General features: G+C 40.7%; 3 protein-coding genes, 1 long non-coding RNA gene and 1 other non-coding gene across 12 annotated transcripts; 2 read left to right on the forward strand and 3 right to left on the reverse strand.

The window, feature by feature from the left end:
• The first annotated feature begins 876 nt into the window (after positions 1 to 876).
• On the forward strand, positions 877 to 3,685 carry SFT2D3 (SFT2 domain containing 3). Its single transcript, XM_058715655.1, has one exon. It carries the CDS (start codon positions 917 to 919, stop codon positions 1,571 to 1,573), a length of 657 nt encoding a protein of 218 aa, XP_058571638.1. The 5' UTR covers positions 877 to 916; the 3' UTR covers positions 1,574 to 3,685.
• A 1,009-nt stretch (positions 3,686 to 4,694) lies between these two features.
• Positions 4,695 to 109,997, reverse strand: WDR33 (WD repeat domain 33). 8 transcript variants are annotated; one of them, XM_058715639.1, is made up of 22 exons: positions 109,858 to 109,997; positions 73,915 to 74,141; positions 72,002 to 72,070; positions 71,309 to 71,413; positions 68,682 to 68,777; positions 68,344 to 68,495; positions 66,532 to 66,629; positions 28,485 to 28,611; positions 25,078 to 25,232; positions 24,911 to 24,989; positions 24,342 to 24,452; positions 23,471 to 23,565; positions 23,184 to 23,270; positions 22,577 to 22,716; positions 21,606 to 21,758; positions 19,635 to 20,705; positions 16,927 to 17,035; positions 13,429 to 13,867; positions 8,844 to 9,007; positions 8,639 to 8,731; positions 7,553 to 7,768; positions 4,695 to 5,358 (listed from the first exon to the last, which is right to left on the reverse strand). In XM_058715639.1, exons 2-22 carry the CDS (start codon positions 74,116 to 74,118, stop codon positions 5,129 to 5,131), a joined length of 3,993 nt encoding a protein of 1,330 aa, XP_058571622.1. In that variant the 5' UTR covers positions 74,119 to 74,141; positions 109,858 to 109,997; the 3' UTR covers positions 4,695 to 5,128. The 8 variants fall into 8 exon arrangements, with proteins under 8 accessions (XP_058571622.1, XP_058571623.1, XP_058571626.1 ...); XM_058715640.1 differs by lacking the exon at positions 16,927 to 17,035; XM_058715643.1 differs by lacking the exon at positions 13,429 to 13,867.
• Positions 92,481 to 92,587, forward strand: LOC131505775 (U6 spliceosomal RNA). Its single transcript, XR_009258551.1, has one exon. It is a non-coding gene; the product is annotated as a U6 spliceosomal RNA (small nuclear RNA).
• Positions 109,998 to 119,493: 9,496 nt separating the features above from the next.
• On the reverse strand, positions 119,494 to 127,691 carry LOC131503885 (uncharacterized). Its single transcript, XR_009257674.1, has 3 exons — positions 127,475 to 127,691; positions 126,707 to 127,239; positions 119,494 to 126,459 (listed from the first exon to the last, which is right to left on the reverse strand). It is a non-coding gene; the product is annotated as an uncharacterized LOC131503885 (long non-coding RNA).
• A 662-nt stretch (positions 127,692 to 128,353) lies between these two features.
• Positions 128,354 to 143,027, reverse strand: POLR2D (RNA polymerase II subunit D). Its single transcript, XM_058715656.1, has 4 exons — positions 142,893 to 143,027; positions 135,570 to 135,750; positions 131,011 to 131,106; positions 128,354 to 130,079 (listed from the first exon to the last, which is right to left on the reverse strand). The coding sequence occupies exons 1-4, from the start codon at positions 142,963 to 142,965 to the stop codon at positions 130,001 to 130,003; spliced, it is 429 nt and encodes a 142-aa protein (XP_058571639.1). The 5' UTR covers positions 142,966 to 143,027; the 3' UTR covers positions 128,354 to 130,000.
• Between the last annotated feature and the right edge of the window lie 1,152 nt (positions 143,028 to 144,179).

Below are 144,179 nucleotides of genomic sequence, written 5' to 3' on the forward strand. Positions count from 1 at the left end.
AACTGGGAAAGGTGAGAATGTCAGCCGTAGGCAGTTGCAAGTGTGGCTAGATCTGAACGTCCAGGAGCAGGAATTAGCCAGGTGGAAACAAGAGAGCACAGAAACCATGGAGGAGACCTGCTGGGTGTGACCTTTGTGAGTAACCCCAGACAGGCTCTGAGGAAGAGCAGGATCCCTGGGAGCCACCTCAGAACAGATCTAGGAATTGACTGAAGTATGGGCAAGCTTATCACTGATCTGCCCATAAATCAGGAGACCGGGACCCAAAGACGCCAGGAGCACAAAAAGGTGAACCAAAAATATAAGGCAGGGGGACCAACAAGTCTTGCACATAGGTCTTGAAGGAGTCAAGAAGCCTCTGATGAAATGGGGAACAGAAGATAAGCAAGTAGGTGAGGGGGGGTGGCGGGGGGTAACTCTTCATTTATCAATTCCAGAAGCCTTCCCAAAGAAACCACCTAAGTCCTGAGCTCTGAGCTTTCTTAAAAATTAATTTATGAAGAACTGCAGATTAGCATACAGTGTTAATACGGAGATTCTCCCAATGGCAACATCTTGCAAAACTACAGCACGGTACTGATACCCATAAACTCGAGATACAGAACTGTTCCATCGCCACCCCAAGGGTCCCTCGTGTATCCTTTTATAGCCACAACCCACCCCGCCCCACAACTAACTTTTAATGACAGGACATAATCCAGACAGTAACAGCTCCCACCTGTAACAGTTAGCCTGGGCCGCTAACCCAGACAGAAGTCTGCAGAGGGGCGGCCCCGCCCCTTTTACGCAAGCTGCAGGCCCCGCCCCCCCGCCGGGGCTGACCAACAGCCATCTGGAGACAAGCCGCTTCCGTCAGCGACCGAGAAAAACCGGAAGTCGGCGCCAGTCTTCCCCTCTCGCGGCTGCTCCGGCCAAAATGGCGGACCTCCACCGCCAGCTGCAGGAGTATCTGGCGCAGGGGAAAGCCGGCGGGCTGGCGGCCGCAGAGCCGCTGCTCGCTGCGGAAAATGCGGAGGAGCCCGCGGCGGGGGGCGGGCCGACGGGGGCGTGGCTGGGCCGCGCCGGTCTACGCTGGACGTGGGCGCGGAGCCCCGCGGAGCCAACGGCGGCAGTGACCTCAGAGTGCTTTCCCAGCGTGACGCGCGCGCAGCGGCTGGTGGCGAGCGGCGTGTGCCTGCTGCTGGCCGCGCTCTGCTTCGGCCTGGCCGCGCTCTACGCGCCCGTGCTGCTGCTGCGCGCCCGCAAGTTCGCACTGCTCTGGTCCCTGGGCTCTGCGCTGGCGCTAGCTGGCGGCACGCTATTGCGTGGCGGCGCGGCCTGCGGGCGCCTGCTGCGCGGCGAGGAGACGCCGTCGCGGCCAGCGCTGCTCTATGTGGCCGCACTGGGCGCCACGCTGTACGCGGCGCTCGGGCTGCGCAGTACGTTGTTCACGGCGCTAGGCGCCTGCGTGCAGGTGGCCGCTCTGCTGTCCGTGCTATTCGGTCTCCTGCCGCGGGGTGCGGTCACCGCGCTGCGGCTAGCGTTCGGGCGCCTGGGCCCGGGAGCCGGCCTCGCCAAGGCGCTGCCGGTGTGAGAAGCCCCGGGCCCCGTGCTGTCGAGCAAGGACGGACGGAGGTCCTGTACGGAGGCGACGCGGAGCCCGGCCCCGGGACGCGCCGTCGGAAGACCACCGGGAGCCGGTCCCTGGCGCGGCGCGGACGGAGCCAAGGACTGCGCCCGCCGTCTTCCATATCGCGCTGGGTAGAGGCTGCTCCGTTGTTGTGCCACCGAACCTGTCACCTTTGAGCAGCTATTCTAAAACTGAGACTTGAGCCGCCTCGGAAGCTCTTCGGTTTCAGCGTCTTCCGCCTTACTGTTGCATGTGCTATGAAATCGAGATGTTGTGGTTGATTTGGTGAGAGTACTGCTGTGAAACACGGTAAATTGCTTTTGCGTTAACCGTGGTCTTAGATTGAGCGCAGTAAAAAATGAATGGCTCTTCGGTTTTAATTAGCTGCCCTTGTGACTTTTCTCAGACTTTTACCTTTTGTCGTTTCAGAAATCCAGTGGTAGATTGTAGTAGCTTAGCTACAATACCCTTTTCTTTGGCTCTCGAAAATTTATTCTTCCTCAATGAGTGGATCCTTAAGCGTATCAAATTAAACACTAAATTTAGCCACCAGGTTTTTATTTAAGTACTTTAATTAAGACCGTCTACCTCGGTTTTTCTTTTTTTTTTTTTTAAGTGAAATTGTAAATATGGTGCCTTATAAAATTGAAGGAAAATTGGTTTTGTATTAGCCATGAAAGCGACGGACCAAAAAGTAAATGCCCCAAGCATGACCTGTCGATGATGCTATGAGAGGTCCCTGGGCAGAACTGGGTTGGGGACTCTTGCCAGACAAGAGACTTTTACATGCAAAGTTCTGTATTTGACGGAAATCGTGGATTTCTACAAGTCCTAATTTATCATTCCTAGTTTTATTACCTGCTTTTTAAAGTGCAATTTATATTTTGTAGGCTGATTCTAATGCAGTGTAAGATGCTTTTCATATCTGACAAGTTGCCTCTTAGGTTCAGCATTTACTCTTGTCTTTGACTTTATTGCATACCCTAATGTATTGCCAAAAAGTTCGGACTCAGTATTCTGATGAGTCCAGAAAACAAGTTTTGCCAGTAGCTCTATATTAACTAGAAAGTAAATGTACTTAGGATTTTCAAATTCTTTATCAGTGGGTCTCAGTTCACATCAAAATTACTTGAAGAACCAGATCAATTCAGCCAGAATCTGGAGAGGGGTGGCGGGGAACCCAGGCCTCAGTAATTTTTTTTAGAGCTCTCCAGATGATTCCCTGTTCAGCTAAGGTGGAGAACTACTTTTCTGTGCACTGGATTGCACAGTTTGAAAATAATTTTCTGGGGCTGGATTCCACTTTGCGTAAACAGGTGTGTCAGGCAGCAATAGAGCATTGCCTCCTTTTGCTCAATATTTATATTCCTAGATCCTGATCAGTGTCCTAATCCCTGCCCCAACTTCATGGGGGCTCCGCACCCCAGTATTCTCTAAGAATTACTGCCTTGTTCCCCTTTCAGTAAACAGGGCTACTTACCTACCTCAAGAGGAACAGACAAGAGGGTGTTTGTAGTAAAAGCACATGTTTTTAGAGAGGGACTTTTTTTTGTAATTGGAAAAAACTTGTGCCATTGGCTGCTCCTTCTATCCCCTAGTTAAATCTCTGTCCTAGTTCTCAATTTCTCTAGAATTTGCACAGCTGAAGATCTGACAGTGTTTAGCCCATTTTTATGTTGATGCTGTTACGGTTTTAATTGTTTTCCCAGCATTTTCTCAAGAATTCACCAAAAATGTAGCATTTATAAAATTCAAAGCACAATACCTTGTATGTACTTGGTAGTGATGTTCTAAAAGTTCCTAAGTATTCAGTAAATTACAGTGTAAAGATTGCAGTTTTTTAAAAAGGAATTCTTTCTCAAAATGTGATGTGGTTATCTGTTTGCTGAGGTACTGTATTGTTTAAAGCTGAAGCCTAAAATGTTATGATGGTAAAGATCTTAGCACATGAATCTCAGAAAAAGCCTCTCAATATGGGTTTGGTCCCTGGATCCCATTTTAGCTTATCGGAATTTGATTACAACTTCTTAAGCTGTGCCAGTGGAGGACAAATAAAGAACGTCCCACAAACTTGAAGCATTCTGGAGCCTCCTAATCGTGTGTTCACATTGACATGCTGGTAAACGTCCTTATATTTCAAAACAAAGTGAAAATTATTCACTTGTAGTCTCTAGGTTCTAGCACCCTGAAGAGCAGTGTGTGTGCAGAAATAACTTACCTTTTGCCATGTTTTACATTGACAGGGAACCAATTAAGAGGGTTTTGTTATCTGTCCACCTGTGCCAGCATCCCTGTCTAGGCAAACGCTGAGACTCCCAGCACCAATGAACTGACCAGGTCAGCTGGTCTCCAGTACCAAATTGAAGCTGGCAAAGTAATAAGATGTTAGGGCGGCCACGGGAATATCCTTTGAGTAATAGTTTTCTTATAAAAACAAAGTGTCAGTAGAGAAAATATGGGGTTATCAAAACTGAACCTTTGCTTCCAATCCAAACCGGGCCAAATGTTAACATTTATTTAAAACTAAAGGAGTTTGTTGGGGATGAGAACTTCCTGGCTTTAAGCTAGAACTATTCCCTGCCTTAAAGACTGGTAGGAGAGAAAGTTTTGCAAAATTGTTTAGGAGATATTTGGTCTATTCCTTAAACAATTTGTGACATGATGTACAGTAATCAGAAGGGTACACGTAGTTAATTTCTGGCTTACATCAGGTTCCTCTCATCAGGAACAAGAGAATTCAAGTCTTAAGTGTGATTACCAGGAGATGCACCCAAGGGCAAACCCCTACTTGCACAGCCAGAAGATTTTTTTTCTTTGGAGTAGAATTTTCCACCTGCCAGAGCTGGTGGGTAGCTAAGGCTTTGGATCCACATCAGACTGTATTATAGTTTCAAAGTATTTCTCACTCTTACAAAAATAAGTGTGACAGAATGGGTAGAGGAGGATTTAAGACAAAGTTCACAGATAAAGTTAACTTCGACAGCTTAGAGGTACCCATCAAGTGTGCTCACAGATAACAAGCTGTAACTATACACCCCTCAGCAGCCTGGGTGCGGTGGGAACGAAGGGTTCCTTAAGGCAAGCATTTCACAACTAGTTTTCTGTTATTTCTTGCATAAATCACATTCTGTATTCATACAAAAACAACTTAATGTTTTTCTCTGACAAACTGTACATATAGAAACATTTCCAATTGGACATGAACTTAAATTTGTGGAGGCTCCATGTCGCGTGACACCTAAAAAAAAAAAAAAAAAAAAAAAAAAAAGATTCCAGCTTTTCTCTTCACAAAACAGTGGGAGTCAGGGCAGTGAGGGTGGACAGGACAGAACGAGGCCGGCCACTCTGGGTCGCCAGCAGCAGTCTTCATCTCGACCTCATTAGGGACTCCTGGGCTTCAGCTGCCCCAGAAAAAGTTCAGGGCTACATGGTGCAGGCTTCCTTTTGTTTCTCTTGGTAAGTCCACAAGAAGTTCTTAAATACTGTCCAGAGAGGCCTTGGGATACTCAGCCCCAACTTCTACCGACCCCTTCCACCACCCCTTGAAGCTCCTCGCCGTGGTGGGCCAGAGTTCATGTTACTCCCTCTACCCCAGTTACTGCTGCTCCGGCCCCCTCTGGAAGGAGTACCGCTGCCCGGAGGGCCCCCAAAAGGTTCATCTCTGTGGTAGCCGTCGTGGTGATCCCCATCCAAGGAGCTGGAGCGCCCAGATTTTGGCACTCTCTGGGAAGGTCCTGGGCCCCCTCGGCCTGAAAGAAAACAAATTGATTTCACATGTTACTTTTTTATATCAGAGACTGTTAATCTAAGTCCTGGTGCAAACTCTTAATGGTGATAGTGGAAGGAACACTCTGGGTCTTTAAAACAGAGTTCTGAGGACATGAGCAGTGGCACTCAGAGGGTTAGAAGTCGTGCCTCCACCCTCTGGTCACCACTGTCGCAATCCCACCCAGCCTGGGGCCATGCTCCTCAACAACCACACATGCTCCCCGAGGCTGTGCGATGGACAGGACAGGAAACCCAAGGTAAACACGGAGCACCTCTGGGAGCCACAGACCACGCTGGGCCACGTCTCTAGCAAGTGTATCTTCACTCTTGTGCCACCAGGGGTTATTCTGTTCTGGGGAGACTTGAAAGGCAACTAAGAACTTTGGAAGCAACTAAGAAATACAAACTGTTGATGTTAATTACAATGTATTATCATTATCCCACAGCTGTGGCATTTTTGTTTTCTTTTAAATAGTAAAAGTATTTCTTTAAAAATAAGCAATTAAAAAAAGGAAAAAGAAAACTCAGCTTTCAGAATTATTTCTCCCAGGGATAGGTTTTTTTTGTTTAAATTTTTTTCAATGTTTATTTTTGAGAGACAGAGCACGAGTGGGGGAGGAGCAGAGAGAGAGGGAGACACAAAATCCCAAGCAGGCTCCAGGCTCTGAGCTGTCAGCACAGAGCCTGACACAAGGCTTGAACCAGAAACCCTGAGATCATGACCTGAGCCAAAGTAAGACACTTAACCAACTGAGCCACCCAGGCGCCCCCTCTCCCAGGGATAGTTTTATCTGTTCCAGACTTGGACACAAAAACCTTTTAGGTATATTAAAATTCTGACTTAAAACATTTTTTTCCTCATGAACTGAATTTGGTCATATTTCCCATAATGTACTATCAGAAGACAACTGCCAACTTTATTTTGTCTTAATGTTTTTTTAATTTTTAATGGTTTTTTTGTTTTGTTTTTGAGAGAGAGAGAGTACAAGCAGGGGAGAGGCAGAAAGAGAAGGAGACAGAAACCAAAGCAGACTCCAGGCTCTGATCTGTCAGCACAGAGCCCAATGTGGGGCTTAACCATGAACTGTGAGATCATGATCTGAGCTGAAGTCAGATGCTTAACCAACCAAGCCACCCAGGCACCTCTTTTTTGTCTCAAAATTTTGAATGGAATGTGAATCTAGGTAAAACAAGGAGGTTAGGAAAGCTAGCCAAAGGGGAAATGTTGGCTTCTTTTCCTACAAAGTGTAGCCCAGACCCACCTGAAGGTGACTGGGCAGAGAAGATGTCGTTAGGAAGTCATTTCCACACTAGCCCTGTGGCCTTGGCTCGGGACCCACAGGTGTCCTAAGTGCCCATACTGACCAGCAAAAAAATGTGTGCTTAGGTAGGGAGACCTACCAGTGACATGAAGTAGCTTCTGAGGGTTTTGCTTTGAGAAGAACCATCAAAAACAAAAAGCACAACTTTGTAATGAAGAGACTGTAAATATGAGGCAGGTTAACTGGGCTTACTTTCTAGCAGCCTCCAAACTACCACATATGCAGTGGCCCAGCCTAATCTGAGACCACATGGTGGCTACTCTTCCTGGCTAAAAGTGCTACATCCAAAATAAAGTTCCCAAGTTTCACGCTGTAGAAGTAATCTACTGCCCCTGAAAACACCCCTTCCGGACCATATTCCTCAAAGTCTTTGTGACTCTGAGCATCAGCAGTTCCTTCCAGACCCGGAAAACACAGAAGCTGGGAGAAGACCATTGTTCCTGCCACCAAGGAAACCCTGGAGGGCCGGGATCAGCCAGAAGCAGACAACACATGTGCCAACGAGAACATGAGACATCCTGCTCTGAGGTACCCTGACAGCAGGAGTGGAAACCTGAAGGAACGAGGGAGGGGACTCTCGGAAGCAAGTGAAGGAGGCTAATGCAGAGGATGAGCCTGCAATCACTGAGTGAGGGCTCAGACTGTTGGCATGAGCCCCAACAAGCTATATCTGTAGCACATTTGGGGACATGTGCCTTTACACAGCCTAAGACCTGGAGGGGAGAATGGAGGAAGGACCCTGGGTATCCTGCCCAGAACGGATAGAACAGGAACACAGGGATGGGGCTGGCCTGTGGCCCCGCAGCCTTCTTGACAGAGCTCTCACCACTGTTGATCACTGGCCTCCACTGACCTTTGCCTCCTCGATCCTCAGACGGACCCCCCGGGGCTTCCATTTCTCTGTGCTCCGAGGTCCCCGGCCCGTCGTGCCAGGGGCGCTTTCGGGGTGGCAGGGATGCCATGTCCATGCCCTGCAGAGAAGAGGAACGTTCTCTGCTAGCTGGGGAATGACCGTCGTGAGGGGGATGATCAGGGCGCGGAGCATCACGGAAATGTTCATGACCTGGCCCTGAAACGGGAGACACAAGGCTAAGCATCTGACAATCTTCTAGTGTGACCGAAAGCAGGTGGAAATCATACTATTTAGTACCAACTTGAGAACCAATGTTCATTCATGCAAGAAAGGTATGCTGAACACCCACCTAGGCCACATCACGAGTACATAAAAAAAGGTCAAGATCAGAAATCAACGTACCTCTTAAAATAAGAGACAGGCAGCGTCCAGAAAAGTGGTTCTCAGACTTTTTAGTCTCAGGATGTCTTTACACTCTTAAAAATTACTGAGATTTAATTTATGAGACTTATAGTTCATAAAATTTGCCATACTAGCAATTAAAGCTGAGAAAACTTTAATGCATTTAACTATATTTTCTGAAAACAAAGCCACTTCGTGGAAAGAATGGTAATGTTTTCTATTTAGACAAACCCCTCTGACATTGGGCTCAGAAGAAGAAAGGTGGATTCTCCCAGCCATTTCTGCACTCAATCTACTGCAATAAAATGCTGCTGCCTCAAGGATCTGAAGACAATCCATCTTCCCATGGAAATGTGAGTTAGAAAAGAGAGGACCTGGGGGCACCTGGTGGACTCAGTTGGTTAAGTGTCCGACTCTTGGTTTTGGCTAGGGTCATGATCTCATGGTTTGTGAGTCTGAGCCCCGCATCTGGCTCTGTACTGACAGTGAGGAGCCTGCTTGGGATCCTCTGTCTCCCTCTCTCTCTGCCCCTCCCCCCACTTGGTCTCTATCTCTCTCTCTCTCTCTCAAAATAAATAAACAGTAAAGAAAACGGACCTGGTGGGCCCCTAGAAGTCCCCAGACCACACTCTATGAGCGGCTGGGCTCGGATCACCAGAAGCCACAGGAGCTCTCCTTCCTTACCTGGCTCTCTATTTCCATCCCAGGAGTCTGGTTTCCGTCCTCCTTCAAAGCGAGGGAACTCATCAGGAGTGGGGAGCAAACCCTTCCTTCCTCCTACACACGGGAACAACACAACACCACACTCACAGACCATTTCAGGTGTGTCCCCAGCGGCAAACTCTCCAGCCCATCCTTGCCAAGCCCAGCATCCTCAGCACACACTCACCTCGCGGGGTACCCCGACCTCGACCTCGGAGATCTCTTCCTCGGGCCGATTCATCAGAAGGATCAAAATTCTCCTCTGGACCAAAGTCTTCAGGACCAGGAAAGCCATCCCTACCTCGGGGCGGGGCACGGCCTTCATGTCTTGGGGGTGCTCCTCTTCTAAAGCTGTCAGGGAAAAGCAGCAAAATATCTGCCTGATGAAACCCCTCACAGCTCTTGAGTTCATGTTTCAAAGAAACATAATGGTGTAAGAAAGTATGATATTAATGTTAAATGGGAGGAAAACAAAATAAAATTATGTAATTTTTTTTTTTTAAGTACAGATTTTATAGTCCCAATATTAAAGGCAAAAACAGAAGGAAAATGTAGGGTTATGTTCATTTTCTCCGAAAGCTTTTAGGAGTAACGAAAGCAGTGAATACGTTTTAAGTGCTAATAATCATGCTTTCACTTTCAGATTTCATTTCATCCTCAGCACCCCATTATTAATTCCATTCTACCCATGAGTACACTGAGGCACAGAGAGGTAACGTCATTTATTTATGACACACAGTAAGTGTTGGGATTTGAACTCAGCCAGTCTTGCCTCCAGCCCATGCTCTTTTACCACTGCCTTCCCAGTATTTTTCATGATCATTTACAATCAGGAAAGGGAGGGTACAGATTTATGACTGCCAACTGTACCAGACTCATTTGGGAACATCTGCTCTCCCGTCTGCCCTAGCCCACCGCTTCTATGCAGGGCTGGCCATGAACTTCACCCACAGCTCCACTCCACAGCTGACTGCTGTACAGGCAGGCACTTGGCAGCCCCCACACTGGCTAGCTGGCAGCCTAGAGCCCTGGCTGGCGGACAGGTTCACTGTCCCTCAGGATTCTGGACCGGAGGCCAAGTTGGCCAAGAGTACTGCCAAAGCACAGCCATTACAAGAAGAGTGTCCAAGCCAGAGGAGGCCTGTGGGGAAGCAGAAAAGGGGCCTACAAGCATAAATGGGGCATGAGCACGTGGAGAGAGGCCTCGGGGCTGGAGAATGGGTCAGGAGGAGTGAGGGCACAGGGCCAGTCTACGAGAGCAGCCAGGCCTTCCACTTTTCTTGAGTCTCCATTCAGTTATCTTTTACTCCAACATTTCACTTTGCAAAATTCCAAACCAAGAACACAGTTAAAAGAACAGAACAAACACCCATGTGTCCTTCACCTAGACTGATCAGTTCTCTTCATTTTGTTTTTTTAGAGTCATCAGTTCTTAGGACACTGCCATGTGTACTTTATCTTCTCTCTCCATCTACTTACAAATCCACTTTCTAAGCCATTTCAAAATCAGTTGCCAACTACATGACCCTCATCCCTAACACCTCAGTATGTTTCTTCTAAGTACAAGGACTTTCTCCTACAGAACAATACCATTACCACTTGAATAACATGGAATATTCTTTTTTTTTTTTCAACGTTTATTTTATTTTTTGGGACAGAGAGAGACAGAGCATGAACGGGGGAGGGACAGAGAGAGAGGGAGACACAGAATCGGAAACAGGCTCCAGGCTCTGAGCCATCAGCCCAGAGCCTGACGCGGGGCTCGAACTCACGGACCGTGAGATCGTGACCTGGCTGAAGTCGGACGCTTAACCGACTGCGCCACCCAGGCGCCCCTGGAATATTCTTTAATACAGTCCAATTCAAATTTCTCCCATTGTCCTCAAAATGTCCTTTATAGTTGTTTTTAAATATAGATTTCAATCCTGATCATATACTGTTATTTAGTGGCCCTGTCTCTGGTCTACTTTATCTAGGACCTTCCTATATTTGATCTTTCATGATCCCAGCATTTTTTAAGATTACATCCAGATAAAACGAGGAGCCTGGGTGGCTCAACTGGTTGAGAATCCGACTCTTGATTTCACCTCAAGTCATGATCTCACCGTTCATGAGATCCAGCCCCATGTCAGGCTCTGCACTGAGCATGGAGCTTGCTTAGGATTCTCTCTCTCTCTCTCTCTCTCTCTCTCTCTCTCTCTCTCTCTCAAAAATTAATATTTTTAAAAAAAGGTTCTCTCTTTCCCTCTGCCCCTCTTGACTCACACACATGCACTCTCTAAATTAAATTTTAAAATTAAAAAAAAAATCCATCTAGGTATTTTATAGAATGTACCACAATTTAAATTTATCTATTTCCTCATGACTAGACTCAAGTTAAACCTTTTTGGCAAAACTGCTTATACCGTCTCAGTGATGCCAGGTTGTCTGCCTGTTTATGAGGTAAAAGTGGTGTGCTGAACCAAATTTCACTGTTGCAAATGTACACTTTCTTTCCTTCACAAGTAAGGAATCTGTGGAGTGATCTATACAGGGTTTTAGTGTAAAAAGAGCTTTCCCTTTTCCACTCCAGCTATCTTTTTTAAGAACTGTCTTGGTCCTGTGGACCTTGATGACTCATGCTCCTGCAAGCAAAGAGGGTGTGCCCAGGACACTGGATGAAATAACAACTAAAGGTAAAGGTGGAATTGGCCAAAAGGAGATGAGTGGAGCAGGAAAAGTACAGCAGAGGGCGCTGTCTCCCTGGGACAGAGTCGGGGAGAATCCCCACGCCCCCAAACACCACAGGACTGGCCAGGCAACCATTACAAGGCTGCCCTAGTTACGACAAGACAAGAGAATCTAATGTGCCCTCATTAGAAAGTAGCTCCTATCAAGGACTAAACATGTCCTCCGTAAAACTTGTACGTGGAAGCCCAAATCCCCAATGGGATGGTATTAGGAAACAGGCCTGTGAGGGGTAATTAAGATTAGGGGAGGTCATGGGCATGGGGGCTTTGTGATGGATCAGTGCCCTGGTAAGAAAGACACCAGCAAGGGCTAGCTCACTGTCTCTCTACTGTGCAAGGACACAGGGAGAAGGTGGCTGGTGCCTGCAAGCCAGGGAGATAAGTCTTACCAAAAACCCACCCTGCTGGACCTGGACCCATGTCTTCAAGCCTCCAGAACTGTGAGAAAACAGACTCATGTTATTTAAACTTCCCCAGTCCTTGGTATCTTGTTATGGCAGTATGAGCTGATGAGTACATCCCTGAATGAACTGACCCTTCTCAAATACCTCTCCCCATTTGACAGATTCACTAATTCAACAGTTACTGAGCACCCATGCTGTGTCACCATTACTGCTCTGGGTCCTGAGGCCACAGAGGTACATAAACAAAGCCCCTGCCCTGGGGAAGCGGTCATGTTCCTGGGAGATACACATAATAAGAAATAAACACATTGCTTAATGTCAAGCAGTGCTAAGTGCTATGAAGAAACAGGAAGCAGGGTGAAAGAACTGGGGTGAGAGGAGGAGGGCTCTGACTGCAGTGAGCCACAAACTTCTGCAGGACTGTGCTCCAGGCAGAGAAAACAGCACACACAACAGGAGCAGGAGCACCTCTGGCTTATTTGAAGAGTGATATTAAGAGCACTAGGCTGCGGGTCTGTCGTTAACAGATGAAATACAATACAAACTGAGGCACAGTAAAATCTGAAACTGAACAAGGTGCAGAGATTCAGGAAATTGGTGAAGGTTATGCTGATGCCAAAGCCACTGGAGATGCAGCTCCTGCAGACACACAGAGCCGTTTCGAAGATCCTTGAACACCACTGGTATACCTCGGATACCATTAAGACAGGCTCTCAAGAAAACTAGGAGCCCTTACGTCTTTTTAAAGAACTCCCCTCTGATGGCTGCTCCCCCACACCCCTTGGCCATCTTATCAACCATTCTTGTCTAACACATCCCGTGAGGAGGAGGGAATGCCAACCCTTGACTCTATCCTCTACTAGCAATGGTCCAAATGTGACAGGAAACACTGCGACAGGGATGGAAAGCAGGAGTGGCACACAGCACCAGCACCGCAGTCTGCCAGCCTGGCCTGAAGCCGCTGGGACACTTCCGCCTGTCCACCTGTCCTAACGTCAAACTGCTGATTCTCAGCATGGCCCCTCATCTGGACACTGCTGACAAGAACACCGATCTCACAATTCAGTGGCACACAGAAATGCTCAATTATCATCACCCCTGATTATTTTCTGTCTCATCTGCGATTCACTAATTCTTGTTTTTGCTCCTTATTTCTTTATACCTTTTTTACCCCAGGCAAGCTGAGTGCTCAAGCCTGACCTTGCCCTAATTCAGCAGCAGAATAATTTTTCAGCTTGATTCCACGGTGTTAAGCTCTTTAGGCAATTACACAAAAACAATCTCATAATTCCTTTACTCTCCACCTGGATTATCTGTATCCTACTGCAACATTCTAAGAGAAGCTGGTGCCTCCTAATCAGGCCCCAGAAACTTGATACTATCCTGATGCTCACATCTCTTTAAAAGAACCAAAAAGTAAGCAAAAACAAAAAGATTCCTAAATTGCAAAGATAAAAAAGAAGCACAAAAAGGTTAAAAAGCATAATTACTCGCTTCAAGTCTAAACGCAAAACCTAAAGAGGGTAGAACTAGCAATCAGTCCAGTGCCCCCTGCCCAGCGAAAGAGGAAAGAGACTTCTGGGGAGAGAACAGGGCCACAGCTCCAGGGAAGAGCTAGCAGACAAAGCGTCCGTCCCACCTTTCTTCTCTGCGCCCTCGAAAACGTGGGTCCTCAGGATCCCGGGGGAATCGTTCATCTCCAGGTCTGCGGCCTTCCCAAGCCCCCGGAGGGCCCCGAGCTGCGCCCCGGCCATCCCCCTCGCTGAATTCCCTGTGATCAGGCGGAAACGGAGGCCCGGGGCCCCCGCGCCTCCACTTCTCTTCTTGTGGTAAAGGTCCTCCTCGCCCCTCAAATTCACGTAATCGGTGGCCAAAGCGTTTGTCCGGGTGGAAGTCATCTGGTCTGCTGAAGTCGTCAGGAAAGTCGGGGTGAGGGCCACGCCTATCAGGGGGACCCCTGCAGTCCTGGCCGCCCCGGAAAGGCCCCCTCTCAGGCCCGTGCTCAGGGCCGCTGCTCTGCTCATGCCGCCTCTCTGACATGGGGCCCATGTGGTGGTTTGGAGGGCCGCGTGAGTCACCTAAAGGAAACAAAGCTGATTTTTACCTTGTCTTCCAGGAATCCTGCCAACACAGGTCTGATTTTCAGCATCTTAAACTCTCAGAAAGCATTCTGGCATTTAGAATGTTTTCCCTCCTTAGCTCTCAGCACACTCAGGAGACAAATCCCTCAGGCATCATCTAATGGAAGAATGCAGGTTTTGGGGTGCAGATTTCAACCTCATCACTCACTAGCTAAGCAACTCCACCTAGGGCAAATTATTAATCTCAAATGAGATTAGCAACTACTTGGCTGCTGTGAGGATTAATTCAAAAAACATGAGTCTCACAGGCATAAGGACGAGCACCCCTTCCTGTCCCCATTCCTTCAGTGACTTCCTTAGGCCTGCCTGCCCCCTACCCAGGGAGGAGATGGCAGAGGACACCCATGCAGCAGGCCAGAAAGCCAAGCATAGGGAGGCCACCTCTACACCTGAAAAGGCCCTCAAAGCCCAGGGTGCTGTACCTCCACTTCCTCCACCCCTGAGGTCGCCCTTTTATCCTCCACTTCATTTAATTGATTCGTTAACTCACACTTTCTTTTTTTTTTTTTTTTTTTTTTGACAGGGAATACTTTATTCAAGCCCATCAGAGAAATGGACAGCTTGGGTCAGTAACAAAGCACACTTTGACTCTTAACAAAATCCTCTGAAAAGCACATGGAACCACAGGCCTCCCTAATAACTGCCTGGTGACCAAACAGCCTTGCTATGCTTCAGTTTGGGGGTTTATACAAACACATTTTCCTGCCCCTTCGCATGAATGATATATATCCCTCATCTGTAAGAATTATCACCATTCTTTGCAGACAGCGTTTGGAAACCCACTAGAGATTTTTTGAAAATACTTTAATATATTTAATATATTCAACATCCTGAATAAAAATGGAAACAGGCCAATTAAACTTGTGATGGTTACCTTAGCTCACTTCTTAACCTTGGAGGGATTTGTTCTCCTGGCTACTGAACTACTGCAGCCATCGTAAATGGGTACCTGTTTTCTGTCAGCGTACAATTCAAACCAAGCATTTTTAAAGGTAGGTAGCAAAGGGCCCCTCTTGTTCCAAAACAACTAGGTTTTTAGGATGGACTTCCTCCGAATGCCTCCTCCTGCCCCGCTCGTGCCTTTCCCCGCTTCTCCCTGGCAATAAAGATGAATACCCTCTCCTCGAGCCACAGCCAGCCAGCTTTTTCCCCTCCCATGCCCTTCCTCATCCCTTTTGTTCCTTTCTCTTGGCCATTTCAATCCCGCCTCACCATTCAACATGAATAAAAAACTTGTAAATATCAGTATAAAAAAACACCACTAGAAGGGTTCTCTCTGCTCCTAAGCTCTTCCTGCCTCCCGCTCTTTCCTTCAGTAAACCAGTCCTCTCCATGCTGAGGAAAGCACCTTCTAAGTTGCCTCTTTGTTCAGTCAGTTTGCAAATCCCAGGGCCCTTTCCTACTATAAAGTGGCCCCCCCACTTCTCAGTGGGTTCCTACAGCTAATGGCTTCTTCTCTGACTTTAAGTTGCTTGAACTTGGTGTGATCTCAGACACAGCAGACTTTGACCTGAGGAAGCTGAACACATTCCATTTGGACTTACCTATGAATAATAATCCTCCCATTACCTCTATCTGTTTAAAAGTACCCTGGCTCCTCCAAGGAAAGAAACCCACCACTACAAATTAGAAGGGGTGTGGCCACCGGTGGTGGGGCGGCGGCGTTGGTTAATCCAGTAGGGGATGGCAGGGCCACTTTCTCGGCTCTCCCTTCTCCCTTTGGTCCCTGGGAGGAGAAAGAGAGGAGGAAGAGAGAGAGAGAGAGAGGTAAAGAGAAAAGGGGAAGAGCAAGGAGGAGAGGGAAATAGGTGGAGACAGACACAAGGTAGGGGAGAGGAAGAGAGGCAGGCTCTCAGTTCGTTGATAGCTGTACCTTGTGGGTAACAGACTCTTCTTTTCTCAGGGTCCCCAAATTCCAAAGATGGGTTCCTGCTTTCTCTGTTTCCCTGTTGGCCACCACTTCCATGCAATGAGACTACCATAAAGATTCTCCTAATCTCTTTACTGCTCCCTTTCCTAGGACGTGCTGCTTCTCCCAAAGTCCTAGTGCTGCAAAATGCTGATGGTAATTTGATAAAGTGAGGGCAAGAAATGTAACGTCCCACAGAGTGCTGTGGGCTCCGCTCATTAAAAATTACAGGGACTGAAGTTCATTGAAGTGCAGCCTCCACAGTGCTCCTAGGTTTCGGGCCTGTGTCCTCCCTGTGAGAAGCACACTGACTCCAACGCCTGCACCTCCAACCTGCCCTCCATCCACACCCCTCATAGTCCTGCCCTTGCCCTCTGCAGCCAGCAGCCTGCGGCCCCCTCGGTCCCGCTCCAGCCCTTCTCGTGTGACAGCACAACATGTGAACGAGACTAGGGGCTGCCTCTGTGCTCTCCTTCAACTCCTGCAATGAACTCAACTTCCAAACAGCCTTACATCTTGATAATGACAGTTCTCATCTCTGTGCTTTCCATAAGATCAAGAACCCGATGCATCAGTACATTGCTTTCTTCTTTTTCTTAGTGAATCATGCAGAACAATATAAGCAGCTAAAGCATTCAATATGTGGCACAACTCAGGGGCAGAAGAGGGTGATATGAAAAACACTACTAAAACCTCTGCATTCATGACCTCATCAAAACCTGTAAGTGGAAGCAGCTGAGCTCTCCAGGATGCTAACGACATGCATGTGCGCTCAGTGTGCACAGGAGTCGCTCCCGCTCCCAAGAGAGGCACGCGGCCGACTGTCCGAGGCACAGGCCCTTCTCCCAGGGGTCGTCCCAGCAGTCTCACTGCCAGCTGCCACCTCCTCGGGGCGGCATTTCCAGCTAACCAAAGCAAGTCTAAGAAAACACCGTTAACAAAGCCTTTACCTGAAGTGACTGTGCTCCTAGTTTTCCTATAGGTTCAAGTGCCCATTCTATCAGTTACTTACCAATAAACTATTTACTGTGAGATTTACCCAGAGGTAGTAGAATGCAATCCCTTATTCAGCCAAGCAGATATTTACCTTTGTTAGGGCCAGGTCCTTGTCCAGGGTTAAGAGGGGGGATGCGACCTTGTGCTCCCTGCTGCCCTAGGCCTGGTATCAGGGGTGGGGGGCCTGCGTTCTGTCCTTCCTGAAAAGATGTTTTTAAAGCGGGGGTGTGAAATCATAGGCTTGTGCTTCATGAATAGCAATTTCATCATAATGTGACAAGATTAAAACACTAGGTTGCCCCAAAGCCTCCAGCAGTAAATATACAGCTAGTGACATTATAGTAAAATGGTCCTTAGATTGGGAGGAGACACTTCTCTTACCATAATAAAATGAAACACTTACATTTTAAACCTGATGACAGGTTTCATGTAAAGCTAGATCTTTACCTGTAATGCCAAGTAAGAACCACAGTGGAAAGTCAGAAATCCTACATAACACTCTGCATAAAGGAGGAACTTCCAGCCAAAGTGAAGATCTGGAAATCTGCCGGGACAGGTAAACTCTGCTCTCACACTCAAGACTCCCTTCCAGCTACAGAGAATAATCAGTCCTCTCAAGAGGCTAGGGCTGGGTTTGAAGAGGCAGAAGAAAGGAGTTCGTCCACACTGGCTTTCTCCCACCACCTCCTTCCCTCCCTCTTTCTCGACCTCCTCATTTCCCATCCTCAGCACCTACTTCTCATTCCCAGCTGAGTCACCTGGGACCCTACCAGACTCCTTAGGTCCCTGCAGACACAAACCTGCTGCTCTGATCCTCTGTCCCTGCGCTCGGGAACCCCAGAGTTCACTCCAGCGTGTCCCCAAGACTCTGTATTTTTACCCAGCCACGCCTAAATTCTGAGTCTCCACACTGTCCAATGACCTTGGATCAGGTCTCTTAACAAATTCCTTTATATAAAAAATGCATTTGGTGGCTGGACCTACTATGAAAACAGTAGTTGCACATTCCAAACCAGCTCCATGAAAGAGCAGCCATGACAGGACATGTGGCATGCGGCTACAAGGCCACCATTAACTCAACACCAGTAATTTCCGTCCTTTGTTTCCTCTCCCCCTGACCCAAAGACTGCTCTTATCAACATCTCTCAAGCTGTTACTTTAGCACCAGAAAGCAATTTCACTAAATTAAACCAACTGACACAATGGGTTTAAATAGTTGGCTTCATCAAAGTGAAGAAAGTCAAATTTCAGCATATAAAAAATATGACCAAAGATGTTTATCAGGCAACTCTTGAGATTTGAAATGTCCTATAATGTATCAAACCTTCACACTCATTCCTTAGGTCAACTAATGAGTCTTTAGAACCATTACGCCTTTCATGTATAAAATCTGTCACTACTTGATACAATAAAAACTCTTACTGAACTGTCCCAGAAACTCAGGCCTATCCTCTTAAATCTGACATGTTTATAATTTCAGTCATAATGTGGTAGCTAAAGTTCATCACTGTTTTTGTCCTTCAAATGAAAGCAGTTAATTCATTACCATAAGGTTAGGTAACTGATACTGTAAACACACACAAATGCTCTGTGTGTTAATAAAATCTATAACACTTCCAGTTTTAGGGCAGTTAAGGACGATCAACCTAGATTTATTCCACTCATCCTAAATTCTAAAAGATGCCCAACAGATTCTGGAAAGAAACTCAACTACCATCGGGTTCTTTGATACTGTGACACCTCTAAATCCTGGGAGATCTACAGAAGGGTAACGTGTAACCTTATTTAGCTATTTTAATTCAGTAGACCCTACGGTCATCTTCATGTGACAGATTCTCAGGTGTCTGAAAAAGCAAAACGGGCCGTGTTCTGCACATGCAGCATCAGCAGCACGTCCTCTCCAAGTGGATCGAGTGCCTCCCAGTGAAGACCCAGGGGGTCAACATTAGCTCACTCACTCACTCACTTTTGGTCCACAACTGACTTCAGGGACACAAACCCAGTTGTTCACACCCAAACAATGCTTCCACACTATGAAACGGAGAAAAATATAAAAACCACAGAGCCACACTGTCAAATCCATTCATGCTCATGCAGTCTTTCTCTAAGTCCCCCATGAACCCTGAGCCCTCCTCTCAAAGCACAAGCCCAGCCAAGGGGTAATAAAACTTGGCTAACAAAACAGAATCGTCAAAAAAAGGGCCCAGAAAATGTCTACAGAAATATTCCCTCCAGTAAATTGACATGTGAGCTAAAACCCTGAACAGAATTTTGTCCAAAGGGTCATCATTTGAGAATGCACAATTCCGGGCTCAGAGGTCTCTAAAAGCATTCACTGAAATGAAAATAGTGAGATCAGAGTCTGCTGTAAACTTGTGAGTTACATACTCCATCCTATCTTCAAGAGTAGAGCCGGCAGGCAAACCAGCCCGTGAAACACCAGGCTACAACATGAAGAGCCCAGAAAGGGGAGGCCTGACAGGCTCAATGCCATCCATGCCTCTTCCTCAGGGTCACAGCTCTTTTAGCCCCGGGGACAATTAGGAACTGTACTAAACTAAGAGTTGATCTTTTCTGGAATAACTGCTATTGAAAAGATTCATATTACATTATGTATAATGGTCCATTTAATTATTCTCATTTGCTTCTTCAGCCATGACGCTACTCTCAAGCCACCATCACTACTTGAGAGCCCCTGATACGAACTGTGACGGCTTCCCATAGCATCTGGAAGGGCCACTTCTGTGCAGGGCATATTTTCCCAATGTGTAATGCCTAGAAGTTAGAAATAAATAATACCTGATTGAAGGGGGCCCGAGGCCCATCACCTAGCAGAGCTGTTTTCTGCTGCTGGAATGGTATTGGCCCTTGAGATGGATGTGGCCCTCTTGCCGGGTTCTGCTGTCCCTGAGGTCCAGGGGGCCCTTGCATGCCACCCTGGGGTGGAGGCCCCAAAGAGCCCTGGGGCGGCCCCTGCTGACCTTGTGAGCCTGGAGGCCCCCGCAATTCCTGGGGAGGGCCTAGCATGGACCCTTGGGCTGGAGGCCCCTGCATGCCTCGCATCTCCTGAGGGCCGTGTCCCAGCAGTCCACTTGGAGGGTGAGGTCCTCTCATCTCTTGAGGCGGGTGGCCCATCATCATCCCTTGGGGAGCAGGACCCTGGTTCTCTCGGGGGCCTGGAGGACCCTGCATTCCTCTTGGATTCAATCCCATCAGAGGTCCCTGAGACACAGGACCTTGGATCCCTTGAGACCCTGGCCCACCTTGGATCCCATGAGGGTGAGGAGGTCCTTGCATTCCTCTGGGACCAGGTGGTCCCTGCATACCTTGAGTACCAGGAGGCCCCTGAGGGCCCAAGTGACCCTGGGGACCAGGTGGGCCTTGGGGGCCTATGTGACCTTGTGGGCCAGGTGGACCCTGAGGCCCCATATGACCTTGAGGACCAGAATTACCCTGTGGTCCAGGTGGTCCTTGAGGTCCCAAAGGGCCATGAGGTCCAGGATGCCTTTGCATTCCTTGGGGCCCATGCATGTCCTGAGGCCTCGGCAACCCCTGGGGTGGGCCCTGGGGCCCTTGTGGTCCCATGAATCCTTGTGGCCCCCCACCTCCCTGATGCAGTGGAGGACCTTGTGGTCCCATTTGTCCCTGGGGTCCAGGGGGTCTAAACTGTCCCTGCGGCCCCGGAGGCCCCATTTGAGCCATGTTCATTGGCATCTGCTGAGATGGATGGGGTTGTTGAAAACCTTGAGGAATCTGAGACATTGGACCTTGTCCTGGAAAGGGCTGGGGTCCGAGGAGAGGAGTGCCAGATGAAGGAGGAGGCTGAATTTGCTCAGCCTGTTTCTGTGCAAGTCTTTCAATTTTAAGTTGCTGGAAAGAAAGAAAGAACAAACACACTGATAAATATGCCGCAGCCCTCAACGATGACAATATTGCTATCACTTACTTCACTGGGAGAGCCTCAATACAAACATAAGGCATCGACCTCCCAACACTCCACAGTAACTACAATCCATACAACATTCAGGTATTCTGGGAGCATGTAAGCACCTTCTTTTGAAATACTGGGAAACAATAGTCAGAATTATTCATATCCAATAATTTACTAGTTCTTTATCATTCTTGCTAACTTTCAAAGGTTAAAAAAAAAAAAAGGAGCAAATCACCTGCTCTAGAGCTGACAGAAAAAGAAAAATTATTTTATCTGTGGGTAAATAAATGAATTCAAGTTAAAACTATGCTGGCTTCATCTTTTCTATGAAAAAGGTACGTTTAACTTAGTTCGACTCACTGCTTGACTGATCTGGTTTCAAAGTCTAAGAAACAGAATTCTTTCACAAACTAGCTTCCTAATGTAGCAATAAGAAATGGTGGTGCTGGGTGGGGGGATGGGCAAAATAGGGAAAGAGGTTTAAGAGGTACAAACCTCCAGTTAATAAAATAATTAAGTCACAGGGACAAAACGTACAGCATTGAGAATATAGTCACTAATACTGTAATAATGTTGCATGGTGACAGATATTACACTTATCATGCTGTGCACAGCATAAGGTATAGAACTGGTGAATCACTATGTTGTACACCTGAAACTGTGACATTGTATGTAAACTATACTTCAATTAAAAAATGAGAAAAACAGAAATGGTGGCATTCGTCAGATCCATCTGAGAGTCCCATCCCCTCTCCTTAAGAGCATGTCAATAAATGTCTTTTAAGAAAGATCTACTTTCTTAGATCATCTTGAACCCTCCGCTAAAGAGCATCACACACCTCCAGAAGCTGTGGGTTAGTATACTGTAACGTGGCCATTTCTTGTTCAATTTCCGCTTGTGTTTTCTTCTTCTCTTCCAATTTAATGTCCTCTTTTCTGTCATTCAGTACCTCATTTGGGGCAGGAATTGGAACTTTATTTTGCATCCACGCCTTGGGAAAGAAGAGAATATTAAAATATACTCTAAGTGTGTATATTATAATGAGAGAAGGTGAAAAACATTCTGTAAGGTCATTGGCTCATTCCAACCTGCTGAAAAGAAGTCAGTTCACCTGGTACACTGCCTTTATTTCTAATGCTCCTTCTTAGTGACACAAGAATGGAGTTAGGCAAGCACATTGCCAGGTAGAAATTACTAACTTAATAAAAACTATAAGATCTTATGTATTATTAAGAATGAAAAGTCAGGGGGCGCCTGGGTGGCGCAGTCGGTTAAGCGTCCGACTTCAGCCAGGTCACGATCTCGCGGTCCGTGAGTTCGAGCCCCGCGTCAGGCTCTGGGCTGATGGCTCGGAGCCTGGAGCCTGTTTCCGATTCTGTGTCTCCCTCTCTCTCTGCCCCTCCCCCGTTCATGCTCTGTCTCTCTCTGTCCCAAAAATAAAATAAAAAATGTTAAGAATGAAAAGTCTGCCCACATCTTCAAAAGGGCACAGGCACTTTGTGTTGCAGAGACAAATAAAGTAGAAGACAGACAGACAACACAGAGGAGAGTCAACATACTCTCTCTGTTCCATGCTTCTCTCTTCTCTTTCCTCTGATGGCTTGGACAGTAAGACATAGGTGAGAATCAAAGAGCTACAAGAGTCATGACGAACTCCACACGAATGCAGAGCAGCAGATGGGAACTCTGTCTAAGAATACTCCAAAGAAGTCTGTAGTGCAGAAATACCTTCCACGGATGAAAACATGCAAGAAAGCCTCAGCAGGCAGAACCTCCTGGTGGAGGAGGGGGCTGCTGGTAGTTACTCACCTGCTGGAACTGAGCAGGAATAGGTTTTGCATATGGAACTTTCTTCTGAGGAACTTTTTTCTGATCCTTTTGCATCACCTCCTCCATTCCCCAGTCCAAACCTGGAATTGTCATCTCAATTTCATTTGACTCATCTTTCCCTGTAACCATAAAAAGAAGCAGTTAGCCAAGGAAATAAGAGAAGGTGGCTACTTCATCACTGAATGCATTTTTAGAAGAGACTTTAAATAATATGTAATAGATAATTCGATGACTTTTATCAACATGTCTCAACATAAATCATTTGGGCACTTTCAAAATAATTCAGTATCATGAAGGTAAGAAACAGGTCTCCAGGGGCGCTTGGGTGGCTCAGTCAGTTAAGGGTCCAAACTCTTGGTTTCAGCTCAGGTCATGATCTCACAGTTTGTGAGCTGGAGCTCCACACTGGGCTTTGGGCTGCCAGCTCAGAGCCAGCTTGGAATCCTCTCCCTCTCTCAGACCCTCCCCTGCCTGTGCATGCTGTCTCTGTCTCTCAAACAAATAAATAAACTTAAAAAAAGAAGAAAATAGAAGAGGTCTCCAAAAATTTTATAAAAATAAAACGTATAGGTACAATGTCTCTTACCCATCTGCTCCTGTTCCATAGCCAGTTTTAGTTGTTCTGGTATTCCCATTCCTGGAATTACTGCCAGGCTATTAGGTTCAAGGTCATCTACAAATAGAAATACATCTATTGTCAATAGAGATTTTATAAACATAGTAGTCCAATAAAATGAACACTTTATAAAAATGAATTATCACTCAATAAACTGTAAAACTGAAATTAGTTTTATATAATCTTATCCATACCTAATAACACTTTTATAAAAGAATATCAGATTTCAAAGAACAATAAATGTGCAAGGGTCTCACCATATTCTACTCCATCTTCAGACATTCCAGGCAATAGGTTGAGATTATATCGATCTCGCATTTTATCACCTGGTCGGTTTCGGGTCCAAAATTTGCTGTCAAAACAAAACCATTTGGAGGGGCGAGGGGAGGAGCATAGTTTTGGTATATTTCTGGGCACTTACAAATACCAAGCAGGGTAAATGCAATAAAGTTTTACAACACCTTTCTTCTAAAAATTTAAAATGTTGAATAATTTTTTTTTATAAGAAGGCAGAACAAAATTTGAATAACAAAGTCATACTCCATACTCTATCTCCTTATTATTATATACATATTTATAAATCACTATAAAAATGTTGAACTACAGGGGCGCCTGGGTGGCTCAGTTAGCTGAATATCTGACTTTGGCTCAGGTCACAGGTCATGGGTTCGAGCCCCATGTCGGGCTCTGTGCAAACAGCTCAGAGCCTGGAGCCTGCTTCAGATTCTGTGTCTCCCTCTCTCTCTGCCCCTCCCCCTCTCATGCTCTCTGTCTCTCTCTCTCTCAAAAATAAATAAAGATTAAAAAAATTCATAAAGGGGTGTCTGGGTGGCTCAGTCTGACTTTGGCTCTCAGGTCATAATCTCACAGTTTGTGGGTTCGAGCCCTGCATTGGGCTCTGTGCTGACAGCTCAGAGCCTGGAGCCTGCTTTGGATTCTCTGTCTCCTTCTCTGTCTATCCTTCCCCCTCTCATTCTCTCTCTCTCTCTCTCTCTCAAAATTAAATTTTAAAAAATGTATAAAAAAGAGGTTGGACCACGAATTAATACGTCAATAAAAATAAATATATATCTTCTCTGCAGCTCTATAAACACAGTAATTCCTTGTTATTTTTGATATAAAGCTTACCTAGTATGGTCATTTGAACCTGAGCAGAGAATATGTCCAAGAGGATGCCACGCCAGACTCCAGATCATTCCTTCATGGGCCATCTCCATCCCACCCACTTCCTTCTCTACCCTGTAATAGCACCACAGAAAGAAGTCTTTTCAATAAAATCACACACACACACACACACATACACACACACAGAGACATTTTGTTTTACTGTAACACAAAGCTACCAAAGCCTTTTACTTTGAATCTGGTCAGTTCCACATGTTTCAGGGGTACTGATTTGTCATCAGTAATATAATCTTTGATTCAAAGAGCACTTCAGAGGGAAAAATGCTTCAAGAATGATTTCACCAATAAGAATCAAAGAAATCTGTTTTATTCTCCTTTAATGGTTTCCACATCCAAAATGAAGGTGCTAAGTTTTCTATTCCAAGCTGGGTTTACAGAATTGAAAACTGCAGGAAGACTCTGATACAGGACATAGGAATACTCAGAAAAAAAACACAAAATACCATGTTCTATACTTTTGGGAGCTCTCTTCATAAAATATACAACTGTTTTACATGGTAAGTGTAACATACCCCACATGCCAGAATAACAAAGAGCCATCGGACCCGCCACTGGCAAATAGTCCTTCGTGAACAGGATGCCAGGCCACAGCTGTAAAACAAACGTGGGGGAAGGCAAAGTCGTCAGCATCTCAGCATACTAGTGGTGATAGAATGAGAAGCATGCCACAGCCACCGACCTGTGGCTTCTTTCTTGTGACCTCGGAAGACTTGAAGCTCTTCTTTCAGGTTTCGGATATCAAAAAGTTTGCAGAGGTGGTCACGTGATGCGGTGAGCAGCCAATTGCCATTGAGATTTAATTTCACTTCCATTACTGTGTTTTTATGGGCGTGACTAGAAACAAAGTACCAAGGAAATAATCTGTCAGAATTTAAAACAAGTATGAATCCATACAATGGCCATTTTGGTTAAAAAGGACATGGGTCAAGACGGCAAGAGGTCTGTAAAGCATGAAACAGCACGAGACCACAGTTAAAGTACACTTGAAAGAAATAGGTCAATGACAGAAATAACATCCATTATCTAAGCATAGTTTTCATTAACCAACTAAAATAGCAACAGAACCTCAACTGTACAGGGAAGCTGATCTGTGAAGCAGGGAAGCACCTGAGCATGTAAATTAATATTCAATAAATCTCATTAACTTTTCAAAGTTCAGTGAGGCTCCTCTCATTAAGACAAAGCATACAAAAGGGGCACAGGCTAGTTTGAGGGTTAATTTGAACTAAAAACACCGCAACAAGTCGAGGCCTGCAAGGAGCACCGCTCACATTTCCCTTCAGCGGCTGCAGCCACTGCAGTCTGCAGCAAAGCAGCCTTGCTCCAACCCCTCACTCTGGATTTGCCTCCCTTCCCAGTCACAAGGACCAGGATCCAGCTGTTTCGTCAAAAACATGTTAGTAACATAGCCATTTAAATATGAATGTCAACAGATAATTCAAAGACAAAACTTTATTATGAGGCTGCATCAGAAATAAGCACCTCAGACAAAAAATGAGAATGGATTCAAAACTGGAGGGGAAACTTCTCTCTAAACAGATGTGGTGAGATGGAAGAGGGCTGGAGCAGATGTGCCGAGATGGACAGATGTGGCGAGACAGACAGATATGGTGAGATGGGACAGATGTGAGATGGAGAGGGCTGGGGCAGATGTGGTGAGGTGGGCAGATGTGGCGAGATGGAGAGGGCTGGGGCAGATGTGGTGACATGGACAGATATGGCGAGATGGAGAGGGCTGGGGCAGATGTGGCGAGGTGGGCAGATGTGGCGAGGTGGGCAGATGTGGCGAGATGGAGAGGGCTGTGGCAGATGTGGTGAGATGGACAGATGTGGCAAGATGGAGAGGGCTGGGGCAGATGTGGCAAGGTGGGCAGATGTGGCGAGATGGACAGATGTGGCAAGATGGAGAGGGCCGTGGCAGATGTGGTGAGATGGACAGATGTGGCAAGATGGAGAGGGCTGGGGCAGATGTGGCAAGGTGGGCAGATGTGGCGAGATGGACAGATGTGGCAAGATGGAGAGGGCCGCGGCAGATGTGGTGAGATGGACAGATGTGGCAAGATGGAGAGAGCTGGGACAGATGTGGCAAGATGGACAGATGTGGCAAGATGGAGAGGGCTGGGGCAGATGTGGTGAGATGGACAGATGTGGCAAGATGGAGAGGGCTGGGGCAGATGTGGCGAGGTGGGCAGATGTGGCGAGATGGACAGATGTGGCAAGATGGAGAGGGCTGCGGCAGATGTGGTGAGATGGACAGATGTGGCGAGATGGAGAGGGCTGGGGCAGATGTGGCGAGGTGGGCAGATGTGGCAAGATGGAGAGGGCTGCGGCAGATGTGGTGAGATGGACAGATGTGGCAAGATGGAGAGGGCTGCGGCAGATGTGGTGAGATGGACAGATGTGGCGAGATGGAGAGGGCTGGGCAGATGTGGCAAGGTGGGCAGATGTGGCAAGATCAAGAGGGCTGCGGCAGATGTGGTGAGATGGACAGATGTGGCAAGATGGAGAGGGCTGGGCAGATGTGGCAAGGTGGGCAGATGTGGCAAGATGGAGAGGGCTGGGGCAGATGTGGTGAGATGGACAGATGTGGAGAGATGGAGAGGGCTGGGGCAGATGTGGCGAGATGGACAGATGTGGCGAGATGGAGAGGGCTGGGCAGATGTGGCAAGGTGGGCAGATGTGGCAAGATCGAGAGGGCTGCGGCAGATGTGGTGAGATGGACAGATGTGGCAAGATGGAGAGGGCTGGGGCAGATGTGGCGAGATGGACAGATGTGGTGAGATGGAGAGGGCTGGGCAGATGTGGCGAGGTGGGCAGATGTGGCGAGATGGAGAAGGCTGGGCAGATGTGGTGAGATGGACAGATGTGGCGAGATGGAGAGGGCTGGGCAGATGTGGCGAGATGGACAGATGTGGCAAGATGGAGAGGGCTGCGGCAGATGTGGTGAGATGGACAGATGTGGCAAGATGGAGAGGGCTGGGACAGATGTGGCAAGATGGACAGATGTGGCAAGATGGAGAGGGCTGGGGCAGATGTGGTGAGATGGACAGATGTGGCAAGATGGAGAGGGCTGGGGCAGATGTGGCGAGATGGACAGATGTGGTGAGATGGAGAGGGCTGGGCAGATGTGGCGAGGTGGGCAGATGTGGCGAGATGGAGAAGGCTGGGCAGATGTGGTGAGATGGACAGATGTGGCGAGATGGAGAGGGCTGGGCAGATGTGGTGAGATGGACAGATGTGGCAAGATGGAGAGGGCTGCGGCAGATGTGGTGAGATGGACAGATGTGGCAAGATGGAGAGGGCTGGGACAGATGTGGCGAGATGGACAGATGTGGCAAGATGGAGAGGGCTGGGGCAGATGTGGTGAGATGGACAGAAGTGGCAAGATGGAGAGGGCTGCGGCAGATGTGGTGAGATGGACAGATGTGGCAAGATGGAGAGGGCTGGGACAGATGTGGCGAGATGGACAGATGTGGCGAGATGAAGAGGGCTGGGGCAGATGTGGCGAGATGGACAGATGTGGCGAGATGGACAGATGTGGCGAGATGGAGAAGGCTGGGCAGATGTGGTGAGATGGACAGATGTGGCAAGATGGAGAGGGCTGGGACAGATGTGGCAAGATGGAGAGGGCTGCGGCACATGTGGTGAGATGGACAGATGTGGCAAGATGGAGAGGGCTGGGACAGATGTGGCAAGATGGACAGATGTGGCGAGATGAAGAGGGCTGGGGCAGATGTGGCGAGGTGGGCAGATGTGGCAAGATGGAGAGGCCTGGGGTATGTCTAGTAAGTGGCACAACATCAGCTCCATATACCAAATGGTACATCGTGAGACATGGCAACCTAGGGTAGCGAGAACCACCTCCTCCTCCCCACCCCCACACCCAGGATCCCCAAATTACATTTAGATACATATAGCAGAACAGAAACCACACTTAATTAATAAGAAGATTCTAGGTACGAGTCCATCTGTTGTCTACCCTAGATTTTCAAGAATACATGGTGGGAAAGAAGGCTCAAAGTTAAGGAATACAGGCAGCCTTGTGCCCCTTCATTTAGGGACCAAGGTAGGGTTCCTATCACTTACAGTGTTGCAAGACTCTGCCCCGTCTTGGGATCCCAGAACTTGATTGGTTGTTGACTATCTTTACTTCCTGAAACAACTAACCCTTTTGTTGGATGCCAGTCTACACATTTCACATCTGCACCATGCCCTGTGGGAAACAAATTAAGATAAAACCTAATCAGTCACACATTTAAAGCAGAACTCCACTGAATTTAAACCAGAGTAGACAAAACTATTATAAGTTTTGATCCTAGTACTGTCATATTAATCTTTTTGAAAAGACTCTTTGGTCTTTTGAGTTTTGGATACAGCAACCTCTTCCAAGGCCACGATGCACAGGAACTATTCCTCTTCTCCTACAACTAAGCTCATCTTCTTGCCTACCTGCTGGAGGGCCAGTCAAAGCATTTTGGAAGCTGCATCACCCAAGCCCCATATTTAAAGCTTTTTATGTTTTTGCAGGACGATCATAATCATTGGGCACGATCCTTGCCGTTCACTCCAGGTTTTCCCACTTCACAATGATCCTTATAGATCAAAAGTCCTAAATTCAGATTCACACACCAGCATTTTCTAGATGTGGCAGTAGGAAAAGTATTCCACTTATTGAAATGAATTGATGAATTTGATTAAATCAAAATGAGAAAAACAATCCCTGTGTCATTCACATACATGCCAGCTACTCTGTTTAGTGCTTACTACAAGCATCACCTCTTGAAATCCTCACAAAATCCTGAGAAAGATATGATCATTACATCCTTTTTATAAGGGAAGTAAAGAAACAGAAGGACTGGAGGGGTTAACTAAGACGTCCTAGTTTCCAAAGCTAGTCAACGAGAACAGGAGCTGGAATGTGAACCTGGTCTACAGGATTCCAGAAATAGTTCTCTTAACCACAGTGCTAGAGCATGAGGTCACTTCACAAGTGGAACACATTAACTGATACTAAAACTCACTAAAGTCAAAATCACAATTTACAGAACTCAAAGAAACTAGTTATGGCTTTTAAAAAATCAGTGCTATCCAGAAAAAGCCTCAGGAGCAGTTTATACAGCACTACAAAGCAGGTGAAAAGGGAGGTAGAGAGTATTTCAAACAGCTCCCTCTCTAATCAAGACCAAATCCAGCTTCTATGAAGTTTGAGGTGGGAAGGAGAAAGGATATGGAAGAATATCAAGGGAGGGAGGTAGGGAAGAAGGAAGAGATGGTTCCAGAGGTAGTAGAAAGTAAATTTGCACCAATTAAGGTGAGTGATTTGGGGCACCCATGTGGCTCAGTTGGTTGAGCGTCCCACTCTTGATTTTGGCTCAGGTCATGATCTTGCAGTTCGTGAGATGGAGCCCTCTGTCGGGCTTGTGCTGACGGTGCAGAGACCACTTAGGATCCTCTCTGTCCCTCCCCTGCTCGTGCTCTCTCTCTCAAAAGTAAATGAAGGAGGAGGAGAAGGAGAAGGAGAAGGAGGAAGAGAAGAAGGAGAAGGAGGAGAAGAAGGAGGAGGAGAAGGAGGAGGAGGAGGAGGAGGAGGAGGAGGAGGAGGAGAAGAAGGAGGAGGAGAAGAAAAAGAAGAGGAGGAAGAGGAGGAGGAGGAGGAGGAGAAGAAGAAGAAGGAGGAGGAAGGAGGAGAAAAGAAGGATTTGCATCTCAAATAAGCAGGAACTTTAAAAACAAGACCCCATGCTGGCAAGCATGTAAGAAGATGCCAACTGCCTGGGCAACAGTTTAACAATGTGTACTGAAGCCTGAAAAATGTGCGTATCCTACGACCCAATGACCTCATGTCTCAGAATTTATCCTGAGGAAATAATGGATGTACAGAAAGATTTATTTACAAGAATGTTAACTGATAGTTTATTCTGAAATGCCCTCCAGAAACATATTGCAAAATATATTTCAGTATGGCATATGGGCTCAATGGAATATGATGCACCTGTTATAAATGATAATATAGTAATTTAACGATGTAATTACAATGTTCATGATACAATCTCAAAAATACCAGTGTGTGCAGTATTCCTGATGCCACGAATGTAAAAGATAAATTAAGACCATGAGTGTATGCAAACCTATCTAGAGAAAAAAATGCAAGAAGTCTAGACACCAAACTGTTTCCAGAAATATTATTAAGATGAGTAGAGGTATTAAGGTGATTCTTATTCCTGTGTGTTTTGTTTTTATATTTTCTTTTTGTAATGTTTTGTGCTGTATATATATAATGAACATATATAATTTTATATATGGGACCCGAAGGTGGGAAAGGGGAAATTTTATTGTTGTTTTGATTTTATTAAGAAAAAGAACTGAGCATGGTAATATTGAATAGAAATACACTTCAGTCCCCCAGCCCCTTGTTTGGCTTAAGAAAGTTTAATGTCATTAACAACTAAGATATGGCCAGGAAATTAAAATAACTTTATGGGCCCCTATCACCCAAAATCAAGTATTATGTATAGATACATGTGTATTTTAGCCAAATTTGGAAAATACGTTAGAAAACACTTTTAAAATACAATGCATTGTGCAAAAAAAAAAGTTCATACTCTAAGCAGCCCCCTCTAACCTCGCCTTTTCTGGGATACTTTTGATATTGCCTCCACTTTATATGTTTAGTCTATATAGTATATGTTTAAAGAAGTATATGCAGAAAAAAAAAAAGAAAACCCTATCAGTTCATAAAAAAGAAACAACAAAATATATTTTAGCTGCTTTGATTTTGTTTTCTGAAGTTTTCTACAATGTATTTAAGTAGAATCCAAGCCAAGTGAGGAATCCCATCTATCCTTTTCTGCTAAACAAATTTACCCATATCCAGACAAATCACTAATAAAAATCCAACTGATTGGAACTGATTCTTGGATATTATTTTATTGGTCATTGTCCTTAATAAAATAAAAATACTACTATTAGCAAGCATATACACTTATTATATGTATGGTATTCTTTTTTTTTTTTTTTTTTTTTTAAGAGAGTAAGAGCATGGGGGGGGGGGGCTGGTGGCGGTGGACAGAGAGAGACAGAGAGAGACAGTGTCTTAAGCAAGCTCCACGCTCAGTACGGAACCTAATGAGGGGCTCGGTCCTACAACCCTGGAATTGTGATCTGAGCCAAAAACAAGAGTCAGACGCCTGGCTGAGCCACCCAGGCACATCTGTATGGCACTATTAGTTATTCTAAGCAAAGCATGTATACTAATACTTTACATATGAAAATTACAAATAGGTTGAACAACTTGCCCATGATCACACAGCTGATATATGGCAGAGCAGACATCTTGAATGCAGGGAGCTGGCCCCTAAGCCATAGCTCTTAAATGCCTATTGCCCCATTAGATGTGGAAAGGTTCGTCTAAGAGTTACAGGAGGAAAAGAAAACATGTCCCTTTCTATTGGCTTCTATATGCACAAAGACTCACTGAAAGATAGCAGACAGGGAACAGATGGAAAGGCAAGTATCCAAGTCTTTACATTATTTTATTTTTAACTATATGCACATGTCATCTATTTTTTTTATTAAACACAAATAAAAGTTACCTAAGAAAATATGTACAAAATAATATGTGCACCATGCTAATAACATTTGTAGCTTAAAAAGACACACACACAGAGCGCACACAAACATTTGCTCAAAAATGTACAAAATGTGTCTGAAAGAAAACACAAGAATCTCATCACATTAATTGCCTCCAAGAGAGGGAACTGAGTAAGGAGACTTCACTGTATATTGTTTGGTACTTTTTAAATACTGAAACACATGAATCATCTATTGAGAAAAAAATCAACTAAAATTTTTAATTTACTAAATAGCAGTAGACTGATTACCTCTGGAAAGTGGATACGAAATGGTTGCAAGTAGCACGTATCATTGTTACAATTTTTTCAAATGCAAAGGAGGAAAAATAAATAGCTTAACCCTGGCGCAGAAGCACACTGATCTGCAACCGCTTCCTTCTTCAGTAAAAAAATGTTACTGAATTTCCAATGAAGTGACAAAAATGCTTTCAAATGATAAAATTGTACCCTCTCATGTCAGTGTTGACACAATTAGATCCAGAACAAGGAGACTAATAGAAATTTATCCTAAGAAAATAATCTAAAGGTTTTTTTTAACTTTTATATTTAAGAGATGGCATTTGAAACCTTGTTGAAAGTAGTGAAAATGTGTGAACAAATTTTAGAGGTGGGATAATTAAGCGAACTGTGTCATGGCCAAAAAAAAGAACATACAACTATTAAAATAAGGATTCTAGGAACAAAGGAAAATGCTCGTGAAATAAAGTGAATTTTAAATTAGCAAGCAAAATAACATATGTATAAATGGTGCATATACCACAGGGGTGATTATGAAAATGTTCATGTGTAAGTACAGAAATATGAATAAGCAGCAAATGAAAACTATATTGAGATCACAGAAACAAAGGTGAAGTGTTCATATTTCCTCTAATGTTACAGTGTGGTTTTAACCATAAATCACATAGGTTAGATTTTTGTGTGTGGGTAACTTTCTGATGTTTTTAAAATGAGGAAAAAAAACCACCACTGAATGCAAGTTACTTTGCTAGGCAGTATTTTTCTATCAGAGTAACAAAAATTAAATTTGGTGACCCCAGCAATAAGAGAATAGGCACTGTCATCCATTACTGGTCAGAAAGTAAACTGGTACAATTTTGGGAGAGGCCATTTGGTCAAATCTATCAAAATGTTACAGGCTTGGGAATGCAAGCTGGTGCAGCCACTCTGGAAAACAGTATGGAACTGTTTCAAAAAACTAAAAATAGAATTACCCTATGGCCCAGCAATTGCACTACTAGGCATTTATCCAAGGGATACAGGTGTGCTGTTTTAAAGGGACACATGCACCCCAATATTTATAGCAGCACTATCAACAATAGCCAAAGCATGCAAAGAGCCCAAATGTCCATTGATTGATGAATGGATAAAGAAAATGTGGTACATATATACAGTGGAATATTACTTGGCAATCAAAAAGAATGAAATCTTGCCATTTGTAACTACATGCTTGGAACTAGAAAGTATTATGCTAAGTGAAATTAGTCAGAAAAAGACAAAAATCGTATGACTTCACTCATATGAGGACTTTAAGAGACAAAACAGATGAACATAAGGGAAGGGAAACAAAAATAATATAAAAACAGGGAGGGGGACAAAACAGAAGAGACTCATAAATATGGAGAACAAACTGAGGGTTACGGGAGGGGTTGTGGGAGGGGGGATGGGCTAAATGGGTAAGGGGCACTAAGGAATCTACTTCTGAAATCATTGTTGCACTATATGCTAATTTGGATGTAAATTTAAAAAAATAAAAAATTAAATTTAAAAAAATGTTATAGCCTTAATTCTCCTAGAAATTTACCTGTGTCTGTAGTTGTAAAATCACACCAAAATTTTACAAACATATTTATTGTTCCTTGTTTGATTCCCAAGACTGGAAACAACCCAAACATCCATCAATGAGGGGTTACTTAGGAAAATTAAGGTAAATCCATGTAACTGAAAACAGTACAGCTGTTAAACTGAGGCAAGATGAGGGAACGTTTTGGGGGTGAAGGAAATGTTCTATATCTTGATTATGGTGGTGGTTACAATGAAGCAAAGGAAAGGAACATTTTGAAGGGACTGAAATGTTACATATCTTCATTATGGTATATGTCAAAATTCATAGAACTGAATACCTAGCAAGGGTGAATGTTACCATGTGTAATTTAGACCTCAATAAGCCTGACTTTTAAAAAAATATAAGCAGAAAAGCAAAGTGTAATTTCATCCAATTTGTACAAAAGAAAACGTAGCTGATAATAGTTTTTTAGGGAAAAGAAATGCTATGGGAATAAGTAGGCATTTACTCTTGTACTGCCTGAAGTTTTTAACATGTTCTTTTATTACTTTACTTAATGGCAACTGCCTTTGGTCTCCTTCTATTCAAATCTTAAGAAATGACTGATACTAATTAGTGCCTTTGTCACTCAATACAGAACTAACCAGTGCTTGCAGTCCCAGGAAGATGTGCTTCAGAACCTCAGTGGGGATGCACTTTTTCGGATAGCTCTCAGACTCAGTATGAATGAATGAAGTTGTATATTTCAGGTTTTGTGAGCTGGGTGCTATATATAGAAGCTTAATTTTATATAAATTATTCTCTCACAGAAAAATGATTGAAGCCCAAACACACAGCTTATCAACTGTAACCATTAACCCAAAAGAATGTCTCTATACTAATTTTTATCATTTGAAAGGTCCAGAATTTCAGGATAGAACCATTCAAAATTCTTTGTGATCCCCAAATATGGAAACTTCACGAACGTAATTAGTATTTGCAATGCTGAAGCAATTAACACAGATGGAATTGAAAATTTATTCAAGTGATAACTGTTTTTACAAACCAGTGACCGAGATATTTTAGAACTAACATCTTGCTAATGGCTCAAGCTCTAGGACTAAAAACTTCTTGCCAATGGAACACCAAGCAATTTTTAAAGTGGCCCTTAATTGTAACTTTTCAGAATCAAGCCTGAAAATATGAAGATAAAATTCAACATCAAACCCGCTCCAGGTACTACAAAGCCTAACACAGGGCAAGGTGTAGCCTTGCAGGGATCTGACAGGGGTCTACAGGTAGACTGTGGTAAACACATACAGTCTTCCATAGGAGAAGAGCTTTAAAGAGCCAGCAATATAGGTGCATGGTTACCAAGCAAAGATTCCAGGATCCCTGGGAAAGGTCACAGTACCTCTACCCACACTTGACTGCAATTAGAAAGGGAGGATATGCTGGAAGAAAGATTAATATTCAAAGTTGGAGCTGCAATTGCTAATTCTAAAACTAAGAGATTCCAGTTGCAAATCATTACATAAAGAACAAGACTGTCATAATAAATCTATGTGTGGAATCCCTTAAATACTTACAGATACTTAAGAATTTAACCTGCACTGTCCAATACAGTAAAACTTATCAGCCACACGGCTACTTAAATTTGTGTTAATCAAAGTAAAAATGTAGGTTCTTCAGTCACACTAGTGACTTTTCAAGTGCTTGACAGCCACATGGAACTATTGGCTAGCATACTGGACAATACAGACATGGAATAGTTCCATCATCACAAAAATTCCTATTGGACAACACAAGTTTAGACTGTAATTAGCCATTTTAAAGAAAGTTCCTCCTTAAGTTCCCATAATGGTATCATTTTTATTCACTGTTACATAATGAACAACAAAAGAAGTATCTTCAATTGATACTAGAGCCAGGGAAGACCTGCAAAGTTATCCAGTGCTGAAATTGTTACATTAAGATAAAGCTGAGGCCTAAAAGGGGTAAGGCAGTGTCCAGAGGTGGCCTGGATTTCCTTACCATCCCTATCTTCCCTTCACCTTACTATATAGAACATCCAAATGAAGTGGCAAAATACAGCTGACCCTTTAACAGGGGATTGAACTGCACAGGTCTACTTACATGCACATGTTTTTTTGATAAATACAGCACTGTACTGTAAATGTATTTTCTATTCCTTATGATTTTCTTGGTAACATTTTTTCCCTCTAGCTTACTTTATTCTAAGAATACAACATATAATACATATGACGTATAAAATATGTATTTATCAACTGTTTATGTTATCAGTAAGGCTTTCCCATCGACAGTAGGTTATGAGCAGCTAAATTATTTTAAGGGAATCAAAAGTTACACATGGAGTTTGCAGCGGAGGTATCCAGGTCCCTAACCCCTGCATTGGACAAGGGTCAAAAAGGTTCCTCTTGTTTCACCATCAGTCACATGTAACTGAGGAGACTGCAGTAGACCAACTTCTGTACACCTTTCCATGTCTCAGAATGACAGAAGAACAGAATCGAAGGGTAAAATTTAAAAATAAATACATAAATGAGAATTGCTTCTTTTAACTACCTGAGAAGTAATCAGATGGATTCTGGAGACCAGGGAGTCTTATTAAGAATAAAGGGATGTGGGGGACAGGGGAAAGAAAAGAAAAAGAAAGGAACATGGCAACCATGACCTAACTCCACCCAAAGAAATTATAAACTAACTTAACAATACTAGGTTACCTTTAGAGATTAAGCTTTGCGGGGAACGAATTCTGCATCATTTCTTAGCTAGCTAACACTCTCTTCCGGTCCTAGCTAAATGAACAGTGACAGAATTAGCATCTTTTAGGAGCTAGGTGGTACTGCTTTGTGGATGAACTGGAGTCTGACACACCACACTTGTTTAACTTACTTCTTCAAAATAATTATTTGCAAAAAATAGCCGTAAGTTGTACACTAGAATTTATGCCAAATAGGAAGAAAACAACAATTTTACTTATTATACGTGATCATTCCTTCACACGCTCATTTGTGTGCTTTCCCTTGTTCATTAATTCAAAATAAGTGTGCACAATAGCAACATTTATTGGGCTCCTACTTTGGATGCTCAATCTCTAAAATATGTATGTGATCACCAAACAAAATGAGGACTGAACACTGGGGAAATATTTGTAGAATCATATAATTCAGGTACAATAACTTTCAACAAAGTTAATACTTAGAATAAAATGTTTGCCGAATAAAGACTGAAATCAAGCTAACAAAAACTAATGGTTCTTAAGAGACTTTTCTCCACAAATGAAAACAGAAAAATCTCTTTTAAAAAAAAAGTTACATAACTTGCCTAAAATAGCAAGATGCAGAATGCAAAACAATTTTTCCTAACTTGATGTGTTTTTCTTAGGACAGATCCTAGAAATAAAATGCAGAGACTTCTTAATAAAACCTAAAACTCTAAGAATAACAGGACAGATGGTTTAGTCATTAGATATTTGATGAACAGTCCCAGATGCACTTTTGTAGAAAGTGGAGGCTTTTCTGTTTATTTCCTATCTCAGAACCATAACATGTAGTTCAGTGACAGAAGCCAGTAGGGGAATGAGGTCTGTTTGTAGACTCTTCCTTTAGAAGAGGAGGTTCCCTGGCTTCTGTGATATTGTATGTAAACTGTGTGCCTCTGTGTATTCAAGAACCTCATCTCTCCTCCACAGCCTCACCAGATCCTAAGGCATCTGTCATCCCACACAGGTAAATAGTCCTGCCTTAAGACAATGCATATGACCCCAAGGCTCGGTGAACAGTCTGAAAACCAGTATTTTTATTTGAAGGTCAAAAATAGTGTCCATTTTCCCATTTTATTTTTCCTGGATCAGGCCAGTATATGAACAAATCTTAAGAAAAATTTCTTTTACACATAACTTACAAAAAGCACCAAGATTTTCTAATACAGGAAGAAAAAAAGCAAACAAAGAATTCAAGTACCATCTCATACATTAACAGTTGAAGAACTGTTATTCAAGAAAATGTGTCAAACAATAACAACAAACTCCATCTACTTCCAGCCACAGGAACATAAATGTGACAGATCAGTTTAAAGCAAAGGGTATTTGTTGCCAGGGTCCACAGCCAGACATTTTAGTATTCAATAGATTAGCGAACTCCATTAAAAAATTAAACATCATAAATAACTTGTACGCTGGCCAATAAATAGGCAATTTATTAACATTTTACCTCCCTTTTTTTGCAAAATGATTTTAAAGCCAATCCAACTGTCAATGTCAACTGAAAGTGATACTATTAGTATTTCCATCATCTAAATCTAGAAAGTGACATTAGTAAAAACTGATAGAATTAAATGGAAAGTCAATCATGCAAACATTATACCTCTAGGCAGTGTTTTCAAGGAGTATGTTCCAAGCAACAACAGAGCACAAAATCTTGGATTTTGTTCTGTGGTCAAAGAGTCAGGCAATGTTGAATTTTAAAAATTAAGTTTTTTTTTTCCATGTCTGAGAGTTGCTTTCAATATAAATTACAAATCTGCAGGTGAGAATCTGACCATGGGTTTTTTTTTTTTTTTCCCAAACCACTCGCAAGTCTCCCAGAAGATGAATGTGGGAAATTATGAAATGCTAGCTTATTATATTGTGTGCAGTGATGAACTAAAATTCAGGACCGCAGACACCTCTGAGGGAAGAGGGGAAGGGCACTGGAGAAGGGCGTGTAAAGGGATTTTCACCACGTCTGTAATGTGCTCTTCTTTTAAAAAATTCAGAAATAAGCATGGCAAAATGGAAGGATTTGACACAGCTGAGTGTTAACACAAAAGTGTTTATCAGGTTGTAAAAAACTGAAATGTATGGTGTCAGAAGAGTATCCAGTATACAAGCATAAAAATTCAAATGAAACAAGGGGGTAAGATACATCATAAATTTGCCAATCTCCTACTTAAGTCACACATTTAATTTGCATATGCAAGTAAAATGGTTTCTATTTATCTGTACCATGTATTTACATGAAAGACTGACCTAAAAGAAATTGTCAGGTAGGTTAAAAACTGAAATTAAGCATACATGTCATAAGATTAATGCCAGGTAGCTACTTCTGGCATCAAAGTGAAATGTTTTATGAATATATGACATATAAATGATTTCTGAGCCCAATAAAAACATATACAGGTATAAGTTTGCTAAAACTTACATGTCAGACTGCTACTGAACTTACACAATAATGTGGGGGAAGGGTGTAACAGAGGAAAAGCACAGCTTCCCTGAGTCAATTTAAAAGACTGTATTTAGAAAAATCTTGTGGATTATGTAAGGGAGAAAAACAATTAAGAAATGATTGATACAACAGGAAACTCTACACTTTCCCCCCAAAACACTGCCTGATAGTGTAAAGAATGAGTGTCAACACTCTATATTCTTCAGTTCAAAAAGCAGGAACATTGCATCATGTTTTCTGCCAACCTGCAAACTCTTTGTTGGTTTTTCTTCTTTTAAAATATTCAAAAAAAAATAAAATTACAAGGCTATTTTGGACAATATTCATCAAAGAAGCCTAAAGGGAAAGAATGCAACCAAATATTCTTTCAATCTCATTGCTATTTTACTGTCCCAAATATTAACAACCAGTATCACAAAGCACAGGAGCCATTAGTCTGAGATGGGAGCTACCTGGTGTCCCATACACATGACAGAAACCAGCTACAAAGTCCTTTATAAGAAAGTGTGCATTGGTGTGTGTGTGTGTGTGTGTGTGTGTGTGTGTGTGTGTGTGTGTGTAAGATCAGAAGTTCTCTAGCAAACATTTCTGCACACATTCATAATTCAGTATTAATATACAGATGATGTAATAGTCTTAAAGAATCACGAAAAGAAGCATATAGTCACCACTTGAAAAACTAGAAAAGAAAGTATAAAAACCAAAAAAAAAAAAAAAAAAATCTTGGAAAGAATAATGGGAAGGCCTGGAAATACCAAGACTCCCAGAAAGAGTAGCACCTATGGTGTACCACATTAACAACAGAGTCACGACCACTAGTAGACAAGACACCTTGGCCAAAAGTGAAAAGAAGCCATGCCTGAAACCCCTAATAAAGAAGAAAAGGCAGAATCACAAAAGGAAAACAAGAGTAATTTTAAATTATACTTTAAGGCATTTTTGGGGAAAGCTTTCCTTCTGAAAAAAAGATTTAAAAAGTAAACTGATTCATCACCCTCAATTGGCCAGATTAAGGTCACTGTTTTTTAAAGTTGGAGGTTTAGATACACAAAAGCAATAAGGAATCCTGACCAAACTAGAAGTAATTAATTAACCCCATGATAATCACAGTTATGCCCAACATCAACTGTACTGTGAATCTCTTGAGTTTTGCCAGTATCTACTTGTGTATATTTGCACATTTTTGGCTCCCTATAAACCCTTTTCATCTACCACTAAGGAAGGTAACAATGGCAAACTTAAAAGAAATTTACCTGTATCATAACAAGGTTACACAAACCCCTAAGTAACTGCTGGAGGCAGGTGTCTACCACATGATTCCCAGCAGACTGTAATTTCAAGCTATTATTACTAAGAACTTTTTCTATAAATACGTAATCCGAGATGGCATCAACACTCCAATTGGCTCTTAATTATCTCCCTTTCTGTTTCAAAGCAGAAATAAGAAAACAAAACCTCAGCTGGGAGCTGGTGATATTACTTAGCTTCCATCATAGTATAAACAATCAAATAAATATGAGTCCACAATGACCTAAATAACTGAATAAACAAATAAGAGTGGGGAGAAGAGCTGAATCTCTTGTGCATGAAAATTCCAAATAACTTATGTAGTTACTGCACCCTCAAGGACGTGAAATGGAATTTCCCACACCTTAACTGTGGGCTGTGCTTCATGACTCTGCCTTCCAAAGAGCACAGCAGGGAAGGCAGAGAAAGAGTAGCCTTACACTGGACAATTCTGACAAACACTGCCTCAACCTCGTGATCAAGGTCATCAGGTCATGTTGTTAGTGTACATCCTTGCTCTGAGGTAATGAAAAGGGCACTTGACCTCTGTGATGTTCCCCCTCAAATCCCATAAAACCACAACTAATCATGAGAAAAACATCAGATAAATCCCAATTGAGGGACATTCTACAAAGTACCATAAAATTTTCTCCTAAGTCATGATCTCATGGTTCACAGGATTGAGCCCTGCATCACACTCTGCACTAACAGTGCAGAACCTGCTTGAGTTTCTCTCTCATCTCTCTCTGCCCCTCCTCTCTCTCAAAATAAATAAACATTAAAAAATTTTGTTTTTAAAGACAGAGTAAAACTTCTTACCAAAACACTAGCTCCAAGAAGACTGGAACAAGATCTTGACAGTGCTAAAGTTGGGGGTGCGGGGCTGGAGGGAGACTCTGAATCTAGAATTCACTACCCAGTCAATGCCTCTTTATAAAGGTAAACATGAAATGAAGACATACAATAATTTTTTTTAATTTCTCCCACAGATCTCAGAAAGAAAAAAATATTTACCATTCTAGAAATGTGGAAACCAAGTAATAAATACTTAGTAGGAAATGTGAAAATCCAAACCGCTTTAAGTTAAACTTAATATATTATAAAGAATACCAGCATTTCCTTGAGGTGATTAAAATCTGCCATCTTCTTGTATTTTACTGAATGAATAATGAAAAGCTGAGAGAGCAAAAAATACATCCATGCACACTGTATTAAAAATCAAAATTGTTTTCTTAGGGAAAAGAGATCAATGGTTAATTCTGCCCTCCTCTCTGAGCAGCATCAAGACAGAATCACAAAAATTCTCATTTCCACATAGTCTACTAGACTTCCCTCCATAGGAAGAAAAGATGAAATTAGCTTTGTCCAGTAGAAGCACAGGTACAGTGCCAAAACAGTATTATTTGAAAGCAAAGAAAGGATATATTAAATATACTTTAATTCATATTGGTACATTGTTTAGTGCTCATACATTATACAGCAGTTACTGGTAAAAAATATGGAGTAGGGGCACCTGGGTGGCTCAGTCAGTTGAGCATCCGACTCTTGATTTTGGCTCAGGTCATGATCTCCCAGTTCGTGGGATCGAGCCCTACCTCTGCACTGACAGCACAGAGCCTGCCTAGAATTACCTCCCTCTCCCTCCCTCCCTCTCTCTCTCTCTCTCTCTCTCCCCCTCTCTTAAAATAAATAAACATTTTTTTAAAAACCTGCAGTAAACCTGACCTGTTCAAACATCAGATGTCACCAGTTACAGCCTTATGTAATTTACTTAACCCTTGCTAAGCCTTAATATTTTTAAGTGTTAATACTCAATTATTGGGTTGTTTCAGGAATTAAATGAGAGCTATATAACTTATCATCATGCCTGGCACACATTTTGAACAGTCAACAAATGCTCTTATTTTGATTCAATCTCTGCCCTGAAAAATTCCACCATGAGGACAGATATTTCCAGTCAGTTATCCAGCAAGAGCTCTTCCTACTATGAACAGAATACAGGAAAGCAGAAAATGGCTCGATTTAAAACTACTTCCACAAAGTAAGACTTAAGATTTTGCTAAATTTCAGTTTTCAAATGACCTCTGAGAAAAGAACATTGAGTTCCAATGACCAACATCCAAACCAAGTTTTAGACTTGATCTCATGCCGTGTCTCTCTCAGAACTGGAAAATCGATAATGGGGGCCGTCATTGCCTGAATGACTTTGACAATGTTTTAAGTAACTAAGAAAGACAGATAATACTTTTGCTATAACTATGGATTCCACTAGACTAAGATAATGCAGTCTCCAACACAGAGACTTACTTTTATATGTATGGAGTAGATGTTTGACGATTCTCTGCAGTTTCTCTTTTTTAAAGAATATTAACTCCTTTCTAGGGAGAAAGAAACCTATAGGAAAAATACCAGGTTTAACTCAAGTGTCTTTCAGTCCTTTTACTCAATCACTTACCTCTAAATCCCCCACTGCCATGTATTATCTTAAGCTTCAAATACATGATTAAAAATTTAAATACATACTATTTTTTAAGATATAGAGAAATGATGTAAGTAGGAAAAATGCCAGGAGGGAAGTAATGGAAATTGCTTTATTTCTATTTATTTTATTTCTAAAGGTCACTGACATGAAAAAGAAATTATGTCTTAAAATAAATCATGATTTTAGTACTAAATGAAATGGTGTATACAAGCCCCCTCCTTTACTTTCAAAGGTTTACAGTGGAGGCACTTATTTCCCAAGACCACTAATTTTATTAAAATTTCAAAAAGCTTCAAGCCAAGTGTGAGCATTCTCAAAAAATAAGTGGGCTTATTACTGAAGAATAAACCAGAGCAGAAACAAACGAAACCCTAAATACACAGCAGACTGTAAGAGGCCTTTAAGAGACTTGGGGGCACCTGGCTGTCTCAGCTGGAAGAGCATGTGACTCTTGATCTCGGAGTCATGAGTTGAAGCCCCACACTGGGTGTAGAGATTACTAAAAAACAAACAATAAAAGACTCTAGGCCCCAAGACAGTTCAATGACAAAGGCTGTGATGTTGTAGTGAGGATAATTACAGAAGCTTCCATAAAGTGACTTGTCCAGACCCCTGCTGACCTCTCATTTATACAGAACAGCCACCTTCAGTTAAAGTCAGACAACAGCTTTCTAAACAAAGCAGAAGTTAAGTCTTGGGAGAAACCCAAGAACAGGGTTTAAGACTGGAGGAGAAAGCAGCACGCACATAGCTTGAGGCAATGCCGCACTATGACCCCGAAGCAAGGACAGAAGGGAAGGAAGAGGAAGAGTGAATGGGGAAAGAGGAGACAAGAGAGGGAAGGAGGGTGGGGAGGAGGGAGAAAGGAGAAGAGGCATTCTATCTGAGAGTGAAGTCAACCAAGCATTTCACCTCGTAACACAATCCACTTAACCGTGGCTTGTGGCAGACGCTGCTCACCTCACACCTGTCCTTCCCACCATCACCACCCCCACCCCCACCATGCACACACAGTCAACAGTGAGGGCTGGCATCCAGGGGAGGAGACTCTGGGGTAAGTGGACTTATTTAATGGTAAAAGAAATGAAAGACAGCTACTTATGCTAACCAATACAAATCTTCATTCAAATATTTAACCAACCAAGGATCACTGAACATCTGAGAAAAGTCAAACAGGAAGAAAGAGAAAGACCAGGAAAAAAGAAAGATTAAGTTACCCCAGGGAAAACAAACAGGAACAAGACCAAGGCAAACCAAACCAAATAAGCTGATTACTATGCTAAAAACTTAAAGGGGTATATTCATTTAAAACAAACAAAAAAAGCAGGTCACTATGAAAAACAAAAATACCAGGGAACCACTAGGAGATCTTGGAAATTACACACAGTGGTAAAATTAAAATTTCATCAGAAGGGCTACAGAACAGACTGGGCATGACTAAAGATAGTATTCTGGAAGATAAAAACAGAAGAAATCTCCCAATTCTTAAGAGGAAAGGAGAGAAACAAAATATGAAAGGAACAGTTAATACAAGGCAGATAGCTCCAAGAGGCCCAACATTAATATATTAAAAGTTCTACAAGAGATAACAGAAAATGATAATCAAAGAAAGAAGAAAAACTCTTTGAAAGAAAGATTTGAAAGTGTAGATTAAAGTGAGCCAAAAAAGATAAAAGTTTAAAATGCTAGGGGCTGGGGCACCTAAGTGGCTCAGTCGGTTAAACGACCAACTCTTGATTTTGGCTCAAGTCATGACCTCACAGTGCATTGAGTTCCAGTCCCAAGTTGGGCTTTGAGCTGACAGCTTGGAGCCTGCTTGAGATTCTCTCTATCCCCCACCTCCCCCCCTCTCTCTCCCTCTCTCTCCCTCTCTCTGTCCCTCTTCTGCGTGCTCTCTTTCCTCTCTCTCTCTCTCTCTCTTAAAAATAAACACTTTTTAAAATTTTTAAATAAAATAAAATATATGGGGAGCCTGAGTGGCTCAGTCAGTTAAGCATCCATCTCTTGATGCTGGCTCAGGTAATGATCTCAGGATCATGAGTAAAAGCCCCACAGTGGACTCCATGCTGAGTGTGAAGCCTGCTTAAGAGTCTCTCTCTCCTTCTACCATTCAAGCTTTCTAAAAATAAATAAATAAATAAAAAATAAAATACTTACACCTTAGTGTGGGTACAGTAAGAAAAGAAGTTGACAGAGAAAGAGCAATCATTTCAAGAACATTCAGAAAGGAAATCTAGGTTATATGCATAATAATGAGAATCAGAATAACATCTGAAATTGATAGATAATAGAGGCCTTCAAAATTCTGAGGTGTATTCTAGAAGCAAGAATTCACAACCCAAACTATGAGTCAAATATGATGGCAAATTATACACCTCTCCAGGCACTAAGAATTTTGAAATTTATCTCCCAAACACTGTCTCTGGAAAAAAAAATTTTTTTTTCTGATGTATTGTCAATTAAACTGAGAAAAAAATGAGTGGACTTAACAAAGGAAGCCAAAGAAATCCCAGTATGACTACAGTCACTGGCACAGAAGACAGTTCAAATCAAAGCAGGAAGTCAGAGAGCCGGCTAAAGAATGTCTTCAAAAATAAAAACAGGCAGCTTTCTGCCTCCAGGTCCTGTCCCCATGCTTTAATAAAATCACTTTTTTTTGCACTAAAACAAACAAATAAACCAAAATTCATGTACTGTCACTGCAAGACTAAAAGAATTTTTAAATGCTTTTGGTGACCTTACAAACAAAAAAACGAGGAAGTAGTTAGAAATTGCAAGAAAAACTAACGCAAACTAAAATCCTTGGCAGTGTCTAAAAGTAAAGGGAGGAGAGAAAGTAGAAAGACACCGAGGGGCATGTGTTTCCTCATGTAACATAAGGTGAGTGAGTCAAAGGAGGCTGCTTAAAGTTGGTGGCCCGAAAAACTAATGAACTAATAATAAGCACATCGAAAGCTATCAGAAACCACCAAAACAACTATAATTTGTAATGATAAAACCCAGGAGGCAGAAGGCAGTTGGTGGTGTAAGTACATGAAACTCTTCATCTTTCATGACAGGAAGTAAAGAGACACCATATCAGACAGATATACCATATACCAGGAAATATATTATTTTAAATTCTGATGGTAACCACAGGAATAAAAACAAATTGGTTTAAAATTTTTATCTCTGGCGAGTTGTAATGGATTGGCAGATTTTTATGTTTCAAATTCCATCCTGCTATGATGTTGGAGAAAAGACTTTACCATGTGAGCAGATTGTAATTTTTAAAAATAAGATTGCATTCTTAAATGGTGGGAAAATCTTAAAATGTTAACCCTGTCATTTTTAGTTTTTGGCTAGACCACAACAACATTCTTAAACTTTATCATTAAGGACTCCAGGACTGTGAGGACAACTAAGAAGTATCTCCCAAAAGCTTAAATGTTCATAGTCTTTGATCCATCAGGTTCACGGTTAGCTGTCTATCCTAAAGGAAAACTTACATGAGTGGGAACAAATAAAAAGGTACAAGAAAGCTTAGTGTACAACTCTAAACCTCTTGCAAATCCTAAACGTCTATCGAGGAGAATGGTTATGTAAGTTATGGTAGATACATGCTATGGAATGTTATAGTTACCTAAAAAGACTGAGGTAGTAATGACACGGAAACATGACCGTGATATATTGTATTGGGAGAAAAGCAAACAGCAGAAGAATATATATGTGGTATAATCCCGTTCCATGTAGTTTTTTTAATGTATACCTTTTTGTATATGCATAAGAACTGTGGAAACATACACACCAAACTATTAACAGCATAGTGATGAACTCTGGACATGAGACTGAAAAAGGGGAGAGACAGACTTTTCACTTCTAATTGTGTGAACTTTTTATGAATGTTTATTACCTTTGTAAAGGCAGAAAACCTCAAGAAGATAACTTCCACATTAATCCCACCCAGTTCTTTCCTTACCTTCCCACCCCTCCACTCCCCCAACACTGTTGCACCACAGATCTCAGCCTTCCATCTGGCACATGGTGGGGATGTGTGAATCCAAACCTTACAATACTCTCCGAATCTTACTTCCGTGCGATACACAGAAAATACTTGCTGCCATGCATGACTGATGAAAACAATGCATCTTAATGTTGCATTTAGTCTTCGGCTTGGTTGGCTGCGGCATGGCATTGCTAATAAAGCCAAAGTTACAAGTGATATCCCCACATAAGCCAAAAACTGTTATGCAGTCTGCTTTCATACTCATCTGTCATCTTCCTGGTGACAGTACAAGGTGTGGAAAGAGCAAAGTAAATCCATTTTAACTAGTGGGAACAAACGGACAGTGGGCTTCAGTCTCATGGTTGTATTCTGAAGAACACACATGCACATTTGTGTGACCAGTTTACACATTTCTTTGCCAGTCGACTGCACACAGTCACTGAGTTGTGTCATGTTGCCCAGAGAGCGCTGGTCAGCTGAGTATCTGCAGCAACACTGCCTGTCTGTACTCTGTGGGAATAGTGTGATGCTGGGGTATGTGGGACCACGAAGTTCTCAGTTTCTGTTCTTTAATTCCCGTCTTCAGTCATCACAGTGAACAACAAAATCAAAGTAATATGACAGAATGAAGGCTACACAACCTTCACTGTGCTTGAAGTATCATTTTTCTTTCATTACTCATTTTTAGAGAAGGCAACAGTAAGAGGAGAAAATCAAGACTGACGGATAATAGAATATATGTGGACTTACAAAGGGACCACAGTGCTAGTTATATAAATATCTCTAACGATGGAGTATTGGATTCTGATCTAAACTTAAAATGTCTATTAAAGGGGCGCCTGGGTGGCTCAGTCGGTTGAGCATCCGATGTCGGCTCAGGTCATATCTCAGGGCTCATGGGTTTGAGCCCCGTGTCGGGTTCTGTGCGGACAGCTCAGAGCCTGGAGCCTGCTTTGGATTCTGTGTCTCCCTCTCTCTCTCCACCCTCCTCCGCTCATGCTCTGTCTCTGTCTCAAAAATAAAAAAAAATTAGAAAAAAAATTTTTTTTCAATGTCTACTAAAAATGCCCAAATAAACAACTCACACAACAAAAACGTATCATGCTTTTGGCCCTTATATTTTTTTCAGGATACTATAAACCTAGTAAAAAGTAGCAATGGAAAAGGGGCACCTGGGTGGCTCAGTCGGTTATACATCTGACTTCAGCTCAGGTCATGATTTCACAGTTTGTGAGCTGGAGCCCTGCATCGGGCTCTCCGCTCTCAGCACAGAGCCCACTTTAGATCCTCTGTCTCCCTTTCACTCTGCCCCTCCCCTGCTCACGCCCTCTCTCTCAAAAAAAAATTTTTTTTTTTTTAAGTAGCAATGAAAAGAAAATTCTGCTATAAATCTGTAAGACAACTCAGTATATCTTATGCTCACCAACTATCAACTGACCTAACTAGAACTCAAAAAGAAAAAAGCTAGGAGTTATCAGGAAGACTCCAATCATTATCTGTTCAAAAAGCAAACAGGCAAACAACAGACCAAAGGAAAAGAACAGAATCTGGGGGACAGTGCCTGGGGAATAATGGAGGTGCACTACCGCCTTAAGGGAATACGGTGGTTCTGAGATGACAGTTGGAAGTAAAGTATGAGGACTTGCATAAATAAAATTTTAAAAAATAAGTCATAGTTCCATTTCAATGTTATTTATTTAAATGTGGCTTACAATACAATTAATTTGATTGATGACACTTCTAATCCTAAGAACCCTTACTGAAAATAGGATAACCACATATAATATCCCATCCCAAATCCCAAATCTTGATCTAGTCATATCCTTTTAAATAAATCCTTCATAATGCCTTTCCTAATGAGCTCCAAAATCCTCTTAAATCAAATTCACTGAAATATGTGACTTTCTTTACACCATCTTTCTTTGCACATAAGTGATGTAAGCAACACACATTTACTGCATGCCTGCCACGTGAGAAGGGGATCTTCTGTGTGCTTCTCCGACCCTCACAACCACCCTGTGAGGTAGGTATCATTAGCCCTACGTGACAGAGGAGGAAACACAAACTCAGGTGGACTTGCCCAGTGGCAGAGCTGGGACTCAAAGCCAGAACTACGGACTCTCAGATGACTTATGACTGCCCCCAGGGAAAAACTATACTGTACCTAGAATTCTGGTGCAGCTGGAGAAGAGGCTCGATAATTTTAAGTTCCTTTTTCCTCATCACTTAAGCATTGTAAACAGCAATGACACTATGTTCTCCTACCATTAAGTTATTTTTTTAATTTGGAGGGTATCTTTTATTTATTCGTTTATTTTTTAAGTTATCTCTACACCCAGCATGGGACTCAAATTCGTGACCCCAAGATCAAAAGTCGCATGCTCTACTGACTGAGCCTGCAGGCGCCCCTCTTATCATTAAGTTTTGAATGTTAACAACACATAAAATAAAATTTACCCCTCCCATTTTACAGGGAAAAAATAACATACCACAAATAGACTTACAGTCATCATTAATTAGGGAAAGACATAGTAAACTGTACTATTATTCTACATCAATCCATCTGGTAGATGGATACTTACAAAGACATAAATGTAAATCCACTGGTTGTAATAAATCATAGAAGAGTAAATTCTGTGGGGATCATTAAAGTGGGTTGCTGCCCAGACAGATTTAGTTTCAAAACACAAAACCTGATCCAGAAACTTTAACCAAGAGAATGTACCACAAACCTACATGCCTAAATTATATGAAGACATGTCCTGGCATCAACACATAATTTAGACACTGATAAAAAATGGTTATGTAATAGTTCCCTGCTAATCTTAAAATTGTGGTAACTCTAGGATCCCTTTCCCTATGCAAAATTGCGTACTGTAGTTGGCAAATAAAATCGAAATGATAGTTCATTTTAGGGTGTTTAAAACTTAAAACACACACATTTTTCTGCGTGGAATGGTCTTTAGGTCTGAAACATTATCGCCCTTAGTTGGGTCCAAAGCAACCACACTCTAATGCTACTACTGCTCTACCAAAAGCACCAAGATGTAAAAAGTTTTGCAATCTAAATACTTTCTTAAAGGTTTCTGAGAATCTCATGAATATGCAAAGCTATCATAAAGCTATGAAGAGTTCAATGACCGAACATTACATTCTTTGTTGCCACAGGAAAATTCCACAGACCAACAACAGATCTAGTAGTACTGCAGGAGGAAGACTGGTTTGCCTAGAAGGTATCTTGCCTGATGGAACTACACACTTTGCATTCTCCCTTCTTGTGACACCACCCAAACGTGCTACTCAGCTAAGTCTTAACTACTAACCTAACTTTTCTAGTTCTAACACTTACTCATTTTTATTTTTACCACAGTTTTTATTTTTTTCAGTATTAAGAATACCCTCAACTTGTTATTCAAGATGAAGATATATAAAGAAGCAACTGATACATATTGCAGTTTACTAGGACACAAAATTTTGTCCTCAAGACCTCCAATTTAGAAGTATCTCTGGACCTGCCTGAGCCGATGCTCCAGAAACATGTGATTTTTAAAAATTACTACTTTTAAAGCTACAAAAACTATAAAACTACCTTATTAATCATACATATATTCTTCTGTATACTGTAATAAAATCATGCAGTGCTTAGTCTAGAATATATGTGAAATTAAGAGACTATTAAAAGTGATGACTGTAAAGCAAAAATCAGCTACCACTAGTATTGCTCATGAAGACAGGAATGGCTATTTGACCCCTTCTTCCATACCCAGGGCCTGGCACTTAGTAAGCAGCAATTATTTGAATAAATGAATAGATATAAATTTCCCTTTCGTGCTCTTTGATGAACATGACTAAGATGGACAATGGAGCTATGAAAACATGATCCTTTTTTCTTTTTTTGCCTTAAGTCAATCTGACAGTTCATAAGGAATTTTTACAATTATAATTTTTTGTTTGTTTGGAGAGAGAGAGAGAGAGAGAGAGAGAGAGAGAGAGAGTGTGTGTGTGTGTGTGTGTGAGGGGGGAGAGGGACAGACAGAAAGATAAAGAAAATTCCAAGCATGATCCACACTCAGCACAAAGCCCGACACGGGGCTTGATCCCACAACCCTGGGATCACAACCCGAGCCGAAATCAAAAGTCAGACACTCAACTAATTGAGCCACCCAGGAACCCCAATTATTATAATTTTTACTCATATTTGACAGAGTTCTTAAATCTTTAAAATCCCTTTGGTATTTACTGCTTTATATTAACATAGATAATATAGAAAATGAATGACTGACCCTTCCCAGATGGAAATAAACCACCCCTGAAGCACTACAAACCAATCCCTGGATACCAAATTTAGTGGGGTAAACCCTGGGATCCCCCAGAGAGATTAATACAGAAAAACTCACACATCTCATTTCTTTTATTAAAAAGAACATGTTTGTATTTTATCCACCACTTCTAGCCAGCTGAAAACTGATGTGCTTCCCAACTGTTTTGTTTTATAAAAACATAACTATTGGTACCACTGCAGCTTGTTCCAATGACATGCCCAATGTCACGGCTACTGAATCCTGACCTCCCCCCACCCCAAGCTGGTTTCTACAGAATGAGAAGCCAGTTTGGATTTAAATGCTTTTAAGTTTAAAAAAAAAAAAAAAAAAAAAAAAAAGGCAGTCTCTGACTCCTGAGAAGTAATCTAATACTCACAGCTAAGCCGCAATGTTATTACAAACTGATTTGACATTTACCATTTTGCTCTCCTGATCTCTCCAGACATCTGTCATTCTGAGACCATAATGAAGTCAGAACAAAAAAAGATCACCGTTCAACCCACAAAATATAAAATGTCTCTTATGCTAAATGAGTGACAGTCCTCCCTCCCCCAAATCACCCAAAGCCCAGATCCTATAATACAATCTTTGTAACACCCTCTCACTGAGACACCCCATAGTTCTCTATGGTCTGTATTCTTTGCTGCAGAGAGTAATAAATCCAACTTGCTCAATTACAAGTGTTCCTGGAGGTCTCTGAATGAAGGGTATTGACGTCTGTAAATACTAATGGTGGAATGAAAATAGACTACATGTTCTAGGGTTACAAAACGGTTCCAAAATATGGCTTACTAGTACACATCTCACAATTCACAGAGAGGGCAGCTTTGGATAACTTTGGCATAACACTTCTTCCATTTTGCTTTTAATGTCAAGACCATGCTAACATGTGTTGAAAGTTCAGATAAAATAAAAAGCATTAATGACAATCGTACTGAAAATTGTTAAGGCATGTAGGAAAAGCCCAGCTAGCAACGTTCATTAGGAGAATGAGCAGGGGCGCCTGGGTGGCTCAGTTGGTTAAGCGTCCAACTCCAGCTCAGGTCATGATCTTGTGGTTTGTGAGTTTGAGCCCCACGTCGGGCTCTGTTCTGACAGCTCAGAGTCTGGAGCCTGCTTTGGATTCTGTGTCTCATTCTCTCTCTGGCCCTCCCCTGCTCACACTCTGTCTCTCTCAAAATAAACAAACATTTAAAAGTTTAAAAAAAAAAAAAGAATGAGCAGGCATTCGCCAGGAACCATGTCAATCGGGGACATGCTCACATATCTGGGCTATACCCAGATGCAGAAGTGTTTTAAAACAAGGACTCCAGTAAGATACCCAACAATAATAAAGCCAAAGGTATAAGGAAAAGAAAAGGTGGCAGAGGGTAACTTTTTCTTTAAATAGTGTTCACCATAACTACTGGAAAATCTGGATAACAGGCTGTGAGAGGAAAAGGAAAGCAAAATTTTTCTATGTGCTCTTCACTGAAAGACTTTCTCAATGTGCAAAATCTCCCACTTTGCAGCTAAATGTTATTTTTGTAAGTATAAATCACACCACACAGAGGTATAAAAACCAAGAATACCAACTTAGAAAAAAAACAAGTCCTTACAACACAAATAAATCTACTGAAGACACTAAAAAACTAGAAGTCCTAAAGAACCTGAGGGAAATAATAATTTTTTTAAAAACCCTTCTCTGCCCCAAAGATAAGGCAGAAAACACCTTTTAAGTGTCAATTGTATAATCAGATTTTTACAAACCTATGAAAATAAAGCTCCCATTACCTACCTACCTTTTAGATAAAACTGAAAGATTTTCATGTCTAGGAGGTGGGGACATGGGTTGTGTGTGTGTGTGTGTGTGTACACACACACACACACACACACACACACACACACCCCACTTCCCCAAGTGCCTACTGTGTCCTTCCTGGACTTGGAAGACTAAGTGTGGATCATCACATAAAAGTCACGGTCTTCGAAGGCACATCATTTCTTAGCAACCTGCACTGTATGGGAATTTTGGTTCAGAGAAAAAAATACATTCATCACCACTACCCTCTCATCTGTGTAGCACATGAAGTGTTGTATATATTACAATCTGATTTCCGTTAGATAGGCATTACCACTTACTTTTTATGAATCATGAAAACCTTGTTACAAGTAGAAGGAGCAATGATTTAAACTCATCTTCTGATGCCATTATGTAGTTCAAAACTATGATTTAAGGGGCACCTGGGTAGCTCAGTCAGTGAAGCATCCAACTTCGGCTTAGGTCATGATCTTGCAGTTCGTGAGTTTGAGCCCCGCACTGGGCTCTGTGCTGACGGCTCAGAGCCTGGAGCCTGCTTCAGATTCTGTGTCTCCCTCTCCCTCTCTGCCCCTCCCCCGCTTGCACTTTGTCTCTCTCTGATAAATATTTAAAAAAAAAAAAAAACAGAAACCAAAAACTATGATTTCAGAGCACCTGGGTGGCTCAGTCGGTTGGGTGTCCGACTTCCGCTCAGGTCATGATCTTGCAGTCTTTGAGTTCAAGCCCCATGTTGGAGCCTGGAGCCCTTCAGATTCTGTCTTCATCTCTCTCTGCCCTTCCCCTGCTGTGTGTGTCTCTCTCTCAAAAATAAAATAGAAACATTAAAAAACCCTATGATTTCAATATAAAAATGAGAACCAATTTTTAAACTATTTAAAAGCTTGTTCAAAGATAATACGTATTATATGAAGTAATGCCTGTGTGACTTACAGTAGGAAAAGAGAGTTTGTGGTCTCCAAGTCCATGTGGTGAAGGAGGTATTAGGTATTTTGGAGAATAATGGGCTAAATATTCTAAGTTACATTTTATAGTACGTTTATATCCTTTCATCTGTATTTGTATTAGAGTATTAGAGATAATCCAATTAAGAAGGCTGACTTTTCCACTAACTCCCGGCCTCCTCTATAAACCTCTTCTACAATTTTTCTATGAAAAGGAGAATTACGACCCAGTGAATTTTAGCACATTTAATTCAAGTGTCATTCTACAATAACAATGAAAAAAGACACCAAACTGTTGACTACTCTCTCTTTACAGTGTAATCCTAATAGTGCCAAGTTTTATCCTTTATGATGATCACAGACCTTGGTGTGCCTCCTCCAGGACTAAAACTCTCCTCTTTCAAATACCTTTCATTTCATAAGCATCAATATCTAATATCCAATTCTTAAATCAGAACTGTCACCACCTGATTTCCCCAGTGTGGGAGGGCAGCAGTTTTTTTTCCCTTAAAAAAAAAAAAGGCCAAATATTAAAAAAAAAACCTAAATTTCAAACAGTTCATTCAAAGAGTTAAAGTATTTTACAGTAATTGACTTAATAATTTCTCTTCTAGAACTTAATAAACCAAATAAAATGCCTAGCAAATCACTTGAAGAATTTTTTTTTTTAAGAGAGAGAGAGAGAGAGAGAGAGAGAGAGAGCATAAGCAGGGGAGGGGGAGAGAGAGAGAGAGACACAGAATCCGAAGTAGGCTCCAGGCCCTGAGCTGTCAGCACAGAGCCCAACGCGGAGCTCAACTCTCAAAGTGCGACATCATGACCTGAGCCAAAGTCAAGACACTTAACCAACTGAGTCACCCAGGTTGGGTGAGCCCGAATTTTTGTTTAAATAAGCATTTTATTTTTACCAAGAAGATCCTTGGTAATTTACACTTGCATGATACATTAAAACAATAAATCTGTAAAGCAATAATACACTTTTAAAAGATGTAAATAAAAGTTTCCATAAATTTCTAGAAAATGATGAAACATGTAAACTATTAATAACCAAACTTCCACAGTATTTAACATTCAGGGCCTACAGAAATAACATTAAAACTGGGCACTGTATTGTATGACCTCAAAAAAGCAGAATTTAAGTTTGGGAATTACTAAACTTACAGTGTTCTTTAATGCCTCGTATCTCCTTTAATACCATTCTATTTGCTCTTAGAATCACTTTATCAGTAGGGCCAATATCTGCCACACCTGAGATAAGGATTTAGCCTCCCACCCTCCAACAAACTCCACCAAAGACTTTTGGGGTAGAACAGGTGACATCCCAGCTAGTCTGATGGGATGGGGTAGAGGCTGATCAGAAGGCCCCAAAAAATGACATTAGGTTTCTGTATTTAAGTCCCGTCTACTAGGACAGAAAATACATAGAATTAGCTTCCCCAAGACCCCTAACTTACCACTGACCACCTTACTCATCAAAGAGGATAAACAGAAATGATATTCTACCACAGTTAGCACTAGCTCATCCAACTTCATTACTAAATGGAGTCAGAAATTACTGTGATTAAATTTGATCAATAGGAAAAAACCTGTTCCTCCCCCCAGAGAACAATAAATGCTATTCCAGTGAAACAGTCTAGACACCAGTGACCAGTCTGTAGAGGTGTGATGAGTTGTGACAACTTGATTTTCAGTGTATTCAGCATTCACATTCACCATGGTGCTTGCCCAATTCACAAAATGTATTTGAAGAAATGAAAGAACTAGGGAAATGTTGGAAATGCTGCTTAAGGATGAGGCCATGCCTTGAGAATTTTTATTGACCAGAGTTGGCAATCATTAAATATTTGATTTATCTAACAATTAAAATAGAATCTTTAGGGGCACCTGGGTGGCTCAGTCAGTTGGGCATCCAACTCCAGCTCAGGTCATGGTCTCACAGTCCGGTCCATGGGTTCAAGCCCCGCATCAGGCTCTGGGCTGATAGCTGATAGCTATCAGCCCAGAGCCTGAAGCCTGCTTTGGATTCTGTGTCTCCCTCTCTCTGCCCCTGCCCCCCACTCACACTCTTTCTCAAAAATAAATATTTTTTTTAAATAGTGAAATAAAATAGAATCTTTAAATGCTTCCATATGAGATCTTGTTTAAAAAGGCCAATTCTGAGTGTGGAATTTTTTTATACCTGAAAACATCGGAAAATCGTGACATTTAAGCAAGTGGCCACAGAGCTAACCCCAGCAGAACGTACACTAAAGAAGTGGTCCTATTTATGGACCACTCGTAAACAGGAACCTTTACAACTGCAATAACTAATGGCAGTGGCTGAAAAAATTTACATGAGAAACGTAAAATATACTTCTGAAATAACCATTTTTATCCTTAAGTAGGCAGAGAAATGGAAGCAGGCTCTGAAATTAGTTTTGGAAATGAGGTAATAACTGACATTGATCAAACGTTCTTTATGGCACTACATGCTTCTCATGAATTAACCTATTTTATTCTCATCACTACTCAGGAAGGTCAATACTACTATTAATCCCCATTACACAGAAGAAAACACAGATACAGGAATGTGACTTGCCCCAATGTCTCATGGCTGGTAAGGAATAAACTGTGACTAACATCCAGGTTCCAGAGCCTGTGATGATAATACACAATACTATCTCTTTATATAATAACTTTTGTTGTGTTGCTTTTAGTATCAGGAAACTAGTAAATGAAGCTAATCAGAGAAATAATAAAACACTGTTTTCAAAAGAACACAGAGGCAGGGCTCCTGGCTGGCTCAGGTGATCCAGCATGTGACTCTTGATCTTGGGATCATGAGTATGAGCCTCACTTTGGGACTAGAGTTTACCTAAAAAAACTAAAATTAAAAATAAATAAATAAACCCTTAATGTTTATTAAAAAAAAAAAGAGGGGCACCTGGGTGCCTCAGTCGGTTGAGCATCCAACTTTGGCTCAGGTCATGATCTCACCATTTGTGGATTCAAGCCCCATATCATGCTCTGTGCAGACAGCTCAGAGCCTGCAGCCTGCTTCAGATTCTCACTCTCTGCACCCCCCAACTTGTGCTCTGTCTCTTTCTCTCAAAAATAAATGCTAAAAAATTAAAACAAAAAAACAAACAAACAAACAACAACAACAACAGGGGTGCCTGGGTGGCTCGGTCAATTAAGCATCCAACTCTTGACCTCAGCTCAGGTCAGGTCGTTATCTCACGGTTCACAAGTTCAAATCCTGCATGTGCACTGTCAGTGCAGAGCCTGCTGGGGATTCTCTCTCACCCACCTTGATCTCTGCCCCTGCCCCGTGCACATGCACTCTCTCTCAAAGTAAACAAATTGAAAAATATAAGAAAGAACACAAAGGCAAATCAAGGAAATTAATACAACTCTACAAAAAAGGAAAGGGAGATGATAGAAAGAAACCACAAAATGACCCCAAAAAACCCCTTGAAAAACAGTAGAAAAAAAGGGAAAGTAATTTAAAGAAAATATGTTTGAAGGTCTAACCTACCTAACAAAAGGCTTGGGTGGAGTAAAAGGCATGAAGGAATCTTTAGAGTGCTGAAAACATTCTTTATCTTCACTGATAATGACCACTACACATAAAACTTTTTATAAAGGCACCACCAGTGCACACTCTTGAGAAGAAAAATCTATTTTACATAAAGTGTTCATTATAGGGTATTACTGCCTCCACCAAAAACCAGTGGTTTGGAGTAAGTTATGCTAAAACAATCCTTTTTTTAATTTTCTTTTCAGAATTACTGAAGGAGTGTCAACGAAATTATAGTCAAATAATAGGCAATCTTTTGAACTAGTCTGTGGATCATGGCAGAAGATCATGGCTTTATAGCCACATGACTGAAAGGTCATTTCCAACGTTAGTTTCCACTAGATGTTTTGTTACCTGTGATGCAAGTCTGCAGAGAGGGCTGCAAGGTTCTTTACTCGGCTTCTGTCCCGTTTAACATCTTTTTTTAATAATCTAGATGGCCAGCTTTGCAAATTTACAGGTGATCCAAAGCTGGCAGTTCTCTAGGTGTTAGGATTCAAGAAGATATTGTGATGTTAAATTTAATGCCTTAATACATAAAATGTTAACTGAAGATAAATATAAGGCCCAGTATTAAGGTTTTCAACCTCAATTCTGGCTTATGAGTTTACATAAGAACAAATGTAGAGGCACCTGGGTAGCTGACTCTAGATCTCAGCTCAGGCTCTGTGCTGATAGTGCAGAGCCTGCTTGGACTCCCCAGCTCCCTCTCTCTCCCCGAAAATAAATAAACTTTAAAAAATGTGCAGGTTTTAGATGATTAGTGTGAATTTGTATGGTGTCCTGCCTTCCCCCATTTAGCAAAAATGGGTGTTCAGAATGGTGAAGCTTAATTCTGGACTAGAGATGCTCAGAATGGCAGCCGGTCCAGAAATCGAGAAAGAGTAAAGGGATTAAGTATTCAACTTGGGTAAGAGAGACTTAAATGCCATTTTCAAATATTTAAAGCATTATGTTTGAAAGTCGGGCTGGATTTATTATATACAGATCTAGAATTCAGGGGGTGGGGAGGATATATCATATATGGGTTTAATGATGGAAACTTTTTCCTATAGAAAAATGAGAGGGCTGCTGTGTGAGCTCTTAAACGTTCCCTGGCCCAAACTGGGAGGTCTGCTTGCTGGCCCCCTGTGGTGGCTGTGCCTTCCTGGTATTCCCTAGGGACCAATACAGTATTTAAAGATATCAGCAAATTGAAGCAGATACAATTCATTGGGCTAATCATCCAAGTAAAATGTGATATGCCAAAAGAATGCTAATAATGGTAAAGTTTGCTCTTTGAGAGCAAAGAGAGTTACAGCAAAATACCTTCAAAGGGAAAAAAACAGGATTCAGCAGATTGGCTTTGAAAAAGTTATTAGTGCATGTTGGGGAAACTAAGACTAGTTTATGAAATAATCCATAAAAAAGGATAAATGGGGTGGGGGGGGTGGATGGGATAGGACTTAGAAATACCATTTCTTGATTTCAACAGAAATTCTTAATCTGGTCTCTCTATAACTAAAGAGACCATAGCACTGTAGGTGCTTCTTATAGATTCCAGACATAGGACATAAATCAAACTTTAAAATGGTTTTCTGACACATCATTAAAATATAAAGGGAAAAAGTAACTATTAAAACAACAGTATTGGGATGCCTGGGTGCCTCAGTCGGTTGAGCTCTCGATTTCAGCTCAAGTCAAGATCCCAGGGTCGTGGGATCGAGCCCCATGTCAGGCTGTATTGAGCACAGAGCCTGCTTAAGATTCTCTCTCTCCCTTTGCCCCTCTCCCCTGCGTCCACTTGCTCACTCTCTCGTCTAAATTAAAAACAAAAAACATAAAAAACACAGTATTTGTTTTGGTACTTAACCTCCCTCGTTGACAATTATTTTTAATGTATCATAATCATTTAAGGATCTACCCACTAAAACTGAAAAAGCCAAAAGTATATTACCTATTTATCTAATTTCATCAGCTCTTTGCAATGCTCTGAATTTTAACTTTAAAAACTACCAAAGAGGGGAGCTTGGGTGGCTCGTCCGACTTCAGCTCAGGTCATGATCTCATGGTCCGTGAGTTCCGGCCCCACATCAGGCTCTGTGCTGTCAGTTCAGAGCCTGGAGCCTGCTTGGGATTCTGTGTCTCCCTCTATCTCTGCCCCTCCCCACTCATGCTCTGTCTCTATCAAAAAATGAATAAACATTAAAAAAAAAAAAAACTACCAAAGATAGGGCACCTGGGTGACTCTTCGTTTCGGCTCAGGTCATGATCTCAAAGGTCATAAGCTTGAGCACAGCGTTGGGCTCTGCGCTGACAGCACAGACCCTGCTTGGGATTTCTCTCACCCTCTCTCTGCCCACCCCCCACCTCAAAATATGAATAATAATTTAAAACTATAACCAAGAGCTGGATGCTTAACTAAGCCATCCAGGAACCCCTAAAGAAATTTTTTTTAACTATGAAAGATCTAATTAGCTGGGAAGCTCTAACAACATAACCAGGTAACTAATTCATCACCAAATGGAAATTTCAGCCTCACTCAAAATAAACTGAAGCAGGGGCACCTGGGTGGCTAAGTTGAGTGTCCAACTTCGGCTCAGGTCACGATCTCACCATTCATGAGTTCAAGCCCTGCATCAGGCTCTGTGCTGGCAGCTGAGAGCCTAGAGCCTGCCTGGATTCCGTGTCTCCCTCTCTCTCTCTCTCTCTCCCTCTCCTGTTCACACTCTGTCTCTATCTCTCTCAGAAGTAAATAAACAAGCAAACAAACAAACAAACAAATAAATAAATAGCTGAAGCAATTATAAAATAATTAATGCAAAGATGCACATTCTTTCTGGGAATCGACTGCCTAAATTATTTTTTTTTTTAATGTTTATTTATTTTTTTTTTTTTTTAACATTTTTTATTTATTTTTGGGACAGAGAGAGACAGAGCATGAACGGGGGAGGGGCAGAGAGAGAGGGAGACACAGAATCGGAAACAGGCTCCAGGCTCCGAGCCGTCAGCCCAGAGCCTGACGCGGGGCTCGAACTCACGGACCGCGAGATCGTGACCTGGCTGAAGTCGGACGCTTAACCGACTGCGCCACCCAGGCGCCCCTTAATGTTTATTTTTGAGAGAGACAGAGCACGAGCAGGGAAGGCAGAGAGGGAGACACAGAGTCGGAAGCAGGCTCCAGGCTCTGAGCTGTCAGCACAGAGCCTCATGCAGGGCTCAAACTCACGAACTCTCTAGATCATGACCTGAGCCAAAGTCAGATGCTTAAATGACTGAGCCACCCAGGTGCCCCTCAACTGCCTAAACTATTAATCATTGTGATTTGTTGCTGTCAAGAAACCAGAATCTTTTATATAAAAGTGTCTGGAAATTGCTAGACTCTTAATTAAAACACTGTTGGTGGCAACAGCATGCAACTCTGGCTTCCCAAGAAAGCCACAGATCTATTTTCAACAAGTTTTTTGTCATATTATGTGCAACATTTGAAATTAAGTACAGAAATAGAAAGAATAAAGCCCAATATAAAAATCTGAAAACAATTCCTGTAAAAATGTGAATGTACCATATAAAATCAATATTTCAGGGGCACCTGAGTGACTCGGTTGGTTAAGCATCCAACTCGATTTCAGCGCAGGTCATGATCTCCCAGTTCACAGGTTTGAGCCCCTCATCAGGCTCTATGCTAACAGTGCAGTGGGAATTCTCTCTCTCCTTCTCTCTGCCCCTCCCCCTGCTCTCGCTCTCTCCCCCTCAAAATATACATTTTCTAAATAAATAAACAAATAAACAAACAAAATGGGTATTTCAGAGCCCTACTAATTTCTCCAAATAATATGCTTTGGAAGTCTTGTTAAGAGTTATTAAGTCTTTTTCCCACTCATTCTCAGATGATTCTTTACATAGAAGAACCTACCATAATCCAGTCCTTACAGGAGAGAAGGAAAAAAGCCTTAAAATAAACTTCCTCAAAATAAGGAAACACCAAGAAAATCAGTGTCCATAAGTAAAATTGGTTTACATGATTATTTGGATGATTAAGTAAGATGTCCTTGAAGAGCTTTAATATTAAAATATGCTATGTTAGTGGAAGGAGTTATTCTGATACAGTCTTTTTTGCTTTGCCTTTTTTTTTTTTTATAGGATCTTTTAAAGGAAACTGGGTGTTTCTGGCTTTTGTCTGGGGGAGAACAGACAGGATCTTGAGGAATGTTTTGTAAAACATTATAGAAATAAAGTAGGTCTCTTAATCATAAACTATGTGGTTTACTTTAATAAGTAAAATTATTTCCAGTAAAGCATCAAAGATTTTTGGAATACTCAGACTTCGTAAACATGTCTTCACAAATTTCAAAACACACTGCTGAACCAAAAGATCTTTGCAGAGGGATTGATCTCATTTATTAAAGACCACAGTCAATGCAATAAGGAAGGCATACACAGGGATTTATCAAAAGTACTAATAATATTCTTCTTAAGTTGTGTGTACTCAGGGGTTCATTTTCTCTCCATGAGTGCTAGATCTGAAAACTAAAAACAGACCTTACCCCCGAATAAATCTCACGATAACTCCTTATGTCCATGTCCTTATTATATAAACCAGCATATATCTTATAACCCATTCAGTTTAAACTATTCACTATAGTTTAATTTTTCTGTTGTTAAATATATCATACATTGAAAACCTATAATATGGACAGTTTTAAAGAATAGTAAAATGACCTTGAGTACTTAAATTACTTCCCTCTAACTACACTCCTCCTCTTCCCCCCCCCCCCCCCGCCCAAAAGAAACTCTACAATTCTGTCATCACAGCTTAGGAAGACATCATTATATCCATGTTGATATCACTTTTAAAACAGAAAAGAGGCAGTTTAACATAGAGATTGAGTATGAACTCTGGACCAAAAACCCTGGGTCCAAATCTTAGTCCCACCTCTTATAAGCTACCTGACCTTAAGACAGGTTTACTTAATTTTTCCATACCTTGGTTATTCGTTTGAAGTGTGGAACAAACAGTATTCAGCTCACAGGGTTACCAGAGATTAAACAAAGTTCTTAGAACATGCCCAATACGTAGTTAAGTGTAATATGTCGGCTATAGTTAAAACTAAGAAGGTAAAACAAAAACTAAAGCATGCTAAAACTTGTAACCTGGGTTCTTTTTTAAGAGTATTATGCTTCTAAAATTCGTTTGTGTTCTTATTGATTCTATGCTTTTACCCCTTCTCATGTGCATTCTAACTCTACACTTCTAACACTAACATGACCTCTGATAAAACTGGTAAAACTACACTTCTAACACTATCATGACTCTTCTCCCATATTCTCCACCATCTTAAGTATGTGAAAATACCTTATCTTCCCTACTAAACTTTTTTTTTTAATGTTTATTTTGAGAGAGAGGGAGAGAGCACCCACACTGACAGTGTGGAGCCCGACGCAGGGCTCAATCCCCACAAACCATGAGATCACGACCTGAGCCAAATCAATTAGTTGAATGAGCCACCCAGGCACCCCTACTACTAAACTTTAAGAAGGAGAGGGGTCATACCTTTTAAAAAGATTCTTCTACCAATGGTAGAAGCATATGCTCATTAATTTTAATGGCTCTGTTTCACTTGGAGTCAAATGCATAAGTATCAGTAAACCAGAGACTCATTTAGTCTCATGTACTCCTGGTGCTTAAAGGTTCTTTTAATCCCAGCCCATATACTGAGTGCTCCAAAGAAAAGAATAGAGGCACCTGGGCAGCTCAGGCAGTTAAGTGTCTGACTCTTGGTTTCGGCTCAGGTCATGAGCTCATGGTTGTGAGATAGAGACCTGCGTCGGGCTCCGCACTGGGCATGGAGCCTGCTCAAAATTCTCCCTCACCCTGTCCTCCTCTCCCACTTGTGCGTGCTTGCTCTCTCAAAAACAAAACAAAACAAAAGAAGAATAACTGTGTATAAAATATGCTGACTTGCATGTGCTTTAGTAATGACTGGTATATGACACTTCTCAATTTTGCAGTATATTCAATTTCATACCTATGGACCAATCACCATCATCTTTTGAGTAGCAAATCTCGTAACGATAGGTCTGTGTTCGTTTTAACCTTAAAAATCTGATTGCTTTCTCTTGTGTAACTTCTTCCTTTTCCAAGAAGCATGAGAACGATCTCAGAAAGGACACTTAAAGGTAACCATAAATCCTGCGGTCAGTAGTACGGTATCATGGCTTCTGCCATGCGTAGGGATCCTGTATTCTTACAGCTGACGGTCTACGTTAAGAAGACATGATAACAGTCTTCAAATAAAGGGCTGCCATGAAGAAGACAGTATAGTATAGACTAATTTTTTTGTTATCCAGAGGCAGGACAAGTCATACAGAAGCAGATTTCTGATATAATGAATGAACCTTCTGAAAACTAGAGCTATCCAAAATTGGAAAAGAGAATCATCTGAGGTAGCGAATACTAGAATGCTAAAAATGTTTATGGGTAGAAGACGGGTTTTTAGGAATGATGTAGAAAAGGTTAAGTATTTGATAGAGTTGAACTACATGATCATAAACACCCCCTTCAATTAAAATGCTCTTATATTTTCCTTATAATTAAACCCAAGTTGCAGTCTAATGTACAACACTAACATGATGCAGGAGTATGCTTACCTGCCCAGTGTTTCAGAGTCTATGTGGGTTACAGGAACAGCAACCCTTCACAGAGGCCAACTGGCATTTTAGATGTTGGAAGCTCCTATCCTTATTTGACTCTGTGATCCAATTTTCTATATATAAAAGCTAAATTAAATTCACTTCAAATTTTATATGAAGAATTTCACAGCAGCCTTGAGACAACTGGAATCCCATCACCCTGGGGATCCTCAACCCACAAGCAAAGAACAGGAAAATCACAACACCAGTTTTACTGTTTTATAATCACTGCTAAATTTCAGAAAATTTAGAAAAACAGGGAATGACAGAAAATGGATACTTGGAACCTAATAACTTATCTACTATACCAGACCTGCCTGCTACTAGAACTACTACTTGGAGATACAATTAACTTGGTTTAATAGATTCATATTGGTCCCATATACTCATGGAGGTAGTAAGAAAAAATATTTTTAAAAGGAAGCAAAAATCATGAATAAGCTAGAACACATATCACAAAAGTACATGGAAGTTCATTATACTTTTGTATGTTTGAAATTTCCGTAGCAAAATTTAAAATATTTAAATTTAAAATTAAAAGAGCCCCCACATAAAGAAGAAAATTCTACTCTCAATTAATATAGACAGGATGCTGGTATATTTTTTAAGCTACAGGAGCAGATAATAACTCAGCATCCATTTACCATTATCCAAATTCACCTCAATTCAAATCTGAAGAATATCTCACATACATTCTACATTGCAGAGGAAAAGTTTTTTAAGTACTATTTAGAAACAGCTGCATCACCAAATTGGGTAACATTTCATTGGAACATGAAACTGAAAAATGTTATCATATGTCAGGTTTTCTTTTTTAATCCAAGATACATAGTGATTTTAAATCAGACTTCACAATTATTGTGGTCCTCCCTAGTCCTCTGTAAAAATAATTGTTTTGATACTTTAGAATATTGCTTTTAGTAACTACAATTATTGTGTTTCCTTTTTATTTCTTAGGATTTTCAAAGCCCAGAAAAAGTTGTCCGTCTTATTTCTGTTTAACAGCGAAGACTTCTATCAAGAGGAAAGATGCAATATTATCACAGCATTAGGCAAGGAGTCAAGTGATAAGATTCTAGTCCTGGATCTGAACTTATTTCAGATGACCCTGAACATGTCATTTACTCTTGCTGGGTTATGATGCTCATCCATAAAATAACTCCAGCTAAATAACTCCAAAGACTCCATCTAGTTCTGAAATTACACAATATTATAGCCGTCATAGTGAGTACACTCTTTAATACGTACTATATCCTTATACTAGCTATCACCATACAGTAGTACTGTGGATGAACCCACACAAAATGTGCAAAGCCAGGAATGTTTAAACAAATATGATTTCAAAAACTACTGGCTTGAAATATGGGTTAAATATCAAGGGCATTTATTTTCTTGATCTAGAAAGCATCAACACTGAAGGCTTTATAAAGTTCTGGAACATTGTTAAAAGCTTATAATTTAATCAAGACTTGAAAGGAAAGGAAAATTGCTGAACAATAATTTCTTGACACCCAATGTCTATGGTACTCATGTGTCTACCCTGCATTTATGTGTCAGAGGAAGATGTTACTTTTATGCTATACTGAAATCAAGAGATTGGAGTAGAATGTTTGTTAAATCAATACAAATTCAAATTAAGCACTTGAGAAAACTACCTTCCTAGTTAACAATAAACCAATGAGATTACATGTTTTTATTAAATGTAAATGTTTTTGCCTCAATGTTTGTATTACATATATAAAACACAGTTAATTCCCTAACACCCACTGATTTCACATAAATGGTACTGATAAATTGTTAGCATTTTCACAGCCTTACTTTAAAACTAACCTAATCCAAGGTAAAACTATGGATTTCTTTTGTAGAAGGGAGTAATCATAAACGTTAGTTTCTAATTATGAAATCAATAAAAGTAAACAAGAAATCCCTCCAAAATTTAATAACAAGTGGGCCATGTAATGTATAAATGTGATATACTTTTAAAAAATACATTTTTTTAAACACCTGCTTGCAGAAACAGCAATAATGAGAAGTACAGCTATTGATACTTCAGGTAATCATTGTAATAGGACTACCAGGAGAATGTGAGCCATGTAAATAAAAAATATAGTGTCATTATGTTGGAGAAAGCTACCTGGGCTACAAGACAGGAAAAGGAATATAGCCCTAACAGATAAATACAGATAAGCAAGTAATTGGGGAGGGGGGTGGAATGACAGAAGGGGAACAGTTGTATTTAATTTATAGCTCAAAGAATTCAAAGATTTTAGTAGAGTAATAAAAATCTACAAAATGACTGTGAACCAGAAAGAGAGTTCAGGCTTCTTTAAAAAGGCTGGCGGAGACGGTGTATATGTAAAAAAATTGAATGGAGATGTAAGCTGGTATTGTGGTATTGTGATGATTTAACCACAAATGCCTTCCCTATTTAAATATTCCAATCAGGACTGTTAGTACACATACCTCGGAGAATTCTTTCCTCATGGCAACGAAGAAAGTCCCAGATTCTAACAGTGCCGTCATCAGAGCATGTAGCAAATTTATTATCCGTGGGTGAGAAACTGTTACATGAAGACACACAGCAGGGGAAAGAAGTCAGCATTTAACAGATTATCTGTGCTTCTCAGACAGGGAAAAATAAAAACACTGTGCTGCGTTATAAACAGGAGAGGGAAGTATTCCAAGAGTGAAGAAGCCCTTAAAGAGAATGTTGTCAGCTAACAAAAGCATCTCATCAAACGAAGAATTTAACACAGCAGTTGCGTCTTAGTTTTCAATCATTGATATTCAGAGACCTTTACCAGTGTATTATTGGCACTGATGCTTCCCACACTCCCCACAGTAGAGTATTTCCTGTCATACCAACAGAAAACGTGAAGCTCATTTAAGTGTAGAAACTAAATGAAATCTGTTTTTGCAATATTCCTACAAACACGCTGTTAAATCACATTAGGAATACCGCTCCAAAAATTAGCATCAGCTTCTTCTGCCTGGGACACTTCATGACATGATGAGCTGAAAATTTTGGACAGGCTCTTTAAAACTCGTGGCTAAACATCACTACATACAATGTTTCTCGTTTATTTGCAAGGTCTGTGGAAAACTTTCACACCTTCTCCCTGGCAAGCTATTCCATGAATGTTGCTCCTTTTAGGGAAAACTTTAACACAGGGACCTTCAGACTGTGTTTGAAGCCAAAGGTAATCTCCTGCAAAGGATTTTGCCATCTTTACCTCCTTGCCATGAAAGACCATCACGTTTCTCATCTACCTCTAAGAACTTCCTTGAACTTTTGGGTCCTGTGACTAACAAAGAACCAACTGTGAAAACTCAATGTATGGGCAGGACACTACAGCACAGTCTTTGCAGAAGCATGTCAGTCCAACAATTTTTGTTAAGGCTCTGAACGTAGAAACAAGTGACTGCAGCGGATGATGTTTCTATAAAGATGTCAACCTCCTCCCACACATGGGCGGTACGACCGTAAAGAATGCTGCTTAGCTTTATTCTGAGGCTGCAGCAATTCGTCAGGCTTGTTTTTGAAACTTTGTTTTCCAGTTTTACTATGCATATCTCATTGATATGTAAAAATATACAACTCACTGAAAATACTTTAAACTCCACTTATTATTATACATTTGCATAACTGATGTTCTCAACAGTGAATCAGAAGAAAAAGTCCTAGAGTCCTCTTGACAATGGTCTGCTTACAGTTTCAAAGCTTGAAGAACCCATTCATTACTCCATTAACGTTTGCCACATCCAGGGTCACTTGTGAGTTTTTAGTCCTACTACACTTTCCTTTTGAAGTCGTGGCATAACCAAGCCAACCAGGTCTTCACTTAAGCCTTTTTTTCTTGTATTTTGTGTGAACTCTGAAGGTGTTTTCTGTAGGCTTTAGATTTTATTCAGTTGTATAATTAAAGACTGAATTCTTTATTTGGAATGAAAGATTCTTATCTTACACAGTAGGTAATAAAAAGGAATAACGTATACACATTATTAACCATAAATGAAAAGAGAAAACCAGTGCAAAATGCGGCAGACAATACATCTCTAACATATTGCAAAGGCTGATACCGGGACAACACTACTTCAGAAAAGTGCCAGCAAAATGGTGAATGTGTGAAAACAAAGAAAAATATTGTGTTTATAGGGTGCAGAAAGTATCCCAGAATCTGACAGAGCCCATGCATCTCTGCACCCAGAATACACTTAGAGAATAATTTAACCATGACAATAGGGACTACAGAAAATGGTATATTGTGTATAAACCTGGCCTCTCTAATCGCCTCCTTATGTGCCTGGAACATCTTGACGTTGTTCATGTTCGACTGCCAATATTTCACATATCCTCCATGGTCTGCTGTCAACATCCACATGTCATTATGTGACCAAGTCATGGCCCTCACTGGGCTATCATGAGCCTGTGAAAACATAAAACAGTTTAAACATTATATAAAAGAATGTATGACAGAAGGCTTTACAGGAGCAGACATCAACTCACAACAATTACTTGTCCAATTTCAAGTTTAAAACGCCAACAAAGTAACTGTATCTCCAGTTCGTTACAGGACCACAGGAAGATGCTACAGTCTGATGATTACTGTTACCTGTAATATTGTTTCAAAATTGAAGGTGAGTCCATTCCACAAAGTGAACTCTCCACTAGAAGCTCCAGTGACCAAACGTCTTCCTTCTGGAGTCCACTAGGAAAGAAAAAGAAGACAGGTTATCCAAGGTCACAATTCCTCAATCTAGTTAATTTTTAAAGCACTTAGAAAGGATTTATAAAATATCCAATAATCACCATTAAATAGACAATACTTTCACTGAATCGTAGTTCAGATTTATAAGTACTTTGTCAGAAAAAAAAAAAAAATGTTAACACAGTGCAGGGAAAGCTCTAGCACTTTAGCCCATAAACTAAATTAATAATGGTAAATATATTATAAGTACCTGGTTAAGTTACATATACCTACATACATTAAAGAACCTTTAAAAACAAAATTTGCAAAGACCACATTTTTCTAGGATACAAGGCAGGCTAACAAATAAAATGGTCAGTCACAAAAAAAAAAGAATTACATCTGCTAGTGGACCAATTCAAGCAGAAAAGTTAGTGGTGTTTTATGAAAAAAGCTAATTTAAGGACATCAAGGCTATCAAACTTTTCCTGGCAACTAAATGTACTTTAAAAAGCTCTCCTCTGTTCACAGTATCAAGCAGTCTTATAGTGATCTACTTTCCAAAACATGTAATACAACACTCATGACTAACACTACAGCAATATTTTAATGCCATTATTTGTATACTGAAGGAAATCTGTGACATATGCTTATCAATTCAAAACACAACATTTTTTTCTCAACTTTTTATTTTCAAGTTTCCATGACAGATTACACACTAATTTTCCTTAGACAATGTAAATACGTGAAATGAAAATACAACAACTGCATTTTCCAAACTAAAAATTGTAACACATACTTGAAAACTGGAAGTGTGCTTATCAGAATAGCAGGATGAGACACATAAAGACTATTTGGGGGGGTGCCTGGGTGGCTCAGTCAGTTAAGTGTTAACTCTTGGTTTCGGCTCAGGTCAACAATTTCACAGTTTGTGAGTTCAAGCCCCACATAGGGCTCCCCACTGACAGCTCAGAACCTGCTTGGGATTCTTTCTCTCTCCTTCTCTCTCTACCCCTCCCCTGCTTGCGCGCTCTCTCAAAATAAACAAAAATTTTTTAAAAATAAGGGGCACCTGGGTGGCTCAGTTGGTTGAGTGTCTGACTCTTAGTTCCGGCTCAGATCATGATCTCACTGTTTCCAAGTTCAAGCCCCACATTGGCTTCTGTGCTGACAGCACAGAGCCTGCTTGGGATTCTCTCTCCCCCCACCCTCTCTGTGCTTCCCCGACTTTCACGTGCACTCTCTCTCAAATAGATTAAAAAAAAATTTTTTTTTTTAAAGACTACTTGGTAAACCTGGCTTTTTACTGCTTACCTGCACATCACGACTTTGACTATTATGAATAAAATCTTCCTACTTTCCTAGTTCCTGTTATCTGCTATGGATTGTAACCAAGTAAATACTACAGGCAACCAACTATATAGGCACAGGACCCTGTTTTTATGTTTTAATTTCTTATAATTTGGACTCTGCCTCCACTATGTGCAAGTGTCTCCTAAGATCTTACAGTTTGATCACCATATAAGAAATTTATCTAATGAACTCCAACAAATAAAGTTTTACCCTTCTGTACTGTGATGCAAAACGCTCAGATTTTATTCATTTCAAAAGATGTTCTGGGGAGGCTGGGTGGCTCCATCAGTTAAGTGTCTGACTTTGGCTCAGGTCATGATCTCACAGTTTGTGATTTCGAGCCCTGCATCGGGGTCTGTGCTGACAGGTCAGAGCCTGCAGCCTGCTTTAGATTCTGTGTGTCCCTCCCTCTCTGCCCCTCCCCTGCTCATGTTCTGTGTGTGTGTGTGTGTGTGTGTGTGTGTGTGTGTGTGTGTGTGCCTGAAAAAAACTAAATAAACATTAAGAAAAAGAATGTTAAGGGGCGCCTGGGTGGCTCAGTCGGTTAAGCGTCCGACTTCGGCTCAGGTCATGATCTCACGGTCCGTTAGTTCGAGCCCCGCGTCGGGCTCTCTGCTGACAGCTCAGAGCCTGGAGCCTGTTTCAGATTCTGTGTCTCCCTCTCTCTGACCCTCCCCCATTCATGCTCTGTCTCTCTCTGTCTCAAAAATAAATAAACATTAAAAAAAAAATTTTTTTTTAAATATACATTTTTTAATTTCATGCAAATGTATGGAGTACCTACTATGTACCTTAATGGAGCTAATATTTATGGTTGACCATTGGTCTTTAGCTCTTCTCAGGTGTTTTCCTTACTAGTGACACCTAACAGTCTTCATTAACCCTGAGATGCACTTTCTAAACAGCAACAAAAGCATCCCTATTCAAGAGCAAGTCCGAGACCTGCTGCAATATAGATCCATGGCCTGCGCAAAGAATTCTATGGAAATTGTAACATGAAGAACAATCCAAAAGCAGTATCTTACTCAATGTCACTATAGTGGGTAAGTGACTAGGTATTTCAAAAGATTTATTAGCAACACACTAATGTTCATACCAGATATATATTTAAAATAATTTAATTTTCTCTGTCCTGTTAAGTATATGTACAGATTAACTCAGGATTAACTTTTCCAAAAAACATCCAAAAGAATACTTACCCTAACAACAAATACGGGACACTTTACTTTATTTGTTGATGTTCGAACAAATTTTGTTGTTACTGCATTCATAGGATTATTCAACATCCCTATAGGTGGGACCAGCTACAAAAAGAGAAAATTGGGTTTTAAAGAGCTCCTGATTATGCACAGAGCATAAACCAGGGACAGAGCAAGGTAATTATTTCAACATGTAAAGACAAATTCAAGACTATACAGGACTTTCAAAAAACTATTATTATAGATAATAATCAGTCAGTATTAATTAAATGTAAAAAACTGAGACACAGGACAGTTAAATGCCCATTATTAATAAACAAACAAAAAAATCAAGTACCAGATTTCACCAATTACCTCTCAAGGTCAACATAATAAAAACATGTTTCACAATAAGCCAAATTTAAAATTAGCTTTTGTATTCCACAGACTTTGAGGTAGTGCAGTCTTTTGTTAGACATGGCTTTAAGCCCCAAATAAAAAGTTCACCCACCATTAGAGTACAAGAAAAATTTTAATTGAGATAAAAACCAATGGAGTACATACATGTTATATTATCTCTTTAGGAATCTTTTGTTTTAATTATAAATCCGTAAAAAGAAAATTCCATGTTGCATTTGAGGTCACATAGTTTTAGGTTCAAATGTCCAAGCAAAGAGGTTTTATTAAACTAGTGTGACACATCTTAATACTCACATCATTATAATAACCTGCGTCAGGCTGAACTGCCCGCATGTCTCTCTGGTCTCTTTGCCATATTCTATTCTGTTTGAAATAAACAAATTAATTAATTAACATATGGCGCATTATACTCAGTTTCAAACTAAAGTAAGCATTAACAGAATGTAAGCTGCTATCAAATGGGGAGAAAATAGGATTAAAACCTTTTCACAGGTTCTAACACAAAGATAACAGTGGGTATCTTAAAGAGATCTTATCCTAGGGGTGCCTGAGTGGTTCAGTGGGTTAAGCACCAGAATCTTGATTTTGGCTCAGGTCATGACCTCTGTTGGTGAGGTTAAGCTACACCCTGGACTCTGCACTGACAACACAGAGCCTGCTTAGGATTTTCTCTCTCCCCCTCTCTCTGCACTTCTGCCACTCATGTGCACACAGCACTCCTTCTCTCTCTCGAACACAGAAAAAAAATTTTTTTCTATGTTTGTTTATTTTTGTGTGTGTGAGAGAAAGAACGAGCATGAATGGGGAAAGGGCAGAGAGAGAGGGAGAGAGAAATCCCAAGGAGACCCTGAGCTCCCAGCACAGAGCCTGACGTGGGGCTCAAACCCACAACGTGTGAAATCATGACCTGAGCCAAAACCAAGAGTCGGACGCTTAACCGAGCAACCCAGGTGCCCCAGAAAAATTTTTTTTAAAAATCAGGGGCACCTGGGTGGCTCAGTCAGTTGTGTCTGACTTTAGCTCAGGTAACGACCTCACGGTTGGTGAGTTCGAGCCCCATGTTGGGCACTGTGCTGACAGCTCAGAGCCTGCTTCAGATTCATTCTCTCTCTCTCTCTCTCTCTCTCTCTCTCTCTCTCTCTTTCTCTCGCCCCCTGCCCCTCCCCCCGACTCATATTCTGTCTCTCCCCTTCTCTCAAAAATAAACATTTAAAAAAATTAAAAATTAAGAGAGAGAGAGAGAGAGAGAGCTCTTACCCTACTTACATTGCTTAGAATCTCCCTCCTCTCTTTACTACACCTCATCCCCAACCAATCATCCAAGATATTGCTGACCATTCTCACTGTACTTTAATAAAAGGAAAAAGAATAAGGGATAGATAGGCAGATGTCTTCAATTTCTTCAAAATCCTCAGCACAAAACAATTTCTGGTATCCTGCCCTTGGTTGTCTTAAGACATCTCAAGCTCTCTTAGACTAGTTTTGCAACTGAATTACCTGGAAAAACCTAAATCTGTCTTCACCTCTGAATGAATCTTTTTCTCATGTCTGCAACATACTAATTATATCCAATATGCCAACAGGTCTTTAACAGGTCTCAGGTAAGAAAAAGCAAACATTTTCTTCATTGGAGGCCAGAGAAGACCAAAACCTGATCAAAGTAATAGGGTTAGTAATCAAAAGCGAGTCACAGAGACTAATTCCTTGGTGAAGACAAGTAAATAAAGAACTCAAAGGGAGAAAGATCAGACAGAGGTTTCTGCAGACCCCTATCCTGCCTGTGAGTGCCACCCACCAGCAGGGCCTGAAGAGTCCCTGTGCCTTGCGCCAGAGCCTCAGACACGCAGAACCGCTATTCTGAACGTGTGTTCTCACAGGAATATCCTCATATTGGTAGTGTCAACATTTCATATGTACATGGGTTTAACAAGTGTCTTAAGGCTGGCCTAGGGATTAAAGTACCATTTTCTGAGATTTGCTATGAACTTTAGAACAAGGCATATTTCTAAATTAGAGTTTAAATTTCACAATTTTTGAGAAGACTCACACATGCAAAGAGTCAAAATGTACTGGTGACCAGCTGCACTCTGGAACTGCACTCCATCCCATTAATCCAAGGACACAGCTATGCTTATAACCCTGTATTTTAAAAACTTTCTTTTTTAAAAAAAAGACAAAGTTTGATCATCAGAAGCACATTAACTTACCTCCAAATACTTAATTACAGATGGATTATAGTCTATGGTTTTTCGGTTTACTGCTTTCCTCATCCGTTTTCCATCAAAAGTAAGCTGTTGCATTGCTTGCTGCTGGGCAAAATCAGGTCGCTTATAAAAGAGTTGTCGAGGTGCTTGGTGTTGGAACCTTGGCATATGGAAAAAACGAGGAGGAGAACCAATCTCTGTAGCCATGATGAAGTTTTCGTTCTAGGACACTAGGGTAGGGAAAAAGTACTTTCACTACAAACATCAGCACTAAGCACTGCTTGAAAATATTTTTAAATGAGTTATTTTTTACACTTCTCTTCCTTTTTCAAATAAGTATCATTTCTAGCTTTTAGTCAACCTATTTACAAAATGAACTATTGGATTTAATGGCAGAGACCAGTTATATATTTTAAAAAGGTCAATTCACAGAATAAGTGCTAATAAGCATTTATTATAAAATTCAGGCTGACAGAAGGAAAAAACCACAGTTTTTAACAGTGTGGGGTGTGTGTGCTGAGTATTGTGCATGTGTGAGGTAGGGGGTAGGGTAGAACCACTGAGAACTGTTCACATTGTTAAAATGAAGTTTTCAGGAGGCGTCTGGACAGCTCAGTCAGTTCAGAGTCTGACTTTGGCTCAGGTCATGACCTCACAGTTTGTGGGTTTGAGCCCCACATCAGTCTCTGTGCTGACAGTGCAGATTCTCTGCCTCTCTCTCTCTGCCCCTCCCCAACTTGTGTTCTCTCAAAAAAATATATAATAATTAATTTTAAAAATATGTGTGTGTATATATATATACATATATATATATATATATATATATATATATATATATATATATGTATATATATGAAGTTTTCAGGGCACTAGGGTGGCTCAAGTGGCTAAGCATCCGACTTCATCTCAGGTCATGATCTCACAGTTCATGGGTTCGAGCCCCATGTTGAGCTCTCTGCTGTCAGCACAGAGCCAGCTTCAAATTCTCTGTCTGCCTCCCTTTCAGCCCCTCCCCTGCTCACACACTCTTTTCCATTGGAAAAAAAAATTCTTTTTGTTTAATGTTTATGGGGGCACCTGGGTGGCTCAGTCGGTTGAGCATCCGACTTCGCCTCAGGTCATGATCTCACAGTCTGTGAGTTTGAGCCCCACGTCGGGCTCTGTGCTGACAGCTCAGAGCCTGGCTTCGGATTCTGTGTCTCCCCCACTCTCTGCTCCTCCCCAGCTCTCTGTCTCAAAAATAAATAAAAACATTAAAAAAAAATTTAATGTTTATGTATTTTTGAGAAAGGAAGAGAGACAGAGTGCAAGCAGGGGAGGGGCAGAGAGAGAAGTAGACACAGAGTCAGAAGGAGGCTCTAGGCTCTGAGCTGTCAGCAGAGCACCTGACTCAGGGCTTGAACTCAGGAGCCACGAGATCATGACCTGAGCCAAAGTCAGACACTTAAGTGATTCACCCAGGTGCCCCCCAAAATAAACATTTTTTTAAAATAAATAAAAATATTAAGCTTATCATAAAACCCCATTTTATTTATGCAAGAATAACTAAAAAAATGTTTAAATCTGGGGGGCATCTGGATGGCTCAGTTAGTTGAGTGACTGACACTTGATTTCGGCTCAGGTCATGATCCTGAAGTTCATGAAATCGAGCCCCACATCAGGCTCTGTGCTGACAGCACGGAGTCTGCTTGGGATTCACTCTCCCTCTCTCTCTGCCCCTCCCTGACTTGTGGGCTCTCACTCTTACTCAAAATAAATAAATAAACATTAAAAAAAATTGTAAAAAAAAAGTTTTCTTTTTCTTTCTAATTTTTAATCTTTTTTGTCCTTTCAAATTTCCTAGGAATAGTGTAAAAAGAGCAATAAACTATCCTATTTCGTATGAATGTGGAAAGTATGTATATCTAATTTCAGGATCAAAACAACTACCACAAAAACGTGTTTCTCAGCATTGTGTATTTACATATTCATACAAGCAACACTAACATCTGAACAGAAAAAATATTCTCTTGATTTCGACTCAGGTCATGACATCAGGTTCATCAGATGGAGTCCCACATTGGGGCTCCGTGCTGAGCAGGGAGCCTGCTTAGGATTCTCTCTCTCGCTCCCTCTGCCCCTCTCCCCTGCTTGTGCTCTCTCTAAAAAAAATAATAAATTGTCTTAAAAAGCTCAAAAATAAATAAAAATCAAATGAACATCTTTAGGGGTGTCTGGCTGGCTCAGTCAGTAGAGCCTCCAACTCTTGATCTCAAGATCATGAGTTCAAGCCCCAATCTAGGCATGGAACCTACCTAAAATAAATTTTTAAAAACAAATAAACAAACAAACAAACAAACATTTTTAGGGGCTACACTTCAAGGAACTATATACCACCAAATGGAGAAAATGAAAATAAGAGCTTTATCCTTCATAATTACTGTGATTTCTACTTACTCTATTATTCACTTAAGCTACATTAACAACTTAAACTACACTCACGTTTGTCCCCAAAGCATGTTCATCTATCTAGTGTGGAGGGAAGGTGGGACAAGAAAGATAAACTAAGGTACAGAGAGGACAAGTAATTTGGGTATGATTATTAAACACTATATACTAACAAGAAAACCAAATGGCTAAGGAAAAAAAATCCACATGAAACAATGAACTCATCATGTCTTTATTGTACACACAAGCCTTCAATGTTTCAAGCAATAAGCAAAATTTCATCAAGTGCCTACTTTATATTATACCCTGCACCACATATAGCATATCATTCTGATTTACTGAGTATCACTTCTAAATTCAGAGAACAGATTTCAGACCTTGTGGTGGTTGGACCCATCTCTATTTTTGGCAAATACAAAGACTCCTGAGTTCACAAGAGTTTGCAGCATATTCTTAGCCTTCAAGCTTTCAACTACTCCCCAAAAATAAGCAAACCACTCAACTTCTCTGCCTATGTTTTCTCAACCTGGACAAGGAAGTTAATGGACATAACTTCCAAGATTCTTTTTGCTCAAAGATACTATTTTAAATGAAATCTACTATTTTGTTAGCCAACACAGTGACTAGTCTGTTGAACAAAGTGGAATATCCAGACTTAGTTCTCCACTGTTTGTGCACACAAGTCTATACCAGCATTATAATTATGGTTCTTGTCGCAACTGACACAAAGTAACAGGTTTTGTAAGCTTCATCATGTGGCAATTATACCAAAATTATACCTGAAGATAGAAAAGTGAATAGAAAAAAACCGTAAGTGCTTTCCTTCAATAACAGTCATTACAAATTTCACATTGTAGGACTGTGCTAAACAAGAACTCATTTTATTAAACCTAAGCCTCCAAATAAAGTAACAAAAACTGTACATGAATGCTAACAAAGCCTCAAAAATTATGAAACAAATAGTACAATGAAGAGAAAGAACAGGAAGGTATTCATTAGTAAGGGTAAGACTTAAGTTGGAAATTAGATAGAAAAATTAATATAGGGTAATGAGCAGGCACTACCAAATGTACTGAGGCAGTTCCCAGCCATGAATACACACACATTTAGAAATTGCTGGGGGCGCCTGGGTGGCGCAGTCGGTTAAGCGTCCGACTTCAGCCAGGTCACGATCTCACGGTCCGTGAGTTCGAGCCCCGCGTCAGGCTCTGGGCTGATGGCTCAGAGCCTGGAGCCTGCTTCCGATTCTGTGTCTCCCTCTCTCTCTGTCCCTCCCCCGTTCATGCTCTGTCTCTCTCTGTCCCAAAAATAAATAAATGTTGAAAAAAAAAATTAAAAAAAAAAAAAAAAAAAGAAATTGCTGAAACAGTTGAAAAATCCCCATGGCAAAGGGAAGCATAATGAGAAATTCAATTCATTTCAAGAATTTATCAGTGAGCACTAACTACCTGACAGGTTCAAAAGACACACACACACACACACACACACACACACTGCTATCAAAAGACTGACAGTTTGTAAGTAGGTATTGTGCCTGACTACAGTAGCTATGGCAGAATTTGGTCCAATAATCAAATCAAGTAATTCTTACCATGTCAACCAGTAATCAGAGCTTCTGATCACAAAAAAAAAGCTTGTTTTCCCAAACTGAGATGAAATAATTCTAACCAAGAGCAAATTATCTATGCATTAAAGAGCTAGGATAGCAAGTACAATAAGTATGGAACTTTTAAAAATAATAAAAGGTTTTAAGATCCCCACATGATTAACACAAACCTGGATTCCACTGTCAGAACCTTAGCCTGGAAACCTCTATTTTAAGATTATTGATCTCCAGGGGCACCTGGGTGGCTCAGCTGGTTAAGCGTCTGACTCTTGATTTCAACTCAGGACATGATCTCGAAGTTTTGTGATTTTGAGCCCTATGTCAGGCTTTGTGCTGACCATGTAAGCATGCTTAGAATTCCTCTTTCTCTACCCCACTCATGCTCTCTCAAAATAAATAAATAAACTTAAAAAAATTTTTAAGACTATCGATAGCCAAACCAGTAAATATGTCCTGGGATGAAGAGTCTACCCTAAATGAGATCTGATACCTACAAAGTCCCAGAACTTTGAGGGGACCTACATGAGTGGTAAACAAGGCCAGTAACAAAAGCATCATCATGATCTCTTTTTCTTCACTGCCCAATCTTTAATAAATGTGAATCCTCAACAAATTAGAAGAAATTATAATGAGACCATTCAGTTTTTTAAAGAATAAACAAGACAGCTGTTTATATAAGTAGTTTTTAAAAGTTCACATGATTCTGTATCTTGACTGTGGTAGCAGATAAACGAACCTATCCAAAAGGTTATATCTGATTGTACACTGTCATTTATGTGACATTCTTGAAATAACAAAATAACAAAAATGGAGAACAGGAGTTAGGGATAGGGAAGGGGTGTGATTATAAAAGGGGAACTACTGTGGTGATGAACTGTTAAGGATCTTGACTGTGGTGGTAAATACACAAATATATACATATAATGAAATTACAGAAAATTACTCACACGAGCACCAGTAAAACTCAAGAAATCTGTATAAGATCTACAGATTAAAATCAATATTAATCTCATCTTGTGATATTGCGCTATCATTTCCAAGCTGTTACCCCTGGGAGAAATTAGACAAAGTACATGGGACCATTAGGTATTTTTTTTTAATTTTTTTAAATTTACTTTTTAAGACAGAGCATGAGTGGGGATGGGGCAGAGAAGAGAGGGAGACACAGAATCTGAAGCAAGCTCCAGGCTCCGAGCTGTCAGCACAAAGCCCAACACAGGGCTCAAACTCACAAACTGTGAGATCATGACCTGAGGCAAAGTTGGATGCTTAACCAACTGAGCCAGTCAGGCGCCCCATTCGGTATTTTTCTTCCAAATGCACTAAACATACAATCATCTCAATAAAAATTGATTAAAAATGTTAACATGAGGGCACCTGGGTGGCTCAATCCATAAAGCATCTGACTTCAGCTCAGGTCACAATCTTGCTGTTTGTAGGTTTGAGCCCCACACTGGGATCTGCACTGTCAGCTTAGAGCCTGTTTCGGATTCTCAGCCTCCCTCTCTCTCTGCCCCTCCCCCATTTGGGTTTTCTTCCCCCCCCCCCCCCCCATCGGGGGCCTGGGTGGCTCAGTCGGTTAAGTGTCAGACTTCCCCTCAGGTCATGATCTCACAGTTCAGGAGTTTCAAGCCCTGCATCAGGCTCTGCACTCACAGGGACAGCCGGCTTTGGAGTCTCTCTCTGCCCCTCCCAAGTTTGCACCTTCTCTCAAAATAAACTTAAAAAATAAAAAAATAAAAAAATAAAGATTCTATCTCTCCCCCTCTGCCCCCTCCCCTGCTCACTTGTTCGCTCTCTGGGGGGGGGGGGGGGGGGGAAGAAAAAAAAGAGCATTTTAAGACTACCATAAATTTGTTGATAACTAAATTGGACATTAAAAAGCAAATTTTTTGAAATGTTTGAGAGAGAGAGAATATATTAGTGGGGAGGAGCAAAGAGAGAGGGAGCCAGAGGTTCCCAAGCAGGCCCTGCACTGACAACAGCAAGCCCAATCCAGGGCTCGAACTCCCAAACCATGAGATCATGACCTGAGCTGAAGTCAGACATTCAACCAACAGAGCCACCCAGGCACCCCTAAAAATCAATTTTATTTAACTCTCAGTGTAGGAGTTTTCCAACTTTTATAGCTTTCAGCCACAGTTTCAACTGCAGAACTCTTCATAACCTGGGGTAAGGAGCTTGCACTGCATACTTAGCTGTGAAGTTACTGAAACATTTTAGTGGATACTGAACTTGACCAATTTAACATGTTACTTAATACTATACTTGGGCTTTTAGATTGTTTTCTGTGCCATTTCAAGAGCTTTTACATATAATCCACACATGAACATAATTCTGGCTGTCGACTTAATTAGAAAATAATTCAATATTCCACAAGTGTGATTCTGGGATAAAGAAATCTGTACTATCAATTGTTTCAATGGAGATAAACTCAGTGTGGTTTTTCCCCTTGTCATTAGCATACAAAACAAGAGAGCTTTTCCATTTTTATGTGTTTTTTAAACTGGATTATGTATTAACTTACCAACTATTTAAGCCAATAAAAACTGAACAAACGAAGTCTCACTGGATTACTGAATTCATCTTTGCAAAAGTAAAAATGATGCAACATTTTCTAGATAAAGTAATCTTCTAAACTAGGAATAAGGAATTCAAAGATTCAAGTATGAGCTAAAACCAGCAGTTCCCAAAGCCAGGCTTTAAGGCTCTCATCTTCATTCTGATTTAACTGTATGGGATATAAACCAAGCAGCAGAGATTTTTTTTAATGTTTATTTATTTTGAGGGAGAGAGAGCAGGGAAGAGAAAGAGATAGAGGAGAGAGTGAATCCCAAACAGGCTCCACACTGTCAGCACAGAGCCCGACGAAAGGTTAAATTAGAAAAACCACGAGATCATGACCTGAGCCAGAATCTATAATCAGGCGCTTAACCAACAGAGCCATCCAGGCACTCCGTGAGCAGCAGCGCTTTTTAAAGCGTGAATCAAAAAAAAAAAAAAAAAAGCGTGAATCATCAAACAACCACAACCAAGATGCAGAACCCTCTGTTATCAATCTCCTATCACTACCCCTAATCCCTGGCAACAACTGATGTTTCCCATTACTGTAATTTTTCTCTTTTGTTGAATGTCAGATAAATAGAATCACACACTGTGTACCCTTTTGAGTCTGGCATTTTTCACGTAGCTTAACACTTTTGATATTCACCAATGTTGTAGCAAGTACCAATAATTCCATTTTTTAAAGTTTTATTTATTTACAGAGAGAGAGAGAGAGAGAGAGAGAGAGAGAATAAGCAGGGGAGAGGCAGAGAGTAGGAGAGAGACTCCCAAACAGACTCCACACCATCAGTACAGAGCACAACACGGGGCTCAATCCCATAAACCATGAGATCGTGACCTGAGCTAAAATCAAGAGTCAGATACTTAACCGACTAAGTCACCCAGGTGCCCCTCACCAATAATTCCTTTTTTATTATTGAATTCTATGGATATACCACATTTTGTTTATCCATTCTCCAATTCAGGAGAATGCCTGTAGCACTTGACAATTTGAACAAAATTGCTACTGACATTCACGTGTAGTTTTTGTGTGAACTGTTAAGTCTTCATTTTTCCTGAGTAAATATCTAGGATTGAAACTACAATGGTGGAGGGCGCCTGGGTGGCTCAGTTGGTTTAGCGTCGGACTTCAGCTCAGGTCATGATCTCGTGGTTTCATGAGTTTGAGCCCCATATCAGGCTGTTTGCTGTAAGCACAGAGCCCACTTCAGATCCTCTGTTCCCCTCTCTCTTTCTGCCCCTCCCTCACTAGTGCTCTCTCTCAAAAATAAACATTAAAAAAATTTTTTTTAATTAAAAAACAAAACTACAGGGTCATGGAAGTTTTTGTTTAACTTTATGGGAAGCTTTCAAAAGATTTACCAAAGTGGCTGTACCATTTTGCATTCCCACAGCAATGTATTGTATGTGGGAATGTGTGTGTTCCAGTTGCTCTACATCCTCACTAATACTTAATATTGTCAGCTAGGGAGAGAAGGATTGTTTATTTTCTTAGTCACCCTAACAAGCGTACAGTCACATCTCACTGTGGCTATAATTTGCATTTCCCTAATGACTAAAGATGCAGAGAATCTTTCAAGTCCTTACTTGCTACCCATACATCATGTCCAGTGAAGTTTCGGGTTCAAATCTTTTGCTCATTCTTTAATTCGGTTTTTTTCTTATTATAGAGTTTCAGAATTATTTCTGTACTCTACATATAAAATCTTTGTCAGATATGTGATCTGCAAATATCTTCTCTCAGTCTGCCACTTCTTTTCACTCTCTTCAGAGTATCTTTCAAAAAATGGAAGTTTTTATCTTTTTTTAAGTTTATTGGGGGGAGGGGGAGAGAGAGAGAGAGAGAGAGAGAGAGAGAGAGAGAGAGAGAGAGAGAGAGAGAGAGAGAGAAAATCCCAAACAGGCTCTGCACTAGCAGTGAGGGGCTCAAACTCATGAACCATGAGATCATGACCTGAGTCGAAATCAAGAATCACAGCACAAAGAGTGGAAGTTTTTAATTTTAATGACATCCAATTTATCAATTTATGTTATGCTTTTGGTCATATGTAAGAAATTTCATCTAAGCCAAGGTTACAAAGATTTCTCTCCTTTGTTCTCTTCTGCCAATTGTATTATTTTACATTTTACATTTTACGTTTAGATCTCTGATCTATTTCAGTTCATTGCCACATTAGGTATAAGATAGTTTAAAATTCTTTTTTCTCATATGCTGTCCAATTGTTCTGACTCCATTATGTGGAAAAAAAGGCTATCTTTACTGAATTGCCTTTACACCTTTATCGAAATCAACTGACTGCATTTTTTCTATGGGTCTACCTCAATACCCTGATCACTATAACTTCACAGAAGGTCTTGAAATCAGCTACATTTCAGATCAAATCCTCCAACTATGTTGTTCTTTATCAAATGGTCTAGCAATCTGTGTTCTTCTGCCATTTTATAATTTTTAAAAGCAGTTTATCATTATCTACAAAAAAAAGTGTTACTGATTTTGATCTGGGTGCACCAGGCTGAGGAGAAATTACATTTTAACAATACTGAGTCTTCAAACCACAAACAGTAATTCTCTACAAATATTTAGGCCTTCTTTGATTCGCTGCATCAGTGTTTCGTAGTTCTAGACACACAGATCCTGTATACACTTTGTCAGATTTACACCTATTTTTGGTGCCACTTAAGTGGTACTGTTTTTTACTTATTTCCATTCCTGGTTGTTCATTGCTAGTATAAACAAATACAATTAATTCTTATACATTGTGCATATATTTTGCAACCTTGCTAAATTCACATGTTGGTCCTAGAATCTCTCTTGTAGATTCCTTGAAGTATTCTACATAGACAATCATTATCATCTGCAAATACGGGCAATTTATTTCTTCCTTTCTGTTCTAAAAACTTTTTATTTCTTTTTTTGCCTTATCACACTTCTCCATCTTAAAGGAGAAAACATTGTCTTCACTAGTAAGCATTATGGCATTAGCTATATACTTTTGTAGATGCCCTTCATCACATAAAAGAAAAACTCAATTCCTAGAATTTCTAGTTTGTAAGAATTTTTATCAAGTATGAAAAATTTTGTCAAATGCTTCTTCTCCATGTACACAGATGATCATATGGCTTTTCTTAGTCTTAATACAGTAAATAAGCCTCAACAACTTTTAAATGTGGAACACACTTGCATTCCCAAGATAAATCCCACTGGTCATGATGTATCATCCTTTTAATATATTGGTGGAATTTAACTCACATCTTGTCGTGACTTTTGCATCTATGCTCATGAAGAATATTAACATAGTTTTCTTTTCTTGTAACATCTTTTTTTTTTTATTATTTATTTTTTTTATTTTTATTTTTTTTTTCAACGTTTTTAATTTTTATTTTTGGGACAGAGAGAGACAGAGCATGAACGGGGGAGGGGCAGAGAGAGAGGGAGACACAGAATCGGAAACAGGCTCCAGGCTCCGAGCCATCAGCCCAGAGCCTGACGCGGGGCTCAAACTCACGGACCGCGAGATCATGACCTGGCTGAAGTTGGACGCTTAACCGACTGCGCCACCCAGGCGCCCCTCTTGTAACATCTTTATCTGGTTTTATTATCAAGCCTCATATAATGAATTGGGAAGTATTCCTTCTAACATTTCCTGGGAGACACTGTGTAGATTTGGTATCTTTTCCTCTTACATGTTTGGTAGAATTCACTTGCGAAACCATCTGGATGGACTTCAAGTTTCTTCCACTGGAAGGTTTTAAACTATGAATTCAGTTTCTTTAAAAGAAGACTATTCTAGGGCACCTGGGTGGCTCAGTTGGTTAAGCATCCAAATCTGATCTCAGTTGAGGTCTTGATCTCAGGGACATGAGTTCATGCCCCATGTAGGTCCCCATATTGGTCACGAAGCCTACTTAAAAAAAAAAAAAAAAAAGATGAAGACTATTCCAGTTATCTATTCCTTCTGAGTGGGTTTTGGTAGTTTGTTCTTTGAAGGAATTGAGCAGTTTCACTCAAGCTGTCACATTTTGGGCATAGAGTTGTTCATGGTATTCTTATTATTGTTTTAATGTCTATAAGATCGGTAGTGATAGCTCCTCTTTCATTCCTGATATTGTTAACTTGGTCTCCTCCCTCACTATCCATGCTCTGCTTCTATTAAACAGTCTGTCATTCTTTCAAGTAAAACACCAGGTTCTGTAAAAAGTGAATATTAATATTAATATGAATATTAAATAATTTCCTCAGGGAACTATTGTACTTCTGTAAATAGCAAAAGTGCTTTATCCACACTTCCCATTTCATCACACACTATCCATTAGTCTGCTTGGCTTGCCATAACAAACTAGTACCGACTGAGAGGCTGAAACAAAAATTTATTTTCTCACAGTTCTGGAAGCTGAAAATCTGAGATCAGGGTGCCAGCACAGTCAGGCTCTTGGTTTGCAGACAGCCACCTTCTTGCTGTGTCCTCACATGGCAGAAAGAGACAGCAAGTACTCTGGTGTCTCTTCTTATAGGGACCCATCAGGAAGCCCCTACCTTCATTCCCTCATTTAAACCTAATTATCTCCCAAAGGCCAGATTTCCAAATCCCATCACATTGGGGGTTAGGGCCTCAACATATAAATTTTACAGAGACATGATTTAATCCACAGAATGCTCTATTTAAAAAAACATATATTCAAGGTGGGTGGGAGGATGGGTGATACAGGTAATGGGGATTAAGGAGTACACTTGTCATAATGCACACTGGATGATGTATGGAATAGGTGAATCACTACACTGTACATCTGAAACGAATATAACACTGTGTGTTAACTATACTGGAATTAAAATAACTTGAGGGGGAAGGAGGCCTGGGTGGCTCAGTTGGTTAAGCATCCAGCTTAGGCTCAGGTCATGATCTCACAGCTTGTGAGTTGGAGCCCCACATCAGGCTCTCTGCTGTCAGTGTGGAGCCCACTTTGGATAAATAAAAAATAAAAATAATTATAATAATAATAAAAAACAAATTGGGGCACTTGGGTGGTTCAGTCGGTTAAATATCTGACTCTTGATTTCAGCTCAGGTCACGATCTCATGGGTTTGTGAGTTTGAGCCTCACGTCAGCCTCCATGCTGGCCATGCGGACCCTGCTTGGGATTCTCTCTCCCCCTCTCTTTCTGCCCCTCCCCTGGGCATACACGCGTTCTCTTTCTCAAAATAAATAAATAAATTTTAAAATAAAATAAATTAGAGGCGCCTGGGTGACACAGTTGGTTAAGCATCAGACTTCAGCTCAGGTCATGATCTTGCGGTTCATGGGTTTGAGCACTGCAACACACTCTGTGCTGACAGCTCAGAGCCTGGAGCCTGCTTCAGATTCTGTGTCTCCCACTCTCTCTGCCCCTCCCCCATTGGTGCTCTCTCAAAAATAAGCAAACATTTAAAAAATTAATTAAATAAATTAAAAACGCAAAACCAAAGTGGTGCCTGGGTGGCTCAGTCAGGTAAGTATCCAACTCTTGATTTCGGCTCAGGTCATGATCTAACAATTAGTGAGTTCGAGCCCCAAGTCGGGCTCTGCACTGACAGTGTGGAACCTGCTTGGGATTCTCTGTCTCCCTCCCTCTCTGTCTCTCTCTCCCAGAAATAAACATTAAAAAATATATATATATATTCTCAAGGGTTGATATTTAATTAAATTATTTTTAATGTTTTACCAATAACATTCTCAGGTGAAATTGACTTTTTTTCTTTCCAACTACCAGTATAAGGTGGTAGTAAACATAAAATGACTATTAGTAGAAATTTGATACCACTGCCTTGAACCATGCTAAGGAGCCAAGAGCTTTATCCATTACTGCTTTCACACCATACATACAAATGTCAACATAGTAAAAAGGCCTAATAATATCTTAGTATTATGAAAGTAGTTCTGACCTTAATTTGAAAACTTGCCACTGCTATACAGAATTAAATTCAAATAACTAGCACAGAAGAACTTATTACAAACTATGGAGTACATTATTAATTTAAGATATTACAAATTACAAGAAATTATTAATTTAAGATATTATTACAAATTACAAGAAATTTCACAAGAAACATAACCAATAAAACCTGACCAATTCCTAAGCTTTCCAAATTTATTTATGAAAATAATAAAGTTATGCTTTCAACTTGATGAATATACACCTTAGAAAGAAATGGGAAATTCCACAGAATCTAAAAAGAACAAATAAATAAAACTATCTTGGTTGGAATGAAACAAACAAACAAACAAAGCAGGCCAGTGGTATGCTATAAACACTCTCAAATTTGTTTATGCTTGTATCACTTATAAAAAGATATGCCAGGGGCGCCTGGGTGGCTCAGTCGGTTAAGCGTCCGACTTCAGCTCAGGTCACGATCTCGCGGTCCGTGAGTTCGAGCCCCGTGTCGGGCTCTGGGCTGATGGCTCAGAGCCTGGAGCCTGCTTCCGATTCTGTGTCTCCCTCTTTCTATGCCCTCCCCCATTCATGCTCTGTCTCTCTCTGTCTCAAAAATAAATAAACATTAAAAAAAAAAAATTTTTTTTTTAAAGATATGCCAGAAACACTATCAGTGATGGCTTCTGGGGAAGGGAATTAGATGACTTAATGTAAGGAGGAGAAGAAACTTACTCAACACTTTTTGAATTGTAGGTGTTCAAATTCTATTTGAACCATCTATTATATGTGTTACCGCCCAAAATAAATGAGATTTGTTTCATTGGTAGCATTTAATGTTCCGGTGTATTAAAAACTCAATGTAAAACACTGTAAAATTTCACCGTCTCACTCAACTTAAAAAACAGAAGTCAGAATTCAGTTTTGTTTTTAAGAATGTATTTTTCCAGGGTACCTGGGTGGCTCAGTTGTTAAATATCTGACTTCACCTCAGGTCATGATCTCATGGTTTGTGAGTTCGAGTCCCACATCAGGGGAGCTCAAGCCCCACTTCGGGCGAGCCTGTGCCCCGCTTCAGGTGAGCATGAGCCCCAGATCCGGTGAGCTCAAGCCCCGCTTCAGGTAAAACACAAGGCCCACTTCAAATAAGCCCCGCTTCTCTCTCTCTCCCTTCCTCCCTCTCTCTCCTCTGTCCCTCCTGGGATTCTCTCTCTCTCTGTCCCTTGCTCACTTGTACCCTCTCTCCGTCCACAAGAACATATTTTTCCATTTCAGTATATAGTATTATGTATTATCATTCTAAAGCAGTAAGGGTCCTATTTGATCTCCTTTAATGAGTAGATAGTATCCATTTATAAATGACAAAAATACAAGTTTAATTGCATATTCTATTTGGGATTAAGTTTTCAACCAAAAACTTGGGATAGTTTTTAGCTGGAAGCTCTGTAAGACTGAAAAACATGCTTACATGCTTGACATCTATGTGATAGGTCTCTCCAAATGGAGAATTCAGTTCAATAGTTATTTCTGGAGAACTGACAGTTTCACTAGTACATTATTTCAAACACACAGACAAATAAGGCACAATTCTAACAACTATTTTATTTGGAATACCATTTTTAATACTTTTAACCAAAATTAATTTTAAATGGAAAATATGACTGTCAAAAAAACTGTCCTTTCACATGTGCTTACACAATACTGGAAGAGAAAAGGAAGACTTATTCCAGATTATGTGACTGTTTATCTGTTTAGATAAACTAACCTTGGGGGCGCCTAGGTGGTTCAGTCAGTTAAGCACCTGACTTCAGCTCAGGTCATGATCTCAAGGTTCATGGGTTTGAGCCCCATATCAGGCTCTCTGCTGACAGCTCAGAGCCTGGAGCCTGTTTCGGATTCTGTGCCTCCATCCCTCTCTGTCCCTTCCCCACTCACACACACGCTCTTTCAAAAATAAACAAACATTAAAAAAAAATTTTTTTAATGTAACTAACCTTGATGGAACCCTGATTTAAAAAAAGAAAATGTTAAACAAGTGTCAGTGAGGATGTGGAGAAAAGGGATACCTTGTACATTGCTGGTGGGAATGTAAATTGGTATAGCTACTACGGAAAACAGGATAAAGGTTCCTCAAAATATTAAAAACAGAACTACCCCAGGATCAAGGAATTCTACTTCTGGGTAATTATCCACAGAAAATAAAACTACTAATTTAATAAGATATATGCACCCCATGTTTACAACCTAAGTGTCCATCAACAGATGAAAGGATAAAGAAAATCTGTGTGTGTGTGTGTGTGTGTGTGTGTGTGTGTGTGTATGCAATACAATATTTGGCCATAAAAAAAGAATGGAGTTTCAACATAAAAAAGAATTGCCAGTTTCAAGAACATGGATGGACCTTGAGGAAACTATGCTAAGTAAAATAAGTCAGAAAAAGACAAATACTGTATAGGTGAAACTTACATGTGGAATCTAAAAACAAAACAAACAAACAAAGGCCAAGTTCATACATTTAAGAAAACAGATTAACAGACTGGTGGTGACCAGAGGCAGGGGATGAAGGTGGGAGACATGGATGAAGGGGATCAAAAGGTACACCACTTCTAGTTATAAAATAAATATGTCATGGGGATGTAACGGGCACTTGTTAATGGACACTCATTAACAATACTGTATTGCATATGTGAAAGCTGCTAAGACAGATCTTAAAAGTTCTCATCACAAGAAAAAAAAATTTGTAACTATGTGAGGTGATGGCTATTACTAAATTTGTGGTGATCATTTTTCAATATATGCAAATACTGAATTATTTGTACACATGAAACTAATATAATGTTATATGTCAAGTATACCAGAATTTTAAAAATATAGTGCAAAAAAAGTTATACAAAATAATTTATTGAATTTATATATAGTTCAATTAGGTAACCTGGGTAAATAAAGTTAGGTAAATAGAATTTATCTGTCACATTAGATAAACAGAATACATATTAATTAATATTAGGTAATTATTGCTAATTTTCTTTTCTTACTGCTATATGGTTAAGAAAATCTCTTTATTACTGCTGATGATGAACACGGAGGTTTTTAGAAGTCTGCATCTTTCAGAGCTCATAAAAAACCTAAATGAACAAATTAATCCCTCTCTAACGACTATTAGAAGTCACTTGAAGATCCTGTTCCATCTCAGTATCACATTATTATGGACACTGATGATCCCATTATATATGCTGAGTCAAATCTGTATTGTCTATTACATAATTTGCATATTTTTAAGCCTTGGTCCACTGTGAAAACAACACATGGTAATAACAGATTATCTGATAAAAGAGGAGAAAATAGGGGCATCTGGATGGCTTAGTCAGTTAAGCATCTGATGTCAGCTCAGGTCATGATCTCACAGTTTGTGGGTTTGAACCCCACATCTAGCTCTCTGCTGTCAGCACAAAGCCCACTTTGGATCTCCTGCCTCCCTCTCTCTCTGCCCTTCCCCCCCTCTCAAAAATAAATAAACATTTAAAACAAAAGAGGAGAAAATAAAGTAGAAAATAAACATACCACCATTTGCCATTAATCATGTGTACAATTGTGGATTATGTACATTTTTATTCTTTTTTCACATTAACAATTACAATTTAAGAGTTTTCCACATTACAAAACTCTTTGTAAATGTTTTTAACAACTTCCTAAATGTTCCACTAAGAATATGATTTACTTAAATGTCTCAATGCTTAGTAAAGGAAATGAGCCTCCACCATCTCTTCTTTAATAAGATCTCAATTCACAGACAATGTCCTCTATGCTGTATTTGCCAATGGAAGTGGACAACAATTACCTTGGGTTTGTTTGGTGATTATAATTTCAGGTCTGTCACTCTTGTGACACTGGTGGACACTCAAAGGAAGAGAGAAAATATATACAATCATCTCAACTAATTTTTACTTCTAACAGGTATACGTAAGTAGCAGTGCAGGGGTGATCTCTGTTTCCTGTACCGTGACATGCAAAAGGCTCTCCTAATAATCCACATTCAAACTGAAGAGGAAAACTGAAATCTCTAATGAAGCTGTATGTATTTATGAGTATCAATGAATAAAAACTGCTTGGATGGTTTACCTTTAAAAAATCTCATTGCTGGATTTTTTAAAAGTATTTTTAAAATTTTTTAAAATATTTATCTTTGAGAGAGAGGGAAAGACACAGTGCGAGTGGGTGAGGGGCAGAGAGAGAGGGAGACAGAAAATCTGAAGCAGGCTCCAGGCTCTGAGCTGTCAGCACAGAGCCCAATGCGGGGCTCGAGCTCACAAGCTGTGAGATCATGACCTGAGCCAAAGTCAGGTGCTTAAGTGACTGACCCACCCAGGTGCCCATGGTATTTTTATACAGAAGCACACATAAGATTATGTTTCAGCTGGTCTTATGCAAATGTCATCCAAGGCTCACAAGAATCTAACCCTGTATTTCCCCTAGGAACAACCATTTAGTATTTGCTAATTCAGTGTCATAACAATATCACAAAATATTATTGCCATGAATAACAGGAATCAACTAGAGCTGGGAATACTTACTATTAACAGGGAAAAAATAATAGAATTGGATGGGAAAGACAGTGCAAGAATGTTCTCATTCTCTTTTTAATCTCTTCCAACTATAAGAGCCCCTTCCTCAAGTCAGTCTTAGAAGCAAGTTCAAGATACACAAGAGAATTGTACCACTCTAATACTATTCACAACTCCTCCACAGAACACCTAAGCCTTGGGGGGAGAGGAGTACAAAGCATTTGAATAAAAAGTATAAGGAACTAGGAAAGCTAACTAAGACTCTATTTGAGGCTCTGATAACTTCCCTGCCAATGCTGGAGAACTTTTTGACACTGTGATTTCTTTTTTAAAGTTTTTTTGGGTGGCTCCTGGGTGGCTCAGTCAGTTGGGCATCCGACTTTGGCTCAGGTCATTTCACAGCTTATTGGTTCGAGCCCCACGTTGGGCTCTGTGCTGAAAGCTCAGAACCTGGAGTCTGCTTCTGATTCTGTATCTCCGTCTCTCTCTGCCCTTCCCCCGGCTCGCATTCTCTCTCAAAAATAAAAACATTAAGGGGCGCCTGGGTGGCGCAGTCGGTTAAGCGTCCGACTTCAGCCAGGTCACGATCTCGCGGTCCGTGAGTTTGAGCCCCGCGTCAGGCTCTGGGCTGATGGCTCGGAGCCTGGAGCCTGTTTCCGATTCTGTGTCTCCCTCTCTCTCTCTGCCCCTCCCCTGTTCATGCTCTGTCTCTCTCTGTCCCAAAAATAAATAAAAAACGTTGAAAAAAAATTAAAAAAAAAAAAAAAAGAATTCTTTATAAAAAAAAAAATAAAAATAAAAAAAATAAAAAAAAATAAAAACATTAAAAAAACATTTTTTTAATAAAGTTTTTTTTGGAGGGAGGGGGGCAAACAGAGAGAGGAGAAAATCCTAAGCAGGCTCAGCACTGTCAATGCAGAGCCCGATGCAGGGCTCAATCTCACAAACTGCAAGATCAAGACCTGAGCTGAAATCAAGAGTCAGACATTCAACTGACTGAACCACCCAGGCACCCCAATATTTTGATTTCTAAAATGAAGGAATAAAATTAAGGACCACTAATATCACTCAATACTTAAAATTTGTAAAGCACAGAATGATTATGAATTATAATCCTGTATTTGATATTCAAGAAAACTTTTGCTATTTTTAAACCAGGTTACAACTGGCTGTGATTTCCAAAAGTACCTTTGTATATTTACAAATTTCAGAAAACCATTCTATGATTTAATAGAGATGAACAGAGGCAAACAAAAAATGTCTTACAAAAAATTTTGTCTTGCAAAAAAATCTTTCAGTCAAGTTCACAGGCATAAGCAGCAGAGAGAAAAAAAAGACTATTACTTCAACCTATCTGTAACACGAAATTTTATATAACCATTTAAAATCTCGAAATATTTTAAACAAATTGCACATGATCTAATGTTAAGTGGAAAAATCAGATTGTGAATAATTACAATTACTTTAAAAGAACCATACGCTTTTGCGCAAAAGCCAAAAAACAGGTGCTCACTTCAGCAGCACATATTCTAAAACTGGTACAATACAGAGAAGATTAGCATGGTCCCTGCACAAGAATGACACACAAATCCGTGAAACGTTCCGTATTTAAATAAAGGGGGGGGGGGAGGCAGAAAAATGGGAAGGAACACATAAGAAAGGCAACAAAGCATGGGAGTTACAGTAAAATTTTGCTGTCTTCTTTATACCTTCAGTTTTTCTAAGCTGTCCACAACAGATGTGGATTACTTTTACAAGAAGGTAAGAATGGTGTTTTCTGTTTAAAATGCTCTTCTGGGGGCACCTGGGTGGCTCAGTCATTTGGGTGCCCAACTCTTGATTTCACCTTGGGTCATGCTCTCACAGTTTGTGGGGTCCAACCCTGCATAGTACAGAGCCTGCTTGGGACTCACTCCCTCTCCCCTGACCATGTTCTCTCTCAAGTGAACAACAACAAAACTCTTCAAAAAAATAAAAATGCTTCTCTAATATCTCTAACTTTGCCAAATACTCCCACAACCACTGTTAACTACAACCAAACCACTGTTAGTTAATATATTCCTATACTGATGCTCTCAATTTTTTGTTAATTTATTCTTACCTATTATGCTCAATTTATTCAGCAGTCTTTGAACTCCCAAAATATACTATGCATAATCCTAGAAAGCATACATCACACTGGTACACACACACACACACACACACACACACACATTATCTTTCTACCTAAACTTCAAATTCCTTGTAAGCAAGGACGGCATGGGGTTTTAAGTTTGTTTGTTTTTTTTTAAGTTTACTTATTTACTTTGAAAGAGAGCATGGGGGAGGGGCAGAGAAAGAGGTGAGAGAGAAATTCCAAGCAGACTCTGCACTGCCAACAAAGCCCAATGCAGGGCTTGATCTCACAAACCTGAGAGATCATGACCTGAGCTGAAACCAAAAGTCAGACACTTAACCAACTGAGCCATCCAAGCGTCCCAAGGACTGAATGTTTCTTTTTTTTTTTTTTTAATGTTTATTTCTTTTTGAGACACACACACACACAGAATGAGCGGGGGCACTTGGGTGGCACAGTTTGATGGGCGTCTGACTCTTCATCTCAGGTCAGGTCATATCATGGTTCATGGGTTCAAGCCCCACATCAGGCTCTGCACTGTTGGTGTGGAGCCTGCTTGGAATTATCTCTCCTTCTCTCTGACCCTCCCCTGCTTGTGATATCTAAGTAAATAAACTTAAAATATAAAATAAAAAACAAATAAATGTTTAGAACTGTAAAATAAAAGTGACTATTGTTTTTTTTTTTTAACGTTTATTTATTTTTGAGACAGAGAGAGACAGAGCATGAACAGGGGAGGGGCAGAGAGAGAGGGAGACACAGAATCCAAAACAGGCTCCAGGCTCTGAGCTGTCAGCACAGAGCCCGACGCGGGGCTCGAACCCACGGACCGTGAGATCATGACCTGAGCCAAAGTCAGACGCCCAACCGACCAAGCCACCCAGGCACCCCAATAAGTGACTATTGTTTAAGCAACCCAGTTGTGTTATGGCCGCCTAGCAAACTAATAGAAAAAGAAACTACACCAAAATTGTAATAAATGTTGAATCTAGGAGGCAAGTCTATGGTATTAACTACTTTCAACTTTTCTGCATATCTAAAATGTTTAGTACCTCAGGTAATACCTTAGAAATGTGTGAATATTCTGTTCTCTAATAATCAACCATTTAGTAGCCATTGATGATACTTACCTGAATAAAAGGAGCTTTGTTTATCGATGTATCCATAAAATAGCTTGCTGGGATTTTGAATTGGATCACACTGAATCTACAGATCAAATTCAAAAGAACTGACAGCTTGAACAATATTGAATCTTCCTATCCATGCAATATGGAATATTTTTCCATTTAAGTATTATTTGATTTCTTTCAAAGAGTTTACAGCTTTCCTCATGCAGATTTTGTACATTTTTTTAAGATTAATATCTAAGGGATTTGGGGGGGGGGTGCTAATATAGATGGCACTGCTTTATTTCCAGATTCCAACTGTTCGTTGCTGGTATATAAGAAAGCAATTGGCTTCTGTATATTTATCTTGTATTTTGAAACCTCGCTATAATCACTTATTAGTTACAAAAGATACTTTGTTAACTCTTGAAATTTTCTTTTTTTTTTTTAATTTTTTTTTTAACGTTTTATTTATTTTTGAGACACAGAGAGAGCATGAACGGGGCAGGGGCAGAGAGAGAGGGAGACACAGAATCAGAAGCAGGGGTCCGAGCCATGAGCCCAGAGCCCGACGCGGGGCTCGAACTCACGGACCGCAAGATCATGACCTGAGCTGAAGTCGGACGCTTAACCGACTAAGCCACCCAGGCGCCCCAACTCTTGAAATTTTCTACACAGACAATCACATCTGTGAACAAAGACAATTTTATTTTTTTCAAAGAGCTTAGTTTATTTTTTTTTAACTTTATTTATTTTGGGGACGGGGGGGAGCACGCACGAGGTATACGGATGCATGGGGCAGGGAGAGAGACAGAATCCCAAGCAGGCTCTGCAATGTCAGCACGGAGCCCAACCTACGGCTCAAATCCACAAACCGTGAGATCATGGCCTCAGTCAAAATTCAGAGTCAGACACTCAACCAACTGAGCCAGGTGCCCCGAACAAAGACCATTTTAATTCTTCCTTACCAATCTGTATACCTTTTATTTCCTTTTCTTGTTTTACTGCATTCTCTAGGACTTCCAAGACAATGCTGAAAAGGAGTGGGGAGCAGGGACATCTTTGCCTTGTTCCAGATCTTAGCCTTTAATTTCTCACACTATTAAAGTATGATGTTAGCCATGGGGGTTTTAGAGATGTGCCATATCAACTTGGGAGAGACCCCCTCTATGTTTGGTTTGCTGAACATTTTTATCATGAATAGATACTGAATTCTGTCAAATGCTTTTTTGCATGTATTAATATAAAGCATGATTTATTAATCTATTAATATAATATTAATTTTCTTCATATAATCATATGATGTGATAAGGTACATCATTTCATTTTTGGATGCTAAACCAGGCTTGCATACCTGAAATAAATCCCACTTGGTCATAATGTGTGTAATTCTTTTTATTTACCGTAAGATTCATTCAATTTGCTAATATTCTGTTGAGGATTTCTGCTTTTATGTTCATGAGAGATACTGATCTGTTGTTTTCCTCCTGTATGGTCTTTATGTGGTTTTGGTATTAGGGTAATGCTGGCATCATAGGATGAATTAGGAAGTATTCCCTATTTTCTGGAAGTATTCCTTCTATTTTCTGAAAGAGACTATAGAGAATTGGTATAATTTCTTTCTGAAATGTTTGGTAGAATTCACCAATGACATTATGCTAAGTGAAATAAGCTAGCCACAAAAGGATATAGTATAATGTCTCTTATATGAGGTTTCTAGAGTAGTCAGATTCAAAGAGATAAAGTAGATTGGTGGTTGTCACGGACTAAGGGAGGGAAGAATGGGAAGTTAGTTTTTAATGCGTACAGAGTTTCAGTTAGGGAAGTTGAAGGGGTTCTGGAAACAGATGGTTGTACAATATTGTTAATGTATTTAATGTCCCACAAGTGTATATTTAAAAAGGTTAACTACCACTGGGAGAAAAGAATGAAGTTAAATTGTCAATTCTACACTAAGCATGTTTTAACCAAAACAAACAAACAAACAAACAAACAAACAAAGCTAGACATGGAACCTAGCAGGTATTCAATAACTATGTAATGAACTAGTGGCTTTAATAAATGTGTATAAAGGATTAATTTTTAAATGCTATGAGAGGGAATACTATGGGAAGAAACAAGAATTAATGAGCGCGGAAGCACAGATGTAAAACAAGTTTCAAGTGAATTCATTTATGCAGTCAGTGATAGGAGCACCTGGGTGGCTCAGGTGGTTGAACTATTGTTTTCAGCACAGGTCATGATCCCATGGTCATGCTCAGGTCACACTCTGCACCGAGTGTGGAGCCCACTTAAGATTTTCTTTTTCTTTCTCTTTCTCTCTCTCTCGTTCTTGCTTTCGCTCTCTCCTCTCTCAGGGCACCTGGGTGGCACAGTCGGTTAAGCAGTCAACTTTGGTTCAGGTCACGATCTCGAGGTTCATGGGTTCGAGCCCCGCATCAGGCTCTGTGCTGACAGCTCAGCCTCTCCCCCACTTGCGCTCTGTCTCTCTCTCTGTCTCTCTCAAAAAATGAATAAACGTTAAAAAAATTTTTTAAAAAAAGATTCTCTCTCTCTCTCCCTCCGCTCCTCTCTCCAAATCATGCTCTCTCTTAATAAAAATTTTAAAAATTATGCAGTGATTAAAAAAAGGAATATACCAACTGGACAACAGGCAGAGTGAAATAGCAAAAAGAATAAAAGGACTCTGTTCTAATGGAGACAAAATTGACATATAACACTGGATTGGTTTTAGGTGCACTTAAGTTTTTAAAAGTGGTTCATGGACAGGGTAGGTGTTAAGAGTGAGCAGCAGAGGAAGTTCATATATTGGAGCTGAATTCTGAAATTCCTGTTATGTCAACCTACACATGCTAAAGACATGCTAAATCTATCAAATAATGCAGGAAGCCTTAACTGGGGTCTATGGATACATAAATGCGCAAAAGGAGTTCAGTGACCCCCTCACCTCACAGCTGCAAGAATTCTAATATGAATATTTACATATTTGTCTGGGAAAAGAGTAAACAACTTTCATCAGACACCTCACGGGGTTCAAAAAAGTATAGGGGCACCTGGGTGGCTCAGTCGGTTAAGTGTCCGACTTCGGCTCAGGTCATGATCTCACGGTCCGTGAGTTCGAGCCCCGCGTCAGGCTCTGTGCTGACAGCTCAGAGCCTGGAGCCTGTTTCAGATTCTGTGTCTCCCTCTCTCTGACCCTCCCCCATTCATGCTCTGTCTCTCTCTGTCTCAAAAATAAATAAACGTTAAAAAAAAAAAATATTAAAAAAAAAAAAAGTATAAAACTACTATTGTGGACAATGATGAGTCATCCAAGAAATGTGAATGATAAAATTTGAATTTTAGAAAGATAAATTATCCTATGCAATTTTAAAGGAGGAATAAGAGACAAGAAAAGAATTTACTCAATTATAATAATCAAGGAAGATGTACATATCTTTTTACCAAAATCTCTCACTAAATTTTTTAGTCTTCACAAATTTTTTTTAAATCTATGGTTTTGGGGCGCCTGGGTGGCTCAGTCAGTTAAGCGTCCGACTTCGGCTCAGGTCATGATCTCGCGGTCCTCGAGCTCGAGCCCCATGTCGGGCTCTGTGCTGACAGCTCAGAGCCTGGAGCCTGTTTCAGATTCTGTGTCTCCCTCTCTCTGACCCTCCCCCGTTCATGCTCTGTCTCTCTCTGTCTCAAAAATAAATAAACGTTAAAAAAAAAAATCTATGGTTTTTACCTATACAAAACAAGATTCTAATGGACTGCCCTTGAGATCTACTTTAAATAATGTATTCAATGAGCTGCATAACATTTTACTATGCAAAAATATATCCCAGAAATGATCAAAAAGGGGCAAATTAGTGATTTGATTTTATTTTGCCAGAGGAGGGGCAGACAGAGTGGGGGAGAGAGAATCCCAAGCAGGCTCTGTGCTGTCAAGGGATCTATCTGTGGGTTTGAACTCAAGAACTATGAGATCATGACCTGAGCTGAAACCAAGAGCCAGATGCTCAACCAACCGAGCCACCCAGGAGCTCCCAAATTGGTGATTTTAAATTCCCTTCAATACTCATGCTGAAGAATGACTCTTCATCACTTACTGAAAAGCAACATCACTCAAAAAAGCAAAAATCAGGGGTGCCTGCTGGTTCAGCAGGTAGAACATGTGACTCTTGATCTCAAGGTTGTGAATTCAAGCCCCACATTAGGTGTAGAGATTACTTCAAGTAAAATCTTTATTTAAAAATAAAAGCAAAATACCAGGGCACCTGGGTGGCTCAGTTGGTTAAGCGACCAACTTCAGCTCAGGTCATGATCTCATGCTCCATGAGTTCGAGCCCCGCGTCGGGCTCTGTGCTGACAGCTCAGAGCCTGGAGCCTTCTTCAGATTCTATGTCTCCCTCTCTCTGCCCCTCCCCCGCTCATTCTCATTCTCTCTCTCTCTCTCAAAACAAACATTAAAAATTAAAAAAAAAAAGCAAAATCCATAATACATGTGTTGATGTGAGAGAAACAACTATACTCAGACACTAATGGGGTACATACTTTGACCAAGCAATCCCATGTCCATGAATTCACCCCTACACAGGCAGAGCACTTTTTGCAATAACAAAGACTGGAAACCAACTATGTCTGTTAAACAGAGGACTAGTCAAAGTAAACCATGAAATATACATACAGTGCATATTACGAAAACTACCATAAAGGAGGTAATTCTATTTAGGATCTCCAAGATAAACTGTTAAGTGAAAAAAAGGAAGTACAAACCAATATATAGAATGTTACTGTGTGTGTGAAAAGCAACAGAAAAAGGAACACATACACATCTATAGTGCATAAATTTGCTACATATACCTCACATTACTTTGGAAGATTTCACAACAAACTGATAAAGACAGCTACTGCATAGAAGAAAGAAGATAGTTGCAAGAAGACAGATCACTGCACATCCTCTTGTACTTTTCACTGTTTCTTAACACATGTATATAGCACATAAATGAATGAATAAATACACAAAAATGAAATAACTTATAAAAGTAATGCTACCAACTGTAGTGTTAGTGTTATGAACACGGCCAGACACAAAACTGGAAATGTCTACTCTGGGCACAAAAGCGACATAAAAAATATAACTGGAAATGAGCACTGGGGTAGAAAATGTAGGTGAAGGGGGCCTGGGTGGCTCAGGTGGCTCAGTCGGTTGAGCGTCCAACTCTTGATTTTGGCTCAGGTCATGATCTCACAGTTCATGAGTCTGAGCCCCCCCACATCAGGCTCTGCACTGGGGGTGTGGAGCCTGCTTGGGATTCTGTCTCCCTCCTGCCCTCCCTCTCTCTCTGTGCCTCCCCAGCTCTCTCTCTCAAAATAAACTTAAAAAGAGAGAGAAAATGTGGATGAAAAAGACTCTTATTAATAATACCAACTACAATTTGAGTATACGAAACATAGGGAGGCACGGGGCTACATTTGGGATGTGAGGGTGGGTGGCTGTGTGTGTTTCTGTGTGTATAAAATCTACTAAGAAATATTCTCCCAAATGCAGATTTAAAGACTGAAAATCATCACATTACTAAAATAAAAATACACCAAAGTTCTCACCAGTAACCAATTCTGAACAAAGCTATTTGTGACAACTTAAGGACCACAAACAATGTGACCACTTAAATCCTGATGGAAGATTTTCCTATTTTAGACTCTTTTAGGTATGTAACTTGTCATTTTAGCTCTCTCCCAGAGACAATGAACCAAACAGCCCTTCCAAGTTATACTATGAAATGCTCTGGGTTTTTTGTAAAGGTGGAAAGAAGAACACTAAACTGGTATTCAGGTGACCTGAATTCTGCCACCGTGTGACTACAAACAAATTTAATCTCTTCAATCCTGTTTCTTTATCTTCAAATTAAAAAGTCTAGATTTGATGACCTTCAAAAATAAAACAATTCTATAATTTCAAGATTACACAGGGAATAGGTAAGAATTTTCCTAAATTTCGTTCAGCTCATTTTTAATCTAGCTTAACAACTAAACTGAAGGTAAAAGCACTTAACAGAATACCCAAAATCATTCCCAAAGCAACAATTCCTAAAGAGATGGTCCTGAATATTTCAAATTTGTCAACAGCAAGATAAACTGACATGCTCAAGGCTTTGAATGTTTCTTGATTTTGGACCAGTTCTCGGTTTCTAGTTCTTACCCATATTGGCCTAAAAGCCTAACAAGTTCCTCAGTATTTGGCATTTACGGTGTCTTTAATTACCCTATGACACACACTATCTCAATTTGTATTTCCCTCCAACCCAGTCTGGACCTCAAAAATATAGTGGTTATTAAGGACACAGTAAACTGAGAGTTAATCAAATATTAAAAGTGAAATTACGGGCACCTGGGTGGCTCAGAGTGTTGAGCGTCCAACTCTTGATTTTGGCTCAGGTTATGATCTCATGATTTTTGAGTTTAAGCCCTGTGTTGGGCTCACGCTGCCAGTGCAGAGCCTGCTTAGAATTCTCTCTCCTCTCTCGCTGCCCCTTCTCCTGCTCGCATGTGCACACACAATCTCTCTTTCCGAATAAACTTAAAAAAATTTTTTTAATAAAAATGAAGTTAAAAAAATTTCACTAATGGAGCACCTGGCTGGCTCAGTCAGTAGAGCATGCAACACTTAATCTCAGGGTTGAGTTTGAGCCCATGTTGGGGGTAGAGATTACTTAAAAGCTTTAAGAAAATAAAAATAAATAAATTTCACCAATGAAATATATATCCTTCCTTACCCTTTATAAAATAAAGGTTAAGTACAGTTATGTAAAACTGCTTTTATTAGAGCCAAAACTAAAGCTTAAAGATTTCTAACCACAAAGTAAAGCCTTACAAGTTTCTAACCAAAAAGTCAAAATCCTACTCATATTTACCCTATGGACAACACACATTCTTGGTTGGGTAAATCCAATGTTTGACCAATTGCTAACTGCATCAAATACAGCAAATATATAATATATTCATGACTATGAGACAAAGCCTTCTTAAGATATAATACCAAAAGCACAATCAACAGAAGAAAAAATAAATTGGACATCATCAAAATTACTTTTGTGCTTCAATAATACCATCAAGAAAGTGAAAAGACAATCCATATAATGAGAGAAAATTTCTGCAAATCATGTATCTGATAAGGGACTTGCAGCATTTACAATATATTCAGTAATAATAAAAAACAAATAACCTAATATTTTAAATGGGCAAAGTATCTGAAAAGAGACTTCTCTAAAGAAGATATATAAATGGCCAATAAGCACATGAAAAGATGTTCACCATTATTAGTCATTAGGAAAATGCAAATCAAAGCAATGAGATAACACTGCACATCCATTAGGGTAGCTATAATCTAAAAGAAGGCAAATAACACGTGGTGGTGAGGATATGGAGAAATTCTAACCCTCATATACTGCTGGTAAGAATATGAAATAGTACAGTCTTTTGAGAAAACAGATTTGGAATCTCCTTAAATCACAAATACAGAATTACCATAACAACCAGCAATTCCATTCCTAGGTATAATGCCAAGAGAACCGAAAGCATTATGTCTACACAAAAACTTGTATGCTATTATTCATAACTATTATTCATAACATTATTCACTATTTTTCGTAATAACTTGAAAGTGATAACAACCCAAACATTTTACTTACTAGATTACTGGTTAGTCAGATGGAAGAGACATACAGGGCAAGGTATGTGGGAAAAGGGTTAGAGCATCCACATCCGCTGACCCACCAAGCTACCCAAATCTCTACACAATCACCAAATTGGAAGCTTTCTGAACCTCATCCTTTTGGCCTTTTATGGAGGCTTCTTTACCTAGGCATGGTTCACTAAATCACTGGCCACTGGCAACTGATCCTACCTCCAACCTCTCTCTCTGAGGTTGAGAAGGTGAGACTGAAAATCCAACCATCTAATCACTTGGTTGGTTTCCCTGGCAACCAGCCCCTATCCCACAGCTTTCCAAAAGTCAGCTCCTTAACATAAATACAGTATGGTTCAAAGAGGTTTGTTTTGAATGTCAAGACACACATCACTCTAATCACCTAGGAAATTCCAAGAGTTTTAGGAGCTCTGTGCCAAAAACTGGACAAAGATCAAATATGTATTTCTTATTATAAATCACATTATCATGGGGTGGGTGTGGGGGAAGGGGGGAGCTCTGAATTGATATGGAATGATTTCTTGAATATATTGTTAGGTGGAAAAAGAACAAGGATCACACACAGAAATGGGAAACATCAAACTTTCCAACTTTTGCACAGCAAAGAACACAATTAAGAGAGAAAAGGCAACCTACAGAATGGGAGAAAATACCCGCAAATCACATGCCTGATAAGGGGTTAGTATCCAGAAGAGGTAAAGAACTCCTACAACTCAACAACAAAAAATCAAATAATCCAATTAAAATTGGGGCAAAGGATTTGAATAGACATTTCTCCAAAGCTGATATACAAATTGCCAACAAGCATATGAAAAGATGCTCAACATCACTAATCATGAGAGAAATGCAAATTAAAACCACAATGAAATATCACCTCACACCTAACAGAATGGCTACTATCAAAGAAACACTGTTGATGGGGATGTGGAGAAATTGGAACCCTTTTGTACTATTAGCAGGAATATAAAATATAAAATGGTATGATCGCTATGGAAAACGGGATGGAAGCTGCTCAAAAAATGAAAAATAGGGGTGCCTGGGTGGCTCAGTCAGTTAAGCATCTGACTTCAGCTCAGGTCATGATCTCACAGTTCATGGGTCTGAGCCCCGCGTCAGGCTCTGCAATGACAGCTCAGAGCCTGGAGCCTGTTTCCGATTCTGTGTCTATCTCTGCCCCTCTCCAGCTCATGCTCTGTCTCTCAAAAATAAATAAACGTTTAAAAAAAATTTTTTTAATGAAAAATAGACTACCATATGATCCAGCAATCCCACTTCTGGGCATATATTCATAAGAATTGAGGGGCGCCTGGGTGGCTCAGTTGGTTAAGCGGCCGACTTCAGCTCAGGTCATGATTTCGTGGTCCGTGAGTTCGAGCCCCATGTTGGGCTCTGTGCTGACGGCTCAGAGCCTAGAGCCTGTTTCAGATTCTGTGTCTCCCTTTCTCTTACCCTCCCCCGTTCATGCTCTGTCTCTCTCTGTCTCAAAAATAAATAAACGTTAAAACAAAAAAAAATTTAAAAAGAATTGAAAACAGGATCATGAAGAGATATTTGGACACCCCCATGCTCACAGCAGCAGTATTCACAATAACCAAAAAGTCAATGAGCCATGGATGAATGGATAAATATAATGTGGTATATACATACAATGGAATATTGTTAAGCTGTAAAAAAGGAAGGAAATCTTGCCACATTCTACAACATGGATGAGCCTTGTGGACATTATGGTTAAGTGCAATAAGCCAGCCACAAAAATAATGCATGATTTCAACCATATGAGGTATCTAAAATAGTCAAACTCCTAGAAACGCAAAGTAGAATAGCCACAGGCTGGAGGAGGCGGAAATGGGGAGTTGTTTCGTGGGTACAGAGTTCCAGTTTTATAAGATGAAGAAAGCTCTCAGATCTGTGGCACAACAATGTGAATATACTTAATGCTACTAAACTGTATGCTTAAAAATGGTTAAGATGGTAAATTTTTTCATCACAATTTAAAAAAGGTCACAAGTTTTTACAGAAAAGAAAAATAAGAATACACACATACATACATTGGGTGAGTGAGAATTGTAGTGGAGAGACTAGAGACAGAACCAAGACTGAAGTAATTCTTTCAGTATAGTCTTAAATTGTAAACCATGTACATATTTGATATATTACAAAATTAAATCGATTGGGTGCTGGGTGGCTCAGTCGGTTAAGCATCCAACTTCAGCTCAGGTCATGATCTCACAGTTCGTGAGTTCGAGCCCCACAGTAGGCTCTCTATCAGCACAGAGCCTGCTTCAGATCATCTGTCCCCCTCTCTCTCTGCCCCTCCTCCCCTGCTAAATCTCTCCCTCCCTCTCTCTCTCAAAAGTAAACAAACATTAAAAACAAAAACAAAAAACAAGAGGGGCTCTGGGTGGCTCAATCGGTTAAGCATCCAATTTCATCTCAGGTCATGATCTCACAGTTGGTGAGTTCCAGCCCCACATCAGGCTCTGTGCTGACAGAGCCTGGAGCCTGCTTCAGAGCTTCTATCTCCCTCTCTCTCTGCCCCTCCCCTGCTCTTGTTCTCTCACTCGCTCTCTCGCTTGTTCTGTCTCAAAAATAAAAACATCAAAAAAAAAAAAAGAGAGAGAGAGAGAAAAAACAATAAAGGGGTGCCTGGCTGGCTCAGTCAGTGGAGCATGTGACTCTTGATCTCGGGGTTGTAAGCTCAGGCCCCACACGGGGGGGTAGAGATTACTTAAAAATAAAATCTTTAAATGGGGCGCCTGGGTGACCCAGTCAGTTAAGCGGCCGACTTCGGCTCAGGTCATGATCTCACAGTCCGTGAGTTCAAGCCCCGCGTCGGGCTCTGTGTTGACAGCTCAGAGCCTGGAGCCTGCTTCAGATTCTGTGTCTCCTTCTGTCTCTGACCCTCCCTCGTTCATGCTCTGTCTCTCTCTGTCTCAAAAATAAATAAACGTTAAAAAAAATTTTTTTTTAATTAAAAAAAATAAATAAAATCTTTAAAGGGGTGCCTGGGTGACTCAGTCGGTTAAACATCCAACTTTAGCTCACATCATGATCTCACAGTTCCTGAGTTCTAGCCCCACATCTGGCTCTGTGCTGTCAGTGCAGAGCCTGCTTAGGATTCTCTCTCTTCCTCTCTCTCTCTCTGACCCTCCCCTGCTCATTCTCTCTTTCCCTCCCTCTCTCTCTCTCTCTCCCTCCAAATAAATAAATAAATTAAAAAATTTTTTTAAATCTATAAAAAATAAAAATTAAAAAAATAATCAATGCCAAAGACTTAATGCTAATTGCCTCAGGCACAATAATGGTATCGTGTTTTTAGTACTGCCTTAGATGGAGTCAGGCTTGAAATAAAAATGTTTAAAGTGTAGAAGAATGACACTATTTTTAAAAGATGCATCCTGGGGCATCTGGATGGCTCAGTTAGTGAAGCATCCAACTCTTGATCTCAGCTCAGGTAATGATCTCATGGTTCATGCGTTCAAGTCCCATGTCAGGTTCTGCACTGACAGTGCTGAGCCTGCTTGGGATTCTCTCTCTCCCTCTCCCTCTACCCCTTCCTCTCTCTGCTCTGCAACTCCCCCCCCTCCCCATGCACATGCATGCTCTCTCTCTCAAAATAAATAAACTTTAAAAAAAAGAAAAAAAAAAAAAAAGAGGCATCCTGAGGTGTTTAGGGGACAAATAGCATGGCATATGCAATTTAATTTCAATTGGTTGTTGAGAGGGGACTTAGATAGCTAAAACAAAATGGTTAAGTGTTAGTAACAGGTAAATCTAAATGGAAGGTAATAGGTATTCATTCTTTCAACTTTTCTGGATGTTTGCAATTTCTCATAACATAAAAAGATAAGAAAGTTACCAGAATATCCCACATCCAAAAAAGGAGAAATGGCTCTTAAAAGTATCTTCCTAAGTGGGACAGTGAATAGAGCAGGAGCCTATAACAAACTCAGCCTCAAGCACAATTTTGCATTTATCATCCCACCCAAGGACCTACTCAAAATGGGTAAGGCATAGTGCCAGGTACTAAAGGACACAAAGTAACAGAAGGCAGTCACACAGACCCTAGGCTAACTGGAGAGAGGAATTATAAATAAATAAAAAGGAGAGCCTGGGTAGCTGAGTGGGGTTAAGTGTCACACTTCAGCTCAGGTCATGATTTCACAGTTCATGGGTTCGAGCCCCACGTCAGGCTCTGTGCTGACAGCTCAGAGCCTGCAGCCTGCTTTGGATTCTGTGTCTCTCTAGCTCTGTGCCCCTCCCCCACTCATGCTCTGTCTCTGTCTCTCTCAAAAACAAATAAACATTTAAAATGTTTTTAATAAATAAATACATGACAAGTTTCTGAAGACCTTATTAATGGGATGAGATTTAGCTGGATTTTGAGGAATGGATAGGTTATGAATAGTCTAGAGGAGGAAGACAGGCAAAAAGTTAAAGCCAAGGAGTAGAAATAAACCAGATCTGTGTGAAATGAATCCCAGTAGAATCATGAGAATAGTTTTTGTGGAAAATTCACTCACTTCTATAAAACAATTTTTAGAATGCCATGGTTTTATGAATACAAAAATGTAAGGCAATGAAGGATCTGCCTTCAAAGAGCTCACAAAGTAGTGGAGAAGATACACAATCAAAATACATTAAACAGAGATATGTACCAAATGCTTTAATAACACAGGGAAAGGAATAGTTTACAAGAGAATGAGACTGCCAAGTCTTTAATAAAGATATCTGAGTTAATCTTTAAGAACTGAAAAGTGGAAGGGAGGCAAAATAGGTGAAGGGGAAAAGGTACAAACTTCCAGTTATAAAATAAGTCATGGGGATGTAATGTACAACATGGCGACTATATTTAATAATAGTATAGTGCATATACGTAGATCCTAAAAGTTATCACAAGAAAAAAAAATGTGTAACCTTCTATGGTGACAGACGTTAACTAGACTTATTGAGGTGGTCATTTTGCAATAGATATAAATACTAAATCATTATGTTGTACACCTGAAACTAATATCATGTTACATGTCAATTATACCTCAAAAAAAATAATTATTATAATAGTTATCTCAAAGGTGAAAGAAAATGATAATGTAGTAAGCATTCAATAAATTTTGGCATTTTTCTTTCTGTTACTTGAATTTAGTTGGCTAAGTCATTTGTAGGGTGTTTTTATTTATTTAACACTTTCATGTGTAAGGAAACTGATGTTCAAAGTTTCATTACCTGACCCAATATTTTTAAAAAAGCTAGTTAGTGGTGAGCCTGGCATTCAAACCTAGGTCTGTCTGATGCCGGAAGTCAAGCCCTTTCCAATACTACCCAGCTCTGAGAATTTATAAGCATTCAAATTATGAATATACGGTACAATACAAACATTATGAAGTCAGTCAATTTTCACGAGAAAATACTACATAAAACAATCAAGGACCAGAAATGGAGAAGTGTAATTTGGGGAATATTTTCCAACATACTTAAAAGCTTCCATGTCTGGCACTAATGTAAATCTTTCGCAATGGGGACACAAATGTTACCAGCCACAGTGTGTGTTCAAGGAGGAAAGTTTTTAAACTATGTCACTGTCAAAGACAAAAGATAAAATATCTTGAAGCATTAAAACTATGGTCAGGAGACCTACTTGTCACAACACATTACACAGCAACAGAGAAACTTTCACCATTCGACAAAAAAAAAAAAAAAAAAAAAAAAAAAGAAAAGAAAAGAAAAGAAAGAAAGAAGAAAAGAAAAACAGATATAACCTCTCTTACAAGCAAAAATTTCAACACAAAATCTTGGAATGTTCTGGAATCTTAAAAGAACAAATCTGCAGTATTTAAGCAAGTTGTAAGTTTATGGTATTTAATTAAATATTCTTTGATAATAGGGGCGCCTGGGTGGCGCAGTCGGTTAAGCGTCCGACTTCAGCCAGGTCACGATCTCGCGGTCCGTGAGTTCGAGCCCCGCGTCAGGCTCTGGGCTGATGGCTCGGAGCCTGGAGCCTGTTTCCGATTCTGTGTCTCCCTCTCTCTCTGCCCCTCCCCCGTTCATGCTCTGTCTCTCTCTGTCCCAAAAATAAATAAAAAACGTTGAAAAAAAAAATTAAAAAAAAAAATAAATATTCTTTGATAATAAAGATTTCTAATCTGCAGACTACAAATAATACCACTTTATCTAAAAACAGTACTAAGACCCCTAATTTTTTGCTAAGCAACCTCAAAAGGATTACATATATATTCATAAGTGAGACTTTCACTAATATTTCTGTCAATATATCTGTTGTAGTTTGGGTTTTATTTTTATTTTTATTTTTTAACAAAAAGCCCAACACTGGGTTTGAACTCACGACCCTGAGATCAAGAATCAGATGCTTAACTGACACACAAGCAACAGATTTGTTGTAGTTTTAAAGCTTTGCTATAACCTTACTTTCCTACTCTGAAATATGAAACAGTTTGGAATTTGGCAATAAATAACATGTTTCTCCCAAAGCAATGTGAAATATGGACTTATTACTTAGCAAAGAGAACTGAAAAAATACATTAAGTGGTTAGCAAAAGTATAATTAAAGCCTTAGATCAAGATAAATCTGTGATGACAAAATCTGACCTTTAAGTACTTTTCACCAAAGTATGTAAGTTAAGCCATCAACATCATAGATAAGAATTTATTTGTAACTACATCATTGTGATGTAAGGTCAACTTTCTATCAATATTCTTACCACGAGTACAAAAAGAGAAAATTTTTCCGTAAAGTTCAATGAAACAGGCTAAAGAGTAACTGCAAGCCTCTGCCAAAAAAAAAAAAAGTCGTTCCAGTTATTTTATCTTCCAAGCAAGGAGACCAATTAAAAACTGCAAAAGTATCTTATGGCGATTAAAGATGGGTGTCAAATCCAATTAAGATTAGGAAAAGAAAAAGCCACCATGAGAACAATTAACATGTTTCCTTTTAACTAACAGTCTCTAAAAGTTTTGTTTTAAATAGATCTACCATTGCATCACGTTCACAGGCAAAAATACTGCATACACTCTATCTCCAGAGTGTACTTAAAAGTCAACTCAGCGCTCCCAAAAGGTGTTTCTTTTAACACCGGCTTTTTTGTTCATACTCTAATGTCTTCCAAAGTTCCTAAACAGTTAAGATGATGTCATCTGTGCAGAAATTACTTAAAAACATTCTTGACAAGTTTTCTACAAGTAACAAGTACTTTTCTGATCTGATTTGAACAGATCCAATTACGGAATTCCTGTCGACCCACCTTCCTCTTACGACGGAAGGGTCACTAACCACAAGGGTTACAAAAGAGTATTAGTATTTCTTTAAAAAAAAAAAAAAAAAAAAGCTAAAATCCTAAATACGTAGTTGTCAGGGAGCAACTTAAAACCGGAGATAAAGAGGGAGTTACTGTAGGCACACTTGGAACTAACATGATCGAAAGCAAGCAAAACAGGAATGTAACTATTCCAAAGGAGAAGGGTTTTTGCCCGTCAAGCTGTGGACTTATACCTATTACAAACACCAATTTCAAGACACGATAATATCGAGGCTAAACCTGCTGCTGTTTCACAGGTTTCCCATTAACCTCCCGCGACCCTTGAACCAAAAGCCGCACTCCATTCAACTCTCGGCTCAGCCCCTTCCACTCCCGCCCCAAATCTACGTTTAACGCGCTTCCCTTCTCCAAACTTCACGTCTTATCCGTGGCCTACCCTACCTACGTCTTCTCGTCGCCAATCAGGGGCTTTACTTCCACCATGCCCTCCTTTTCTGGTCTACCTCAAGCCTCCAGCTCCCTCCCCTAAAAGTCGACCCAGCCTCAAAGGGCCCTCCCGACGACGATGCTCCCAGTTCTCCCAACCTGTCCCCAGGCGCCCCTCTAGGCCCCCAAAGCACGCAACGGCCGAGCTTGAAAATGGCGGAAAGTGCCATCGTCTGCAGCAAGCGAGCAGTCCCGTGCCGCCGCCGCACTCACCCTCCGGCGCTGAGCAAAGCTCCTAATGAATGGCGAGCGAAGAGTTCGTCTCCACCGCCGGGAAGGTCTCTCGCATCTAGCCTCTTCCCTCCTCCCCTCTCAATCCCTCTCCTCCAAAGGAGCAGCCGCCATCTTCCCCTACGAGCCACCGAGCGCACGCCCTGGCGTCACCACGCACCGTCGGACGTTACTACGTCACTCGCGCCTGGGGCGCCTAGCTCGGTCGGCCTCCATCTGCGCAGGTGCGTAGGTGAGGGGTGGGACCCGGCCGAATCCCCTTGCGGCTTGCCTGAGGGCTTCCTTTGTTCCCGCTGAGCGGAAGTCCGCGCTGCCAACGGAGGCGCGGCGAAGGTGTTAAGCGGTGCTGACTTTCTTCGCGCTGTGAGCTAAACTTAATGCCCTCAAGAACACCCAGTTTTTCAGGGTTTGAATAAGAAATTTGTTCGGGGGCGGAGTGGCAGTTCCAGCGTGTGGCCTAGAGTGAAACTGTGGGCAAGGCACTTGGCCATGCTAAGTCTATTTATCCGTGAAATTGGAGCTCCTGCCTGCTAGTATTTTGAGCATTTAAATGAAAGCACTTAGCTTAGTCAAGCGTGCAGCTGGAGTTTATATCACCCCAATGCAAGTCGGGCCTCTTAGTGTGACTCCCTTCCTGAGAGTCAGACCAAGTTATAAAAGCTGAACCATGTGGTAGGACCACTTTGAAAAACATTTAACAGTGTCTGTTGGAGCTAAGTTTATACTCACTCGGCGTGCGACCCAGCAATTGGAATGAGGGCATACATCTAATAGAGGCTTGTACAGAAGTGTGCATAGCAGCTTTGATCAGAATAATCGATCCATCCAATGTCCAACAGTGCTGCTGCATGTAAATGAACCGTAGTGTGGTCATACAGTGAACTACATGAAATAAGTACTGTTAAACACAACTTGGATGAATGTCACAGATGCCGTTAAATCAGGGGCAAAAGAGGACAGGGATGATTCCATTTATATGAGGTTCACAATACAAATTCCAAACAAATGGTCTTCTAACTTTTGGGAAATAATACGACAACGTGAATAAAAAATTTTTTAAATATTGGGCAATTGGCTGGCTCAGTTGTTAAAGCATACAATTCAATCTCAGGGTCGTGAGTTAGAGCCCCATACTGGACAGAGACATTACTTAAAAAAATAAAGGGGTATCTGGGTGGCTCAGTTAAGCATCCAACTCTTGATTTTGGCTCAGGTCATGATTTCATGGTTCATTAGTTCAAGCTCCACATCAGGCTCCATGCTGACAATGTGGATCTCTGGCTCGGGATTCTCTCTCTCTCTCTCTCTCTCTTTCTCTCTCTTTCTCTCTCCCCCTCCCTCCCTCCTTCAAAGTAAATAAATAAAAATAAATAAATATGGGGCACCTGGGTGGCTCAGTCAGTTAAGCATCCAGCTTCGGCTCAGGTCATGATCTCGCAGTTTGTGAGTTTGAGCCTCATATCAGGCTCTGTGCTGACAGCTCAGAGCCTGGAGCCTGCTTCAGATTCTGTGTCTGCCTCTCTCTCTGCCCCTCCTTTGCTCGCTCTCTCTCTCAAAAATAAATAAACATTTTAAAATTTTAATAAATAAATAACAAAGTTTCAAAATGAAAGACTTTTATAGGCAGATGGGATTGGGAACAAGGAAATTAGACAAAAAAGTGGATTAGTTATGGCAAAGTCACTTTGCTTTAGAGGATGGCAAAGCTCTATCAGGCAAATTACCTAACTAGTGCTGATAGATGATTCCTGAATGACTGCTTTAAGATCCCACTTCTGGGGGTGAACCGAAACTATACTTATGTCTTGTTTTGGTGATGTGGGGCTAAATTTAAGTGACTCCATTTTATGGTGGTCTTGTTTTTTAACACTAGGATATATGAGGGTGTATATCCCCTTAGAGAATATGGTAGAGGTGGAAATGAGAGGAGCAGGGATGATGGCTGGTGTGAAAGAACTCATAATTCAGTCAATAAACCACTATTTAAGCCATAAACAGTACTGCCCTGCATTTCCTCTAACTTCCAAGCACAGAATGAACCAGATCTCAAAGAGTTCCTTGCAGTCCAAGAGACAGACAATTCCAGTTCCATGTCGTTAGTGTAGGATAGGATAGCAGGAATACTGAAGGACAGTCCAGTCAGGATGGAATGCAGGATTCTCAGAAGCTGAAGTTGGATAATGGAGTCAGGAGAGTGACCTTAAGGCATCCACCCTTAAGTAGAATTCTAAAGATAGAAAAGAAAAATGACAAGCAAGTGGTCCGTTCCTAGATATTACAGCTCCAAGTGGTAGGGAAGGCATTCAAGCATATTAAAGTATCCTGATCCTTGAAGAGTCTTAAGATGCGCTGCATTAGAGGATCAATCTAATCATAAGTAAAAGCTATTCATACCTCTAATCTTGTGAGTCATGCCAGGAAAATAGTTTTGTTTTAATATTTTATTTTTAAGCAATTTCTACATCCAACATGTGGCCCAAACTTACAACCCTGAGATCAAGAGTCACACATTCTACCAACTGAGCCAGCTAGGTGCCCCAGGAAATTTATTTGTTTTTAAGTTTATTTATTTATTTATTTTGAGAGAGAGAGTGCAAGCAGAGTCACGGCAGAGAGACAGAGAGAATCCCAAGCAGGCTCCACACCATCAGTGCAAAGCCCAATGCAGGGCTTGAACTCACAAACCATGAGATTATGACCTGAGCTGAAAGCTCAATGATGCTCAATCAACTGAGCCAGCCAGGTGCCCCATGTTTTTTAAATTGACTAGGAGATAACACCACAAGTATGCAAACAGTCATATTCTATAGAATTCTATACAAGTGATCTATCTCCAAGAAAAGTTTTTAAAGAATAGAGGCATCAAGGTGCATGGCTGGCTCAGTCCATAAAACAGGAGTCTTGGTCTTGGGATAGTGAATTCAAACCCCACATGGGTCATAAAACTTACTTAAAAAAAAATAGAGGCATGGAACTGTTACAGATTGATTTATCAATTAGAGACATAAGAAAAAAATTCAGCTGAGCAAAATTGAAGATCTAATTGGCTTTGTTAAGCTGCTTATGAATACTGCAGCATCCCATCCAGCAAATACAAAAGAACTTCAAGGAGCTATACAAAAGGAAGGGTTTTATAGACAGAAATGGGGTAGGATAGTTAGCAAAAGAAAAGAAAGGATTGTTTCAGGTAAGATCACCTTCCCTTGGTGGAGTGAGAAATCTTATCAGGTGAAATATCTCAACTTCCTTTAGGGGATGGAGAGGGCCCCTGTCACAGTGCTGGGAAGGAAAAATTTTCCATACCCTTCAAGATTCTTCTAGCTAGTCTAAGAATAAAATTGACATGAAACAGATTAAGAGGAGGAAAAAGCCGATTTAATTACATGTGCAAGAAGGCCCAATAACAAAATTCAGACCAAACAAATTAGTAGGGCAGGCAGTTTTTGTAGTTTTTACACAGAGACAATAAATCTTTGAGGAATTGACAGGACAAAGAAAATTCATGTTCATGAGCTTCAATTAGTAAGGAATTTTATTTTTATTTAAATTTTAGCTAGTTAACTTACAGTGTAATACTGGTTTCAGGCGTAGAATTCAGTGATTCATCACTTACATACATACAACACCCAGGGCTCATTACAAGTGCCCTTCTTAGTACCCATCACCCATTTAGCCCATCCCCCATCCCCCTCCCTCCATTCACCCTCAGTTTGTTCTCTGTCATTAATATTCTTTTGTGGAGGTGCCTGGGTGGCTCAGCTGGTTAAGTGCAGACTTTGGCTCAGGTCATGATCTCAAGGTTTGTGAGTTCAAGCCCCAGGTTGGGCTCTGTGCTGACAGCTCAGAGCCTGGAGCCTGCTTTGGATTCTGTGTCTCCCTCTGCCCTTCCTCCACTTTCTCTCTCTCAAAAATAAATTTGTGGTTTGTTTCCCTCTCCTTTCTTTCCCCCTTCCCATATGTTCATCTGTTTTTTAAATTCCACATAAGAATGAAATCACATGGTATTAATAAGGAATTTTAAACTGAATTTGTGTTGGGGCAGTAAATTAGTAAAAAGTAACATCATTATTTATATACCCTTCTCAGGTCTAAATTCCCTATTTCTGGTAATAAGTATATATTATTACCTCCTGGTGTAGAAAGGATGCCATTCACAAGGGAAATTTCTATCCTGTTTTCTGGAGACAAAGGGGCATCAGACATCTTTTTCAGCATTGGCTGTTTCTTAAGTAACTTTTACTTAAAATAATCAGTATGCCATGGAGCACCTGGGTGTCTCAGTCAGTAGGCTTCCAACTCTTAATCTCAGCTCAGGTTATGAACTCAAAATTTGTGAGTTTGAGCCCCACGTTGGGCTCCTATACTGCCAGCTTGGGGCCTGCTTGGGATTCTCTCTCTGTCCCTCCCCTGCTCTCTCTTGAAAGCACTTTCTCCCTCTCCCTCTCTCTCAAAATAAATAAATAAATGTAAAAATAATAAAATAAAATAATCAGTATGCCAAAGTAGCACATTTTGGGTTGGCTTAACCTTGGCCCATACGACAGATTACCTCACTGGTGCTGGCCAGAAAATCCCTGACTGACCAGGTAAGATTGCATTTCTGGAGGAAGTTGAAACAGCAATTACATTAAGTGTTAAACCTCAGTTTGGCGACATGGCCTATCATGAATAAGTGACTCCGTTTTGGACCTGTGATTTTTCTTTTTAACAAGACATGCTAGCTAAATGCAGTGTGTGGCCCTTATTTGTATCCTGAACTGAACAAATGGAGTTTAAAAAAAGAAAAAAAGAAAAAGTAAAAAAATTTTTGAAAAACTGGATATATTTGGACATGGATTGGGTGGGTAGATACTAGGTGGCATTAAAGAACTATTCAATTTTTTACATGTAACAATGATATTTAATTAAATCTTAAAAATCTTTTCATATTAGTTACATTCTGAATTATTTGTGTGTTAAATGATACATAAAATGATGTAATAGGGGTGTCTGGGTGGCTCAGTCAGTTAAATGTCTGATACTTGATTTCAGCTCAGGTCATGATCTCGTGGTTAGTGGGATTGAGCCCCACATCTGGCTCTGTGCTGACCTCTCTCTCTCTCTCTGCCCCTTCCCTGTTCACACTCATGTGCACACATGCACACACACTCACTCTCTCTCAAAATAAAGAAAGAAACTTAAAAAAAAAGTTTAAAATATTCCAGTCAAGGACATCAGCAGGTATGGTTAAGTAAGGACATCCAAAAAGGCACTCCTCCACAAAAGGAATAAACACTAAACAATGTAAATAATAAACAATAAAATTGGCAAACATTTCTCAAAATCAACCTGAATTTTCAGTTTTTCAGAATTTGGGAAATTAAGGGTTTGCAACGATCTAAGGAATGTTCTTTTTTTTTTTTTTTTTTTCTTTTTTAATAGCTGAATATCCTTAAGGGGGAAAGGGAGGAAAGAGAGAGTTAGATGACACAAGTTGGCTCGGTGATAGGCGAGAGTTCATTATACGCTATTCTGTTTTTGTGTGTATTTGAAATTTTTTTTAAATAAAAGGTTGAAGAATTGCCTCGTTGATTTGGGGGGATTAATACATGCAAATGGCACAAACTTAAAGGTACAAAAAGGGAAAACAGTGAAAAGAGGATCACTCTCCACCCTCACACACTCCCTCACCTCATGCCACACTTACCAAAGAGAGTACCTTTCCAAAGACACATATGTGAAAATACTGTACACAAGATTTTTTTTTCTACATAAATAGGATACTATACAAACTTACCTTGCTTCTGTTGTGACAATATATCTTGACTCTTTTAATTTCTCAGTTCACACACAGATATGTCCTTCAACTTTTAACAGCTTCATGGTTTTGTCATATGGTTGAACAATATTTATTTAAGTAATATCTATACCCAATGTGGGGCTCAAACTCACAATCCCAAGACCAAGAGTCACATGTTCTTCCAAATGAGCCAGCCAGGCACCTCTGAACAATCATATAATGAGTGCTCTATTGATAGCACTTAGGTAACTTTATATATATATATATATATATATATATATATATATATATAAAATATATGTGTTATATATACATATATATTTTATATATTTTTACATATATACATAATATATAAATATATATAATATATAAATATAAATATATATATAAATATATAAATACATAATATATAAAATATATATATTTTATATATATATAAAATATATATATTAAATATATATATAAATATATATAAATACATAATATATAAAAAATATATATAAAATATATATGTATATATAACACATATATTTTTTATATATACATATATATATATTCTTATATTTTTTATTTATTTAAGTAATCACCACCACCACCCCCACCACCACCCCAGTGTGGGGGCTCAAACTCAACTCCTGAGTTTCTCCCTGACTTACAAAGCGCCAACCATTTCAGCTTGTTTTCTCTGCATCGGTACCCCTACCCCCATTCATGCCTTCGCTCTTAGCATTCTCTCTCCTGATCTGGAACTCTCCCTGCCGCCCCCCTCCCACCGATTTTTCTATCTTTGGCAGATCAAATAGCATCTTCTCAAAAAGGCCACCCCCAAGCACTATATCTAATGTAGCACTTGTTCCCAGGCTAATCTACATAGTTGGGTTTTTTTTTTCTTGTCTGTCTCTCCCCACTAGCATGAAGGCTCCAGCAGAGCTGGAACCTTCCTATCTTGCTCTCCTTCTTTAATCCCAGCCTGATATGGTGGGCACATAATAAAACGTGTTGAATGAAAGACCCGATGTAAAGATTGTAAGAGCATTAGAGAGCATAAAAGCATTAAGTGCGTTAGAGTGTTTTAAAAATTCCCCAAGTGTTGTGTGAAGTTTCAGTAAGATATAGAAAACACTTAACAGTGCCTAGCCACAAACACCTGGGCTCACAGGCAGGCTGCCCTTCATCCTTCTCTATTTTTTCTTGAATTTTATTTTTAATTTACATCCAAATTAGTTAGCATATAGTGCAACAATGATTTCAGGAGTAGATTCCTTAGTACCCCTTCCCCATTTATCCCATCCCTCCTCCCACAACCCCTCCTGTAACCCTCAGTTTGTTCTCCATATTTATGAGTGTCTTCTGTTTTGTCTTCCTCCCTGTTTTTATAGTATTTTTGTTTCCCTTCCCTTATGTTCATCAAAGTCCTCATATGAGTGAAGTCATATGATTTTTGTCTTTCTCTGATTTCACTTCGCATAATACCCTCCAGTTCCATCCACGTAGTTGCAAATGGCAAGATTTCATTCTTTTTGATTGCAGAGTAATACTCCATTGTATATATATACATATATATACACACATATATATGTGTACATATATATATATATATATATATATATATATATATATATGTGTGTGTACACATACACATCCATTCATCCATCGATGGACATTTGGGCTCTTTCCATACTTTGGCTACTGTTGATAGTGCTGCTATAAACATGGGGGTGCATGTGTCCCTTCGAAACACCACACCCGTATCCCATGGATAAATGCCTAGTAGTGCAATTGCTGGGTCATAGGGTAGTCTATTTTTACTTTTTTTTTTTTTAATGTTTTTATTTATTTTTGAGACACAGAGAGACAGAGCATGAGTAGAGGAGAGGCAGAGAGAGAGGGAGACACAGAATCTGAAACAGGCTCCAGGCTCCGAGCTGTCAGTACAGAGCCCGACGCAGGGCTGGAACTCACGGATTGGGAGATCACGACCTGAGCCGAAGTCGGACGCTTAACCGACTGAGCCACCCAGGCACCCCTCTATTTTTAGTTTTTTGAGGAACCTCCATACTGTTTTCCAGAGTGGCTGCACCAGCTTGCATTCCCAGATCCTTTCTCTATTTTGAATGCAAATAAATCTGGGAGTTACAAGACCTGTGTGTGTATGTATATGAGAGAGACAGAAAGAGGAGATTCAGCTGAGTAGTACCCCAGGGCTATACCAATTACTAAAATATCAAAATACTTTCATAAGTAACCTCTGACCACTCCCCATCTCTCCAGGACCTTACCCTGATCTGGCATTAGAGGCTTAATGTCTGACAGCACTATGGTCAATGGCCCCTAAGTTGTTAAACATTTTGAAAACCACCCCTGCTCGTTGAAAATTAGAAACTGGCAGAAGCCAAGTTTCTGAAAAGGTGAGTTCTGACCAGATCCTAGTTAGAATCCCAGAGCTACCTCTGTGCAATCTTACATAGGGAAGCAAGCTATGATTATGATTTAAACCAGCCCATTTTTATCCACCAAGAACAGGACATACAGCTAACGGTTTTGGTTTTCCACTTTAAAGAGGCATATACAACTGGCAGCCTCTTCATCCGATCCTGAAATGCAGAGATGTCGAAAGCTGTGATACCAGATGCAGAGCTGCGGTTCACCCAGCTGTGAGTTTGCAGTCCACGGGAAGTTGGTGACTAGGAGGGACAACAGCAGGCTGGCACCATAAAAGGAGGCACTGAAACTGCTGAAGCCTTCTCAGGGGCCCTGATGAGGCAAGGCAGGAACTGGAATCAGGCCCCCTCACCCCTAACCACAGAATCCAGTGTTCTGCTGCTAGGTCTGCAGAAGAGCTGAGCCAACCAACCCCTGAGTAATAGAGCTCAGGAGGGGACAGTCACCTAAAATGGAAGCTCGGTGGCAGAACAGTAACAAACCAGTCTGCGCTAAGATAGATGCCAACGCTGACCTTTCACCGACTTTGTCCACCATTACAATACTAAAAATCATGCCCAGGAGTGGAGATTTCACAGGCTAATTAGACGTGCGAGGCAAGAAGCAGCATGACCTTTAAGTGGAAAAAACAAACAATCCTTGCTCCTACATGTTTAGACTTCACCCTTTCCCACCTGTCTCTATCAGGCTCTCTGGGAGACTTCTCCTCTGGGAGCCAGCCTGAAGACTCTCCTTTGTGTTGTCTCTCCTGTGCTGGAGCACAAGCCCCAGTAAAGGCTTGTCTGGAACTCTCCTTTGGACTCTTGTCAATTTGTGCTGTTCAGAGAGCCCAAGCCAGTTTGGTATCACGGCAGGTAGCTGAGGCCTTTGCTCCTGTCTATCCAAGTGAGTGCAGGCTTAGCAGGGGTCAGCAGGCATGAGATCCAGAGCTCCCACATCCATAAGGGGAAGGGGGGCTGAACAGTTGGCACTTCCTGTCTACTCTGAAGTAAACTGACCTGGATGAGAAGGCAAGTTCAGTTCTCAAACATCCCTTTTGGAAGTACAAATGTTTACCTCTTTTGTGTGTTTACTCAAGTATCTAGTTTTAACTTTAAGTCAAATAAAAAAAAAAAAAAAAACCTTTTTTTAAAGTAGGCTCCATGCCCAATGTGGAGCTCCAACTCACAACCTGGAGATCAAGAGTCACATGCTATTCCCACTGAGCCAGCCAGGTGTCCCAAAATAAAAAAAATTTTTAAAGGTGTGTGTGTGTGTGTGTGTGTGTGTGTATACATATATTTATAAAAAATATGTTTTGTGTATATGTATATACAAACACACATATGTATATTCTAGCCTTATTGAGGTAACTGACATATAGCATTGTATTAATCATTATATATATATATATATAGTAAGATGATCACCACAATAAATTTACTTAACATCCATGCCCTCACATAGTTACAATTTTTTTTCCAGTGGTGACAACTTTTAAGATTCACTCTTAGCAACCTTCAAACATACAATACAGTATTATTAACTATAGTCACCATGCTGGGTATTATGTCACCAGGACTTATTTATCTTATAACTGGAAATCTGTACCTTTTGACCACCTTCACTCATTTCACACACACACACACCAACTTTTGACAAACCAATCTGTTTCTTTGAGTTTGCGTTTTTTAGATTCCACATATGAGATTATAGGATATTTGTCTTCCTCTGACATTTCACATAGCATAATGTCCTTAAATGTCCATCAAATACAAAATACAAAATACTTGGGTTGTAAGCCATTTAGTTCCTGAAAAAAGTTCACCTGTTTAGTAGGTGAGAAATATTTCATTAACAACTGATCACAACATACCACACCATTTCTCTATCGGAATAAGGAATCAGTTGGGGTGCCTGGGTGGCTCAGTTGGTTGAGCATCCGACTTTGGTTCAGGTCATGATCTCATGAGACCTGCATTGGACTCACTGCTGTCACCGCAGAGCCTGCTTTGGATCCCCTGTCCCCCTCTCTTTCTGCCCCTCCCTTGCTCACACTCTCTCTCAAAAAACAAGTAAAACATAAAACAACAATGACACCAAAAACACCTCTGAAGGATAGAGGGAAATCATTTTATTTATTTATTTAAAAAAATTTTTTTAATGTTTATTTCTGAGACAGAGACAGAGCACGAGCGGGGGAGGAGCAGAGAGAGGAGACACAGAATCCAAAGAAGGCTCCAGGCTCTAAGCTGTCGGCACAGAGCCTAGAGGGAAATTATTTTTAAAAAAAGAAAAGAGGGGCACCTGGGTGGCTCAGTCAGTTAAGCATCTGACTTCGGCTCAGGTCATGATCTCACACAGTTCATGGGTTTGAGCCCCACATTGGGCTCTGTGCTGAGAGCTCAGCCTGGAGCCTGCCTCAGATTCTGTATCTCCCTTTCTCTACCCCTCCTCTGCTCATGATCTGTCTCTGTCAAAAATAAACGTTAAAAATTTTTTTATATTTATGAGAGCGAGAGAGAGAGAGAGCGTGCACCAGTGGGGGGAGGGGCAGAGAGGGAGACACAGAATCCGAAGCAGGTTCCAGGCTCTGAGCTGTCAGACAGAGCCCGTCACAGTGCTCAAACCCATGAACCACAAGATCATGACCTGAGCTGAAGTCGGACGCTTAACTGACTGAGCCACCAAGGCACCCCCCACCCCAGAGTTTTTTTAATAATAAAAGAAAATCAGCTCTTGACAGAGCTTTTTCTGTATTCCAGATATTTGATATACAATTTCAAGAAATAGAATCATTAGGTCAGAGCATGAACATTTTTATGGTACTTGATCTATGTTGGTGGGCTTTTGTCTATACTACCTGCTGTGAACCACCTCCACCTCCCTCCACCCCCTCCAATCATATGGTTCCTTGGGGAATATCTGTAGTTAATGAACTTAGTGACACTTGTCTTCACATGACCAAATCTACTAGCCTACATGCATGCTTTGTATGTCCACATTCTCCACGTTCTTTCCTATGAAAACAGATAAACCATCTCTGTTCTTATCGTACCTCTCCTCTACTTAGGCACTAGACCCAATTTCTTCTTTCCTCTATGTGGGCTTTGCTCTTGCAGTTGCCTTCCATCCCAGGTAGTAAATTTGTCAGCCCCTGGGTCATTCCTATCAACAGATAAACATGCACAAAGCATCTTCCGTCTCTGATCCTCTCTTGACTCCCCATCTCCCCTGCCAGTTCTCTCTCCAAAGCTGTTCCCTTCACACAACGCTTCCCCACATAGCTACACACTGACCTCAGGCCCACTATCTTTTTGTTTCTTCTAAGCTCATTCCCACCTGAGGATCATTGCACTTTGTATTCATTCTGCCCTGCAGGTTCTGTCTCCAGACTTCTGTCCTCCTAGGAGGAGCCTCTGACCGACCAACCTCAAGTAGGCCCCCAAGAAGTCACTCCATTGTTACCTGTGTTCTTCATGCATTTATCACTGCTGGTAATCACTCAGTATCTCTTCTTAGTACACTGCAAGCTTCCCGAAAGAAAAGATCTTGTTGGCCTTATCATCCCTGTATCCTTGGATACTGGGACAGTGTCTGAGAGAGCTAACAGGTGTTCAGCACACACTTTCCAACTAATGAAAGCCATGTGGGATGTAGCTGAGACGCAGGTAGAAAAAATAAGCAACTGAGTCTGCAAGGAGTTTTAAAGTCTTCAGAGAAAGGCTGAGTGGAGTCCTGCCAGGCTAGAAATCAACTGTCAAGTGGAGAGGAAGGGGATGGACATTCTAAACAGAGGGAGCAGCATGCTATGCTCAAGACAGGCAACCTGGTTGGTTCCTGGACCCTTGAGAAGTTCATTGTGGCTGAACTGCAGGACAGGTAGGGTGTGAAGTCATCGCACTTTGTACATGTTCACACGCATGTGATCTTGAGCATCACAGCATGCTAAACTCCTAAAGACACAAAATCCTAGAAATACTTTAATTGAACATGCCTGCCATGACCACCCAAGAAAGAAAGAAAGAAAGAAAGAGATAAAGAGAGAGAGAGAGAGAGAGAGAGAGAGAGAGAGAGAAAGAAAGAACGAACGAACAATGTACAATTGAGCTTCCAGTTTCAAGTTCAAACTGATGCTGCAGCAACTTTGGTTCGGGTCAGTGAGGTGGTATCAGGCCTGACTGGCTAGCAGCTTCCTTCAGTTTACTTTCCAGGTTAGCTCTCAAAGCTGGGAAATTAGCACAGAGACCCCCTGCATCAAGCCAGGAATTTGAAAGGCTGTCCTCTCAGTGAAAGGTGGGCCACTATCCATGGATAGTGACAAGCGTCCTGGTCTTCCTGGCCCTGGGTTTAAAAAAGTCTCCCTGAGAAATCAAAACCTGGCACATGTGCCACATGTGGATTTGTATTCAAATTGACATTGCCCATATGGTGTAGGAATGTCTCAGCTGAGAAATGATTGTCAGAAATGTGCCCAGGCCATTGATGCTACAGGCCTGGAGACATGCACACAAACAGTCCTACAGTGCAGGCACGTTTCCACAATTAAAGATCAAATTAATACAAAACAAATGAATATACACCAAGAACTTGAGATAACCAAAAAGTCTGAAAAAAAATATATTTAAAATATATTCAAAAGAAATGATAGAAACCATGATGCAAAAATAAGACACTATTAAAAAAACAGGCTGATTTGGAAGACACCAAATTAAAAATCATGAAGTAGAAAACTGTAATTATTGAAATAAGCAATTTGGGTTAGCGTTGAGGAGTGTGGGAATGGTGGAGAGTGATGGGAAGTGACTTAATGGATACAAGGCTTCTATGTGGAGTGATGGAATGTTCTAAACTTAAAGATTGTTTTGATGGTTGTACAACACTGTAAATATACTAAAGATTTTTAATCTGTACATATTGAATGAGTGAACTTTATGGTACACAAGTTTATTTCAATAAAGTTGTTTAAAAAACCTCAATGGACACATTAAAGAGCAAATTAGGCATAGCTAGAGAGAATTAGTGATTGAAAAAATAGATTTGTAGATATCATTCAAAATATAGCATCAAGGTATAAATAAATGAGAAATGTGAAAGAGAAGTCAAGATACAGAAAATCAGAAAACCAAATCTAGATCTAATAAAAGTCAAGAAGGAGAGAAAAGGGAGAATGGAAAAGAAGCTGCAGTTAAAGCGACAAAAACTAAGAACTTGTCCCAAATCATAAAAGACATGAATCCACTCACAGAAGCACAGTAACCCCTAAGAGGATAAATAAAAATGAATCCATACCCAGATATCTTGTAGTGAGGTTGTAAAACACAACAAACAAGAAAATCAAAAAAGCAACTAGAAACATTATTTACCAACATTAGGACTGTCAGATTTCTTATTAGCAACAAAGAGGTCATAAAACAGTGGACTAACATGATCTTTAAAGTACCCTGGAGGGCCTCTGGGTGGCTCAGTTGGTTAAGCGTCGGACTGTTGATTTCGGTTCAGGTCATGATCTCATGGTTCATGAGTTTGAGCCCCACATCGGGCTCTGTGCTGACAGCACAGAGCCTGCTTGCGATCTCTCTCTCCCTCTTTCTGCCCCCCCCCCCACTCACGCTCGTTCACTCTCTCTCTCTCAAAATAAGTTAATTAAAAGAAATAAAAGCTCCCCGGAAAGTTAATGTCTATAGAATATGGACTCCTGTAACTACTATTCAGAATGACATTAAAAGACATGTTTGGCCAAAGTCAGGCTGAGAGCATTTACCCTCACACTGATTCAAAGAAGGATCTTTGTGAAAAAGAGAACAAACCAGGAGGAAGGGAGGCAGAGAACAATAAGCAAATAAGCTGATAAAAATGTAAATCCATGCATCAACTGTAAAGTAACAACTAATATGTATGTATGTAGATGTGTGCATCCCTGGTAAAAACAGGGTCAAGGTGAAGTCCTGGACAAAAATAGCCTGAAAGGGAAGGGGGTTGGAACTCAGGAGCTAATAATGTGATTAGAACTGAAGCATTCCATTGTCCTTGTGTTACTTAGGAGAGCTAAGACTTTAGTAAGACAATTGGAAGTATTCAGTTTTAAGGGTGACTACCTAAAAAATATATAGAAGGTACAACTTTCCAAGGAAGATAAAGGCAGGGCTGTAACACTCACTCCAATACCAGGCAGGTTGACACAGAAAAGCATGGCAAGCAGGAAATACATCTCCTTATGTCTCACTGAGGCTGCAGACTTGGAGAGCTGGCATCCTGTCTTACTCCTATATCATTACAGGACAGCACTTAATGCAAGGAAGTTGCTCATTAAGTGATAACATGGGGGATTTGTCTTTTGTACATTTCTTTAAAGTAGTTAATCTATTTTGAGAGAGAGAGCAAGCAAGCAGGGGAGGGGCAGAAAGGGAGAGGTGGAGAGAGAATCCCAAGCAGGCTCCGCACTGTTCGTGCAGAGCCCAATGCAGGGCTCAAACTCACCAACTGTGAGATCATGACCTGAGCTGAAATCAAGAATCAGACGCTTAACTGACTGAGCCACCCAGGCACCCAAATGTTTATTTTTGAGAGAGAGAGAGAGATTGAGAGAACACAAGTGGGGGAGGGGCAGAGCAAGAGGGGGACAGAGGATCTGAAGAGGGTTCTGTGCTGACAGCAGAGAGCCCCAAGCGCAGCATGAATTCATGAACTGTGAGATCATAACCTGAGCCGAAGTTGGAAGCTCAACCGAGCCACCCAGATGCCCCGCTAGTAGAGGCAGATTTTTAAAAACAGAACTTATATTATACAGAAACTCAGGGGCACCTGGGCAGCTTGGTTGAGCGTCCCACTTTGGCTCAGGTCATGATCTCGAAGTTCATGAGTTCGAGCCCTGCATTGGGCTCTGTGCTGACAGCTCAGAGCCTGGAGCCTGCTTCGGACTCTGTGTCTCTCTTTCCTTGCCCCTCCCCCGCTTGCTCTCTCTAAAACAAATATTAAAAAAAAAAAAAAAAAAAAAACCTCAGGGGTGTATAGAAAATGATATACATCTTTAAACCCCAGAAATTTGGAGACCAAATTTTGATTAATGGCCCGATTATCACTACTGCTTTTGTCGAGTTAATCTTGCTGAAATCTTCATTTCAATGGCCTGTAGGACATTGGTGTTGGGAGCCGAGAGCTGTGCTGTTCAACACAGTAACCACTAGCCACTGGTGACTGTTTTCTTAAAATTAAAACTAAGTAAAATTTAAAATTTGGCTCCTCAGTCACACTAGCCTCAAGTGCTCAATTGCTACTTGTGGCTGGTAACTACCGTGGTGGACAGGGAATGGAATATTCCAGTCTTGCAAAGTTTCGTTGGACAGCTTTGACTTGTCATTCCAGATTCCCAGGTGTCTTCTGGACTATTTGTCCGGCACTTCCACCTTATCTCATGGAACTGCTGCTCTTATTTTACTACTTCGGGTGCATTCTTGCTTCTCCCTGCAGCTCCACACTAACCTTTCTCAAAATGGGGGATGTGTATTTAACATTACTAAGTACCTACTCAGTGCCATGCAATGGGGAAAGGAGTCACACATGACTGAAATCTGAATGTTACTCCAGGTTTGGTGGCTTACAGACCTGCCTTCACTGTCACCATTCACCTGGCTCTGCCTCTAGTCCCAAAGCACCCTCCTGCTGACCGGAAGGAAGACTGCAGACACATTACTAGCAAGTGCTACTTGGGACCTGAGATCTACCCAGTGTCGATCTTCATCCAGGGCTGCATAGAAGTATTCGTCAGGGTTCCTTGTGGCGACTTAATGGCAGTAATCACATGTATATTTTTCACAAGTGTCAGTTTAAACCCTTAATCATAACTGCTTTCATAGAATACTAAATTATACCAACACTGGGTCCGACCTTGGCTCAGAACTCTTCCCCCCAAAAATTGGAATTATGAACTGAGTATTAAATACCAGGAAATTCTGGTCGACTTTCCCAAGTGCAAAAATGCTACTTACAAAATATTATTTTTTTAAAGTTTACCCAAACTTTAAAAGTTTTGTTAATTCATTTTGAGGTGGGGAGGGGCAAAGAGACAGAGAAAGAGAGAAGGAATCCCAAGCAGGCCCTGCACTGTCACCACGGAGCCTGATGTGCGGCTTGAACCCACAAACCATGAGATCATGACCTGAAGTCAGATGCTTAACCCTAGGCCACCCAGGCACCTCCAGAACAAAGTGCTTTATTTTTAATTTTTTTAATGTCTGAGAGAGAGAGAGAGAGAGAGAGACAGAACGAGTGGGGGAGGGCAGACAGAGAGGGAGACAAAGAATCCGCAAAGCAGGCTCCAGGCTCTGAGCCATTAACACAGAGCCCGATGCGGGGCTCAAAGTTGTGAACCGAAAGATCATGACCTGGGGCGCCTGGGTGGCGCAGTCGGTTAAGCGTCCGACTTCAGCCAGGTCACGATCTCGCAGTCCGTGAGTTCGAGCCCCGCGTCAGGCTCTGGGCTGATGGCTCGGAGCCTGGAGCCTGTTTCCGATTCTGTGTCTCCCTCTCTCTCTGCCCCTCCCCTGTTCATGCTCTGTCTCTCTCTGTCCCAAAAATAAATAAAAAACGTTGAAAAAGAATTTAAAAAAAAAAAAAAAAAAAAATCATGACCTGAGCTGAAGTCAATGCTCAACTGACTGAGACACACAGGTGCCAATAAAGTGTTTTTAAAAGTGCAAGCTTAAGTAATTTCAATGAAGCGTCAAGCTGCTTTCAACTGCTTCCTAGCAAAAATAGAGATGAAGCAAATATTACAAACGTTATGTTACATGTAAGTGATGATAGGTGATCAATGTACGGTCTTTGAGCTTCTCTGTTTAAACTTTTCATAACAAAAAGTAGAAAATATGTCACACCACCGGCATATCCTGTGGGCTTCAGTAATTTTGTGCTTTTTGTACATTTGTTCCTTTTTATTGCTAAACAGTATTCTGCCATTTGGATATAGATTTTGTTTATTCATCAGTTGGTGGGCATTCAGATTGTTTCCAGGTTTGGGCTATTATGAGTAACACTGCAAGCACCATTCACGTGCAGGTCTTCATGTGGGCAGCAGTGGTTCTGTAAATAAACTTAAAACATTAATGCTTGATAAGAACAGCTTGTGCTGTTCAGGCTCCATTCAGGAAGGCTGTTTTTCAAACCTTAAGGTTTTTTTTTTAATTTTTTTTTAATGTTTATTTATTTTTGAGACAGAGAGAGACAGAGCATGAATGGGGGAGGGTCAGAGAGAGGGAGACACAGAATCCGAAACAGGCTCCCGGCTCTGAGCTGTCAGCACAGAGCCCGACGCGGGGCTCGAACTCACGGACCGCGAGATCATGACCTGAGCCGAAGTCGGCCGCTTAACCGACTGAGCCACCCAGGCGCCCCTCAAACCTTAAGTTTAATAAAGTTTAATAAAACCAGAATGACTACAATCTTCAGAAAAGTTTCTTCCAGTTAACTTAGCTTTCTGATGATGGCTTGACAACATGACATCCCTGTTTTAATGCTCAGTAGGTTTTGTTTCAGCTTTTGCAAACACAGTACAGTGAGCCTCACCATGTGTCACAGATGATTAAAGATTATGCAGGGTCTCCTAATGATTCTGTAAGACGTTAGCCAGACTGAATCTGTAACATAGCATGACATCGCTTTTACAAATAGTTCCCTGATATGTTGTTGTTCTTTTTTCCCTAGTATTTCTGATCATCTTACTACCATTCATCAGTGCCTAACTCTATGCCGGGCCCATTACATGCTTTGACATGCTCAGGCGGCTCACGGACTACTGGCACGTGGGTGACAATGCACTGCTCCCTTGCCATATAGCACACAGGCCTAGACTGTCCCTTAGGTCTGCTTTTAGGTCTCTTCTTTCTGTGCCACTAGTTGGTGCCAAGCCACACGTGTTACTGCCTCTCTTTAAAAACAATTCTACGGATCCAAGTAATTTGGCTTTCATAGCCTGATACCAGTACCAGTGGCATGCTACCAAATTCCTACACTAATTTCTATGAAGCAAGCTAACTACCTATGTCTACTTGCTCATCTGACCGAGATGCTAATACGAGCGAACGTTTATTGGGACATAATAGGTGTCACACACTAATTAGGCTCTTTTTAGCAATCTTCTCAAAATTATCTATGGAATACATACTATTAGCATCCACATTTTATAACCCAGAACACTGATGAGTTTCAAAGAAGGAAAGTTGCCAAGGATGAAAAGATGATTTCCTTCAAATACTAAATATCAGTGACTTATAAACTGTGTCATTTCAGAAAATGAAAGAATTTATAGTTTATTTTTGCCTTAGCCAGCTCATATCAAACTATTTTATTTTTTAAGTAAACTCTACACCAAACATGAGGCTTGAACTCATGACCCCAAGATCAAGAATCATATGCTCTACTGACTGAGCCAGTGAGGCACTCCAAACTATCTTACCTTTTAAAAGCTAACTTTGTTGGGGCCTCTGGCAAGCTCAGTCAGTAGAGCATAAGACTCTTGATCTCCGAGTCAGGAGTTCAAGTCCTACAATGGATGTGGAACCTATTTAAAACAAAACAAAACAAAACAAAACAAACTTTGTTGTCTCTCCAACCTTTTTTTGGGTCATACATTCATCTGGAGCCAACAAGCGCTCTAAAGAAAAATCTCCAAATTGTGAAAACAGGCATATTTCCTCTCAGAAATATCAAAGCTAGAATGTTTAGCTTTTTTTTTTTCTTCAGTGACCAGTATCTGTGCCGTGGCTAAACCTCATTGGCTATGATACTGCAGTACACCCAGCTAGAATGTTTAGCTATTAAAGAGATTCCCCCAACTAGCTTCACATCGAGCGACTGCACTGTAGTGGCTCCCGAAGAGGCAGGCTCCCTCCTTCCAAGTCATCCTCATCAGAGAACACCTACTGAGTAGCAAGCCAGAGGTTTGGACCAGAATGTCCCATTCAAAGACTCTTCAAAGTGTCCAAACCTTCAAGTTTGGCCTATGAAGGAAAAAAACCTTAATTTGGGAGTGAGAAAATAGTGCTTAAGGACCACTGCCTCCAAACCTACATTCTGCAACAGTCCAAGAAAAAAGGCCAAGTACCCATGTACCTCAGGGCTATGGGCTCCATGATGCTTGGCAGTTATCCTCAGGTGTAACTGCTTTCCAGCAAGCTTCTTCCTGGACTTCCAGGTTAAGCACGATGCCAATGCTGTCTCACAGTCATGACTATCCTCCTTTCTTTAAGAATTTTAAATGACGATACAGATCTGGTTTAATTCTTCCTTTTGCATTTATATTTGGGTACCCCTGTTTGGGTTTTGTTTGTTTTGTTTTTTCAAGTGGGCTCCATGCCCAACATGGGGCTTGAACTCATGGCCCTGGGATCAAGAATTGTATGCTATACTGACCGAGCCAGCCAGGGGCCCCCCTTAATTCTTCCTTTCACATTGAGATAAGACTATTGCTTCCTATACCAGTTTTATACATTCTATTAGTTTTAAGAACTATAAACAGATTGAAATTATTAAACATGAAATCTTAGGAATCAAAAATAACACAGGAGCTAAAAAGATAAAATCTTAAAAAGGGGGCACCTGGCTGCATCAGTTGGTAGAGGATGCGTCAATTGATCCTGGGGTCATGAGTTAAAGTCCCATGCTGGGAGTAGAGAGGACTTAAAAAATACCACCAGGACCAAAACCGTGGTATGAGGTAGTCAACAGTGTAGCATATGAGCACATCACCCCATCTCACCCTTCTGAGAGGCAAGGTCAGGTTATCAAGGTCCACTAGTCAAGTCCGACACAGCAACCTACACCAAGTGTCTTCTGCCATACAATTTCTGTGTAAGTCAGCTCCAGAGCCTGGGACAGTGGTGCTGGGCTGGGGTGTCGTGCCCTCTGCAGCAGAATGGTACCTGGAGATTAATACTGAAAGCTGCGCTTGGTCTGGATATCATCAAGAATCTGCTGCAGCTCCTCATCTTCAAACCGCCCCTCCAGGCTACGAGAAGAAAACCAAAAGAACTAAGTGTCTCAGCGACTGACAATGTTCCCTATCTCTTTTTAACACACTGATCTTTGAGCACCGCTGTGCCCACTTCTCCATTTCAGCTCTACTTCCTGCATGCCATTCCTTTTAGAAACATTATGAAGTGTTTCAAAGATTTAAAAAAGTATAGAAAATAAGGTAACCTTAATAGTTACTCCTACTTGATTTAGATTTCTTTGATAAACACAACAGAACAAATTAATGAATGGCTCTGTGTATGCTCCCTATCAAAATACCTTCCCCAGAATTAGCCATTATGCTAAATTTGGTATTTATCATTTCTATACTTATTTTATACCTATTATCTATCTCTCTCAAGTCATATGCAGCACTGTTTTTACTTTATAAGAAATGGCATCATTCTGTATTTATCCTTCTACAATTTTCTTCACTCCAAATTCATTTTGGTATTTGATGTTATTCCAGTTCATTAATTTTTCATTGCTATATAAATGATTTTTTTATTCATGCCCATGTTTGCCAGATTATCAAGTTCTGTTACCACGAACAATGCAGTAATGAGCACTAGAATACATGCCTTCTTATGAACTGTATGAGCTGCTTTCAGGGCATGTACCCAGGAATGGTTTTTGGGTCAGTGTATAATCATCTTTAACTTTACTAGATGTAGCTAAATTGTTCTCCAAAGTGAGTGACTGTACTAATTTGCACTCCTACCATCAGTGTATGAAAGATTCAGCTGTTCCACATTTTTGCTAACGGTGTGCTATAAAACCATCATTTTCATACCCTGTTAAAAAAGGCACTCCATTCAATGCTGATGATATCAGTCCATATTTTAAATGCACACACCATTTAGACACACTAATTCTACTTATAGGAATCTATCCAACATACAGAACTCAGCACAGCCAGTACTAACCTTGGGATCAGAGCCTTCGACTCCTCAGCAGTCTCTGGGCAAAGGTTGGCCAAACAGGCCAACTCAAACTTATGAAGCTTCTTCTGGAGCAACAAGCTGATCACGGAGTAGAGAATCAAAACAAACAAAAATCAAAGAATGATGACTAGGAAAAAGAGAACCCAAAGGTACTTAGCAAGAAAGGTAAACAAGCAAAGCACTTGCAATCTTTCATATAGTTAGCTTGGCGGCCAAATCACACTTTCAGATCATTTCCTGGAGAACAGGAAGTTACAGTGAAATCAGACAGAGGCCACAAAAGTGAGCAGAGCACACAGGGCAAGAGAAGCCCTGTCATTTTAACTTTTGAAAAACCACCATATACACCTTAAGGACTACACAACCTTCTCCTCAGGAATTTATTTTGTTGTTATCTCCTCCCTTGTTTGGACATTGTGACAAGGAGGAAATTCTCTTTTAAACTTATCTACAAAATAAATATAGGCAAACCTTACTTTGTACAAATATGTGTGCAAACAGCATCTTATTTTAAATGCACAGTTCTAATTCAAATTGTATAAAACACTGTCAAATCCTATCTTGGTTTTTCACACATAGAGCTCTTAAAAGAGAGCTCATCCATGGTGGATTTGGTTTCAGAGAACACCTTAAACATCTGTTCAGAAACAAAACATTTACTGTGCGTATCATTCTATTACAAGCATATTAGTTATCACACAGAATTTAGAAAATACAGGACAGATAAATAAAAGCTACCCATATCACTACCTAAACAAAATCAATGTTATTATCTTAGCATATCATTCCAAACACTTTTCTGTTTTAGAATATTCACTCACACATTCATCACTTTTTGTCACTTAAAAAGCTATATCCATTTTCTAAAGAAAATATTGTAAACTTAGTTACTTGGGAAGAGGTTTCTAAAGAAGTGTAGTGTAGGTATGTATGTGGAGGGGTTTGTTGTAAAATGAACATATACTCATAAACAATACAAAAGATATCAAAAAGGTGAAGATAACCTGAAATCCTACCCAGAAATAACTAGTATTAACTTTTCCATGGAGATCACCTTCCCCTCCTCTGTAATTTCTTTTTTAAAACAAATGAGTCATAACAAATGTCATTCTGTGATTGGCCTTTTTCCAATCAACAACACAGATGTTTTCCTATTAGTACACACATAATAGCACCCTGAACATGGCACTCCACTAAAAGGCTGTGCCATAATTTATATATCAAATTTCCTGCTGTTGAACATTTCAACTGTTTCAATTATTCATTTTAAGTAATGTTTTTTGAACATTATGTGTACTTCTTTGTGTATTTGATCGATTACTGTGTGATTTAGTTTTGATTACTGTGCATTTTTTTTAAAGATTTAATTTTTAAGTTCTATGCCCAACGTGGGGCTTGAACTTACAACCCTGACATAGAAGGTTGGCTGCTCCACCAACTGAGCCAGCCAAGTGCCCCAATTACTGTGTGTTTTAAAGATAAATTCCTGGAAGTCAAATTATCCAGAGGATATGAATGTCTTTAACTTTATTTATTTTGAGAGAGAGAGGGAGGGAGGGTGAGAGGGATAGAGAGAGAGAACAAGCAGGGGAGGGGCAGAGAGAGAGGGGAACAGAAGATCCGAGAAGTGGGTTCTACGCTGACAGCAGAGAGCCCAGTATGGGGCTTGAACTCAGGAACTGCGAGATCGTGACCTGAGCCAAATTCTAGAGTCAGACACTTAACCGAGTCACCCAGGCGCCCCTTTTTCTAATCTTTTCAAATCTACTTAGCTCTTTTACCATTTTTTGATTTCCTTGAAGATGAGCATAATTTCATGTGAATTAGCTAGCCATTTAAAGTTCTGATTCAAATCAAGCCTCTAATTGGAGACGGTGTCCATTTTCAAAAACTGGTGTCACCTCTTTCTTATTTGCTGGGAGTTTTCAATATTAAGGATACCAATTCTTTCCCTGTTTATTTATACTTATATTTTGCATGCGGCATTTTATTTGACGTAGGGGAGTTTAAAGATATTTATACAAATTTTTTTTTATTCAGTATTTATTTAGTGCCCACAATGAGTCTGACAGTGATGAATATGACCAAGTTCCTGCCCTCACAAAGCTTATATTCAACTGAAATCACTCAAGTTTCCCCACATTTAAAGTCCTACTAACCACAGCCAAAATAATACGTATATTCACTCACATTGTCACATAACACTTTTATTCGCCATGGTTTATATTCCAATCCTTAATTCCTGAGGAATTAAATTCGGTGTAAGATACAGTGTTCAGGGGTGCCTGGGTGGCTCAGTCAGTTAAGTGTCCAACTCTTGGTTTTGGCTCAGGTCATGATCTCACAGTTTGTGAGTTTGAGCCCTGAGACAGGCTGTGTGCTGACAGGGCAGAGGCTGCCTGGCAATCACTCTCTCCCTCTCTTCTCTGCCCCCCCCACTCTCTCTCAAAATAAATAAATAAACCTTAAAAAAAGGGGAGGGGGTATGTGTCTGGGTGGCTCATTCGGTTAAATGTCTGACTCTTGATATCAGCTCAGGTCATGATCTCAGTTTGAGGGACAGAGCCCCATGTCAGGCTCTGTGCTGACAGCATGGGGCCTGCTAAGGAATCTCTCTCTGCCCCTCCCCAACTCAAAATAAATAAACTTTAAAAACGTGATATAGTGTTCAAACTTTGTTTTAAAGTATTTCCCCACTAACCTACAATGCCATATACTGGACTCACACAAAATATGATAGAATTGTATTTGAATTTGTTGTCATTTATGACAAATTCTTCTTCATTTTTCTTAGAAAATTTTTTCTGACAATTCTTACAATTTTAAGATCATTTTATTAGCCTCCCCCCCCCCCACCCCCGGCCATTTCCTTGAGGTTGCAGAATGGCACTAAATATATACAGTAATTTGGGGAGAACCAACATGTTTACAATCCTGAGACCATTTGTTCACGAAGGTATAAGCCTACCTTCATCTACTCAGGTCACCTCACAGGCCCAACACTGCACACTCCCCTCCCATCTTTCCTCAGTGTGTACACCCACACTTTCTAGAACAGACTGTATACTTCAGATACAATTTTATCACCTTCATTTTCTGCACACTTAACATGTCAACATCTTTCATTTGCTACAATATTTTTAAAATTTTTTTTTAACCTTTATTTATTTTTGAGACAGAGAGAGACAGAGCATGAATGGGGGAGGGTCAGAGAGAGGGAGACACAGAATCTGAAACAGGCTCTAGGCTCTGAGCTGTCAGCACAGAGCCCGATGCGGGACTCGAACTCACAGACTGCGAGATCACGACCTGAGCCGAAATCGTACACTTAACCAACCAACCGACTGAGCCACCCAGGTGCCCCGCTACCACAATTTTAGTAACAATATAGTAGTTCACCAAATGATTTACCACTTTATTTATTTAATTACTATTGAATGTTTAGGTTGCTTTTCTTTTTTTTTCTTTTTACCCTTGGCTATTAGAAATATCTCCCTGAAAAATGTGTATATACATCTTTTTTGTACACTTGCTTTTCCTAAAGACAGTACTTCTCAAACATTTTCTCTGGAACACAGCAAACAAGTACCCCTAGGCGACCTGGGCGCATGGGCTCAAATGACTTTCTGCATCTACAAGTAGGGTTTTAAGTCTTGTAATTTAATTCAAGAATTTATACACAGTTTTTGTTTTACTCCACAGTATGCTGGTATCTGTTTGTTTTAATGTAGAAATGTTTTAAAATCACCTACCATTAAATTAAACTGCTACTTGAGGAAGATGTTTCTCCTGTGGCCTCCTATATGCCCCAGAGCATCACTGTTTCCCAGGTTACATCCAACTGAATTTGAGAAGCAATGCCTTGGGAAAAAATGCTAAAACCCACCTTCTGAAAGGTACAGTTCCTGATTTATATTTACAAACATATAAAGATCTTGAGGGGAGCCTGCGTGGCTCAGGTCATGATCCCGTGGATCATGGGTTTGAGCCCTGCGTCTGGCCCTGTGCTGACAGCTGGAGCCTGGAGCCTGCTTCAGATTCCGTGTCTCCCTCTCTCTCTCTCCCCCTCCCCCTCATGCTCTGTCTCTTTCTCTCAAAAATAAACATTAAAAACAATTAAAATTAAAATACAAAAAAAAAGATCTTGAAGACATTTCAGGTGAATAATAAATAAATAAGCCCATTTTATTAAAACAGCCACCACCACAAATCACTTGTGTGTTGTTTATAGGTGTATATATGTATGTGAATGCATGGAAAAGATCTGGAAGAATAACAACAAACTGCCAATAGTGGTTACTGTACAGGATGACCATGGGGATTTCAGGTACCGGAAAAGGTGATCAAAGAGCATTCTGGTGATCAAAGAGCCGTTTTTAAATTTATGACAAAGACATTATTTTTCTTACGTTCATGGTATAGATGATGCCCATTGGGTGCTGGTGCTGGTGCTGGTGGTGCTGGTGGTGCTGGAGGCAAAAGTATTTTACGCGCAGACATCCACAAATTTGGATTAATAAAAACTTTCCTTTAGCACTCACCTGCGGACACTGGCAATAGTCTCTCTGTTTTTGAAACGACTGAAACGGGCTGTGTAATTTAAAGTTTTCATGAAGACCTCAGAAAGTTCCTGTTCATCCTCTGCACTCTCATTCTGTTGCTTTCGATGCTCCAGAAGCATGTGAACTTCTGAATTTAGTAGTGTCTCCGCTGTTTCAAACTCTATTTGTGAGAAGCACAAATGTCAGCTGAAAATATTCCTTCAAAAGACAGCTTCTAAATGTTCATTTTGCTTTCGAGATTAACAGCAAGTTTGCATCCCTGCATAAATCCAGAGGCCGCATATCCCACAGCTTCACCTTCAGCCAGACCTGCCTACCACAAGGCACAGAAGAGTTCATGAGACTAAAATTTAGTTCAGTGGGGCCAGACAGTTTCTAACATCAAAGAACCTGACCTGGACGTGCTATTAAATAATGACACGTCATTATCCTAATTAGGCCAGTTACTGATTCCAAAAGGGAGCATAACCAACAATTATTTCTCTTTAGCTTGCATGAGCTCCTAATGTAGTTCCATAATACTAATACTATACCCTCAATTTTAATAATTATTACACATTAGGGAGGGCCAAGGGTTTGGAAACACACAATAATGCACCCCCAATTCTATTTTAGTACCTGAATGAATCTATTATCTACTCATTCACCCAGATCACGTACTTGGCATTGGGCCTGAGGCCAGAAGTCCCTACTCCCTACCTTCCAGGTTTCATAGTCTTATGTATTTACCAACTAAACCTATTTCAAATATTTACCATCACACAAATCTCCTGCCCTTGATACCCATTTATTTTTTTAGTTTCAAGTTTTTTAAGTTCTAGTGAGTTAACATACAGTGTAATATTAGTTTCAAGTATATAATTTAGGGATTCATCACTTATACATGACACCCAGTGCTCATTACAAGTGCCCTCCTTAATACCCATCACCCATTTAACTCATCCCCCCGGCCCCACTTCCCCTCCAGCAACCTTGTTTTTTTTTCCTATAAAGAGTCTGTTTTCTGATTTGCCCCTCTTTTTTTCTTTTCCCCTATGTACATCTGTTTTGTTTCTTAAATTCCACATATGAATATGTGAAATCAATGTCTTTCTCTTATGGCACTTAGCATTATACTCTCTAGCTCCATCCATGTCATTGTAAATAGCAAGATTTCATTCTTTTTATGGCTAAGTAATATTCCACTGAGTGTGTACGAGTGTGTATGTACACATATATATGTTATATATATATGCACATGCCACATTTTTACCTATTCATCATTTGATGGACATTTGGGCTCGCTCATTTAAAATAATCCTCAGTCGGGGTGCCTGGGTGGCTCAGTCTGCTGAGCATCTGACTTAGGCTCAGGTCATGATCTCATGGCTCGTGAGTTCGAGCCCCGCATTGGGCTCTGTGCTGACAGCTCAGAGCCTGGAGCCTGCTTCAGATTCTGTGTCTCCCTCTCTCTCTGCCCCTCCCCCACTCGTGCCATGTCTCTGTCTCTCAAAAATAAACATTTAAAAAAATTTCTTTAAATAATCCTGTCGGTTGAGCATTTGACTTTGGCTCAGGTTATATATAATCTCACGGTTCATGAGTTCAAGCCCTGCATGGGGCTCACTGGTATCAGCCTGACAGCACAGAGCCTGCTTCAGACCCTCTGTCCCCTCTCTCTCTGCCCTTGCCACACTTGCTCTCAAAAATAAAAAATAAACATTAAAAAAAATCCTCTTGGAGCACGTGGGTAGCTCAATCAGTTAAATGTACAACTCTTGATTTTGGCTCAGGTCATAATCTCAAGGTTTGTGAGTTCAAGTCCCACACTGGAGTCTACACTGGCAGCATGGAGCCTGCTTGGGATTCTCTCTTTCTCTCTGCCCTTCCCCTGCTTGTGCCCTCTTTCTGAAAACAAACTTAAAAAAAAAAAAATTATAATAATCCTCATGAACAGTAAGAATACCAGTAAGCAGTCTTTAAAAACTAGTTTTAAAAGATAAATAAATTAAAAAACTAGGTTTTTCCATAATATATGGCAAACTTTCCCTATATTTTCAGAATAACATTATCTCCTTGGGAAACCAGTGTCTCCCTTGCATCCCACAGGAGCATACATTCCTAATAATTATTATCAAGTATTAGAGCTGGTTTCTGCCTTTTCTTTATCAGGGAGTTCCTCCAGAGTAGGAACCATTCATAAACATGGATTCATGTTTTTAATCCCACACTGATGAAGACTAATGAGGAAAACCCCAAATTATGTGCAATTTAGCATTTCCATGGGATCTGGGTATGTTTACTCTCGGGAAATCACTAATACCACTATCAGAGGGGTGGCCCCCCTCTCTCCGACCAGGTGACAAGAGCTCCACTCTGCTTTCACAACAGTCTGTGCTGGGGGAGGGTGGCAGCAGGAGGAAACAGTATTTTTACTTGCAAGGTTCTCATTACTTCTGAATCTAACAGGCACCAAAAAGCTATTTTCTACTCGAGGTCAGCAGAATTTGAACAAGAGGAACTCAGAGCCAATTCCTGTCCAGCCCAGGTCACTGCCTGTTACTCACTGGTGAAGTGACGTACAAGTGAAGAAACTACTGCTTTCAAAGCAATGAGCTGAGAAAGCAGTAAATATTAGGAGCGTAGGACTCCACAGCTCTGAAGTGACAGTCACAAGTGACATAAGAGAAAAAAAAGCAGCAGCAGCTAAAAAGTGGGTTAATCTCAACTTCTGAGGCTGCTGCATTGATACAGACTCAGAAAATGGGAATCAGGAGCATCTGGGTGGCTCAGTTAGTTAAGCATCTGACTCTTGGTTTCAGCTCAGTTCATGATCTCATGGTTTCTAAGTTCCAGTCCATGCTGACACTGCAGAGCCTGTTTGGGATTCTCTCATTCCTTCTCTCTGCGCCTCCCCCACTTGTGGGCAAGCTCTCTCAAAATAAACAAACTTAAAGAAAAAAAAGAAAATGGAAACCAATAGGCTAAACAAGAATTACTAGTAAGAATCATCTCCATGTTTGTTACAGCTATTGCTGCTTTTAAGGCTCCTGGAAAATTGGCCAAGTAAGATATGCCTCCCTTTCCGTACCAAGCAAAATTTACCTGTTAAATAGAACAGAACTGTCAGAACACCAGGAAGTCACCTGTTCCTATTCTTTACTGAGGGTAATGTCCAAGTACTATTTATACATCACTTTCACTCCTTTCAAACAATGAAAGGTCAAAGCAGCCAAACTATGCATGTTACTCTTCCTCTGTACTGATCTTTTAAGAACCATAGCCACAATTTATTAATCCAAATCATTTATCAATTCATCCAAATTATTTATCAATTCCTTCCTATAAGAAGGAAAAATATTCCTTGACCAGTACCTCAACTGGGAATTTTCTTTTTTATTAAAAAAAAAAAAATTAATGTATGTTTATTCTTGAGAGAGAGCGAGAGAGAGCGAGTGCGCACGCGTGCACAAGCAGGGTAGGGGCAGAGAAGAAGATACAGCATCCGAAGCAGGCTCCAGGCTCTGAGCTGTCAGCACAGAGCCTGATGCAGGACTCGAACTCACAAACCATGATATCATGACCTGAGCTGAAGTTGGACACTTAACTGAGCCACCCAGGGACCCCTCCACTGGGAATTTTGAGGACGCTTCATTACAAACATTATGATAAAGGTAGCAATTTCAGATGGTCTTCTACTACAAAATTTTCTCTCTAGTACAAAATATTCTAGGGGATTTCTTTAATTAAGGGAGGGAGGGACTGGGATCATACAAACCTTTTTGGAAAAAATGGCTTACTTACTAGTTTTTTCAGTAGAATTGCTGTTAATTATATCACATGGATAAAGGACAAATTGTATTTTCAGGCAAACATGCTGTGAAAACTACCACTACAAACTCTCAGATGCTTTCAGTTGCCTCATGCATTCTTTCTGTCCTAAAATGAATTAGCACACATTTGTTTGTTTGCTATCTACAGCAAAGGCTTTCCTTAACTTTTAAGTACTTACTGTTGTTTCTATATATCTTCACATTTTTTTTTAAGTCAAGTCTACCCCCAAAATAGGGCTTGAATTCACAACCCCCGACATAGAGTCAAATGTGGTACTGGCTGAGCAAACCAGGTGCCCCCATCTTCACATGTTCTAAACTACATAATAAACACTGTGTCGTCCCCCCCCCATATGAGCTGAGAAGTTAAAGATAAGAGATATTCAGAACTCTGACATACCATTACTTGACAGAATCTAAGATCTAATTATACCAAATTCAATAAAATTTTCATGTGTACCAGATGCTACCTGCCTTTATCAAAACAAATATTTTCAGAGTGTAAAAAATAAAAAGTACCTAGATAAAACCCAAGTACAATAAGCTTTATCATACATTAAGAAAGCATCTCTCAGTTATTACACTTAAACACACACACACACACACACACACACACACACACACACACACACTTCTATTCTGCCAAAAACTTCTATGAAGCTATCCTATGGAAATTTGACCTTGAGCCTATGAAATAAAAAACTGGAAGCCACCTATATGCTTATCAACAGATAAATAGTATTATGGTAAACCACTAAGTATATCCGGCCCTTTAAGAGAATAAGACAGGAGTGCCCGGCTGGCTGAGTCAGCAGAGCAAGCAACTCTTGACCTCCAGGCCATGAGTTCAAGCCCCACGATGGGCCTGGAGTTTAAAAACAAAACAAAAACAAAAAAGTTCTACACAATATATTGTCAAAAAATTTCTTTATTAAAAGAATTTTTTTTTTAATGTTTATTTATTTTTGAAAGAGAGAGACAGAGCACGAGCAGGGGAAGAGCAGAGAAAGAGGGAGACACAGAACCTGAAGCAGGCTCCAGGCTCTGAGCTGTCAGCACAGAGCCTGACTTGGGGCTGGAACTCATGAACTGTGAGATCATGACCTGAACCAAAGTCGGACGCTCAACTGACTGGGTCACCCAGGCACCCCTACCGTCAAAATTTTTAAAGGCTGTAGCACTTCTTTTGTATAATCTCATTTTTACAAAGAAAAATAGTGTATGTGTATATTAATAAAGAAACATAAAATTAGCCTGGAAGGATAAGCACTAAATTGTTTACAGTAGTTTCCTCTGGGTGAAAAGGGTGTAGAGTTTCAGTTTTTATCGTGGATATAACAATTTTAAAATTATTGGGTAATTTTAAGATTATTGTTAAGGTGGATACTGTGAAGATTTAGTTTGCATTTTCCACTATCTGTAAAATATGGTTATTTTAAAATCTTAAGCTTCTTGCCTATTTTTGGCTTCTAAATTACAAATAAAGTACATCAGCTAACATTAACAACTCAGGCAACAGATGTTGGCGACAATGTGGAGAAAGAGGATCTCTTTTGCACAGCTCATGGGAATGCAAACTGGTGCAGCCACTCTGGACAACAGTATGGAGGTTCTACAAAAAATTAAAAATAGAACTACCCTACGACCCAGCAATTGCACTACTAGGTATTTATCCAAGGGATACAGGTGTGCTGTTCCGAAGGGACACATGCACCCCGATGTTTATAGCAGCACTATCAACAATAGCCAAAGTATGGAAAGAGCCCAAATGTCCATCAGCAGATGAATGGATAAAGAAGATGTGGTATATGCATACAATGGGGTATTACTCGGCAATCAAAACCAATGAAATCTTGCCATTTGCAACTACGTGGATGGAACTGGAGGTATCATGCTAAGCGAAATTAGTCAAAGACAAAAATCATATGACTTCACTCATATGAGAACTTTAAGACACAAAACAGATGAACACAAGGGAACGGAAGCAAAAATAATATAAAAACAGGGAGGGGAACAAAACACAAGAGACTCTTAAATATGGAGAACAAACAGAGGGTTACTGGAGGGGTTGTGGGAGGGGGAATGGGCTAAATGGGTAAGAGGCATTAAGGATTCTACTCCTGAAATCATTGTTGCACTAAAACCTAACTAACTTGGATGTAAATTAAAAAACTAAAATAAAAAAAGGAAAAAAATAAATTACAAATAAAATACATCACACTGCACAAAGGAAGTTCCCTGACAGTAAAATGTGCTGTACTTGTAGGTAGTCCTCTGACAAAGGCTCTCTTTGACCCAAACTCTAGCCAGGCTCCTCTGAGTCCTCCTTTTGGGACTCAACCTTGGCCGAGAAAGTCTTTAACAAAACACTAACATAATTTCTAACAGCTCAAGGCCATGTTCCTAGGATGACCTTAGCCCCTTTAAAGCTCCTGCCTCTCTGGGGCGCCTGGGTGGCGCAGTCGGTTGAGCGTCCGACTTCAGCCAGGTCACGATCTCACGGTCCGTGAGTTCGAGCCCCGCGTCAGGCTCTGGGCTGATGGCTCGGAGCCTGGAGCCTGTTTCCGATTCTGTGTCTCCCTCTCTCTCTGCCCCTCCCCCGTTCATGCTCTGTCTCTCTCTGTCCCAAAAATAAATAATAAAAAAAATAAAAAATAAAAAAAAATAAAGCTCCTGCCTCTGAAAACCCAAGTCTGCCCAAGAAATTTACTGTTTGTCCCGCCAACACCTGAAGGTAGGGCCTCCTCCGTCAGTTCACAGTGAGAGCTGTGGGAGAGGATAAGTTTAACTCTTGCAAGCGCCAGTTAACAAACCCAAATGGGTTTCAAATCGACCAACCCCCCCCTTCCCGGTTTTTGTAATTTTTCACTTCCCTGATCCTATGGAGACCCCACTCACCTCCTCCCCATTTCTTTATTCTGCCTTTAAAAGGCGCACTCTGCACACATCGGAAGTTCAGTCCACGCTAGTCTCTTTTTCCTTTTGCAACCTTACATTACCTTTTTTTTTTTTTTTAATCGGCTTCTTGCCCAATGTGGGGCTTGAACGCATGACCCTGAGATCAAGAGTCGCATGCTCTACTGGCTGAGCCAGCCAAGCGCCCTTGGAATGGCACATTAATGATGAATGATGATGTCCTTACCACTTTAACTAGTGTCGCTTTGTTCATCCCTGCCACATTCCTGCAGCACTTCGCAGTTTACCGGGTAAATTACTTAAACGAGTAGCAAGAGGCTGCTCAGGGGTGGCGTGAAGCGGGGCGCCCACGGTTCCAAGGCAGCAGGCGTGGAATCCGACTGGCCCCTCTAGAGGTACAGTGGCGGTGCGGGCCCAGGCCCCTCCCACGGCCGCATCCCCCATTCTCCCCGCCAGTATCCTAGCCGGGAACCCGCCCAGCTGCCCGCCGCGGCCTCGGGCGAGGCACAGGGCGACGCCAGGTTTGCGGCGACCACGCGGGACAGCGGGGGCAGTCGCGCAGCCCCAGCCCCACCTTTGGGAAAGATAAGCTGTGAGGCATCCTCCTCTACGTCGCCGGCCCGCGGGTCGCTACCTCCGGCCGCCATCGCCACGAAACGCCACACCACGCCGCCCGTCCCACTCACACCGCCGGAAGCGGAAGCGCGGGTCCCGGCTACGGAAGGGGCGTGGTCGGAGGATGGGTTGGGCTTCCACCAGGAAGCTGGTGGGGGTGGCGCGGCTCTCTGGGATTCCCAGGCGGACAAGGGTGACGGAGTCCCGGAGCTTTTTGGGGAGTAGAGGGTCCCTTTGTCGTGCGTCCTCGGACTGGTCAACTGACCTTTCTGAGCCTCAGCTTCCTCGCCTGTCGTAAGGCCTGCTTCCTAGAGCCGGGGGAAGGATTAGATGAAACGCGGGAACGCGCTAATTGACCCTAGGAACTCGTCTTGATGGAAAGCTGGGTTAGTGACGCCGAAAACAGTGGAATTTCTTTGAACGCTTAAGTATTTTAAAAAATGTGATCGATTTGTAGTGAATTATTCTGATACTTCTGAGCACGTGGGAAGTGATGCTGAGAGACGTTTAATACATCTGTTGGAACATTTGGATGATACACAGAAATGTAAGCAAATGAAAAACGATGCTGTTTTCGGCTTGGGAGAAAATAGAAGATTGTACAACAAAGGAAGGAATTAGTGCATTATTTGTCTCTGTGGTGAACAGTGTTTAATTGTCCTTTAAACTGTGTTTACAAATGATGAATTAAGGGGCGCCTTGGGTGGCTCAGTCGGTTAAGCCTAAGACTTAACAGGTCATGATCTCCCAGTTCATGGGTTCCAGCCCCACATCTGCTGTCAGAGCAGAGCCTGCTTGGGACCCTCTGACCCCTCTCTCTCTGCCCCTCCCCTGATCACACGTGCTCTCTCTCTCACACACAAAAATAAATCAACATTAAAAATATATATATTACTTGACAATATGTAATCTGTATTCTTTTGATTTATAAATATAGTAATTTTTACAAAATTAATTTGCTGTATATCTGTATTTCCAGAAGAAAATTACTGGGTAAAATAATAGTAGGTTATATAGCATAGGCAGACTGTTTGAAAATGTTTTCCTATACGGTTCATTCATTGGATGCGCAGGAAAAATGTCCTGATGAGGCGTCTGGGGACATGCAGCAGCTGGGTGTGGGAAATGGGCCTGGAACTCAGTATAGGCCTTTTTCTTCCATCTGTCCAACCAACAGGCCATTACAAGCACCAAATACCTACTGGACCTTACCATGTGCTGGCCAACATCAAGCTGGATACCCAAC

The sequence above is a fragment of the Neofelis nebulosa genome, chromosome 2, assembly GCF_028018385.1.
Source record: "Neofelis nebulosa isolate mNeoNeb1 chromosome 2, mNeoNeb1.pri, whole genome shotgun sequence".
Taxonomy (NCBI): domain Eukaryota; kingdom Metazoa; phylum Chordata; class Mammalia; order Carnivora; family Felidae; genus Neofelis; species Neofelis nebulosa.

Excerpts from the sequence above, each read along its gene's own strand:
- POLR2D (XM_058715656.1), bottom strand. The coding sequence starts at position 142,965 with ATGGCGGCCGGAGGTAGCGACCCGCGGGCCGGCGACGTAGAGGAGGAT. Across the intron at positions 135,751-142,892 it reads ACAGCTTATCTTTCCCAAAG|AGTTTGAAACAGCGGAGACA; the intron begins GTGGGGCTGGGG and ends TCTCACAAATAG. Across the intron at positions 131,107-135,569 it reads ACTATTGCCAGTGTCCGCAG|CTTGTTGCTCCAGAAGAAGC; the intron begins GTGAGTGCTAAA and ends CTCCGTGATCAG.
- SFT2D3 (XM_058715655.1), top strand. The coding sequence starts at position 917 with ATGGCGGACCTCCACCGCCAGCTGCAGGAGTATCTGGCGCAGGGGAAA.
- WDR33 (XM_058715639.1), bottom strand. The coding sequence starts at position 74,118 with ATGGCTACAGAGATTGGTTCTCCTCCTCGTTTTTTCCATATGCCAAGG. Across the intron at positions 9,008-13,428 it reads CGAGGGCGCAGAGAAGAAAG|CTTTAGAAGAGGAGCACCCC; the intron begins GTGGGACGGACG and ends TTTCCCTGACAG. Across the intron at positions 5,359-7,552 it reads TGAGGATCGAGGAGGCAAAG|GCCGAGGGGGCCCAGGACCT; the intron begins GTCAGTGGAGGC and ends GTTTTCTTTCAG.